The sequence below is a fragment of the Phyllobates terribilis genome, unplaced genomic scaffold (assembly GCF_046119375.1).
Source record: "Phyllobates terribilis strain yellow unplaced genomic scaffold, ASM4611937v1 Scaffold_3__8_contigs__length_932513732, whole genome shotgun sequence".
Lineage (NCBI taxonomy): Eukaryota > Metazoa > Chordata > Amphibia > Anura > Dendrobatidae > Phyllobates > Phyllobates terribilis.
The window spans coordinates 185,526,597-185,670,775 of NW_027362763.1; the positions used below are offsets into that span (position 1 = coordinate 185,526,597).

At 45.3% G+C, this 144,179-nt stretch overlaps 1 protein-coding gene across 2 annotated transcripts; it reads left to right on the forward strand.

The window, feature by feature from the left end:
• The first annotated feature begins 39,458 nt into the window (after nt 1-39,458).
• Nucleotides 39,459-117,516, forward strand: SLCO2A1 (solute carrier organic anion transporter family member 2A1). 2 transcript variants are annotated; one of them, XM_073674328.1, is made up of 14 exons: nt 39,459-39,766; nt 82,322-82,459; nt 82,790-82,952; nt 84,605-84,832; nt 84,911-85,009; nt 85,225-85,355; nt 87,950-88,031; nt 104,589-104,753; nt 106,846-107,032; nt 108,967-109,096; nt 109,786-109,958; nt 110,038-110,102; nt 111,422-111,545; nt 113,900-117,516. In XM_073674328.1, exons 1-14 carry the CDS (start codon nt 39,686-39,688, stop codon nt 114,018-114,020), a joined length of 1,887 nt encoding a protein of 628 aa, XP_073530429.1. In that variant the 5' UTR covers nt 39,459-39,685; the 3' UTR covers nt 114,021-117,516. The 2 variants fall into 2 exon arrangements, with proteins under 2 accessions (XP_073530429.1, XP_073530430.1); XM_073674329.1 differs by lacking the exon at nt 39,459-39,766 and adding an exon at nt 40,414-40,431.
• Nucleotides 117,517-144,179: the final 26,663 nt, after the last annotated feature.

Below are 144,179 nucleotides of genomic sequence, written 5' to 3' on the forward strand. Positions count from 1 at the left end.
TCAGAACACCAGTGGGAGCCCGTTAGGGAGATATATAAGGGAAGGTGGAGCCAGGCAGCAGGGAGTTGGAGTCAGAGTCTAGTCTAGTCTGGTTTAACAGGGAGTCCAGTACAGCCTGAGAAGAGTTACCTCAGAGGACAAAAGCCTGTTCCAGCTCCTGCAATTGCTATCCTGCAGTGGAGCTTATCCAGATCAAGACTCGGTGTAGCTCAGTGAGGTGAGCTTTAGGTGTGCCGGCGCCATAAGATCGGTGAAGAGCGGCACGCTGCCGTTAGTGTGAGTAGCCTATTGAGGGCCGGAGTAAGCCGAAGGCGAGTAGAGAGAGTTAGTTCATAGGGGGCAGAGGAGCTTAACTAGTTCACCCTGAAGAAGCAGTTACCGGACACCGGGTCCGAAGCTTACCGGGATCTCCATGACCCAGTAAGATAAACCGGAATCCCTGGAGAACTACAAGTCCCAGGATCGCTAAAGTGCTGATAAGTACCAGAGCCAGGAGACACATAGGCCCCGTAAGTCGGGAGCGTGTAATCCAACAGAAGGCCCTACCACAAGGTCAGCCAGCGCAGGACAGAGACAAAGTTAGGCCTAGCTCCAGGCAGGTCAGAAACTTACTACGCAGAGTCAAGAAGCAGGAGGCCCAAAACCCGCTCATTGGGGAGGATCCGGACATACACCCTTCACCCTACAGTGCTCCGGGGAGTGCCTGAATTTCCATCAGTAAAAGGTACTGAAGTGACTATCGTGTCTGTCCCTGTTCTTGCTCTGACCCGGCGGGGTCGCTTCGTCCCTCTTTCCCCGTTCATACACTGCCCTGAGGCCAAGCTCCACCTGTGGGGAGCTATACCATCCAGCTGCCTTATCACCATCCTCAGTGGACTGCGCAGCGCTGGTGATCATCACCAGAAGCCACAGGTGGCGTCACGAACTTTTATAAACTTGATATCTATCAACGCCTTTTTAAAGAGTGACCCCAGAGTACGGGCCCGGGAGCCGACCACCGCGACCTCCTTAAGGCTAAAGGCCCGGGTAACCGAGTCATCCCCATCCCCTGGGCTAGTCACATGTTCTGATGTTATAGATCATGTTTCAATTAAAACGGTTCATTCTCCCACAATGCCTTATTGCTGATGATTATTCTGAAAGCTGAAATCTGCAACAATAGCATGCCTAACCATTTAGGTAATTCAGTAAAATACAAGGCTTCTCCAAAGGAAGAAAACCCCATCTGCAGACAGCTCTTTGTTGCCCTCATCAGTGCCAGTGTCGGATACTGGTTGGCTTGGTGAGAGACTTTTGACGGAGGTCTTGGGTGTGTATCAAGTGTCCCTTGAGGATTAGATGCAGAAAAACACCTAGTTTTTTGTGAGCTTCACAACTTGGATCAAAAGGTTATAGAGGCTTCAGCTTCAGGGTGTTCCCAGCATTGTGTAAGTGTGAGTAGTGTGTTTAACCCTATAAAAGATCTGAAGTTTTCTTTCATCAATTACAGTAGCTGCTTAACATACACCACACATCAAACCAGGTGAAACCAGACAATGTTCATGGATTTCTCAAACCATCATAAATTTGACATTTTCAAAAGCTCCTGTCAGACAAGAAAGCAAATGTACACATAGGCTCCTATGAAATGATAGAATTAATGGGTTGACCTGCTTGTATGGCCGTATGTATGAACGGTTGTTTGCTGAGTGCCATCTCTCCTGATCCCCTCAAACACGATTGTATATTTTTCTGTATGGGCAGAGGGAGAGTAAGCTGCTGCTAGGCACCTGTCTAGGGAGAAGAAAAGGACCAGGCACTTAAAGGGGTTGTCTACTACTAGGACAACCCCTTCTTGATCTAAATGTTTGGCCCTGATAAAATAAAAAAAAACCTATACTCACCTCCAGCGGTGTCAGCACTTGCGGTCCCGGAACTCTCGTACGGTTGTTGTGACACGTGGTGCCCGGCGCCCGCTGGCGTTACTGTCTTCGCCTTCTGTCGAATTGAACATGAAGAGGAAGGCCGGGCTGCTGCTGATCTCTGAATCCTCTTCATGTTCATTTCGTTCAAAGGCGGGGACAGTGACGCCAGCGCTGATTGGACGCCGGTCTCATGTGTCACAACAACTGCATGGGAGCCCAGGGACCGCGAGTGCTGACACCGCCAGAACAGCGCCGGCACAGGAGGTGAGTATAAGCTTTTTTATTTAATCGGGGCCAAACATTTAGCTCAAGAAGGGGTTGTCCTAGTAGTGGACAACCCCTTTAATAGGAACCTGTCATTTTCCCCAGGCTCCCCAAACCACCACCATGTAATTACTGATTCCTTTATACCCTTCCTAATAAGCCTCTTTTAGTGGTCGCTCTTTGTAAATCTCTGTCTTCTTAGCAATCCTCAGTGAAGGCAGGTGCATATGACTCGCCCCCTGGGCCGTGGGGCATGCGGATCCGGGCGATAGGGGAACGATGGGGGTAGTAGTGGCGGCCCGGTCCCGCGGCTCAGGGTGGTCAGACCAATGGTAGTCTGCTACATGCTTTAGATAATGTCCGACTACGCCACCCGTGGATTGCGGTTATTAGGAACCGCCGCTGCAAGGCAGTCCGCTGGGGCTGATGATGTATGCAGCTGGGATGGTGTGACTCCCTACGGGAAGAGTGCAGCCCCAGGGCAGTGTAGTGGATGGTGGGAGTGATGGTGGTGAGAGTCCCAGTATCGGTAGTGCTGGAGGAGCGAAAGAGCACACAGACAGCATACTGCAGTCCAATGTCGTTTACTCACAGTTCAGGTACTCCAGGTCACTTCTGTACAGGTAGTGACCGCCCGAGCCGTGCTGCGTCCACCAGGTGTGGGGCTCGGTCAACTCCCAGGCAGTTCAGGAGCATGGCTCAGGACCCCCTTTTGTCCTTTCTCTGGCCTGCCTCACCAGTGACCCACTTTTGTCCAGCTGCCGCGGACTTGTGCGGTTAAACGTGGGCCCCGTCCTCCGCTGTCCTATATGGTGCCTTCCTAGCAGGTTTGATGAGGTGTCGCACCAATAAATGATCACGACGACCGGTCTTTGGCTGAGGGTAGTTTCTCCTCCACCAACTTGGGATCCGGTACCCTTAATCTGCCTGACCCTTCACCCTGGATTCTCGTGGGTTCTTAGGGTCCCTTCCACCTTCTTGTTCCTGAGCCCTTCTGTTTCTCTGTCTCTTCCTTTCTTGTTCCTTCTCCTCTCAGGCCCCGGCCTCTTCTCTAGGCCTGCCTCTGGAGCAGCACTCAGCCTGAGCTGCTACTTCCTGTCAGCTCTCCTCACAGACTGAACTGAACCCTGTTCTAAGATGGTGCCCACCTTTTATACCTCCCTCTAGCCATGAGCCCAGGTGACCAGCAACCAATGAGCTCCTACCTACGCTCAGGAACCAACCCCTATCTGCCCCTACAGCACTGGGTGTTCCACCCCCCTCCCCACTCCAGGCAGGGACATAGTCGGTCGTGCCTGCACTTCTGTCTAGTGGGAGCACCGTTGAGCTGTCCCTCGGAAATGGGGTGTGTGTGCTGTATGCAGCTAACTGACTGAGCCTTGGTCCATACTCCATCCTTACTCGGGAGTGGAATATCACACCTCTGGTCTGAGGTGCAATACCCCTGTAGCGGCCGAACCCTTGGGGCGCTACACATACACCCCAGCTTAATCTGTGCATTGCATATACCCAGGGAGGACAGTGATGTAGGACACAGCCAGCAGCAAGATTTGCAGGGTCAGCTGTAATGGCTGGCAAAGTCCTACATCACTGCTGCCTCCCTGGGGATGCAGAGTGCACCGATGAAGCCGCGTAGAACCGGCCTTACTGTGTATTGCCCGGGAAGCAGAGATTTGCAAAGCCCTAAAAGATTTGGACTGAAGTTTGGGGGGGGGGGCTGAAAAGTTTTCTTTAAATACCAAATGCTTGATTATTCTGTTCCCCAACATCATCTGTCAAGGGAAAGTCTGGAAGCTTCTCCCCTAGGCACATGAGATGGACATCTGGCCCCAGTGAAATCAGCAAGTTCAGCCAACTTTACTCTAATGTGTATGGGCACCTTTACCCTGGGTACTATCAACACTGATCTTCTAGATGCAAAACATATATATATGATATAGAAGTCAGCCTATATTTATTAAAACTAGCAAATACCAGTGCCATACAGGGTCTACATAATGCCACACACTGTGCAGCTACTAGATCTAGATATTGCTAAAATATTAATGCCATACAGTGTCCTAATAGAATATGATTACTTGAAGTTAGACCCTTTTGCAATTCAACCTGAGGAGGCTGGTCAGGCCCCAAGATGGTGAAGACCATCCCTGGGGCATTTACCTCTTTCGCCTCACCAGAATCTGGTCCTGCTTGGATCCATCAATGTTATCTCAGGCATATTTTTAAGACATATATGACTTAAGTGGGTTTCCGCCTCAGGTTTTTAAAGGAAATCTGTCACCGTGGTTTTACTACCCCATCTGAGAACACCACGATGTAGGGACAGAGACTCTGATTCCAGCGATCTTTCACTTGCTGGGCTGCAGTTTTGATACAATCTCTGAATGCTGAGCTCTGTATAACCCCGCCCACAGCACTGATTGGCAGCTTTCTGTGTTCACTGTGTATAGGCAGAAAGCAGACAATCATTGGTGAGGGCGGGGTTATACAGAGCTCATGAATATGGAGGACTACATGGCAGCTGTTTTACTAGTCCTCTAGTGATAATCTCCTGCTTATAAAACAGTGATTTTATTACGTTTACAGCAAGAAGCCCAGCAAGTGATACAGCGTTGGAATCAGGGTCTCTGCCCCTACATTATGCTGCTCTCACATTGAGTGGCAAAATCCTGGAGACAGATTCCATTTAAAGTAATGTGTTTGGTGCGATGTAGACTTTCTACATCCCCATCGAAAACCTGAGTCATCTGGCTGCACAAAGAATCCTTTCCTTCAAGACTTCCACAAACACCTCTCTCTCTCTTCCTCATATTTGTACTGATTAGTGTCTTGATTGAATAATCACACGCCCAAAGTGTCACCAGGCCTCATGCTAACGGGAATGACAGAATTATGTGCCAGATTATGTTTAACCCTTAAACAATGTACAGTGATGAGATGATTGCCGGAGAACACGAGGCAGTGCACACATCTCCATTTTCACACATTAATGAAAAAAATTGCGTAAAACTGAATTTGAAGTATTTTTGGCCTGTAGGGAAATATAACTAATTAACCATTAAAAACATATAAATTATAACCTATTAAGGAGCATATGTTTATCTTATCTCATAACGCATTTCACATTCTGCCATATCATATGATTATGTTGACCCAACCTGATTTTCTACAGATGCTAGATGTTTATACCTAAAAGACATAGCTGACATACCAAATTCCCAGCCTGGCAGGTATACGACCCAGAAGATCCTCTTGTTATACCAGATATTGTATTAGTAGCTACTCAAAGATATATAATGGGATCTGCGATCATTGGAAATGCGCAAACAAGTTTTATACTAAGGTTGACAAGCTGCTTTGTAATTAAATTTTATTTCCTTTGTACTAATTTTTCAGTTCATGTAGAAAAATAAACTTTGAAAAATGTCGACATGTTGCTGTTGATAGATCTATTCTGCTTTTACCTTATGCATCTGGTACATTGTGGGCACAGTTGTGTTGTACTGTGCAGAACAGTGGTCATATCAGGCGCAGAAGTCGCAGTTACACCAAGGGTCCAATGGCTTCTCTACTGCATAGCAAAAAAATCCTCCAGTAGTATAACACATTAGTAGGTAGGGGACCCCATTAAAGATTTTGGACTAGGAGCCTTGAGTTATGCCTCTGCTGCTCTAAATTCACTGTGCATCTCTATGACTTAGTTTTATATCTTATACGGTATATGTGTAGATGTGTTTTTACTCTGTTTTTTGGCTGCAGAAGTATTTTAACTTACTCCAATGGTGTAAAGTAACAGTTGGACCTTGCCAACATGCATTGTCCATTATTGGCAACCGCACCTCACTTATAATTGTTGCTGGGTCCCATTTCTGATGTTATGCCTGCTTCATGGTGATAATGGCCACTACTCAATGGGCACATGTGATATTTTAGAAAAAATCCTGTTCATACAATACTGCTGAACACCACAAAGGGAGTGCTGCTCTAAGAAAACTTCTGCCCAATCTTAGATATTTTGGCTCCAATTGATTAAAACTGGCGATGTTCATGGGGGAATGTTGGAGTCAGACGCTCCTGATTCATTCGGAGCCACATGCCACTAATGAATCAAGAGTGTTTGCCTAGTGCGGTGCTCCTCCTAGTGCGGTGCTCCTCCGCATGCCTTGCCACAAATTTTACTCCAGAGTAAGATTTTTGGCATTAGGGATGTCACAGCTCAATATGAATTAGGCAAGCGGGCATCATTATTCCGCTGTCCCACTCCAGCTCTGACCATTTTGTCAGAAATCTTTGCGCAACTCCGCATTACTCAAAAATTTTACCATTTTTCAAAGCAATTTACAGCACAATTCTAGAGTAATCATTTCAATGAATTGGGGCCTAAAAGAGAAGCTTGCAAAATCCCATGTAAAAAACAAGATTCACAATGTGGAACTGTAATGAAACTTTCTATTGATCAGTTAGAAAAAATAAATCTCATCAAATTCAAAAGTACAGAATTCAGTAGTTTTCTGGAGGTTTTTCAGTGAGCATTAGTGTTGTGGTTTCTGGCGATTGTACTCCTTATAAATTGCTTCTTAACACGTGATTATCCAGGACTGTTCATCAGACTATTTTAATTTTGATAATGATTTCCATCCATTTTTTTTGCTTTAAGGGGTATTCTGAAGTTTGTAAGTTAGCCCCTATGCATGGGATAGGGAATAAATTTCCGACCTCTGGGACCTCCACTGATCCAGAGAACTGCAGCTCTGAAGAGCCCCATGTAAATTGAGCAGATGCCGATCATGCGCATAAAGCTGCTCCATTCATTCTTCATAGGACCGCCAGAGATAGCAGAGATATGTGGTCTTATGGTCTTCGGCACGCCCTTAACAATGAATAGAGTGGCAGAACGCATACTCGATCAGCCCTCCATTCACATGAGGTTCTTGGGATCGGTGGGGGTCCTTTCAGTTGAGAAGTTATCCCCTATCCTGTGAATAGGGGATAACTTCCAAACTTGAGAATACCCCTTTAATTCAACTAAAATTAAAAATTAAGTAATTTGCAAATAGTCTTGATTTAAATATCCTACTGCCATATACAGTACAGACCAAAAGTTTGGACACACCTTCTCATTTAAAGATTTTTCTGTATTTTCATAACTGTGAAAATTGTTCATTCACACTGAAGGCATCAAAACTATGAATTAACACATGTGGAATTATATACTTAACAAAAAAGTGTGAAACAACTGAAAATATGTCTTATATTCTAGGTTCTTCAAAGTAGCCACCTTTTGCTTTGATGACTGCTTTGCACACTCTTGGCATTCTCTTGATGAGCTTCAAGAGGTAGTCACCGGAAATGGTCTTCCAACAATCTTGAAGGAGTTCCCAGAGATGTTTAGCACTTGTTGGCCCTTTTGCCTTCACTCTGCGGTCCAGCTCACCCCAAACCATCTCGATTGGGTTCCGGTCTGGTGACTGTGGAGGCCAGCTCATCTGGCGTAGCACCCCATCACTCTCCTTCTTGGTCAAATAGCCCTTACACAGCCTGGAGGTGTGTTTGGGGTCACTGTCCTGTTGAAAAATAAATGATGGTCCAACTAAACGCAAACCGGATGGAATAGCATGCCGCTGCAAGATGCTGTGGTAGCCATGCTGGTTCAGTGTGACTTCAATTTTGAATAAATCCTCAAGTGTCACCAGCAAAGCACCCCCACACCATCACACCTCCTCCTCCATGCTTCACGGTGGAAACCAGGCATTTAGAGTCCATCCGTTCACCTTTTCTGCGTCGCACAAAGACACGGTGGTTGGAACCAAAGATCTCAAATTTGGACTCATCGGACCAAAGCACAGATTTCCACTGGTCTAATGTCCATTCCTTGTGTTCTTTAGCCCAAACAAGTCTCTTCTGCTTGTTGCCTGTCCTTAGCAATGGTTTCCTAGCAGCTATTTTACCATGAAGGCCTGCTGCACAAAGTCTCCTCTTAACAGTTGTTGAAGTGATGTGTGTGCTGCTAGAACTCTGTGTGGCATTGACCTGGTCTCTAATCTGAGCAACTGTTAACCTGCGATTTCTGAGGCAGGTGACTCAGATAAACTTATCCTCAGAAGCAGAGGTGACTCTTGGTTTTCCTTTCCTGGGGCGGTCCACATGTGAGCCAGTTTCTTTGTAGCGCTTGATGGTTTTTGCAACTGCACTTGGGGACACTTTCAAAGTTTGCCCAATTTTTCGGACTGACTGACCTTCATTTCTTAAAGTAATGATGACCACTCGTTTTTCTTTACTTAGCTGCTTTTTTCTTGCCATAATACAAATTCTAACAATCTATTCAGTAGGACTATCAGCTGTGTATCCACCAGACTTCTGCACAACACAACTGATGGTCCCAACCCCATTTATAAGGCAAGAAATCCCACTTATTAAACCTGACAGGGCACACCTGTGAAGTGAAAACCATTTCCGGTGACTACCTCTTGAAGCTCATCAAGAGAATGTCAAGAGTATGCTAAGCAGTCATCAAAACAAAAGGTGGCTACTTTGAAGAACCTAGAATATAAGACATATTTTCAGTTATTTCACACTTTTTTGTTAAGTATATAATTCCACATGTGTTAATTCATAGTTTTGATGCCTTCAGTGTGAATGTACAATTTTCATAGTCATGAAAATACAGAAAAATCTTTAAATGAGAAGGTGTGTCCAAACTTTTGGTCTGTACTGTATATATATATATATATATATATATATATATATATATATATATATATATATATATAAATCCTCTTACCCAGACCTATGTTTCTCCATGGTAACAGACTACAAACAAACCCTGTATAGTCTGATCCCATAGTCACAGGCAAGTGCCCAAGAAACGAACCAACGCATTTTAACTGCAAAGTCTTATTCATGGTCCAGTTTTTATGAATTAACAATAAATGTGATGTTTTAATTGTATAGACAATGCTGGAGAATCCATTTCTTTCCTCTGTACATATTTGAAAAGTCCCGGACCAGGGCGGCTCCGTGCGGTGATCTCTTCCCAGACAAGGTGCAATGAACAACGAGCTCTCCCTTCTCCCTTTACATGCGTTTCATAAAGTTTGACTGTGGGATCAGACTACACATAGTTTGCAGTCTGTAACTATCCAGATGCATAATACATTTCTAAAAAAATCCATTTGTACAGTTGATTCTTTGTTTTTTTTGTTGTTGTTGTGTAAGGTGCCTCAGAGAGGTAGTTGTGGGCGAGCTGTAGCCCCTGCTCACTCTGGCACCCTACAGACAATACGTGTCCTCTCTCTGATCTGTGGCTGTGTATGTGGTGTTCTCCACTTACTTCAAACCATCCGATCGCGGCTGTCTCCAGGCATTTCTCTTCTGGGACCAGGGCAGCAATAAATTCAGAGGACACGAGGTTCTTAACCAGAACTTGGACTTTACTTGGGGAAGAGGAATATGTACAATATTTACAGGCAGATATAATGGATAAGGCCCGACAGGTTATTATCTCCCTCACAGGCACTGGCAACATCTTCAGCCCTGCTTCCCTCTTTAAGTGAAGCATCTCTGTGACTCTAATCTCTAGCCCAAGAGACTCTTCTGCAATACCAACAGTGTTCCGGATGCGATATCTCCCCCACATCTTAGCCTGGAGTCCTATTTATCTTCCTCTGCTACCTGCAGACTAGAAGTGCCCTGGGTCCTCAATACCTCTGTTGAGTTTCTCCGGCCGGCCAACAGGACTCTTGCGTAGGGAGACTTATACACTGATGATCCCACTGTCTGAGGGTATGGAGCTCCCGTCTACCCTAGCAGCCACCATATACTCAGGCTGCCCATATGGTTCACTGTCCTATCTCTTACTGACTCATCACTTCCTGCTTCTGGAAACTAAGCAGGGATTTTCCTAATGTGCCCACCCTCTGTGGGCTGCCATCACACACCATTAACCCCATCACTGTCTGTAACACTGCTAGCAGACTCAACCTGACATCTGCACCCAGGACAGTGGCATCTTGTGGCTGGTTACAGGTACTGCATCCAACAAGGAATTATGCCAGGAACAAGCTCTATAACACTCAAGGCTTGATCAGGACACTAAGTTCCCCCCTTTACTCTACTGACTGGACCACTGAAGCTAACCCCTCAGCTTGGCCTACCAACAGTTCAGAGAGGTTTGACTACGGGAACACTTTCTTTAACTACTTCAGTGCCAAAGGAAGGCTACGTCCTTCCCCACTATTACATTCCCCCACACTTTAATGTTGGTCGTCCCCGACCACACTAAACAATCAATCTAGATCAGCATTTATGACATCATATCACATTACTACATCACTAGAATATTTTAGTACGGGACTGGTCCTGAAGTCTTCTTCTTGGATAAGAGACCGGCCCTTCTCGGTTAAGGGCCCCGGAACTGCAGTTCAGGACAGTCCATTGTCATAACATTTGACTCTGCTCAACAATACCGGTCCTTCTTGGTAAGGACCCTGGAAACACAATGTCCATGTCCATATTTTTAAGACAGGTCACACACCAATAGCCCTCAATCTCCTTTGAAGGCTGTATTCTGAGGCACACGGTCACCGGTTCTTCCCGCTAGGCCGCAAGTCTCTTAGGTTTAGAGGACAGTCATCCTCACAGTGTGCCTCAGTGTTACAAATTCCAGCAGAAAAAGTTGCAACACGCGCAACAAAAATAAAAATAAAAATAGAAACAAAAAGAGCAGCTCACTTAGGCACACAACTTAGTGCTGCTTGAGGCCTTGTTGGCCTGGGAGGTAGGGGAAACAGTCCTCCGATTCTCTCTCCTTTCAACTCTTCTTCAACTTTAACTCAACATGGGGCACTCCACCCCTATTGGGAAACAGTCCCAGAAGAAGAACCACAGCTGGTGGATCCTAGTAGAGAAAAAAAATGAAAGGTCAACGGACCTTTTAGCCAACTAGCTCATTTCTTCTGGGCCTCCCTCCACTCCTTCATGAAGGCGGCCCATGCTGTAGACGAAGGTGGCTTCTTCCACCTCCAAGGCTGGTCAGGGTACCTGCTGGGCCCAGGGTCCTCATCCGAGGATGTGGCACTGCCGCAACCAACCTGGGTAGGGCCATAGCTAGTAACTGTAAAGTTATGGACCACATTACTGGCGCCAACCTGAGATCTTCCGGCAGTTCCCTTATCAACTGCCTCAGCCCCTCCTGGGTGTTTTGTTGCTGAGTCAGCATCATGCGCCTCACTGGGAGAGTCGGCTCCCCTGCAGCTCGTGAAGCCTTAATCCTATTCACTTTCAATCTCTCCCCACTGCTGTTTTCTTGGTTCCTCCTCTTGCAGGACACCGGCCTTAGGAGGGGGTAGGAATCCTTTAGGGGCTTCCCTAGCCCAGCACTGCAGAGCCTCTCTCTTGCCCCTTCATCGGAAGACCTCCTCGTCCTTCTCAAGAACATCCTTCCATTCGTACGGTCGGGTGAGCGCAGCCGCGTACCACCCTCTAGAACACTCGCACTTCACGAAGTGCACTATATCTCCTACACGCAGGTTATGGAGACGATCGAGCAGATAATCCCGCTTAATTACCTCGCGGGTAACAAACACTTCATGCACAGTCCACTCCTCTTCCAGGAACCCGTACCCCTCACGGATGTGGAACTCAAGGACTCATCCCCGGGTTTGGGAAGCCTCCACCGACTCCCTCCGCGCCGCGTTGGACCCTTCCAGCCAGCCTCTCAGGAACGTATAGGTCCACCGCCGCTGCTCTCGTGGCGTTATTGGGGGCTTACGTGTAGTCCACTTCAGACAACCGAGCTCGGCGTAACGCTTTGCCGAGGGGGCGTTTAGGGCCTCTAGTGCCATCTGCCAAAAATTTTCCTGTGTGGCCTTCCTCCTTCGAGGCCTCACCTCCGCATCAGCCTTTTCAGGCCTAGGGGCCTCCGCCACCGCCCCGGGAGTTATCACTATCAGCTCCGTGAGCGGGACCAGCCACCAGGGTATAGGTTGCTCACCTTCATCAGGCCATGCTGCAGCAGCTGCTTCGGCCCCACCGGGATGTTCTTCGCCCTCCGCCGAGGAGGAAGCATCTTCCGGCATCCGCATCCGGCTCCAGCACCACATACGTAGCTCGTGAACGAGCAGACCCACCTCCGGTTCAGGCCGAGTAGACCACTGGACGGCCACTGGTGATAATGGCGAAGGCTCACGGGCAGCGCCCACAGGTGAGTGGCTTCCGGCTGCGGCCCCTGGGGTGGTAATCTTCAGGATTTCCTTCTCATTGCTCATTTCCATCGCGTTGTCGGATCCTCCGGCTGACATCCTTCTGGAGCATCCACTGCGACACCTCCTTCTCCTTGTGCGACGGACAGAAAATGGCGCTGGTTGCCTACCGATGACGCACGTCCTGCACGTCCAACACCTCCTCTTTCTGGCTGGCCTTCTGACGCGACCGCTGTGTCACTCGTCACTCTTGGCAGCTCCGCCTTCAGCCGCGCCCCTTCTCTGGGCGCGCTGATACTCACTGGGACGGACCTCGCTCTGCGCCGCGCCCTCTTCCCCACTGGACGTCCCATCCTGGGACGCATCTTCACTGCTGGGCCCATCCTTCTTTGGGCCGGAACTCGTAGGGGCAGGACATCTTTTCGCGCTCTCCGACGCCATCCACTCCCACGATAGGCGGTTCTTCTCCCAGACTTTACCGCCATTATCACCATCTTGGAATCCATGCTTCGGGCCGCCATCTTGGGCCGCATGCCTTCCAACACTTTCTCTTCAGTGTTCTGCGTCGGCTCTTCCCCGTTTTCTTCATGCGAGGAGCTCGCATCCTGCCGACTACGCCAAATGTAAGGTGCCTCAGCGAGGTAGTCGTGAGCGAGCAGTAGCCCCTGCTCACTCTGGCATCCTTCAGACAATACGTGTCTTCTCTCTGATGTGTGGCTGTGTATGTGGTGTTCTCCACTTACTTCAAACCATCTGATCATGGCTGTCTCCAGGCATTTCTCTTCTGGGACCAGGACAGCAATAAATTCAGAGGACACGAGGTTCTTAACCAGAACTTGGACTTTACTTGGGGAAGAGGAATATGTACAATATTTACAGGCAGATATAATGGATAAGGCCGGACAGGTTATAATCTACCTCACAGGCGCTGGCAATATCTTCAGCCCTGGTTCCCTCTTTAAGTGAAGCATCTCGGTGACTTTAATCTCTAGCCCAAGAGACTCTTCTGCAATACCAACAGTGTTCCGGATGCGATATCTCCCCCACGTCTTAGCCTGGAATCCTATTTATCTTCCTCTCTACCTGCAGACTAGAAGTGCCCTGGGTCGTCAACACCTCCGTTGAGTTTCTCCGGCCGGCCAACAGGACTCTTGCGTAGGGAGACTTATACACTGATGATCCCACTGTCTGAGGGTATGGAGCTCCCGCCTACCCTAGCAGCCACCATATACTCAGGCTGCCCATATGGTTCACTGTCCTATCTCTTACTGACTCATCACTTCCTGCTTCTGGAAACTAAGCAGGGATTTTCCTAATGTGCCCACCCTCTGTGGGCTGCCATCACACACCATTAACCCCATCACTGTCTGTAACACTGCTAGCAGACTCAACCTGACATCTGCACCCAGGACAGTGGCATCTTGTGTCTGGTTACAGGTACTGCAGTCCACAAGGAATTATGCCAGGAACAAGCTCTATAACACTCAAGGCTTTATCAGGGCACTAAGTTCCCCCCTTTACTCTACTGACTGGACCATTGAAGCTAACCCCTCAGCTTGGCCTACCAACAGTTCAGAGAGGTTTGACTACAGGAACACTTTCTTTAACTACTTCAGTGCCAAAGGAAGACTACGTCCTTCCCAACTATTACAGTTGTCCACCTTCCCCTCTCCTAGCTCTCCTGGTCACCTGCATGTCGCCGAACTAATGTCCTTGCCAGTTGGAATAAAGGACTTTTAACCATAAAAGTATTGGTGATTGCTGTTTTCCCATTCTCTTTTACACTAATTGCACAAGTCTCAGCCTTTGCACCACCATTTTATATCCTTAAGAAGTTGCTTTTTTCACTTATCATTCCATACAGCGTGGGAATTTGGTGCCTGGTTATATCTATTATACGTGTTTCTTTTTTTTTTGTTTCAGATTCATTACCTTTTATTCTGGCGTTACACAATGAATTTGGCTATGAAACAGGTCACGCGGTAAAAGATTGCTCTTTGCTGTTAGATCAAGCAAGTTGAAAAAAATCCAACTGGTTCTGACTTTTTGCAACTTGACTGTTGTGGTACCTTCATGGGGGGCAATGTGAACCCATTAACTTGGATTATTCTGCAATGGAGCAGCGGTATACAGCAATCTTTGGCCGTAATGCCTGTGTTGAAGCCGAAGTTGCTGTGTAACCCTAGCCTTAAAGAATACAAACTGAATTAGGGAAAACAAATACATATTCCGGTCAGCAATTTCTAACCTGCTTGTGGATGGTTTCCAGGTAGCAACAGATTCTCCTGAAATATAAAAAATCAGTGATTTTTTAAGATTTGATGACTTATTATTATTTAACAGCTTTCATCTTGATCTCGAGCCATGGCAACTTGATAGATGAATGATCTATAGAAAGATCAATCTTGTTCAAGCTTAGATACAGTGGGTCCACCAGGGTCTTCACCGTCATTATTTTGATTGTATCAAGCCATCTGATGGCTGGTCTTCCTCTTTGCCTTGTTCCTTTTATTCTTCCAACCATGATGTCTTTCTCCAGATATTGCTCTCAAAGTAGGCAAGTCGTAGATTGGTGATTCTTGCTTCGATTGACATGTCTGGCTTGATTTGTTCCAAGATTGATTTTTAGTTCTTCTTGGCATCCATGGTATTGATAACATCCTTCTCCAGCACCACATTTCGAACACGTCGATTGTTCTTCTGTCTTATATCCATATGTTACTACAGAAAAGACCAAACTATGTACGAGCCGTGTCTTCATCGCCAGTGAAATGTTCCTCGATTTAAAGACCTTGTCCAGTGATTTCATCGCTTATTTGCACATAGCTATTCTATTGACTTCTGGTGTCATCATGGTTCAAAGTAGAGCGAGACATCAGGCAAGGGTGCATCCTGTCACCATTTCTCTTCAATGTATATGCGGAAGCTATTTTCAGGAAGGCCGAACTTGCCGAAAAAGAAGAAGGAATCAAAATTTCTGGACGAATCATCAACAATCTTAAATATGCAGACAATACAACATTGATAGCAACATGCGTAGATGGAATGAAGGACTTATTACAGAGTGTCAAGATAGGACTCCTACTCAATACAAGGAAGACAAAAATATTGACTACAGCCAGGTACAAGCGGGACCCATTTGAGATGGATGGTGACAAAATGGAAGTTGTAAAGGACTTCAACCTACTGGGATCAATGATCATTCAAGATCAAGCGACGACACCAGAAGTCAATAGGAGATTGATGACTATAGAGCTAATATTAGGCAAAAGTAGATATTTGCTTAAATGTTAGTTTTTCCTTTTAAGGAGACAAACCATTGTATGACTAACACTATTCCCTTTAAAAGTACACTCCCTTAATTATTATTATTCTTTTTCACTCATAAAAAAGGAAATGGGAATAATTACCAGAAGGCGACACACACATACCCTCGTCATATGTGTATCTTACTGTAGCTACCAGTCTTGCTGTCTGACTCAGGTATGTGTGGCAAATGTTATATATACATGTCAGATGATTTACACTGATTGCGCCACACAACTTTTTTTATTACTGTTCTGTTTTTACTAGTTTGTGTCACATTATTTGATGATAATACAATACATGGTTCTACCAACAAAGGTTATATATTCATTTACTAAATACGCGGCATCATTCCTACTGACCTAGTTTGTATGATGACACCTTTGGCACATTGGTGTGATATTGGCATACCTCAGTCAGTCCCAATGTGAAGGGCTGACTCTGGCTGTGACATCTGAGTTGCGCTCTACTACCACCCTGCAAAAGTGTCAGCGAGTCACAAGTGCATGTTAGGGAATTTTCATTACTTAGTGAAAAACTTCCAGCTGATGTCAGAAACCCAAAAGTCAGAAGGCCAGCATGACTAATGCTGTCGCCATGGTGTAGATTTTTTCAGATGTGATTTGAACCAAAAATGAATAGATAAATGGTGAATTGTCTCATTACACACAGTCACCATAAGTCAATAGATTATGGGAAGTTGATGGTCATGTGGCGCCCCTGAGGGTTCGACCGCCACAGGGATGCTGCACCTCTTCAATGGGGTGTGGTGTTCCTCCAAGGTAAGAACGGTGCAATGGTCAGGACCTCACCTCCACATCCAACACCACACTTCTCCCACCAGAGGGGGCTATTAGGCACCAGGTGCTGCCCCTACTGGAATATGGGAGACTGGGGAACCAAAAGATAGGGGGAACCATGTAGTGGGTGAGGGTGGAGGACGCACATTTAGGTTACACTTAATATTTCATATTTAATAGACAGCCATCTTGGGCAAAAGGTCTTTGGATTGTGATCTCCTTCCCTGAACGTGGCTTCTGGATGAACCTGCAGCGGATGGAGACACGGCCCTCATACCCTGGCCTTGAGTCGAGGGGCAGGTTGGAGTTAACGTATGTCTCAACCTGGTCAAAGACCATACCCAAGAAGGCCTGGAGCTTAGGAGTGTAGCTCCACCGCAAAAGGATCCCAGGGGGATGCAGACGGAGTGGTATACGCCACCTGTCCTCACTATTCTGGTTTAATCAGAGGGATTCCAGCTGCAAAAGGGGTACCGGCCCCCGACACCTGACTTTGCTACTCCACATCCTAGTCAGGGAAGCCCGGCAGGCCCAGAGGATCCCACCGGGTAACGGAAGGAGCGGAGCTGCCACCCGTACCCATTTTCTGAGCGTATTCCAGAGGGAGACCCGGCCTATCTACACACACAGACAGGAGAGGACTCAGTCTGAAGTCTAGAAACACTTTGGTGCGGGGTCCTGATTAAGCACTTGAATTACTTGGAGGTTGTCGGACCCCTGTCCCTGGTGACCGCAGAACTCCGTGAGGAGCAGGGAGGAGCCTTGCAGCTGCACTCTCCACCATGAGTAAAAGCCCTGGAAGTCAACCCCTATGGCCTCCGGACTCTTTATTTCTGCACCACAGAGCGCAGCACCAGACATTCTACTCTACGACTCCCTCCATCTCTGTTTCTGCCCTGAGGCCCTGCTCCGCCTGTGGGGAGTAGTGTCAACGTCGGCTGCCACAACATCCCGCCTCAGAGGACTGCAGCAGCGCTGATGGCCTTCACCAGGTACCACAGGTGGCGTAGTCGATAGCAACCACTCAACCCTGATAGCCCATTACATCCTTTTTAATGTGACGGCCCTGGGCACGGAACGGGTCCAGGCCACGGCTGCAACCCACCAAACATCTGACCCGGCTCCCAATAACCCCCATCTCCCAGGGCCGGGCTGTGAGCGTCACATACTTGGCGTAGTCGGCAGGATCGCGTGCCCGCAACAACGGAAGGAAATTGCCCATTGCTACCGGGTACTGTGCACCTTACACCTTAGACTGTCGTTTCCACTTAAAATGGCGCCCGCCCAAGAAGAACAGACGCCATAGTTCCCCAAAAAGACAGTCTCCTAGCACCTCCTATCATGGGCCAGGCTTCCCCTATGGCGCCAAAAGAGCAGACCGCCCCTTCCATCAGAGACTATCCGCAGGGTAATGCCCGTCAAAAAGGATGGGATGTACGAAGGCGTGCCTGTCAGCCGATCGCCCGGGAGCCGCCCCAAAAAGAGGTGGAAATGGAAAAACAACAAGGTGCAGCCATAGCAGTTGGAGACTTGCAATCCTCAGGAGCGGACATGGACACTGCTGGAGCGAGTCAAGCGGAGCCTTCCGAACCCAGCCCAGGTTCTTCTCCCGTCAGAGAGCGAAGTGGCATAACCCTAACAGCGGGAGATATGGAGTTTCTCCACCAGGAAACCCCAGATCTTGCTCAGAGAGTGGCTGAGGCCCAGAAAGCAGCTTTCGCTGAGTGGCAGGAAGAAATGCTGCTGCGCATCCAGACCCACCGCCAAGGAGCAGCAGCTCAGGAGGATGAAGCAACAGATGAAGCATGTAGCCCAGGAGTGGGTGAGTGTGATACCCCTGTCCCAGCTGCTGAGCCCACCGTGCCCCTCCTGGACCTCATTGTTAGGCATCAGTCTGGTGCAGGATTTGAAATGGGTCCAGGACCTTCTGTGGTCTCTTCCATTTTGGTCCAGCCAGGGCTGATGCTGCTCAGCATCACCATCAGGCTCAACGCCTACCTGGTCTGCGAGCACTGTTTGTCTCCCAGGTAGTTGTGCCTAGCAATGTTAAGCCTGGGTTGCAGTGGGAGACGGGGCTTGTGGAATCTAAGTCCAGGATTTGCCGCACTGAGCATGTCTGTGACCTGGCGGATCATGATTGGTGGGTTGGCAACCACCTGACCCGGTGACCTGGCACCGCCTGATTGGTCCACGGGTAACGTCACCAATGGCGCGTCGGTGGGCAGGGCTTAGTCTTTAAAAGGCCCGCCCACAAACATGGCGACGCGCTCAGATCATTGAGCATGATGCTTTTGTGTGGACGACTGTTCTCCACGTGTAGTTTCCGCTAGGTAGGTTAGCTCCATAGAGGCAGGTAGCTTCGTCTAGCAGTCTAGCTCAGCCAAATTGGTCGCCTAACACCCCGAGCAGCCTGCAGACGTCCTGTTCACGGCTATCGTCTGTCAGACACGTGGAGTAATACCCTGCAGTCCGGTAGCACGCCGGCTGGAGGCACGTGTAACCGTCAGCGTAGTCACACACGCATCCTAGCGCCAACTCCTACTGCGTAGCGCCTGTATTGAAGACAGGGCTACTGCTTTTCCCCCGGTCGCACGTCTCCCTGCGGTTCTTGGAGATTGTGTGAACCGCTGAAACCCGCTCCGTGTGCGTTAACACGGTGTGGTTTATCAGTTTAGTAGGTTCTATCCCGGACGCTCTTCTCCCGTGCAGTTAACGGATATAGAGCGAACCGCTATACCCGTTCCTGTGTGCAGAAACACGGAAGGGTTTAACATTTAAGTTGTCGCTTTCCTTTCCACCTGGAAAGTGTTCGGCAGCAGTCCACCAGGCTGCATCGTGGACCCCGGGGTCGGTTGCGTTCCATTAAAATAAAGTTGTCTGCAACCGCCCTCCTAACAATATCTGAGCACCAGGGTCTTGCTGAACATGGCCGACAATAAACAACTGCAGCGGTACATACAGCAACTGGAGGCCAGACTTAAATCTCTGGAACAAACTGCTCCGGTCGCTGATATCACTGCAGTAGCTACCCAGGCGGCTACTCTAGCAGCCAATATTATTAACTCAGCTGTGGTGAATTCTACAACCACTGCAAGTGCCCCATTACCCCGTTTTGCTCTCCCGGAAAAATTTTCTGGAGATAGTAAACTTTGCAGGGGTTTTATTAACGTAAGCTCCATTCATTTGGAGATGATGGAGGCACGGTTCCCCTCTGAAAGAGCCAAAGTGGGATATATCATCTCATTACTCTCTCATAGGGCTCTGGAGTGGGCTACTCCTCTATGGGAGCGGAACGACCCGATTGTAGTAAATGCGGGTCTATTCCTTAAGACTCTAAAAAGTGTTTTTCTGGGTCCCCAGGTCACGCATGATACGGCTCTAAGCTTCTTGCATTGGTCCAGGGTTCAGCCAACGCCAGCCACTATGCCGTCCAGTTCAGAACCCTAGCGGCTGAACTGGATTGGTCTGAGCGGTCGCTTATCCCGGTATTCTGGAGGGGTCTGGCTGGGCATATTAAAAATGCTTTATCTACCAGAGAAATCCCAACCTCTCTGGAGGGGTTAATATCTCTCGCTGACCGTATTGACTTGCGTCATGTGGAACACAAGTTAGAGCTGGAGGTTGCCAGACCTCAGTATCTGTTGGCACCATCCGCCTTTAGACCCATTTTCAAACCCAAGACACTCGACCCGGAGCCTAAGGCTACGGATGTACCCCGGTCTAAGTCTAGTTCCTCTCGTTCCCGTTCTGCACATATCTCGGAGCACCCCGTAAATCAGGGTTCCAAGCAGTCGGTAAAACGAGTAGGTCTTACCACCATTGGAGGAGGGGTATTAAATTCCGGGACTTCTTCCTCCAAATTATTACATAATGTGACTTTGTCCTTTGGTAAAGCTGCAGTCACTGCCAAGGCGTGGGTGGATTCTGGTGCTGATGGCAATTTTTTATCATCTACGTTTGCCCAGAGGCATGCCATCCCTATTGAGTTACTCTCAAGACCAATGAACATTAGTATTGTCAATGGTTCACTCCTGAATGTACAAATCACCCACCAATCGATTCCTCTCACCATGTCATTTCTCCAGGGCCACCGGGAGGTTATTTAATTTCTTATTATTATCGGTGGATTACACGAGGTGTTATTGGGGCTCCCCTGGTTACGTTGTCATACTCCACACATTGACTGGAATACGGGGAGAATTTCTTCCTGGAGTGAGAATTGTACATCTCAGTGTTTGGTCCAAGTCACCCGGAGGGTAGTCTCTGATCCTCCTATCATTGCGACATCCGGTACAGATTCCTTGTCTGTTTCCAGGACCCGGGTCTTGTCAGATTATGTCGCAAAGAACTCTCAGGAAGAGAGGGTGGCTGCAGTGTCCTCCAACCTGGTCCCGTCGGGGAGGACGTTTGTTTCCCCTAATCTACGGAGTATGGTGCTCTCCTGGGCTCATGCCTCTAAGACCGGAGCTCACCTGGGGGTCAAACGTACCACTAAGTCCCTTCTACGGTCCTATTGGTGGCCCCGGTGGCGCCAGGACATCAAGGACTTTGTTGTTGCGTGTCCCATCTGTGCGAGAGATAAATCTTTTCGCCAGAGACCGGCGGGTCCTTTCTCCCTGTCACCCGTGAAGGATCCCACACATAGAGAACCAGTTGTCACTTCTTGCCATCCTGCTTCCCGTCCTAAAAGAGGGTACCCTATACACCGGAGGGGTCACTGTTTCGTGAATCCTCTCTGTGACCTGTTGGACCACATCCTTGCCCCCCGGCTCATGGAGGAAAATGAGCGTCAAGTGGAGGGGGATAATGTTAGGTGTTGGTCTGGTGCAGGATTCGAAATGGGTCCAGGACCTTCTGTGGTCTCCCATTTCAGTCCAGCCAGGGCTGATGCTGCTCAGCATCACCATCAGCCTCAACTCCTAGCTGGTCCGCGAGCACTGTTTGTCTCCCAGGTAGTTGTGCCTAGCAATGTTAAGCCTGGGTTGCAGAGGGAGACTGGGCTTGTGGAATCTAAGTCCAGGATTTGCTGCACTGAGCATGTCCGTGACCTGGTGGATCATGATTGGTGGGTTGGCACCCACCTGACCCGGTGACCTGGCACTGCCTGATTGGTCCACGGGTAACGTCACCAATGGCGCGTCGGTGGGCAGGGCTTAGTCTTTAAAAGGCCCGCCCACAAACATGGCGACGCGCTCAGATCATTGAGTATGATGCTGTTGTGTGGACGACTGTTCTCCACGTGTAGTTTCCGCTAGGTAGGTTAGCTCCATGGAGGCAGGTAGCTTCGTCTAGCAGTCTAGCTCAGCCAAATTGGTCGCCTAACACCCCGAGCAGCCTGCAGACGTCCTGTTCACGGCTATCGTCTGTCAGACACGTGGAGTAATACCCTGTAGTCCGGTAGCACGCCGGCTGGAGGCACGTGTAACCATCGGCGTACACGAGAGCCCCTGATGTGCCTAAACAGTGGAGCTCCCCCACAAGTGACCCCATCTTGGAAACTAGACCCCCCCAAGGCACCTATCTAGATGCATAGTGAGCACTTGGAACCCTCAGGTGCTTCACAAATTGATTCGTAAAAATGAAAAAGTGGAAAAAAAAATACTTTTTCATTTTTACGAATCAATTTGTGAAGCACCTAGGGGTTCCAAGTTCTCACTATGCATCTAGATAGGTGCCTTGGGGGTCTAGTTTCCAAAATGTGGTCACTTGTGGGGGAGCTCCATTGTTTAGGCACATCAGGGGCTCTCCAAACGCAACATGGTGTCCGCTAACAATTTGAGCCGATTTTCCATTCAATTTGTTAGCGGACACCATGTCGCGTTTGGAGAGCCCCTGATGTGCCTAAACAGTGGAGCTCCCCCACAAGTGACCCCATTTTGGAAACTATACCCCTCAAGGATTTTATTAAGGGGTATAGCGAACATTTTGAACCCAGAGGTACGACACAGAATTTGATAACATTAGGTCATCATATTGAATAAGTTGTCATTACTCTTGAGCGCAAGTGCTCGCTACTTGAGTTTGCATCGGGTACTCAGGTATGCACCATGTATCACGGGTGCTCAAGTGAAATGCTCGAGTCCCCGCCCGCATGTTTCACAGTTATTAGACACACCCCAAAAAACATGCGGGGATCGCTCGTGCATGGCAGGCAATCCCCGCGAGGTTTTTTTGGCCGCGAAGCATATGGGGCGGAGACTCGAGCACCCGCGATACTCAGTGCATACCCGAGCACCCGATGCAAACTCAAGTAGCGAGCACTTGCGCTCAACACTAGTCGCCATATCGTCATCTTTTTTTTTTTTTTTTTTTTTACATTGGAAAAAAAAACAACAACCCCAGCCCTAGTGTTTATTTTTTACGCCGTTCCTCAAGCGGTATAAGTGATGAGATTACTTTATTCTTCGGGTCGGTGCGATTACAGCAATACCAGAATCATATCGGGTTTTTATGATTGACAGCTGTCACACACTAAAAGACACATATTTTGTAAAATCTAGTTTTTGCATCGCCATATTTTGGCCGAGAGTCATGTGACGACTTGTTTTTTGCGGGATGAGTTGACGTTTTTATTGATGCCATGTTCAGGCATGTGACATTTTTTGATCGCTTTCTATTCCTATTTTTGGGAGGCAGAATAAACAAAAACCAACAATTCAGGAATTGTGTTTTTTTAAATTTTTTTATTCTGTTCCGCGTGTGGTAAAATTGATGAGGTAGCTTTATTCTTCGGGTCAGTACGTTTACAGCGGTACCACATTTATATAGTTTTTCTATGTTTTGGCGCTTTTACACAGTAAAAGCTATTTTATAGAAAAAATTATTTTTTTGCATCGCTTTATTCTGAGAGCTCTAACTTTTTGATTTTTCAGATGATGGAGCTGTATGGCAGCTTGTTTTTTGCGGGATGAGATGACGTTTTCAGCGGTACCATTTTTATTTATATTCGTCTTTTTGATCGCGTGTTATTCCATTTTTTGTTTGGCAGTATGATGATAAAGCATTGGGTTTTTTTTTTTTTTTTTTACCGTGTTCACTGAAGGGGTTAACTAGTGGAACAGTTTTCTAGGTAAGGTCGTTATGGACGCGGCGATACCAAATATGTGTACTTTTATTGTTTGTTTGTTTTTTTTTCATAATAATATTTATTGATGGGTACATTATATTTTTATTTTTAGTGGATTATTATTATTATTTTTTTTTTATATTTTTACAATTTTTTTTTTTTTTTTTTTTCACTTTCAGACAGTTTTTTTACTTTTTTACTTTGTCCCACTATGGGACTTTCACTTTTTTTATTCTGATCGCCTGTATGGCAAAGGAATGAAGCACCATCCCTGTGCCATGCAGGCTGTCAGCGCTGGACAGGGAGAAGATAGTTTGGAGATGCACTGCGCATGTCCAAACAATCTTCCTGCTGTCTGGTGACCCGGATGTTGTCATGACGACATCGGGTCATCATGGCAACACCCGGGAAGCCACGGCAGACAGCGCTGGACCCCGGAAGAGGAGGTGAGTATCGGCGATCACCTCCCCTTGCCTCTGCAATGCTGCGATCGACTTCGATCGCAGCATTGAGGGGGTTAATGTGCTGGGAGCGGTGCAGGACCGCTCCCTGCACATACAGTCATGGCCAAAAGTTTTGAGAATGACACCAAAATTATATTTTCACATGATCTGCTGGCCTCTGGTTTTTATTAGTGTTTGTCTGATGTTTATATTACAAACAGAAATATAATTGCAATCATATTATGAGTATCAATAGGTTATATTGACAGTTAGAATGAGTTAATGCAGCAAGTCAATATTTGCAGTGTTGCCCCTTCTTCTTCAAGACCTCTGTACTTCTCCCTGGCATGCTCTCAATCAACTTTTGGACCAAATCCTGACTGATAGCAGTCCATTCTTGCATAATCAATGCTTGCATTTTGCCAGAATTTGTTGGTTTTTGTTTGTCCACCCGTCTCTTGATGATTGACCACAAGTTCTCAATGGGATTAAGATCTGGGGAGTTTCCTGGCCATGGACCCAAAATCTCTATGTTTTGTTCCATGAGCCATTTAGTTATCACCTTTGCTTTATGGCAAGGTGTTCCATCATGCTGGAAAAGGCATTGTTGGGCGCCAAACTGCTCTTGGACGGTTGGGAGAAGTTGCTCTCGGAGGACATTCTGGTACCATTCTTTATTCATGGCTGTGTTTTTAGGCAAGACTGTGAGTGAGCCGATTCCCTTGGCTGAGAAGCAACCCCACACAAGAATGGTTTCAGGATGCTTTACAGTTGGCATGAGACAAGACTGGTGGTAGCGCTCATTTCTTCTTCTCCGAATAAGCTCTTTTCCAGATGTCCCAAACAATCGAAAAGGGGATTCATCAGAGAAAATGACTTTGCCCCAGTCCTCAGCAGTCCACTCCCTGTACCTTTTGCAGAATATCAGTCGGTCCCTGATGTTTTTTCTGGAGAGAAGTGGCTTCTTTGCTGCCCTCCTTGAAACCAGCCCTTGCTCAAAGAGTCTCCGCCTCACAGTGCGTGCAGAAGCACTCACACCAGCCTGCTGCCATTCCTGAGCAAGCTCGGTGCTGCTGGTAGTCCGATCCCGCAGCTGAAACAGTTTTAAGATACGGTCCTGGCGCTTGCTGGTCTTTCTTGGGCGCCCTGGAGCCTTTTTGACAACAATGGAAGCTCTCTCCTTGAAGTTCTTGATGATGCGATAGATTGTTGACTGAGGTGAAATCTTTGTAGCTGCGATACTCTTCCCTGTTAGGCCATTTTTGTGCAGTGCAATGATGGCTGCACGTGTTTCTTTAGAGATAACCATGGTTAACTGAAGAGAAACAATGATACCAAGAACCAGCCTCCTTTTAAAGTGTCCAGTGATGTAATTCTTACTTAATCATGACTGATTGATCGCCAGCCCGGTCCTCATCAACACCCACACCTGTGTTAATGGATCAATCACTAAAACGATGTTAGCTGCTCCTTTTAAGGCAGGACTGCAATGATGTTGAAATGTGTTTTGGGGGTTAAAGTTCATTTTCTGGGCAAATATTGACTTTGCAAGTACAGTAATTGCTGTTAAGCTGATCACTCTTTGACATTCAGGAGTATATGCAAATTGCCATTACAAAAAATGAAGCAGTAAACTTTGGAAAAATTACTATTTGTCTCATTCTCAATACTTTTGGCCATGACTGTAGTATCGAGTGTCAGCTGTGACAATCAGCTGACACCCGGCGGCGATCGCGCCCGCACAGCCTGTGTGCGCGCGCGATCGCCATGACGTACTAATACGGGTCAGGCTCTTAAAGCCCAGGGCACAGACGCGTATTAGTATGTCATGGGCTTTAAAGGGGTTAAAGTTGTTATGTTTAAGTTTATTTTTGCCATGTTTCCTCCTGTTTTTCTAGAGAAATTTGTCCCTGCGGACTTGCAGTAGACAGACTCTTTAACTGTATATAGTTTGCATCTCTTTAGGTGCTCCTTATTGGTTTTATGTAAAACCGCGGCTATTTCTACCTCAGACCTCAGAAGAAAAACCTGTCTGGAGTGGCTCTCCTGGAGGTCCAATTCGGGATCTTCATGCCCTGCAGCCTCCCCAGGGCCTACGTTGGGGGTTTGGGACAGGTCCCTCGCGCTTCTGAACTGACTTTTCGTCCTTGCACTTTAACCCGTCTGTCTATGCATAATGTCTCTGGATGGTTTTATACTTTTATGCTTTTATATCATGTCCAGTTTGTAACGTTAAAGGAGAAGTGCCTCCCAGATTGGGAAGATTGTTTACTGTTATCAAAAAGATATAAAAAGACTGTACCAGGTTTTGCTCTCTTTGCAGCCTGCGGACGTGCTGTGTTTCACCAGGGGGGAATGTGGCGCCCCTGAGGGTTCGACCGCCACAGGGATGCTGCACCTCTTCAATGGGGTGTGGTGTTCCTCCTTCGAGGTAAGAACGGTGCAATGGTCAGGACCTCACCTCCACATCCAACACCACACTTCTCCCACCAGAGGGGGCTATTAGGCACCAGTGTGCTGCCCCTACTGGAATATTGGCGACTGGGGAACCAAAAGATAGGGGGAACCATATAGTGGGTGAGGGTGGAGGACACACATTTAGGTTACACTTAATATTTCATATTTAATAGACAGCCATCTTGGGCAAAAGGTCTTTGGATTGTGTTCTCCTTCCCTGAACGTGGCTTCTGGATGAACCTGCAGCGGATGGAGACACGGCCCTCATACCCTGGCCTTGAGTCGAGGGGCAGGTTGGAGTTAACGTATGTCTCAACCTGGTCAAAGACCATTCCCAAGAAGGCCCGGAGCTTAGGAGTGTAGCTCCACCGCAAAAGGATCCCAGGGGGATGCAGACGGAGTGGTATACGCCACCTGTCCTCACTATTCTGGCTTAGTCAGAGGGATTCCAGCTGCAAAAGGGGTACCGGCCCCCGACATCTGACTTTGCTACTCCACGTCCTAGTCAGGGAAGCCCGGCAGGCCCAGAGGATCCCACCGGGTAACGGAAGGAGCGGAGCTGCCACCCGTACCCATTTTCTGAGCGTATTCCAGAGGGAGACCCGGCCTATCTACACACACAGACAGGAGAGGACTCAGTCTGAAGTCTAGGAACACTTTGGTGTGGGGTCCTGATTAAACACTTGAATTACTCGGAGGTTGTCGGACCCCTGTCCCTGGTGACCGCAGAACTCCGTGAGGAGCAGGGAGGAGCCTGGCAGCTGCACTCTCCACCATGAGTAAAAGGCCTGGAAGTCAACCCCTATGGCCTCCGGACTCTTTATTTCTGCACCACACAGCAGAGCACCAGACATTCTACTCTACGACTCCCTCCATCTCTGTTTCTGCCCTGAGGCCCTGCTCCGCCTGTGGGGAGTAGTGTCAACGTCAGCTGCCACAACATCCCGCCTCAGAGGACTGCAGCAGCGCTGGTGGCCTCACCAGGTACCACAGGTGGCGTAGTCGATAGCAACCACTCAACCCTGATAGCCCATTACATCCTTTTTAATGTGACGGCCCTGGGCACGGAACGGGTCCAGGCCACGGCTGCAACCCACCAAACATCTGACCCAGCTCAGAGTAACCCCCATCTCCCAGGGCAGGGCTGTGAGCGTCACAGTCACCATACAAAAAAAATCCTCGTTTAAGCTCATAGTTACATCAGTCCACTCAAATCAGAGTTTCGCCAAAATTTGGTCACTTCTAGCGTTTTCACGCTAATTTCTCCCAGCTCCACTAAACTGGGCAGAGCTGTAGCAGAGTTTGATGCCACAGCTCATCTAATTCATGATGAGCTATAGTGTTCCTTATGCCACAAATCTGACTCCAGTCTCTGACTGGAGTGATATTTCTGGCGTCAAGCACAGGGGTGCATGACATTCGTCAGACACTCCAGATTCACGAAGGGGCAGGAAGGAGAAGCTAGAGGTGCAGAATAAGGCCTTGTTCACATGTGGTGTTTTTGCAGCATTTTTTTTCTGCAGCCAAAACCTTCACTCATGGCAGTAAAAAAGCTGTGTATAAAATGCAACACATAGCTGCGTTTTTTGCTGCATTTTTGCTGTGTTTTCCAGGCGGATTACATGGGTGATTTGTCTACAGTAAATGTTAACTCCTTACCGAATATGAAGCACAGCTGAGCCTGCATCTTTCCCTACAGTTGATCATTGTGGTATTAAAGGGGTTATCCACTACTTTATATGATCCCACAATGTTTTCCCTCAAGGCCCATAAGTGTTTCTCTAAATACCTTGTGGTGCCTTTTCTGCCTGTGAGTGGCGCTATCACTGGCCGCTCACAGGCATCACGTGACCCCCGGCTGCAGAAGGCTCTGACATCTGCTGATGTCACGTCAAGTTCCGGAGGCAGCCAGGGTGTACTCACTTCTGCAATCCACGGTGGCTGCTGGGTTGTGGGCGAGGTTACCCCGCTTGTCTCACCCGGCATCCACCGTGCGCTCTCCCTGTCCTCATTCACTGGGAAAGCGACCGGTGGATGCTGGATGTGACGCGGTGGGGTAACCTCGCCCACAGCCCAGCATCCACTGCAGGGAGCGCGTCACTGATGTCACGCCTCACTTGACGTGACATCAGTGACGGGACACGTGATGCCTCTGAGTGGCCACCGATAGCGCCGCTCAGAGGAAGAAAAGGCACTGCAAGGTATTTACAAGAACACTTCTGGGCCCCGGGGGAATACATTGGGGGTTTATATAAAGTAGTGGACAACTTCTTTAAGCATTCATTCTATGTGCCTATTGGCATCCCCGTGACGTGATTTCAGGTTGCCATGACAGTCAGGGGTCTACTGAAGACCCCCGTGCCTGTTATGACAGTACTCCTGTGAATGCCAGTTTCTGACGTGTTTATAGCGGAGACCATGCTTTTTTGCTATATACAGCAATACCATAGTATCGGATGATCGCAAGATTAAAAGGGTATTTCCATCTCCAAGATCCTATCCCAATATGTAGCAGGTGTAATAATAAAATTAGCGAATAACTCTAATTAGAAATGTAGTATAGTGCTTCTGATTCACTATGTCACTTGCCCCATGTACAGGGCATTGCAGTAGCTTAAGTATCCATTGTTACGACCACTCCTATAGTGAGAGTTAGTTAGTTGTTAGTGTCCGTAACCATGGATACCTAAGCTACTGCAATGCCCTGCACATGGGGTAAGTGATATAGCGACATAGTGCTTTGAATGAGCTGCATCACAGCAGCTTGTCTTCTCTCACTAGCTCAGAGACAACTGAGATAGAGCCTGCAGAAAAGAAGTATCGAAAACGCATACAAACGCATACAAGTCATATAAAGGCCATAAATAGTTATATTTCTCATGTACACACACATCAGATTATCTCAATAGGCACATTTTAAAAATCTTGTCCAAGAAGACAAAAAGAGTCAGATTTTGTTTTTCCACAAAAAAGCACCAATCCTTTTTTTTATCACATGAATCTGGTATTGCAGATCAGCTCAAATTAATTGAATGGTGAAAAGTTCCAATTCCAAGTTTAGTAACACTATTATTCTCCTATTTTTTTTATAATTTTTTTTATTTTTGAGGTGCAGACCGCGGACAAGAGTGACATTATTTAGAATCAAAAAACTTTCTAAACTTGGAAAACCTCTTTAAACCAAGAAGAAAACTGTCCGGTGATAATTTGCCAATGGTATAAGGCCAGTTTTTGCTGTTTTGATAAATGAGGTCTACAGAGATATTCTGAATCCAGGCCAGCGTCTTGATATTGAGTGTACGTTTGGGCACATTGTGTGCCCTGAATGAAGTGGACACATTCTGTTATCTTATCAATATTTGGTATTGGGCAACACTACAAAGGAGGAGGAACATTGTAACAGTGATTAGAGCAGTGATGATGTTCATGTCATGTTGACAAAGTGTAAAACTGGAAGTGTTATTACTGCAATGTGTAGATAGATATCACTGCTGCTGACACCAGGCCTATTTCGGAACAAGGCTATGTTCACATGCAGCGTTTTTTAATGCAAATTAAAAGCTGCTTTTTACAGTACCAACAAAAGCAATGAGATTTCAGAAATCTCATGTACAAGCTTGTTTTTTTCCTCCACTGAATTTGACAACTGCAGCATTGTTTTAAATCTGTTGCATGTCAATTCTTTTTTGCTGTGCCTTTTTTTTGACCCATAAAACACAATGAGATAGGGAAAAAAACACTTAAAAAAATGCAAAACATAACATTTTTGCGGAGCTTTCACATAATTTTTAGTTGCGTTTTTTAAACGTTTTTGGTGAATGAAACTATCTTTATCAAATGTACTGTAGAAAAAACACACAGGGAAAAAAAAGCGCCAAAACAACTGCGAAAAATGTAGCTAAAATGCAGCAAAATGGGCATTTTGAACGCTGCATTTTAACTGACAAGAGTGCATGTTTTTGCTGCAGAAAAAAATGCAAAACACTGAATGTGAACATAACCCTAGGCTACAATCACATTTGCCTTTCACAAATGTTAGTAAAGGCAGACTGCATGGTGAGTGATTATATTTTATACATATGTGGCAATGGGACTGAATAAAATTCACTTGTCTGCTCCATTTTTAGGAAAGGACAAATGGAATTCATGGCCACAATGGATCCATTACATACAGTAACTGATAGAAATGGAAGCAGAAGGACCCATTGATCATTGTGGGATCTGTCTGGGTTCGTTTAATGATCCAGTTTTAGTGCAGAAGAAAAAGGGCATCATACCCTTTTTTTTTAATCTGTTCTAAAAAACGAACACAAAACGGAACCCAGACAGATCCCATAATAATCAGTGGGGCCCTCGGCTTCTGTTTGCGTTAGTTAGTAAACTGATTCGTTTTGGACAATAATTCCATTTGTCTGTTCCTAAAAAAGGAGTAGACAAATAGAATATCCAAATGTAAGTGTGAACGCAGCCTTACACACAAGTTGTAGGCTACACTTGGCCTGATATAAAAGAGATATATGGAGTGACACGTACATCACAGGATGGGTGGTTAATATTATATATATCACAGTCACACAATATCCTGCTGGTTCTCCATAGTGCTAGGCTTATTATGTGATGCTTCTATCTGATTTATTCTATTTTTTGTCTTCCCTGTTTTTCTCATATTATCTCTCTGCTATTTTTGGCCTTTCTCCCATTATCTACTATCTCTTGCTCTTCCTAAGTCTCGATTAGTGTTTCCGAATTGTTCCTTCCTTCTCCTACAGGCCATATGTGACCAAATCAGACCATGAATGGCCTGTGGGAACAGGAAGGAACAACCAGAAACACTTGAAATTGTACCAGGAGATTTTCTGACATTTGAGGCCATGTTCACACTCTGTCAGGAGCCCCCAGCACAGATTTCTCACATTGCATGGGAAGAATGGCGCAGCATGAAGCAATATTCTTCTTGTCCAAATGACAGAACCCATTCGCTGATCCATTAAAAAATGGAAACCTCAATGGTGGTGTGAACAGAGTCTTACGCCATGTTCACACTAGGCGTTTTTTCAGCATTTTTTTATGCAAATTTTCAGCTGTGTTTTACAGTACCAGCAAAGTCTATGAGATTTCAGAAATCTCATGCGCACACATGGGTTTTTGTATGATCAGTATTTTGTGTTTTGCATGTTTTTTTGCACAATAGAGCATGTCCCTTCTTTCTGCGTTTTTTCAGCGTTTTTAACCCATTGAAAGTAATGGGTATTGAAAAAACGCTGAAAAAACGCCTAGTCAGAAAGCTATCAGGTTTTGCTGCGTTTTTAGTGAAAAAAAAGCAAGTACAGCAGTATGTGAAACTCATTTATTTTTCTGTTTTTACCATCTTGTCTTAGTCACTGAGATGGTAGTGTAGATTAGGACAGTTTAATTAAATTAGTGATGTGTAAAGTGTAAACATTGGCTGAGCTACTTGTGAGATTGAACAATACCTGTGGCCCACGGAGGTGTGAAATTGAACAATCTCTGAGCAACTCAATGGCCAACCATAGTGTGGAAATAAATAGTGTCCTACAAACTCAATGCACTGCCAATGTCTTAGAAAAACTATTCCTGAAAAATTCACCTCCCCCACTGTTACATTTGTAATTCTGGTTAATATGGTTTCACATATGTCTTGCATTGGTGATCTGTGTTCATGCTTCTGTGGTGGAAGCAAAGCTGACCTTTGGGATCCTGAAAAATGCACCAAAAACGCACCAAAAACACATCAAAACCTGCATTTTTGAGAGAGCTTCCTTCCTGCCATCAGGTTTTGCTGCAGAAAAAAACGCTGAAAAAATGCCTAGTGTGAACATAGCCTTAGATGTCAGGTGACACCTTCTTGTAAGAAATACTATTACTGTGGACAGTATCATTAATAAATGACAAGGATACTGTAAAACAACATCAATAAATATTATTATTGATAATACCAATCTCAAATTCTAATATTGAATAATATCATCCTTATGTACAGTACAGACCAAAAGTTTGGACACACCTTCTCATTTAAAGATTTTTCTGTATTTTCATGACTATGAAAATTATACATTCACACTGAAGGCATCAAAACTATGAATTAACACATGTGGAATTATATACTTAACAAAAAAGTGTGAAACAACTGAAAATATGTCTTATATTCTAGGTTCTTCAAAGTAGCCACCTTTTGCTTTGATGACTGCTTTGCACACTCTTGGCATTCTCTTGATGAGCTTCAAGAGGTATTTTCAGTTGTTTCACACTTTTTTGTTACGTATATAATTCCACATGTGTTAATTCATAGTTTTGATGCCTTCAATGTGAATGTACAATTTTCATAGTCATGAAAATACAGAAAAATCTTTAAATGAGAAGGTGTGTCCAAACTTTTGGTCTGTACTGTAGATTCTAGGTGACGCTCAGCAATGAAATCACACCAAGAAGGTGCAAAAAGAGAAATTGTTCTATTCCCAAAGTTAAATGGCCAGTATATAATTCATAAAGCAGGTAAATAACAAAATGAGCACAATATAACAAAGAGACAATGGATATGGGTGTAAACTCGAGGAACTACTGTCATCGTTACCAGAAAGGAAGCTGTGGCGCCCTGCTGCGCATTGGTGCCACAGAACCCAGAAGGGTGCATGGATGGACTTCTCCACCAGAGGCCCTCACACATTTACACACCTCCACCCTACCACCTCAGACCAGCAGAGGGAGCCCTGATACGGATATATATAGGGAGGGTGGAGCCAGGCAGTTCAGTTGTTGTTCAGCCAGAGTCAGAGTGGGACAGAGCTCAGAGTTGAGCAGAAAGCGTGCTGACGCTCAGAGAGCAGCGAAGAGGGAGCAAGCTGGCTGCTGTGCTTAGGCAAGCCAAGGCCTACAGCACGTGTGAAGGCCTAGTGAGGGCCCAGAGTGTGGCCGAAGGCGAGAGGAGAAGGAAGAAGTAGCGAGGGGGCAGAGGAGCATACCAGGCTCACCCCGAGATATATACTGGACACCGGGTCCGCGCCTACGGGGACCCTTTATACTCAGCAGGGACCACCGGAACCCCTGGAGGACTACAGGTCCCAGGTTTGCCAAACGCTGATTTCAGTACCAGGGCTAGGAGTCACGGAGGCCACAGCAGCCAGGGAGAGTGATCTCCAAGAGAAGGCCCTACCACCAGGTCAGCAGGTGCAAAAGAGAGACCGTAACCAAGCTAGGTGTAGCATCGGCGTCTTTGCCCCTGCCAGGCAGAGACGCCGTCCCTCTCACCGCCATGCTCCCCGCCCGGCGTCCTCCAGCGCTCCTCTTCCTGCTGCTGCCTAAGGAGTCCCCGGCCAATTGCCGGAGGTCCTCCCATATATAAGGCACCTCCTCCAAAATGGAGGTGCCCGAGCAATAGTTGTTGCATAGTGTATTCACCTCTGCTTCAGCCCTCAGGTCCCGCTGCTAGCCTGACTACTATCCTGCCCGCCAGCCTGACTACCAGTTCAGTCCGCCAGCCTGACTACTCTCCAGTCCGCCAGTCTGTCTGTGGGCTCTGCCCACCTCCTTACATGGAAGCACCTGCCCGCTACCTACCGTGCCTACCTGGAGGCTCCTGCTTGTTACCTGCCGTGCCTACCTGGAGGCTCCTGCTTGCTACCTGCTGTGCCTACCTGGAGGCTTCTGCTGTCACTTGCCGTGACCATCTGTCAGCCTACCTGGAGGCTCCTGCCCGTCACTTGCCATGACCACCTGTCAGCCTACCTAGAGGCTCCAGGCTGTCACTTGCCGTGACCACCTGTCAGCCTACCTGGAGGCTCCTGCCCGTCACTTGCCGTGACCACCTGACAGCCTACCTAGAGGCTCCTGCCTGTCACCTGCCGTGACCAGCTGACAGCCTGCCTAGAGGCTCCCGCCTGTCGTCTGCCGTGTCCGCCAGTCCATCTACCCGGATCCCTCGTCAGCCTGCCTGCTGTGTCCATCTGCAATATCGGTCAGTCCCTGCCATCTGTACCGTAAGAGTCACCTGCTCCCTTACAAGGTCGTCCCCAGAGTAGCACCTGGTCCCTCTGCTCGGACCCTCCCTGGTCACGGAGTCGATTGAGCCGCCGTACGACCTTGGTCGCTCTGAGTTGATACCTAGTTACGCCCCTCTGGGTCCCTCCTTGCACCGCAGCACAGAGGTTCCACCACCCGGATCCATAACACTAGGCCTAGCTCCAGGCAGGTCAAAAGCTTAGCGAGAAAAGCCACGGATCAGGAGGTCCTATACCCGCTCACTGGGGAGAGTCCAAAGGTGCGCCCGGAGTACCCTGGACCGTGCCTGCACCATCACCAGTAAAAGTACTGAAGCTTACCCCCGTGTGAGTGTCCGTCTTTCCTCGGGACCGTCCTGCCGTCTCTCCCCTGCACCACCATCCATTACACCCCACTCTGCTCTGGAGCTAGCTCTACCTGTGGAGAGCCACACCATCCCTGCTGCCGTAACACCAGCTCCAGAGGACTGCTCCGCAGTGGCGGCACCCCTTAGCCGCATTCCACAGGTGGCGTCACGAACTTTCCAAATCCCCTATAAACTATCCCCCCCTTTTACTGACCGCCCTGGGTCACGGACCGGGCCAGCTACCGTGATATCCCCCAGCGACCAGAGGCCCGGCTGCCGAGTACCCCACGGTCCAGGGGGCGCGTCAAAGCCTTCATACATCCAGATCTACAACTCCCTAGTATCATGTTTGGTGCCTCCTTGTTCTTCCACCTTGGTGTGACCTTCTTATCTCTCTGGACTGTCTTCTCCTTAGTATGGCTCCTTCCTTGGATGGGCCCTCTTCATTGTTCCTGGGACCCCATTTCTCAGGGATGACTTCATTAATGCTCCCCTTAGTGACCCATGTCTGGTTATTTTATTCCCAATTCTAACCCTCCTGCTATGTGCTCCCCTTCCAACCTGAAGATCCTATTTCTCTCCTTGTTTTGAGACCAACTGGCTGGTTGCTGTGCTCTCCAATAATAACAATAATCCTGATTATCCCTCTAATATGCAAACAATGGATCACAAAGTAATATATCTTCCCTTAATTAGCCTTTTATGGGACAATCTGATTATCCTTTGTTAGCACATGGCATTAATCCTACAGAATGTGGACCAACTGGCCAGGTGATATTAACCCTAATGTTAGCACTAGGACAAGAAAATACCTGTGCTGTCAGGAGATCATGAATATTGCTAAGTGCATCCTGAGTAACACTTCTGAAGGTCTAAGACATTTAGGCCACGTTCACACGTTCAGTATTTGGTCAGTATTTTACCTCAGTATCTGTAAGCTAAAACCAGGAGTGGAACAATCCGAGGAAAAGTATAATAGAAACAGGTCACCACTTCTGTATTTATCACCCACTCCTGGTTTTGGCTTACAGATACTGAGGCAAAATACTGACCAAATACTGAACATGTCCTAATAATCCTCCTTGGGCATACTGATGAGAAAAACTGTATTTAGTCATTTTGGTTACAGAAAACTCTGCTTTGCTATTCATTCAATCATATACAAAATTCTATACATATAGATACAGGGGTGGACATACCATTTGTGTTACCTGTGCAATCCCACGGGGCCCAGGAGGTAAGGGGGCCACTATCACCTCCAAAACAGGTGGAAATGTGCATTATTAGGAGCTATTTTTACCGTAAAGGGTCCATATATTGTTGTATAACAGGGGTCTCTCCTCTCTGTGTCCTATAAAGATATATGTCTTATATCTGTGCTCTTACACTCTGTCTCCCTCCTCCTGACTATATCATGGAGGACCTAAGTGGTGTACACTACATGTAAGTCATCCAGGATGCAGCTGACCCCGGGAGAACAAATACACTGAGTACAGTTATAAACCGCAGGTAAACCTGGATACAAACAGCAACTATACTCCAGACTAAAGCGCTGCCATCGGAATGTGGCACCCCAGGGGTCTGGTTTCCACAATAACGGCAATGTTATGTCTGAGAGCAGGTGGGAGGTCTCTTGGTCAGGGATCCTGTGCATGCCACACCTCCTGCCCAGTCCTGGGAGGGGAAGAACTTCCCCTGTATAAACCTGGGGCTGAGGCAGGGTTAGAGAGTTGAGAGGGAGAGTTCAGTCAGGAGGGCTGACAGGGAGCTGTGGCTCCGGCTGGGCCCAGCTCCTGGGCCATGCCAGAAGTAGAGAAGAGAAGCAGCATAGGAAGAAACAACAGGAGCTCTGTGGGAGCAGTGTTACAAAGAGTCAGGGGCTGGCAGCTGCAGAGCTCGCCCTGACTGAGAAGATTTCTTACCGGACCCGGAGTCCGAGGCTGTGGGGACTAACTCCTACCCAGCAGCAGAATCCGTCAGGCAGGGGATTTCAGGTCCTCTGGCCAAGAAACCCGAAGGCACGGTCACACGCATGGGACCAGCACCGCCGTCGTGGAGCGGAAGCTACTAAAAGGCCCCGAGTCACCGGCCATACGGGTGAGCACCACACGGTACACTCAGGGACGTGGGCTACTTTTACCCGCCTCTAGCAAGGTAGCCAGAAGAGTACAGTCAGTTTGGGAGGCCTACAACTCCGCCTGGCCAGGGGAGATCCCATCTGCTCAAGGACTGACCAGGCCCCAATCGCTAGCCAGTACTCCGGGAGGGTCTATCTTTGTCACCAGTAAAGACCCTGAACTACACCGTACCGTCTCCGAGTGGTTCCTGCTACCCCCATCATCCACGTCGGCTGCCCTGAGGCCATACCCCTCCCGTTGGGGGTTATACTATCACGCTGCACAATCTTACCACCGGCCTCAGCGGTCTGCCCTGCAGCAGCAGCTCCTTAGCTGTACTCAACGGGTGGCGTAGTCGTCCAACATCTACCGCTGATACAGCGCCACTTAGTCTGACTCCCTGGGCACGGACCGGATCACCGCCACGAGACTACAACCCTCAAGAGATCCGGCTCCGGGTAAGCTCCCGCATGCGCAACGCAGCGCGACACAGGCCCAGGGGCGCGTCAGGAGCACAAGACAACTTTACCTAGGAACAAGGAAATAGTAAGATTTAACCCCTTAAAAACTATGCCTGTTCAGTCCTTAGTGAAACAGTACCATTTTTTGGCATTTTGTCAGTCGTGTCTTAATTTGTCTTTTATGTTGCTGTATAGGGTCATGTTTGATGCAAGAAAAATTGTAGTTTCTTTAGTTTTTGTTCTGGGGATGCAAATTGATTATTATAATTATTATAAGATTCTATTATTATTATTAGCAATAATAATAAGAATAGAAATGTTGCCCCTATACCCCATGTTAAATCATACAGCTGATAATGTATTACATAAATAACTTATCATCAGAAAATGACCTATTATTTTAATCCGATTTTTGTGTTAAATATATATTTTTTAATTTTTGACATTTTTTTTAACATATCACAATCTGTATTAAAATTAAAAAATAGAAATCTTGCAATTTTCACACTGGCAACTGGGGCTTTTTTAGACTCTAACTTCCTGTTGTTTCAGGAAATGCACATATACATTAACCACAGTGGTCAAACACCGACCCTATATGTTCATATTGAAGTGTCTAATGTGCATGTGCAAAGGTGTGCAAAGAGAGGGGGAGCAGGCTCAGGTGTGACATCACCTGTAGTGATTGGTGGATCCTGTGTTATCAGCTGTATATAGAGGTGTTACCCATCACTGTAATCCTGACTCTGCTGATAAAGAACCTGCTGAAATATCTCCCTGAAAGGACAGGAAATAGGAGTCTAAAAATGCCCTAGTGGCCGGTGTGAAAATTGAATCATGTCCCATCTGACTGGTCCTTGCTAACCTGAAGAGCATAAGTGAGCATTAAAGGATGATCTTCAAAATGAAGGAACATTATATGGAACAAGAAGGGCTTTGTTCCATATAAGACTGATTTAAAGTTGTGAGATAAACAACACAAAAAAAATGGTGCTACAAAATATTTCACAGATATATCAACGTTATTAAATATAAAATATCATAACGGATTTTGTTAATAAACACAGTATCTCAATGGAGGGCTAACAACAAATGCCCCAAGGCTATAAACAGTATACAGTTAGTATGCCCACATATCTATTGCAGTACATTCCCTAGGGGTTAAACACTATGATATTTTATATTGAATAAATGTTATGTAGCACTATTTTTCTTTTGGTTTATCTTGTGATACTTTGGTGCATCTCCTATTCAGACAGATACTTTTTGGTTATAGGAATATTGGCTGGTCCTATTATTTAAAGTTGCGGTGGCGATTTAAGACACTACGAGAGCTGACAGCCGCCCTGTATAATACCGTCATAGACAATGTATAGGAAGTATATAGATATTGAAAATCAGCATATATCTTATAATACCAAAAGATCCTGCAAAAATATAAATTGTCCGCATTTAGGACAGATTGTAACTTTCTTGTTCAGTCCATCGCATAAGAGCGCCACCTGGAGGAAAAGAGTGGAAATATCACATTTCTAAAGAAACTTGCATCCTGTCCCATTTGCCGCCTGTTGTAAAATTATTAGATATTTGTAATATTTATTTTATATCCAGATTTTACACTTCACATACGGTAAACACATGTTCCTGCTCATTCATTTCACTTTCTCAGACTACAGGCAATGTCTTAGGAAGCCGGCTGGTCTGTGGGTATGTTATGGTAATAAGTCTTCTGTCCTGCGGTGACAGGTTTGTGCTTCTTGTATACACTGTACACTGTGTGGTATATACTTCAGCCACAGCTGGGACAGAAGCCAATGATGACATATAGGCTGTGCACGGTATATAAGGCAGTTCAGGCAGCCAATACAGGCAATGTCACCAGTCCAAGGTGCCGCATTCCCTCCGCCATTGCCGGGAATGGTGCCGGAATAATAGGACTTTGAATCCTGGTCTCCCGGTCGCCTTATTTTTTTCTTTTCGCATTCATTGTCTGTTGGGTTTCACTCTTGTCTCCTCTCCTGCATTTCTCTCTTCTGCCAATTGTTTGAAAAGTGGGAGGAGGGAGAGAGAAGGAATCTGTCATAGTGGAAAACTTATAAATCCTCCCTCTTTTACTTAAACCTCTGCAGACACCTGAGCTGAGAGGGAAGGAGAAGGCTCTGCTCAGCTGCCTGTCCTAGAGAACGCACATGAGACCCTCTGTGAAAGCCACCAGAGACCACCGCACATCAGCAGGTAGAGGTCCCAAGACCTGTCGCACTATCTCTTCTTAGACACATCTGCTGGAGTACTTCAGGCTTCTCACAATGGGAGTGAAACTTGGAGATAACAAATCTCAAGCAAGGTCCATAAGTAGCTGCTGCAAGGGGATCTTCAGCAACATCAAGGTAAGATGAACTTCCAACATCTGCTTGTTCTAGAAGTTTTGCTACAGCTGTCGTAGACTTCTTTTTGACATCAGGCACCCCTCCTGTGATATTACATGTTGTCTCATGTTTTCCAGAGGACTTCAATAAATATGGTAAAACTTTTCCAAAATATCACTTCTAAGATAAGAAGATCCCTTATCCAGACCTACCTCCCTGACACAGATTTTCAGTTCCACCATATAATATAATTACTGACCATCTTATTCGAGAAGATCATCAAGTATTGTCTATAACACAGTCACACAGTTCCATAGATAAAAAAAAAGATACAGGTCCATCAAGTTCAACATTTCTCCACCTTCTCTATATCCAAAGTATTTATAACCCACAATGCCATCTGTTGTGAGAAAAGCAATGCTGATATAGTGTCTGCCATTACTACCTCTTGTGGTAGGACATTCTGCAGTCTGACTGCTCTAACTGTAAAGAATCCTTTCCTATTTAGCTGTCGGCATCGCCTTTCTTCCACCCATAATGAATACCCCTTGGTCCTTTGTAGGGTCCTTGGAAGGAGTAATTCATGGGCCTCGGTGTTTTACGGTTTCCATATATGAAGCTTCTCGCATCGCAGAGGTGACCTGAATTCAGTGTGATTTTGCAGCTCTTGGTCTGGGGAACACATGGTGATCTGCTTTCAATCTCTTTTCATTGAGTTTTCTTCCACAGGAGGATAATATGTAGGAACAGGCTGATAATATCAACCGTGTTACTTCATAATAAGCAGAGCCCGGTATGGCTGGCGGTTTGTGTTGATGACAATGTTTTATGGGCTTCTGATTAATAGTGATGTATATTTAGTATTAGATATACGGGAACATGGTTGGGTTTTGGCCCCAATTGCAAAATATATGTAGAATTATTGCTAACATCAACCATGGATGCTCATAATACTGTTAGGCTCATATGTCTAAAGGGAATTACAGGGTTGCAGAACTATATCTCAATTAAAGTAGCTCAAAATATTTGCAAATATTCTCTTTTGCAGCTGCAGGCTGTGGGTTTTCTGTTTACTTATGTGCATGGATATGGATTAGGAATTTATGTATATATCTCTTTTCCGTGAGTATGTATGTAAACAGACAGGAGCCCGTCCCGCCAGCTGTGCTTCCTAAGAAACCGAGCTGGAATATAGAATATATCCGGAATTAGAGCATCTGTCTATGAGACCGACAGACTAATGGGTATAGGGACCTCACAACTCTCCGTCGGGGAAAGAAGGAATAGGCTTTTAATCCTTTTGTTCCCGTGGAGAAATTATCCATTGCCAGAAGTGTCTGACAGCGGCTTACCCCCTTCTTCCTATTCAAAACACATGTATGCTCAGCTGAACTGATTGAGCGTGTGTATGAGGGAAAGGAGGGGTCAGGAAAGAGATATCTGTTGAACATTTAATGTATAAGTAGGCTTAAATGATCACTGGTGTATGCAGAAATTGATTGTAAGAGCAAATATAAGACCGAATACTGACCAAATACTGATATTGGGGCTGTGGCCAAATTGCGATACCTGGAGCCAGTGGGAGCCAAGCCCTGCTGGTCAAGCACAGCATCCATGGAGGAGACAAGGACGAAGTGTAGTACAATCATCCAGTGACATGAAAACGTATTTATTCTTAATCCATTAAAACAAGGGGATCCATACAAGGTACGTGTAAAAACTGACGCATTTCTGGTGCAAAATGCTGTTAATCATAGTATGATTAAGGGCGTTTCTGGAGAAAAATGCCTTAAATCAGTATGACTAAGGGAGTTTTGTACCAGATACGCTTCAGTTTTTACATGTTCCTTGTATGGATCCACTTGTTTTAATGGATTAAGGAAATACTTCTATGCCCAAAAATGACAAAAGTATTCTCAGAGTGATTCCTTTTTTGGCTAACCAGAAAAAATATATTTGCAAGCTTTCAGAGCACAGGTGTAGTCTGGGGTTATCGTGGAGTTAGCGGTGATTGTATGGGGGTAAATACACAGATTCCATGTGTTGGAATCCAGAGGCGTACTGTATATACCATACGCTCACTATTAGTTTTCCGATAACCGGCCTCTTTGTGCAAAACGCCTGCAGCCTCCTCCGTTATTCATCGGCCAATCATGTAATTGACCAGATTATATCTGGATTATATCCAAATATCACAGCTTGGGAAGGTCATGAGAGCCACCTGCTGCGTTCTTTGGAGCAAACAGCTCTCTGCTGCTCCCTATCGTCCGGACAATTACACGATTGGCCGACGAATAATGGAGGAAGCTGCAGGCTGATTGCACTAACAGGCCAGTTATCGGAAAACTAACAGTGAACATATGGTATATACACCTCCGGATTCCAACACATGGAATCTGTGTATATACCACCGTACGATCACCGCTAACTCCATGATAACCCCAAACTACTCACTTGCAAGTATATTTTTTCTGGTTAGCCAATAAAGGTATCATTCCGAGAATACTTTTGTCATTTTTGGCCATAAAAGTATTTACATTGATTTTTCTGGATAACACGGTACCACGATATAACTTTGTATTGTACATAATGGATTAAGAATAAAGAAGTTTTTATTTCTCCGGATGGTTGTGCTACACTTCGTCCTTGTCTCCACCATACTTGCTTCCTTTGCTTTCCACAATCATTGTGACTTGATGGCTCAATTTTGTTCACATCGCTGCTTAGATGGCACTATAAGGTTTCTTAGCGTTTTACCTACATTGATAGGACAAAACCAATGCAAACATATTCTCCCAATAGCACAGCATGATATCAGTGCAAAGTTATCAGTGTTTGTGTGTGGACAGAAACCGAGCTGATAACACATTGTGCATTAGTGACAGTCATTAACGCTCTGATAATGGGCTGCCGGACCCTCCCTGATTCCCGGCCTGGGTTCACTTCCATTTGTGAGTCTGGCTGAGTATAAGTCGTGATCCTGTGACATAATATCCCACATACTAACACATTGGCACCACAAGTCTTCTAAGTTTAACTCCCTTATCTGTTATATTCAGGGTGAGGAAGTAATCGAAGGTAGATAATGAATTAAACTTGCCTTTATTACCAGGTATATGAAATGCGGCGGGTAGAGTGCATGTCAAGATTTTGCCCCTTGACTGGCATGGAGGGCATGTAATGGATATGCACAGAGTCACAGTGTAGTGGTCAGAAGTCAGAGATGTTTGAGATAGAAAATGGCAGGCCACGACCACGTTTCCAACACATCTGATACATTTGTTTTTACTGATTTTACATTTCTCTCCATTATTGAAAGGCTATATTTTGGTATTGCAGCGAAGCCATATTTACTTCAATGGGGCTGAACTGTACTACCAGATGCCATCTAAGGACCAGACCAGCACTGTTCCTGGAAAAAAGAGGAATATTTTTCTAATTTCAAACAACTCATTTAAATACTGTTTTTAGAATCATCCCCTGTAGCAATGGCATAGGTATAAATTGCAATACCCGAATATTGTATGGTTGAAATTCAAGAACTGCTTTTCATATCATAAGGAGTAATGTTAGACTCCTCGCCTTGCAGATATTAGGACCGGGATTCATCATTTGCATTTTAATGTTTAAAGAGGTTGTCCACTACTTTAATATTGATGACCTATCGTTAGGTTATACGTTCCTCCAAAATATAGCAAAATTTGGGCAAAAAATTTAGGAGTACATAAAATCAATCCGAGGGAAGGTATAAAGGCTGAAGCATATTTGCGCACAAATTTAGCAACTTTTTATAAAGTCACAAATGATGAATGAGCCAAAAACATCTGGAAACCTCAAACCCTGTCCACAATAACGAACAGAAGAAAACAGGTAAACACATATAAAATAGGCTCTAAAGAAGGTGCAGTTTATAGGAAGAAAATAAAAATTGGGCGCAAATGAAAAACAGGAGAAACCCAAAATCTAGACAAAAAAATGGTGCAAATGTAATAATTGATCGGGACTATTGTCTCTGGTGGGAATATAATCGAGGACTCTAACCAATGCTAACCACTGAGCCTCAGTGAGTCTGTGAAGGGCTTTATTATGCACATTCTCCATAAGTTAGGACACGACACCCAAAAGGGAAAACATTAGAAGGATGTTGAGGACAACCACTACATGCCAATCCTGCTCCAAAGATGGAGAAAATTTTGCAGTTGTATAACAGGTCTGAGTTTTTCTCCGGTACTCCTCCAACTGTTACTGATTAGTCCAGGGATGCATAACTCCAGACCTCAAGGGCCACCAACAGGTCATGTTTTCAGGATTTCCTTAGTATTGCCCAGGTGATTATTCCAACACTTTGCTCAATGGTAAAAAAAACCCTGAAAACAACCACTGTTGGTGGCCGTAGAGGACCAGAGTTGTGCATCTTTGGATTAGTCTTTGAGCAGTCTAACATCTCCCACATGGTGGCAGGACATATGGCTACCAAGAGAATATCAGACTGGGAAGACGTGGATTTTGTTTGATCTGTTACTAAGACGAAGGTGCAATGAGATTATATAAAGGATCATTATGTCGTGAGCTGTAACTACAACAGAGAAGAAAAGACGGGACATTGTTCAATCTCCTGGGAAGCATCATACACATTAGTAAATGTCTTCGCTTTCTGTTGATTTCTTTACATAGGATCATTTCCAATAAGTTACAAGTCAGTGATGTAATTTCTTTGTATCTTGTGTTCTTAAGAACACGTTCGGTGCAGGAGAACAGGTAACCTGTGGATCTGTATGGACCTTATATGGTTTCTGCCTTACAATATGGCTGACTTCCTATAAAGTGTCAATGTAACTTTTCGTATAACTTTTTTAATCAATATTTTTTAATCAATATTAGCTCAGGTCACCTAATCTTCACTTCATTAAGTTGGCCATACTTTTTAGATTTCTCTTGACCTTCATAAACATGCACTCAACTGAGCATGCGTGAATTCTGAATGAGGAGAGGGGAGAAAGCTGCTGCCAGACACTTTACCTCGACTTAAAGTCTCATGACATACATTTATTGCATATCCACAGGGTTTGGCATGAATGATTCTTAGATGCAGGTTCCACTCCTGAGGGACGCACCTATGTTCAAAAAAGTGGTCCTCAGTTCTCGCGTTCTGAAGGGTGCCCGGCCATAGTGACAGAACAGGTGACTACACATGCGCAGTTCTCACCATTCACTGCTATGGGCATTACAAATACAACCCAACGCCCTTGTGAGTTTGAATGGTGGATCGGGGGACCTCAGCTCTAGTGATAGGTGTGGGTCTCAGAGGTGGAACCCCATTTATTAGTCAATATTGGACTCTCTTATGGACAAAAAATGATTCTTGTTGAAATCCAAGAGCCTGATCCTTTAACCTGACATCAGTCATTGGGTGAAAGCAGTGACAGACTCGTACACATAAAAACGATTGGCTGGTCAAACCAAAATTGTCAGAATTGGGGAAAATTAATCTAAGGTATGACCATTTTTATAGATACTGTGAATGTTGGCCAAACTCGCTGATCTCAGCTAGACCGGTCGACCATCTAATGGTCTACAGTAATGTCCCTACTCTCTCCTGACCGCAAATATAGAAGGGTTGGGCACAATGAATTTACATTTTCCAAATCCATTTGTTCTCAGACTACATAGGCCACCAATCTCCCTACGCAGAATACGTGCACAGAGACCAGCATGCATGTGTATGGGGCAGTAAGGCGGAATGGCTCTCTGAGGGTTCGGCTATGAGCTATGTAGAGTGTTTGCTCGCTGTCAGTCCTCTTGTAGTTTTACATATTTTTCTACTTCAGGAATAACTTCTCAGCGCAGGATAAAATGTCTTGGATCTATTCACTAACGGGCAAGTCCTTATCCTAGGGGTCCGTGCTGAGCTGAGAGCTGGATGGTCTCCTCTACATCTGTAACTCTTTTAAGCTTATGTTACAACAAAAAAACGAAATTCTTATTAAGCATAAAAGCTGAAGGTCGCACCCTTCCTCTCATGGGCTATAAAAACCTTATTAACCATATAAGTGCTGGGTCAGTAGATATTCTGGTTCCTTATAATGCTAGTTATTAGTAATTAAAATGTCCTTTCCAAGTGTGACAGATCCTAATTTACAATTAATTAAAAAAAAATCTGAATATTCTATACAAGCTGTTATTTACAGTTTCTAGTTATCAATTATATGTGGTCATTAAAGGGAATCTTTCGTCAGGTTTTTGCTATCCCATCTGAGAACAGCATAATGTAGAGGCAGAGACACTGATTCTAGTGATGTATCACTTTCCAGGCTCCTAGCTGCAGTTTTGATAAAATTACTGTTTTCTCTGCTGCAGATTGAGCAGTTCTCTGACTACTGAGCTCTTTATAACCCCGCCCACACCACTGATTGGCTGCTTTCTGTGTACACTGTGCATAGGCATAAAACTGCCAATCAGGGGTGAGGGGTGGGGTTATACAGAATATACATTAATATGGCAACAGGTTAATTAGTGATAATCTGCTTCTGATAAGACAGTGATTTTATTAAAACTACAGTAAGCAGCCCAGTGAGACATTGCTGGAATCAGGGTCTCTGTCTCTACATCATGCTACTCACAGATTAGGTGGCAAAAACCTGTTGACAGATTCCCTTTAAAACGGCATTCACATATCATGGCTGTATTACATTTTGGGGGGGGGCTGTAATTGCTGCAAAAAAAATGCATCGACTTGCTACGATTTTCCAAATGTGAACACTGCTAAAAAATAGCTAGCAGTAGAGCTGAAGTTTCAATTACCAAACAGCTTGAGCGGAGAGAATACTATGGACTGTAAGAGCAAGTTACACCACTCCAGGAACTAATTTCACTTACTTAGTAACTTGACACTAAGAAAGTCTTAAACATCAGTGTAAAAGAACCCAAAAATATTGGCACCTCTCCCAAATGACTAGTCTTTAGGGGGATGCCCATATCCAAGGGCAAACATCAATATTGCAGCATTATGTTTTAACTTGTTATATAGTTATAACTTTGCACCCGATGTATTAGTTTCTTCTGCTGATTGACGGAAAACATCTATTTAAGGTCTCCTTCACACGTCCATGTTCCAGTACGTGTGGTATCCGTTTTTTTCACTGATACCACATGTGCCCATTATAACCTATGGTGCTATGCACATGTCTGTGTTTTTACTGGCAGCATGGATGACAGCGGCCAGTGCAAGTCTATCCGTCCGTGTAACGTTCACATGTTCAGTATTTGGTCAGTATTTTGCCTCAGTATTTGTAAACCAAAGTCAGGAGAGGGTGATAAATACAGAAGTGGTGACGTGTTTCTATTATATTTTCCTCTGATTGTTCCTCACCTGGTTTTGGCTTACAAATACTGATGTAAAATACTGATCAAATACTGAACGTGAGAAGCTTTGTCATTTATTTCTATTTTCTATACCGGACAAACACTGATGACACACTGGTTGTAAAAACTGGCACACGGACCTAACACTGATGACACCAGTACCGTCTTTTCACTTACGTGTTTAAATACAGATGTGTGAAGGAGGTCTAAGAAACATTTTTTAACAGTTCATATTTAGTATACTAAATATTTAGTAACTTTAATAACTTTCAGTTGTTGAGCTGGTATTAGCTGTTGTAATTAGTCAATTGCTCAGGTATGGAAGAACACAATGTGGCCTCATGCACTTTAGCACTTAATGAATTATGACATCTGCCCCATCAGGTCTAAGGCTATGTTCCCACATGTTGTGGGGGTTTTTTACGTCAGAAATCTGCAGCAAAACTGATCTCTGGCAGGAAATCCATTGCGTCAAAAACTCAGGTTTTGCTGCTTTTTTTATGCATTTTTGATCCGTTTTTTTCACCGTTTTTTTCACTGTCCGTCTGTCTCTATTTATACATGTACATAAAGTCCTGTGAAAAAAAACAACCTCATTCTATGTTGCCATCAAAAACGCTGAAAAAATTTACCTGCATTTTTGGTGCGTTTTTTCAGCGTTTTTTCACCACCCATTACTTCCTATGGGTGAAAAAACGCTGAAAGAAGTGACATGCTGTATTTTCCAAAAACCCAACCAAGGCAAAAAATACGCAGCAGAAAAACCAAAACAACAAGATGTGTGAACAGAGAATTCTGGTTTCTCATAGACTTTGCTTGTACTGCAAAATGCAGCTGAAAATTTGCATAAAAATCTGCAGCAAAATACGCTGAAAAACCCAACATGTGTGAACATAGCCTTAAGAGATCAATGTAAGCAGTTAACATTGTGAAATCTGCATTAATCTCATTAGCACATTTTTTTCTCTATTTGTGTCCTTATAGCATGTTCATAATGATTTAATGTTCCTTCTCTCCAAGAGTATTTAAAGAATTTGTCCTTGTAAATGTTTTTTTTTTTCATTTTTTACCATTGGGGCTAAAGTCTATTGTTAAAAGATTGGCCATTTTCAAGATTTTTTTTCCCATTAGGCTCAGTTATACGTAAAGAAATAAACTAAGCCTGACGAAGCCTCCATAGGTCCAGTGCTGGCTCTCCCCTGTGGCCCCAATCTCTGCGGCAGCGGTGACATCAAACCGATAGAGGTGAAGCATCATGTTGTCAGCGGGAGACACACCGCTAATTCATTGCTTGCAACACTATTGAAGTTACGTCACCGCTGCAGCCGATCAACACAAATCAGCCAGCGACTGACATGCAGTGGAGGACTGGGGGGGAGTTTAAGCAAATCTCAGTTTGTTTTACAATACATAACTGAGCCTATAAGCAAAAATGCATTGAAAGCGGACACCCCCTTTAAGTTTATTGAACTACAAAAAAGGTGTTTCATAGACCAATTCAGTAGCCATTTCATAATGGTAAATGTAGTGCCCTGTGGTTCTCTGAAGAATGAACCTTCCAAATCTTATCTGAGGAAGACACTGGAAGGTTCCTGAAACTTGTCATTTTATTTCTTCAACAGAGTGCATCATTGTGCTGACTTCACTGTGTATTGTGGAGGCTGATCTTTTTTCCTTTAAAGGGAATCTGTCACCATTTTTTTGCTACCTCATCTGAGAGCAGCATAATGTAGGAAAAGAGACCCTGATTCCAGCGATGTATCACTTAGTTTACTGGGTTCAGCAGTTGTAGAATATAACAGAGCTCAGAAAGCTGCCCCGCCCCCACCACAACTTTCGGAGATTTTAGACCAGATAGAAATATATTGAGTTAAGGGTGAATCGTATTTTTTGGGTGATTAAGTCAAACCTGCCAATCACTCAGAAAGACTTTAAATCTATTGTTAATTTTTTCTTATGCACATGTCTTGTTAATGGATAGAATTACTTCTTCTTTGGAAGGTGAATATGTAGTATTTCAGTACCTAGTGGTTGCAATTTTTGTGGCTTGTAGGATGTGTGTAGTGACCACCCTGGCTTTGGCGAGGATGGGGTGGATATCTAACAGTAGTGGTGCTGAAGAGGAAGAGGGAATTTTTTTTTAGATGTAGTACCGAGGATATTAATTGGAAAATACAAATCCAGGTATTGGTAATCACTGGACAATCCTATAAGTTATGGAGAAGTGAGCCTTTGAGACCACAATTGCGCCAGCAAAGGTAGGAGGAGTTTGGAAACATGCAACTGAGTCTCACGGGAGTGTAGTACCACCGTAGGACTGTTTTCATATAGGATTGAAAATAAGAGATTCATGTGACCGTGCGGGTTGTAAAAGAAAGCGTGCGAGACCAATCTGAATTCGAAAAAGTCTTTTTTAGGTCGCCTTCCCATGACAAAAATGGAGTACATTTGATAAAATTGCTATTTGCATCAAGTAGTGTGTATATGGGTTTCAGACCCCTTTTTGTGGGTGGGTTATTTTCTAGAGCTTGGAGTAGGCCTGAGTTGACTCTAGCTGAAGCGAGAGCAGTGTGTTGTAATTCGTCCCTAATCCAGAGATATTTATAGAACTCGTGATTAGGTATTTGGAAGTTGTGCTGGAGATATTCACATGGGTGGCGAGTGGGGCCTTCAGAAATATTTTGGATTAATTTGATTCCATGTCCATGCCAAGCCTGTAGGTTGAGGTCAGGCAATAATAATTCCAATGTTTCCAAATGGACTATGGACAGAATTGGAGAAGAGTTGGAACATTATTTTATGAAAAATCTTCCAGCATGAGAGTGAGGACGCTGTTAGAGGAAGGGTGTCTATAGAATTTAATGGCTCTATTAAAGAAGCACTAAACAAGGCTTGGAGTTTTTGAGATTACGAACTGTGATTCAATCTGAACCCAATGACAAGTTCTGTCTCCTCTCCACCGTCCTTTAATTTGATCTAGCTGTGAAGCTATGTAGTAGTCTGGTATGTTGGGTATGCCCAAACCTGCTAGTTTCTTTGGTCTTTTACCTTTCCACACAAAAGTATTTAATAGTTTATGGGTTTTATTGAAGGACTGTTGTGGATATATTGGACCATTCGAAATGAGTATAATACTTTGGGAAGCGAGAACATTTGAAAAGCTGCAATACGCTCTAGCCATGAGATATTGTATTGTGAAATTGGTTTCAGGTCTTTGTCTATTATGCTTAGTAGAGGGAGATAATTTGATTTATAGAGGGATAGCGTGGAGTTTTTTTTTGGCATCCGAAGGTACGCAATGTGTTCTTTTTGCCAGTCAAAGGGGATTTGCTCTTGTAAGTGTTTTAAAGATTTATCGGGAACATTATGGGGAGGATTGGGATTTACTTTCATTAACTTTATAATATGACAGGCTACCAAAAATTTTTATAGTTTTCAAGGCCTCTTCCAGGAAGGTTTCTGGCTTTTCCAAGGACAAAATCACATCTTGCTTGAGCTAACTGCTCAATGGAGAGCACAAGTATCAAGGGTTACAGAGGGCACCCTGCCTCGTATCGTTAGTTATTTCAAATTCTTCTGACATAATGCCATTTAGCAAAACCCTCACTGAGGGAGAGAAATGCAATGCTTTTATGGCAGACATAGTCAGGCCAAAGGTGAAAGACCATTTTACTCGGTCAAACACCTTTCCAGCGTCGAGGGTGACCAGAATGGCGGCAACTTTTCATCTATTATGACATCAACCAGATTTATGACTCTTCTAGTGTTGTCGGCGGTTTGTCTGCCCTGTACAAAACCAGCGTGGTCAGGTGACACTAATGATGGTAAAATAGGGGCCAAGCAGGAGGCCAGGCACTTGGCATATATCTTTAGATCTGTATTCAGAAGGGATGTAGGTTGGACATTCTCAGGTATGTCTGGTTGTTTGCCCTGTTTTGGAAGTGTGATGATAGTTGCAGCAAGCATCTCTTTAGGGAATAAGACATGAGTGATTGCGTGTTGTAGGGTAACCACTAGAAATGGGGTTAATTGATCCATAAACGTCTTGTAGTATATACTAGACAAGCCATCTGGGCGCGGAGCCTTGTGCATTGGCAGAGAGTTGATGGCCTTGCATAACACTGAATTGGTAAGTGGTGCATTTAAAGAATATAACTGAGATTGGGAGAGAGAGGAGGTGGAGTTTAGATAGAAAAGATTACATTTCCAGGGGAAAATGTGGTGGTAAATCTTGATCTGGGCTTAAATTGTATAATGAAGCATACAAACATTGAATCCTAGAATGTTAGAGTTGGAAGGGGCCTCCAGGGTCCTCGTGTCCAACCCCCTGCTCAATGCAGGATTCACTAAACCATCTCAGACAGATATCTGTCCAGCCTCTGTGTGAAGACTTCCATGGAAGGAAAACTCACCACCTCTCGTGACAGCCTGTTCCACTCATTTATCACCCTAACTGTCATAATATTCCTTGAATTTATTTGCAATTTCTTTGGGACTATATATTTTTTGTTGCTATGAGTCATTTTTGAGGTAAGGAATTTTAGCCTTAGTTGCTTGAGACTTTAGTCTGTTGGCTAGCAGTCTCCCCGCTTGTTGTCTTGTGAGTAATAGTAGGCTCTGTTTTTTTGTAATTTTTTCTTGTATTTACACAGTAAAGAGTCTTTCAGCTGAACGCGGAGACTACTAATTGTGGCTGCTCGGTCTGCGTTGAAAGTGCATTTATTCAAAGTTTTCAGGTTTTGAATTTCAGAGAGAATATCTGTAAATTTTCTCCCTCTCTCTCGTTTGGCTCTATGGCCCAGTTTAATAAAGATGCCCCATGTGTACGCTTTGTGAAAGCTCTAAATAGGAAATGGGCTGTCCACCGAGCCTGTTTTCACCTGGAAGAATTCAAGGAGGCTATTTTGAGGATAGGATACATGATGCGGAGTGGCTAAACGATAGGAGTTAATGGAATGGGATGGGATGCTTTTCCTCTGAGTAACTCTAATGGGGCGTGGTCCGACCAAGTAATTGATCCTATAGAGGAGGAGATTACATTGTCTAGAAGGGTCCTGCCTATTAGGAATATATCTATACGAGAGTATGTGTTATGAACCGAAGAAAAAAAGGTGTAATCCCTTTTGTTGTCGAGTTTCATATGCCAAACGTCATATAAATCTTCCTTGTGTATTATGGACGAGAATTGAGGGGAATGTCTATGGTTTTGTGTCGACATATCTAATGTGCAGTCATGAGCAAAGTTGAAATCCCCACAATATAATACATGACCTTGTTTCACTCTATTTTACTTTTAGGAGTTTATGAAGAAACCCAACCTGGAAGTTGTTAGGTGCATAGACTACCACAATTGTATAGATGATGCTGTTGATGGAGCCCCTTTGGATGATATACCTCCCCTATAGATCAGTCTTCAAAGAAATGGGAGAAAAAGCCACAGAGTTTCTCACCGTCACCGCCAACTTAACGCGTCTTTGTTTTTTCTTGAAATTGGCTTGGACAACATGTGGGAAAAAGGGGAGTTTCAATCTATGAGCATCTTTCTCTGTGCTTCTTGTGTGCAGAAAATATCACACAAGGAAAACTCTGCCTCTTTTCACATGGATGATCGATCATTCTTGTGGACTGTTTAGTCCATTAACATTTAAATAGCAGATTTTGATAACCATCTTATAGAGAGACGAATGCTAGAGCAGCCTGAGACCCAGGTATAGGCCAACACCAAAAGATATTTGATGGCTTCAACCGGCTTATGCCCAAAGTAAATCTTAAATACAGTGTAATCCTGAGAAACTGCATAAAAAATTAATAAAATATGAATAACACAAATAACTGACAGGGAGGTCTAGTATAGGACCCAATTATTCTGTCAGATTGAGTAATCAGTAACACAGAAGGGTAAATGTTAATCTGGGGTAGCTGAGAAGAGTTAACAGGTCCAACAAACACCCATTTGCAAACGATTTGCCAGTCCTTTTCCACAAGTTGAGGGTGCGACTTGTCCAGATGTGAGTGGACGGGCACTGTGAGGGTCCATGCAAGCAAAAGATTTCTGCCATCCTCGAACAATGTAATGGCATGCCAAGTATTCTTGAGGTTTATGAGGAGCTTCATGGGGAACCCCCACCGGTAGACGGCTGAGTTCTCTCTTAATTTTTTGGTGATAGGAGACATGCGTCTACAGAAATGGAGAGTGGCCACAGAGACATCAGAAAATATCTTTAATTGGTGAAAAGGAGGTTTCCCTTTTTTCTTGAGAAGAGTAGCAGATCCTCCTTAACATGGAAGAAATGAATATGGGCCAGAACTAGTGTTGAGCCACCCCCGTAGTGTTCGAGTTCGGTTCGGTTCGTCGAACACCCGTGTGTTCGCCGAACTGTTCGTCGAACTGTTCGTCGAACACCTTCGAACACCGTTAAAACCAATGGCAGGCAAACAAAAACACACAGAAACACATAGAAAACACCTTCAAAGGTGTCCAAAAGCTGACAAACTGCTCAGAAGACATAACTAACACATGGAAAAGTGACAAGTACATATAGTCATGCGAAAATAAAAGAGGTGGAGGAGTAAAAGGAGGGGGAGACACAGATATAGGCATGTCATGCCCTTCTAAAATCCAAAAAGTGAGAAGCCGACACGGCCAGTCCGCTCCTGCCCGTGCCACCTCCGTGTCGCCGGGTTTGTGCCAGAGCCGCGGTGAACCCTGATGGCCAGCCCCCCTCTCCCAATACTGGTGCCTGTCCGCTGGTGGGTCGAGCGAGCCCCCCTGTGGTGGAGGCAGCTCTAAGCTTTTTAATTTAAATTGTCTCTCTAATTTGAATGAATACACTTTAAATCCATTTACAAGGATCTATTGGAGGGCAAGTCTCATGCCAGCAGCCACGTAATTCCAGCTCCAGTAGCGTCCACTAAAGCTGCTGCAGTTAAAAAGCTTTTATAAGGATCGAGCTCGGCTGTCCACCGCAAGGCATCCTACTGCCAGTCCCAGCCCCTATGCCTTGGGGTGCCTCCTGATGCTCTTCACTGAGTATCCCGTGGTCCCGAAGCATTTCCTTTGAAAAAATGAAGTGTCCAAACTACAGATGGTGTAGCTTGCTTAACAGCCGGGATAATCCGCTGACTAGCAGACCCTGCTACTAGGCACAAAGTATTTCCTGGGCTAGATGCAGTTAAAAATTTGTAATTAGATACTCTCGTTGGATGCTGAGAAAGCATTCCATAGAGTCTCCTGGCACGCCATATATTATTCTCTTAAAAAGCTTGAGGTAGGGGTCTAGGGGACCCTTTTATAGCCAAAATCACGGCCCTGTATCGCAATACGTCACCTAGGCTGAAGATAAGTGGAACTGTAGCACCCTGAGGGCTCGGTTGCTACAGAGGTATTGCACCTCACCCAGAGGTGTGATATCTCACTCTCAGGTAAGGATGTAGTGTGGATCAGGACCCGACACCTGCATGCATTACACCACATTGCCGTGGGGCAGGGCGACCAATATGCCCCTGAGATGGGCACGACAGTCCCTGTCCCTGGCTGGAGTGGGGGGAGGGAACACTGAGGAAGGGGAACCCTGTAGTGCAGGAGCAGGGAGGAAGCAGTTCCTGGGTGCATTGAGAAGGGAGTATAAAAGGTGGGCACCATCTTAGTTCAGTGCAGAGAAGTCTGAGCAGAAGTGGCAGGGAGCAGGGGCTCTGCATGAGCTCTGCTCCGGAGGCGGGCCTAGTAACAGAGGCCCAGGCCTGGAAGAGGGAGAAGGAAGGAAGAGGAGAGGAGAAGGCTCCAGGAACGAGGAACGAAGGGATCTCAGGGGTGCGGACGGGCGAGTCGCCACCGCACGCCAGAATCCACCTGCGTGGAGGGGTCAGGCCAAAGGGGGAGACCGGTCCCCGAAACTAGTGGAGGCAGGAAACGACCCTCAGCTAGAAACAGGAGGCTGTGACATTTTATGTGGCGCAGCCCCTCGCTACACCCGCTAGTAAGGCACCACATAGGGTCAGGGAAACTGGCGCCAAGTTTACCAAGAGGAGGCCCGAGGCAGCCGGACAGAACGGTTGGTAAGAAAGGCCAGACAAAGGACACACAAAGGGGGTCCTGTGAAGCGCTCCAAAGTTATCTGGGAGTTGTCTGAGCCCCTCACCTGGTGAGCACAGTACGACGTGGGCAGCCGTTACCTGCAGACGTGGTCTGGATAATAAGAACTGTGAGTAAAGGCCCTGGACTGCATCACTGAGTCCGTGTCATTACTGCTGCTGCCCTGCACCATCACCCCCATCCTCCGCATACACTGCCCTGAGGCTATACTCCTCCCGTGGGGAGTTATGCTACGCTCTGCTGCACCCACAACACCAGCCTCAGCGGTCTGCCCTGGAGCGGCGGTTCACTCTGACCGCAATCCACGGGTGGCGTAGTCGGACATTTAAACATCAAAACCACATAAATAGTTCCGCCACTGGTTTGACCGCCCTGAGCCACGGAACCGGGTTGCCGCCACGGAGACTACAACCACCAGCATCCACCAAAAAGGGTCCGGCTCCGGGTGTCCAAAGGCCCAGGGGGCGCGTCAGAACATTTTCATCACCTTTCACAATCACCAATGGGACAAGGCAGGGATGTTCTCTGTCCCCTCTCTTATACATCCTAGTGACGGAGCACCTGCTCTCATCAATTCGCCATAACCCCAATATTAGGTGGATTGAGGTGGGAGGCACCGAGTACAAGTGCTCTCTATTTGCTGATGATGTCCTAGTATATATCACTCAATCACATATATCCATCCATGCTGTTATGGCTGAAATAGATCACTTTGTTACATGGTCAAATTTTAAAATCAATGCAGCGAAGTCTGAGGCCCTCGATGTCTCCCTCCCCAAATCCATATAGGATTCCATCCAGTCCAACTTTCCCTTTGCCTGGCCCTCACAGGGTATCAAATACTTAGGAATTCCTATTCATAGAGACCTCTCCCATCTATGTTATCTTAATTTTGGGCCCTTTATTGAACAACTCCATACAGACCACGGTTGGCAAGTTAGAACTGTAAGATTCACTACGTGAACCACTGGTGTTTTGTGGAAAAGCACATGTACACTGTGTTCCAAATTATTATGCAAAAAGTGTTTAGGAGTGATAAGGGATAAATTTGTTTGTTTGTCAGTTAAACTCATTGATGGTGATGTGTGTCAGGGCTCTTTATATCACTGTAAGCAATTGCAGACACCAGTGCTAATTAGTTTGTCAGGTGTGTCCAATGAAAGGCAAGACTACTTAAGAAGGCTCTCTCACATTATTCAGCAGCCTACATTTTCTGCCAAAATGGGAAAGAAAAAGGATGTGTCGGCTGCTGAGAAGCAACAAATTGTGGAGTGTTTAGGTCAAGGCATGACTACAATCAACATTGTGCGATGATCAGGATGAAGTGTCTTGGCAATCAAGAAGTATGTAGCTGATTCACAGTACACACGTGTGCGTGCTGATAAGGGCAAATTGAGGACTCTTTCCTACAGGCAATTACGTCAGGTTGAAAGAGCAGCGGCAAAAAAGCCTTGTCATAGCAGCAGACAAGTTTTTGAAGCTGCTTGTGCCTCCAACATCCCCCGAAAAACAAGATGCAGGGTCCTTCAGAGGTTTGCAGCTGTGCATACGCCATCCTGTCGACCTCCTCTATCCACTTCACACAAGCAGAAACGGCTCCAGTGGGCCAAACATTACATGAAGACTGATTTCAAAACTGTTTTGTTCACGGATGAGTGCCGTGCAGCGCTCGATGGTCCAGATGGATGGAGTGGAGGATGGCTGGTTGATGGACACCCCACGCAAACACGGCTACAGCGCCAACAAGGAGGAGGTGGAGTAATGTTTTGGGCTGGAATCATGGGGAGAGAGATTGTCGGCCCCTTTAGGATCCCTGAAGGCGCTAAAGATGAACTCCATAATGTATGTGGATTTTCTCAAACAGCACTTCCTGCCATGGTTCAAGAAGAAGAACCGTGTATTTCACAGCAAGATCATTTTTCTGCATGATAATGCACCATCTCATGCTGCACATAAAACATCTGCATCTCTGGCTGATATGGGCATAAAAGGGGACAAACTTATGGTGTGACCCCCATGCTCCCCTGACCTCTACCCCATTCAGAACCTTTGGAGCATCATTAAAAGGAGTGTCTATAATGGCGGGAGGCAGTTCACATCTAAGCAACAGCTCTGGGAGGGTATTCTGTCCTCATGCAAAACAATTGAAGCAGAAACCATCCAAAACCTGACAAATTCAATGGACGAGAGAGTTCAGAAGCTCCTTTCGAACAAGGGGTCCTATGTGAAAATGTAACATCACCTAGAATAAAGTTTTGAGTTGGAAACTGTTTGATTTCAGTTTCTAACAACCTGCTAATGCTTATAATTTCAAAAATGACAATTTTTTTGGTCTTTATTAAAATGAAAAGGTTGATCGAAAAGTTTGGGGGATCTAAGAGTGTGGCAACCCAGTAGTCATGATTACTTCGAATTCTGACAATATGAGGGTCATGCTGCAGGTAGTGCAGCAAGAAGGCACTTATGTGTCTTGCGCATCTCGGAGCCCCAAAATTATTTTCCGGGCTAGATGCAGCTAAAAATTATTTTTAATTTTAAATCTGGTGGAGCTTATTATAGATGGCCTAATAGGATCAGTGCTGCACACTGCTACAAAGCCCAAATTATTTTCCAGTCAAGATACAGATAAACATGATTAGTAATTTGAAAGCTTAAAACGGTTGGTAGGGTGATTTTAAACAATCATCAAGCTTTTACTCTCCCCAGGATGACACAGGGGTAGAAAAGTCGTTTCGGATCCATGATTTGTTCATCTTTATGAACGTGAGTCTGTCTACATTATCAGTGGAGAGCCGCGTGCGCTTATCTGTCAGCACACCACCAGCAGCGCTGAACACACGTTCAGAAAGAACGCTGGCTGCGGGGCATGACAAGATCTCCAAGGCGTAAGTGGCTAGCTCCGGCCATTTATCCAGATTGGAAGCCCAAAAAGAGCAAGGGTCCAGTGACACAGTCGTGGCTTCAATGTTTACTTGGAGATACTCCTGTACCATCGTCTCTAGGCGTTGACTATGTGTCAGACTTCTTGTCTCCTGTGGCCTTGCAAAGGATGGGCTAAAAAAGTGGTGAAATGATTCCGCAAAATTGATGTTACCACCAGATACTGTGGTTCTGTTACGGTTTGAGTGCTGAACACTTGACGGTCCCACGGTTGGCAAGTTGGAACTGTGAGATTCACTATGTGCACCACTGGTATTTTGTGGAAAAGCACATGTAAGATTCTGCAACAGTCTCTGCTGATACTCCTGCATGCGTGCATCCCTTTCTATGGCAGGAATAATTTCTGCAAATTTACTTTTGTACCGGGGATCTAACAGTGTGGCAACCCAGTAGTCAGGATTATTTCTAATTCTCACAATTCGAGGGTCATGTTGCAGGTAGTGCAGCAAGAAGGCACTCATGTGTGTTGCGCATCCAGGAGCACCAAGTCCCTGTTGTGTTGGTGGCGAGGTAACAATCATGCTTCCTTCCTCTGTCCTCTCCCCCCAACCTCGCACAACAGAAATGTGATCAAGGTCTCCCTCATCTGATGAGTCTTCCATCAGTTCGTCCTCCACTTCTTCCTGGGCTCCTGCACCTTCCTCACTAGTTTGGCTGCTACCATGCGCCCTGGTAAAACCATCTCCCCCACCCTCACATGCCTGCCGCCTTGGTGCTGCCGACCGTCTGGACCTTGCAGATGTTAGCCCTTCCGCATACAACTCCTCCTCCTCTACTTCCTCCACCTCCTCTTGTGCCACCACCTGACTCCGAATTCTGTTTAACATGTGCTCCAGCATGTAAATCACCGGAATAGTCATGCTGATAATGGCATCGTCAGCACTAAACATCTTCGTCGCCATTTCAAAACTGTGCAGAAGGGTGCATAGGTCCCTGATCTGAGACCACTCCTCCAGCGTGATTTGCCCCACCTCTGAATCTCGTTGGCCCAGGCTATACGTCAGAACGTATTGCACCAGGGCTTGTCGGTGCTGCCACAGTCGCTGCAACATGTGCAGAGTTGAATTCCACCGGGTAGGCACATCGCATTTTAGCCGGTGAAGTGGCAGGCCCAACGACTTCTGTAGAGATGTAAGTCGCTGAGCTGCGGGATGCGAACGGCGGAAGTGAGCACACAGCGACCGTGCCCTCTGCAGAAGGCCATCTAGTCTGGGATAGTGGGCTAAAAATTGCTGGACAACCAGGTTCAACACGTGAGCCATACAAGGCACGTGTGTGACATTGCCCCGGCGAAGGGCCGCACCCAGGTTTGCAGCATTGTCGCACACGGCCTTCCCTGGTTTCAGGTCCAGTGGAGACAACCATTCATGAAATTGGTTCTCCAGAGCTGACCACAACTCCTCAGCTGTGTGACTCACATTTCCCAGACATTTCAATGTAAAAACCGCCTGATGACGTTGAGCCCTACTGCCAGCATAGTAAGGAGGTGTGCAGGATCCCTTCTGCGCAGTTAGAAAGCTTGTGGCATGACCAGACAGGCTTTGGGTGCAGGTGGAAGACCGAGAGGAGGTTGAGGAGGTAGAAGCAGTGGAGGAACTTTGACATAAAGAGGATTGACGCACAACTCGTGGGGACGGCAAGACTTGGACAGCAGCCCCTTGTCCTGCTGTCACCATAGTTACCCAGTGCCCAGTCAGCGACATGTAACGCCCCTGTCCATGCCTACTCGTCCAAGTGTCTGTGGTGAAATGCACCCTGTCACACACAGAGTTTCTCAAAGAAGCGGTGATGTTGTGTGCGACATGCTGGTGGAGCGCAGGCACACCTTTCTTTGAGAAGTAGTGCCGACTGGGCATCTGGTACTGGGGCACTGCGACGGACATAAGGTCTCGAAAATCCTCTGTGTCCACCAGGCGGAAAGGCAGCATTTCTGTAGCCAAGAGCTTGCAGATGGTGAAATTCAACCTCTTAGCTTTCTCATGGCTAGGAGGAAATGGTCTTTTACTTGTCCACATCTGAGGGACCGAGGGCTGGCTATTGTGCTTAGACGGGGTTGATAAGGGTGTCCCCGGCAAACTGCCGGTCTGTGAGGAAGATGCAGGCGGACATGTTAGGTTGCCTTGATCCAAAGGTGGTGCTATCGATGTCGGACAGCGCTCAACACCAGCTGCTGTTACCACCTCCAAAGAAAATGATGACCTGCCAATCACGCTGGCTGTTGCGGGTAAAGAGGTGGCAGGTCTGCGCCCCAAAACAGGTGTGACTGCTGTCCCCCCAGTCACAGAGGATGAAGAGGCCGCGGATGCACAAGATATGGCAGACGGTGGTTGGCCCGGCCGGCTAAGCCGCATTGTAGCACACTGAGCTTCCCACTGCAACTTATGCTTCATATCCATGTGCCGGTTCATGCATGAAGTACTCAAACTATGTATTTTTTGGCCTCTACTTAGCTTTTGCTGACAAATGTTACAGATAACACGAGTTGGGTCATCTTTATCGATCTGAAAAAATGCCCAGGCTATGCAAGGCTTAGCACCCATGCGACCTGAAGAGCCACCACGACTTGTGGTGAGAGGTAGAGTTGTGTTTGAGGATGCAGTTGTTGACGTGCTTCCAGTACTACGTCTCTGTCCAGGAAGGCGCAACCTGACCTCGTCGTCACTAGCATCTTCCTCCACCTCCTCAGCTGACCTCATCTCTTGGCTGACTGTGGGTTGACAGTAAGTGGGATCTCCAACCTCATCATCATCACCCTGTGTGTTATCACACCCGTCGTCCTCAGAGCCAACCTGTTCCTGCCCTGACAAAAAACTAAAGTTGTCGCTCCAATCAGGTATTTGAGTCTTATCATCGTCTTCCTCATTGTCTCCACCAACAGGAGTTACAGTTTTGGAATGAGGGTCTACATTATGGTCAGAACCTTCTGCGTCTGGTCCTGGATCCGACTCATAAAGATTCTGGGCATCAGTGCAGATCATTTCCTCGTCTGGATTCACAGAAGCGCTGGAGTCGACCTCTGATTCCCAGGCTATAGTATGAGTAAACAGCTCTGCAGACTCAACCATCTGTTCTACCTCATACTCAGACGGGCAGCTGGAGATTTGGGAGCTGTGAGGAAGCAAGTGCGATTTGGGTGACACCTTTGAGGACTGGAGTATTTGTGATGTTGAAGTTGATGTGGAGGAGAGCCCACTTAAAGGAGCACTTGATATCCGTTGAAGCACCTGCTGTTTTTGTGCCTCATCTGGAATTTGTAGCGATTGGCGTGGCCGTAAGAAAGGGATCTTATCACATTGTACGCTAAAAGAAGTAGACATTTTAGTTTGGCTGGAAGATGGTCTTTCTTCTGCAGATGTTACTGTTGCTTTAACACCTACCCCACGGACACAACCTTTTTTCCCCTTCCCAACACGCCTATTCCCCTTTCCACCAGCAGCAGGCCTTTTTCCACTCATTTTGGTGGTTAACTAATTCACAACTCTGGAGTTGTTTGCACAAAAAAACAATGGATGGTAACCGAGCAGAGCTGAGTGGCCAAACTGTGGTATTAGGCCAAAACTATTGGCTGGGTTAGATGCAGAAAAAAATATATTCAGTTTGCAACCTGATGGAGGTCAGTATAGATGGACTAATACAACAAGTCCCACACACAGCTAGAAGCCCAAATATTTTTTCAGAGGTACTGTAGATGCAGATACAAATTATTTTTAATTTGCAACCTGATGGAGGTCAGTATAGATGGACTAATACAACAAGTCCCACACACAGCTAGAAGCCCAAATATTTTTTCAGAGGTACTGTAGATGCAGATAAAAATTATTTTTAATTTGCAACCTGATGGAGGTCAGTATAGATGGACTAATACAACAAGTCCCACACACAGCTAGAAGCCCAAATATTTTTTCAGAGGTACTGTAGATGCAGATAAAAATTATTTTTAATTTGCAACCTGATGGAGGTCAGTATAGATGGACTAATAGAGAAAGTCCGACACACTGCTAGAAGGCCAAATATTTTTTCAGAGCTAGATGCAGAAAAAAATTATATTCAGTTTGCAACCTGATGGAGGTCAGTATAGATAGATTAATAGAACAAGACCCACACACAGCTAGAAGCCCAATATTTTTTCAGAGGTAGATGCAGAAAAAAATATATTCAGTTTGCAACCTGATGGAGGTCAGTATAGATGGACTAATACAACAAGTCCCACACACAGCTAGAAGCTCAAATATTTTTTCAGAGGTACTGTAGATGCAGATAAAAATTATTTTTAATTTGCAACCTGATGGAGGTCAGTATAGATGGACTAATACAACAAGTCCCACACACAGCTAGAAGCCCAAATATTTTTTCAGAGGTACTGTAGATGCAGATACAAATTATTTTTAATTTGCAACCTGATGGAGGTCAGTATAGATGGACTAATACAACAAGTCCCACACACAGCTAGAAGCCCAAATATTTTTTCAGAGGTAGATGCAGAAAAAAATATATTCAGTTTGCAACCTGATGGAGGTCAGTATAGATGGACTAATACAACAAGTCCCACACACAGCTAGAAGCCCAAATATTTTTTCAGAGGTACTGTAGATGCATATACAAATTATTTTTAATTTGCAACCTGATGGAGGTCAGTATAGATGGACTAATACAACAAGTCCCACACACAGCTAGAAGCCCAAATATTTTTTCAGAGGTACTGTAGATGCAGATAAAAATTATTTTTAATTTGCAACCTGATGGAGGTCAGTATAGATGGACTAATAGAGAAAGTCCAACACACTGCTAGAAGGCCAAATATTTTTTCAGAGCTAGATGCAGAAAAAAATTATATTCAGTTTGCAACCTGATGGAGGTCAGTATAGATGGATTAATAGAACAAGACCCACACACAGCTAGAAGCCCAAATATTTTTTCAGAGGTAGATGCAGAAAAAAATATATTCAGTTTGCAACCTGATGGAGGTCAGTATAGATGGACTAATACAACAAGTCCCACACACAGCTAGAAGCCCAAATATTTTTTCAGAGGTACTGTAGATGCAGATACAAATTATTTTTAATTTGCAACCTGATGGAGGTCAGTATAGATGGACTAATACAACAAGTCCCACACACAGCTAGAAGCCCAAATATTTTTTCAGAGGTAGATGCAGAAAAAAATATATTCAGTTTGCAACCTGATGGAGGTCAGTATAGATGGACTAATACAAGTCCCACACACAGCTAGAAGCCCAAATATTTTTTCAGAGGTACTGTAGATGCAGATACAAATTATTTTTAATTTGCAACCTGATGGAGGTCAGTATAGATGGACTAATACAACAAGTCCCACACACAGCTAGAAGCCCAAATATTTTTTCAGAGGTACTGTAGATGCAGATAAAAATTATTTTTAATTTGCAACCTGATGGAGGTCAGTATAGATGGACTAATAGAGAAAGTCCGACACACTGCTAGAAGGCCAAATATTTTTTCAGAGCTAGATGCAGAAAAAAATTATATTCAGTTTGCAACCTGATGGAGGTCAGTATAGATCGATTAATAGAACAAGACCCACACACAGCTAGAAGCCCAAATATTTTTTCAGAGGTAGATGCAGAAAAAAATATATTCAGTTTGCAACCTGATGGAGGTCAGTATAGATGGACTAATACAACAAGTCCCACACACAGCTAGAAGCCCAAATATTTTTTCAGAGGTACTGTAGATGCAGATAAAAATTTGTTTTAATTTGCAACCTGATGGAGGTCAGTATAGATGAACTAATAGAATGATGCTATGCCCAAAAGATTTTACTTCACTAGGTGCAGTAAAAAAATTGGTATTCTATACACAGGTGGTATATCTTGCAACACAGATAGGCTACTCCACTGACTAACACACTCTGCAATAGGCCAAAAAGGATTAGCTTTGCTAGATTCAGCCAAATGCTGTGAAAAAAACTTGCACAGCACTGGCACAGACCTGCCTGGCAAAAACTGATAGGAACTGATGTAACCTAGTCCTGAAAAGGACTGCAATTACAATTAGTCTTTACTCCCACAACCGATCTATTTAAGAGCACAGACCTCCCTGATAAAAGTCGTAGGAAATGCTGTAACCTAGTCCTTAAAAGGACTGCAATCACAACTATTCCCTACTCCCAAGCTATCTGTATATTTGTGCGAAAATTGGCTTGAAATTAACAAGGTATAGCGCACACAGCAACAGCGGTGCCGTCTAACACGCAGCTGCAGCAGTGAGAAAATGGTGGCGACGGGGAAAATGGCTTGGTCTTATAGGGCAAGGACATGTGACATACACTGCCAATGACACATGCCCTTGCTTGTGTGAAAAAAAGCACTTCGCTCCGTGTGTGCGCTGCTGATAGGCTGACAGATTGCACCTCCCCACTGCAAATGCGGGAAAGAGAAAAAAAAATGGAGATCTTCATTGTTCCTGCAGAGATCCATCCCCTGCCCCTCCCCCCACCCCGCTGTACACTCAAACTGCGTATTAACATTAATTTTCATCATTACTGAGAAAAAATCCAGTTATGATTTTGGTGCACGAACAGTTATCGAACATAACCTCGAACAGCCGAATTTTTCTCAAATTGTTCGTGTTCGCCGAACGGCTCGAACACCGCCCAAAACAGCTCGAATTTGAGATTGGCGAACAGTTCGAGTAGAACAACGCTCATCTCTAGCCAGAACGTCTCTAGGGGCAGAATCAGGTAGATGTCTGGGACGAGGCACCCGTGGGCTCTGTTGATTGTGATATCATGTGAGGAGTAGGTTGGATAGGAAAAGCAGCATAATTGACAATAAAAAAACTAAGACCAGCCATGTGCTTTATTCAGCTATGGGTTCTAAAATTAAGTCCTTTTTAATACCCACCAGTGTATCTGATTGCAATTAAAACCACTGTTATCTCAAGGTCCCGTAAAAAATTACCAATATTTCCAAATATTCGGATCTTACATTTTTCAGACTTTTTGTCACTTTGTAGTTTTGTCTATTTCTATTTTTAATAAAACAATGTATTTTAAGAATTATTTAATAATTAATTATTGCTTTAAAGCAACCACTGAAAATATGTTCCCACCTTTTGGGAACCCCTGATGTTATTAATGGATCAAACAAATCTTGGTTTGAGGCAGGTAAATCATTTTATAATTCTTGTACTGAGCTATTATGTGCTCAGATGCGTTGACAACTTTGCAAAACATCTTTTTTCTAGGCTGAAAAATAAGTGTACCTTCGCTATTTATAAAAAGATCAATATATTGTATATTCATTCTAATTCTTCAATAAAGAGATTACATAAAATTACAACCACAGAGACACTAAGCCACATTCCTTTAAATATTAAGTCATAAATCTGGATAATACATAACAAGAAGAGATAAGATAGCAACATATAAAAAGAAAGTTCCATCTCAAAACTTTTACCAATAGCCCTAATTAAAATGAATGAAGCATATAGAATTGCGTGTTTCGTGGCTAATAGGGTCCTCAGGGGACGTCACGTAATTCTTATTTGTAAGATGCTTTGAGGCTATATTATCATCTCTATATGCTTCTTTAACTTAATTTGAGATTTTTGTGGTAGATTTGATATAGAACTTTCCTGTTATATGTGGTTACCTTAGCCCTCATTATTATGAATTACCCTAATTTATTTATTTATTATTATTTAAAGAGATGTGCTGGCTTAGTGTTTCTATGGTTGTAATTTTGTGGACTCTTTTTTTTGAAGACTTAATATGAATTTGATGTGGCATTTTTAGATATATTTCTAATAACTTGTTCTTTTCGTGAATAATTTAGTGATTGTTTTTTCTTCTGGGCTATATGTTAGTGTTGGAGTGTCACCACATTGCTACATTGCAATGAATATATGTGGTTCTTAGAGAGCACTGAGATATGAATTTTCAATTTTACCAAAAGGTGCAAATCTGTGTCTTGTGAGAATCTTTTTGCTCAAACATTATTTGCATTGCAAAAGCTTTCGATCTATCAGACTGAATCTTGTTGGTTGACCTTCGCTGTTGACTTGACTTTGTCATACATCATTCAAGAAGAGAATGTATGTGACTTCCAGACCTTAAATTGTAGAGCATATGTAAAATTATATGCTCCATTTCACATAAAAGTATCAACTAGGCTTGCCCTATGACCCCTCATACTGGTTGTCTTAGAAATATCAGCAAATGCAACCCAAGGGGTCAGGAAAACCACAGGTACGTGTGTCAAATAATTTCTCTGGCTCTTAGAGCCCATTGTTCAGTTGTCAAAGACATCAACTTAATTTTACGCCTTAAAATTCCAAATGACATTGAATGAATGCCTTCAACACATTTCCATTCAGACTCATTCAGTTTGGTGACCTAATGTTATAATGGAAGGCTGCAATACTATGATAAAACTATTGCATAATTCGGCTGCCCTCGGGGCCCTTCTTAATGACTCCGATAACATGATATACAGTGCCTACAAGTAGTATTCAACCCCCTGCAGATTTAGCTGGTTTGATAAGATGCAAATAAGTTAGAGCCTTCAAACTGCAAACGAGAGTAGGTTTTATGAACAGAAGCATAAATCTTACAAACCAAAAATTTATGTTGCTCAGTTGAATTTTATTAAATTTTAAACATAAAAGTGTGGGTCAATTATTATACAACCCCTATGTTTAATATTTTGTGGAATAACCCTTGTTTGCAATTACAGCTAATAATCGTCTTTTATAAGACCTGATCAGGCCGGCACAGGTCTGTGGAGTTATCTTGGCCCACTCCTCCATGCAGATCTTCTCCAAGTTATCTAGGTTCTTTGGGTGTCTCATGTGGACTTTATTGTTGAGCTCCTTCCACAAGTTTTCAATTGGGTTAAGGTCAGGAGACTGACTAGGCCACTCCAACACCTTGACTTTTTCCCTCTTGAACCAGGCCTTGGTTTTCTTGGCTATGTGCTTTGGGTTGTTGTCTTGTTGGAAGATGAAATTACGACCCATCTTAAGATCCTTGATGGAGGAGCGGAGGTTCTTGGCCAAAATCTCCAGGTAGGCCGTGCTATCCATCTTCCCATGGATGCGGACCAGATGGCCAGGCCCCTTGGCAGAGAAACAGCCCCACAGCATGATGCTGCCACCACCATGCTTGACTGTAGGGATGGTATTCTTGGGGTCGTATGCAGTGCCATCCAGTCTCCAAACGTCACGTGTGTGGTTGGCACCAAAGATCTCGATCTTGGTCTCATCAGACCATAGAACCTTGAACCAGTCTGTCTCAGAGTCCTCCAAGTGATCATGAGCAAACTGTAGACGAGCCTTGACATGACGCTTTGAAAGTAAAGGTACCTTACGGGCTCGTCTGGAATGGAGACCATTGCAGTGGAGTACGTTACTTATGGTATTGACTGAAACCAATGTCCCCACTGCCATGAGATCTTCCCGGAGCTCCTTCCTTGTTGTCCTTGGGTTAGCCTTGACTCTTCGGACAAGCCTGGCCTCGGCACGGGAGGACACTTTCAAAGGCTGTCCTGGCCGTGGAAGGCTAACAGTAGTTCCATAAGCCTTCCACTTACGGATGATGCTCCCAACAGTGGAGACAGGTAGGCCCAACCAACTCCTTGGAAAGGGATTTGTACCCCTTGCCAGCCTCCACGATCTTGTCTCTGATGGCCTTGGAATGCTCCTTTGTCTTTCCCATGTTGACCATGTCTGAGTGCTGTTCACAAGTTTGGGGAGGGTCTTAAATAGTCAGAAAAGGCTGGCAAAAGAGATCTTTAATCCACACATGTGAAGCTCATTATTCTTGGTGCCTGAACTACTTCTTAATACTTTTGGGGGACCAAACAGAATTCTTGTGGTTTGAGGGGTTGAATAATAAATGACACTCTGAATTAACTTTTAACGTTTTTTTAAAAAAAAAAAAAAATTTGCTGCAGTGCATTTCCCACTTCCAGGCTGATCTACAGCACAAATGTCACAATGCCAAGTTAATTCCGCATGTGTCAACCAGCTAAATCTGCAGGGGGTTGAATACTACTTGTAGGCACTGTAACTACTGCCCGTGAACAACGATAATTAAAAGAAATGATGATAGAAACTGTAACATAAATGAGTTGGTTGAAAGATGTGAGACTTGTGCGGTCTGTCGGAGGATGGTGCCTTTTCCATCACATTAAGCTGTTACAGTGAGTCATATGGGTGGGATTGAATTAGTGTGCATGAAGGGTCAAGTGAGTGCAAGGCATAATGCATTACAAAACAGAGATGGAGAAAATAAAAGGAGACAAATAAAAGGTTAATGAAATGCTACAATTTACTTGGTCACGGTCAGAGTTCTTTGTAGACCAAAGTGGACTGTAAGTGTTTATGTACTTAAGTGATTTTTTCATCGTAGAAGGTGGTGGCACTGGATGTAGCATCACATCCTGGTGGGTGGGGGTCCGACCACCAGAACCCCAATGATCCTTAGATGGAACCTAAATAGTGATGTGGCTTCTCTGCAGTGTACCCCTGCACAGGAACACTTGCTGGGAGCAGCAGCAAATCCTCATTCACTTAAATGGCGCTGCGCTGCTTTTCCTAGCCAGCAGATTGATCGGATCTCCAGAATTCAAAAGAAAAACCTTGGTCCCTTTGTTTTTGGGATTGGACCCAGCTGATCATAATGTTATGTTATATTTTATAAGTAAAGGAAAGAGGAGTGCGGTGGATCCCGGGTGCTGCCTCGGACAAAGTTTAATCCAGGCGGGAAGTGGTATTTTATGTTATTAAAACAACACATTTTCTATAGAAAAAAAGATTTTTGGGATCAACCTTTTAAGTTGTAGTCGATCATTATAGTAAACTATACCTACCAAACGTCATCCCTGAATACATACTTATATGTGCTCTCTACTACATAGTACTTGCTCATCTTTTCCAAGTTTATTCCATGATTTAGCTACATGACTCAATTTCAACCTGAGTTCTACCATGAGAAAGGATCTAGCAATGAAAACTCTACATCTGGGGGTTTCCATAAAGTTTAATGGAGTTTACAGTTAGGAGAAAATATGGAAAATATGGGATATTTTTAAAGGAAACATGCAGTGTTGATATAGCACCCTGAGGCACATTATTATGATGAAATAGCTGTCAAGACGCCTTAATGAAAGATTTACAATGGAGTAAATGTGAGCACACAAGCCCGCTATGCCCAACAATGGAATTTTCTATTGTCAAAAAGCCTGCAAAATGACAAACTATTTTTATGGATAATTAACTGAATTTCCACCAAGTTTCACCTGGGAGTCATAGTGGTGATGTTGGCTCATCTGTGACGTAGGTATTTGAGAACATATTGTACGTTGTCGAAAAAACATAACTACTACTTGCGAATACAATAGTCAGCTTGTAGTTTCCTTTGCCTTTCATTTGCCTCCTGAACCCATAACATTAAGGCCTCATTCAGACGTCAGGTTTTCACTTACAAGTTCTATCCGTGTTTTTCATGACTATGGAGCTGTTCGCACATCCTTGCATTTTTACAGACCGAGTGGTCAGTACAAAATCACAGGGACATGTCCAATTTTGATCCGAATCTTGAATCAATCTCACCAATGCAAGTCTATGGGTTCGTTAAAAAAATTGGACAGTATTCAGATTCCTTCCATGTGCTGCCCTTTTTTCATGGACTATTTAAATCTTCTGAAATAATTTTCATCCAAGGAAAACTGATGAAACTTGGACCAAACTCTGATGGTAAAAACTGACACTTTGACCAAACTCTGATGACACTCGAATAAAAAAATGAGACTTGGACCGTTTTCTTTGCATGCTAGAAAAATCACTTACGTCTGAATGAACTTTATCTGAAGCACAGAACAAAAAGAAAGTTTTGCAGAATATAATCACTTCCGTCATAATTGCTTCTAAAGTTGAACCTCATCAACAACTAGGGGGCACCTCATAAGTGAAGATCACATAACAATTTGGGAAGCACTGATTTGATTTTTAAGGGGATATCCTGATTCTCCCTGATTCTCCTCCAATGGCTGACTTAGGAATGTTGACCCTCTTACCCATCAGAAAAAAATCCTTTTCCACAAGAGCATTATTCCCATTCCATTGAAGAAAATCAAAGTGGAACTGAAGGTCAGATCTTTGCTTCGAGCGAGAGCATTTGTGAGTGACGTCTGCAGATTGGTTACAGATATGTCTTAATATTTATAAGACAGGTTGGGCAACTAAAAAATGGTTCCTAAGCAATATAACTTTTTGTAAATTCAGCAGATGTCCGGTGATATTATCATCCTCTCAATAGTGTTGGATTATAAATGCAAAGCAGATTTCTTTAGCTGCCTGTCATTAAGAATGTCCATCGGCATAGAATCACCAAAAGAAATGTACAAAGAATTTCTAATCATTACTTAAGCTAGGGCTGCACGGCAACTTTGGGTGCAACAGCCATCGTATGACCAAAGTTCGCTCGGTGTTGCTGCTACATCGCGGCACTAAATCAGTATATGAGGTTGCATTGCGCCACCTACACTATGCGACAAGCAATACACAAAAGACCTGCAAAAGATCCAATCTAGTCTAATTCTTTGCGATTTGCGTGTCTCTTTTGCGGTAGTGTAGGTGTTGCATTGTAACCTCGTTAACTACTGTAGAGGCGTGATGTAGCAGCAGCACCAAGTGAAATTCGGTTACATGACCGCCAAAATCGCCACATTCTCCTAACCTTATTGTTACCTATTTTCTTTTTAATATTATTAAAGACAATAGTGAATCCTACAAAATGTTGAAGATGGCGCCATTTCATAGGTTTATTCACCAAATCGTGCTGCCAACTATTGTATAATCTGCTATTAACCTTGACCTATAATCAGGTAATTAAAGAGGATTTGTCACCAGATGAAAAGTGGGCAGTTTTTCCTCTTATTTTATTCCCACTGCTCCCCTAAGTATTTAGTTTTTGTCGGTTTTTAAATCCGCCCTATGGTTCCAGAGATATGGGCCTTTTTATTTGGTGCTAATTTTTTATAGTTTTTGTCAAGGGGGCGTTAAGCTCTGCATTATTACCCTGTAAGCCACGCCCCCTTGTACAGACCATAAAAGGTAGCACTTAATAAAAAGTCCCATATCTCCCAAACCATTTAACGGATTAAAGAAAAGAACAACAAAAAAACACAGAATACTCAGGGGAGCAGCGAGAATAAAGTAAGAGCAAAAACTGGACACTTTTGACCTGATGACAGGTCCTCTTTAAAGCAAGGAGGTATTTCATAGTTTTAGATCGTGCAGGCTAATGCCCCAATAGTGCAAACTATATTAAGGCTGCATTAATAAGTGCAGGAGGAGAACCTGTCATATGTACATATTAAAGCGATAAAATCATGTCCCCCCTTGTTATAATAAAGATAGCGTGGACGAACCCTTTAACAAAAAAGATATGTTAATTGACTGATTAGTACGCTTCTAGAGAAAGCCGACTGTAAGGATCAGGGGTAGGAAACAATAGAAAACATCACGTTACAAAATATTAGAAAACAATAAAAATAATATAATACTGATTTTAGTGGAATGGGAGCAACGTGGGGCTTAATAGAGGTTTGTGCACAAGTGGCACCAGGAATGGCATGTCACTACTTGGCAAACTTGGCACCAGAATAAAAGTCATGTCACTGGAAATGAACACCAGTGTCATTGCCAGATCGATAGGACATATCCTTAGTGGATTTATTCTTGTTTGCCATCCAGTATGGTATAAGACCAGTTGTCATATTTGAAAGTGGTTCATAAGCTAAAATAAATGTAGTTGACGCGCCCCTGGGCCTGCTGTGTCGTGCGGCATCGCGCGCACGGGGGCTTACCCGGAGCCGGATCAGATGGGGGTAGTAGTCTAGTGGCGGTGACCCGGTCCGTGCCCAGGGAGTCAAACTGAGCGGCAGTATTTAGCAGTAGATGTTAGAATGTTCGACTACGCCACCCGTGGATTGCGGTCACGAAACCGCCGCTGCACGGCAGACCGCTGAGGCCGGTGTTGTTGGTGCAGCTGAGAATGAGATGACTCCCCACGGGAGGAGTACGGCCTCAGGGCAGATCTGTTAGAGATGATGATGGGGGTGATGGTGCGGGTGTCCCAGTGCTGAGGGTGCAGGTGTGACGGCAGGAACACAGAGGCGGAAAGTGCAGTTTCAAAAGCTTTACTCACAGTTCTTTATCAGATCCTTGTGCACAGTAGGACCACCCGAGCCGTGCTGCGTCCACCAGGTCAGGGACTCGGCCAACTCCCAGGCGATTCCAGAGCGTGGTCCAGAGCTCCCCTCTCTTCCTTCCTACTGGCCGTCCTCACCAGGGACCCACCTATGTCCGGCTTCCTCGGGCCTTATGGGGCAAAACCTCTCTCCGCCTTTCCTGACCCTATGTGGCGTGCCTTCCTGGTGGATGTGGCGAGGGGTCGTGCCAAAGCTTGACCACGACCTCCGGTTCCTGGCTAAGGATGATTGACCTCCACCAGTTTGGGATCCGGTACCCTTCTCTGCCAACCCTTCACCCGTTTTAGTTCACTCGTGGGATCTCAGGGTTCCTTCTGCTTGCGTCTCTGGGCCTTTCCTAGTGTTCCTCTTCTCCCTTCCCTCTCTTTGCTTCAGGCCTGGCTCTGGAACTGGGCCCAGACGGAGCCACAGCTCCCCCTCAGCCCTCTCTGGCTGAGCTCCTCTCTCCACTCCTCCAGGCTGAACAGACCCTGTCTAAAGATGGTGCCCACCTTATATACTCCCTCTGACACCCGAGCCCAGGTGACTAGCACCCAATGGGCTCCTACCTATGCCCAGAGTCCCTCCCCTGTCTGCTCCTACACTACTGGGATGTCCCCCCCCCCCCCACTCCAGCCAGGGACAGACGCTGTCGTACCTGCACATCTATCTGGTGGGAGTACCGTTGTTCTGTCCCCCGGAAATGGGGTGAGTGTAGTGCATGCAGCTATCTGAGCTCTGTCCCACACTCCATCCTTACCCGGGAGTGGAATACCACACCTCTGGTTTGAGGTGCAATACTCCTGTAGCAGCCGAGTCCTCGGGGTGCTACATTCCCCCCTGGTAAACCACAGCACGTCCTCGGGCTGGAAAAGAGCATAACATTATAAAACATACAAAATTTTTAAAGTACACACTAACATATAAAACATTATAAAAAACATTATCAGAAAATATAACGTTACAGGTAACTTCTTATATTATCATTTTAGCAGTATAAACTTTCAATATAAAACTCTTTTATATAAAACGTTCTTGTTCTTCCGGCCACGGTGCAACTTGTGACCGGGTAAAGTGCAACAGTCACTAGTAGAAAAAACAGTTCCTTATAAAACCAGTAGGGGGCGCCTGAAAAAGCGCAACTATTTACAGGGTATGGCCGCTCTCAGTCCTCGGCCAGTGGGAATAGGGAAATGGCTGCTCACAGTCCTCAGCCTGGTAAGGGATAGGGGCACACAGGAAACAGTTCCTTTAAACAGTTCCACACTAGTCCCAACGGGGACCACACTTCACTTAGCAACAGTTCTCATACCCTGACGGGTAACTATATACAGTACTTTGTTTATGCTACTTCCCTTCAGTAGCGGTGTCCTCTCCTTGTCTCCTCCTGAGGGTAGTCTTCAGACCTGTCCGGGTCCTCTTGATCTTCCTCATCCTGTATCTCCTTCTCCGTCAACCGGTGCACGTGAAGGGCGTATGGTCCTTTGGCACACTGGTGCCGGATGAAGGTGACCTCATCACCTGAGTAAAGGTCACGTCCTCGGTGTCCCTCCGGCAGGTGAGACTCGACATCCCTGCGGGTGACAAAGACGTCGCCGGGGGTTCGGTGATCCCGGATAAAGCCCCAGCCATTCTCCAGTTGAAACTTTATTACCGTCCCGGTGGCGCGGGGACCGTGGGCCGTACGGGGGTTTCGTCGGGCCCGGCGTTTCTGCTCCGCGCTTTGGACCTGCAGCCGTTCCTCGCGGATCCGCCTCTCTCGCCGTTCTCTCCCGAAGACCTCTAACTGCTGACGGCAGCACTCCTCCCGCTGGGCTGCGGCCGCCCGGGTCTCCTTGGTGAACCCCATGAGGTCCTCACCGGTGGGGTCCCATGCAAATTGGGCCTCCTCCAGCGGGAGCGGAACAATTTTGGCGGGTGCCGGAGCCGGGATCAGAGGCTCACACAGAGGCCATTCCTTCCGGAGTCGGGGGTTGACGTACTCCGGTGGCCAAACGAAAGGCAGCCCGTCCGGGCTAGTATGCTGCGCAAAGAGATCTTCGCCCAGGGGCAGCACTGTGGAAGTTGAGGGCACTGGAGGGGCAGCGGCGCCCGGAGGTACTCGGCCTTGCGTCCAGGCCGTAGGCATCCTGTCTGGGTTCAAGTATGGCACTTTTGGGAAAGAGGGCGCTGGAGGGGCAGCGGGGCCCCGATCCACTAGGCCTTGCGACCAGGCCGGTGGCGCAGTGGAGGTAGAGGGCGCTGTGGAGACTGCGGCGCCCGGGGGTACTCGGCCCTGCGACCAGGCCGGGGACACTTCCTCTTTTGCCGCGCTCAGGGTCAAGGGGCGTGGCGTAACAGAGGGCGCGACCGCGGCTCCTGCCGCTCGAGGCCTAGTCGGGAGCAGCGGCGGTGCAGCAACGGGCGCGGTGAGTGGAACTTCGGGCTCTGCGACGGGGAGCTGGGGCAGGCTTGTGGCTACTGGGCACGGGGTGATGACGTCCCCATTACCTGCTTCCATCTCTGCGGCTCCCTCTGCGGCGTCGTCTCCTGCCTCCGTTCCTCCTGCACCATCCTCAGGGGCAGACATGCTCCACGTTGCGGGTGGCGTCTTCTGCTGGCGGGTTCCAGCCTGCTGGACCATCTCTCTCCTCCACTCGGCCAGCGCTTCCTGCTGTACCCGGGCCATCTTCCGGGCCAAGGTCTCCAGCGCGGTTTGTGCACGCTCCCGATCTCTGGGGAGCTGTGCCAGGATCTCCACCAGGCCTTCTGGGGTGGCAGCCTGCAACAGGTTCCGGACCACAGGGTCAGTGCTGCTCGACTCTTCCTCCATCTCCGGGTGCGATCTGTCCAGACTCCTCCAGGCCGCACCCATCTTCTCTGTTTTGTTCTCTATCCGCCCCCCTTGAGGGTGGTCCCGGGGCAACTTGGTGACAGTCAGTTCCAGGGGCAGCCCCCTCATGCTGATGGACATTTCTATCATTGCAGTCTCTGCTGGTGGGGGCGGTTTCCGCTTTTGGCGCCATTCCTGGACCTGGCCCACGATGGGAGGTGGCCTCTTGCCACCCTCTGGCACGCCCATAATGGAGTCCGCTCTGCCAGGGCGGGAAATCGTCTCAGATGGCGGGAATCGTCTCCTTATGGCGGGAAACTCCGTGGATGGCGGGAAAAGGCTGCAGATGGCGGGCAAACGGCGGGAAACGACCCGAGATGGCGTCCGATGGCGGGAACCCTCTGGAATTGGCGGGAGACTCCTTTTTACGGTAAATGTGAACTTTTCTTCAGGCACGCAGTACCCGTCGGTTGCGGGCACGTAATCCTGCCGACTACGCCAAAGTTGACGCGCCCCTGGGCCTGCTGTGTCGTGCGGCATCGCGCGCACGGGGGCTTACCCGGAGCCGGATCAGATGGGGGTAGTAGTCTAGTGGCGGTGACCCGGTCCGTGCCCAGGGAGTCAAACTGAGCGGCAGTATTTAGCAGTAGATGTTAGAATGTTCGACTACGCCACCCGTGGATTGCGGTCACGAAACCGCCGCTGCACGGCAGACCGCTGAGGCCGGTGTTGTTGGTGCAGCTGAGAATGAGATGACTCCCCACGGGAGGAGTACGGCCTCAGGGCAGATCTGTTAGAGATGATGATGGGGGTGATGGTGCGGGTGTCCCAGTGCTGAGGGTGCAGGTGTGACGGCAGGAACACAGAGGCGGAAAGTGCAGTTTCAAAAGCTTTACTCAGAGTTCTTTATCAGATCCTTGTGCACAGTAGGACCACCCGAGCCGTGCTGCGTCCACCAGGTCAGGGACTCGGCCAACTCCCAGGCGATTCCAGAGCGTGGTCCAGAGCTCCCCTCTCTTCCTTCCTACTGGCCGTCCTCACCAGGGACCCACCTATGTCCGGCTTCCTCGGGCCTTATGGGGCAAAACCTCTCTCCGCCTTTCCTGACCCTATGTGGCGTGCCTTCCTGGTGGATGTGGCGAGGGGTCGTGCCAAAGCTTGACCACGACCTCCGGTTCCTGGCTAAGGATGATTGACCTCCACCAGTTTGGGATCCGGTACCCTTCTCTGCCAACCCTTCACCCGTTTTAGTTCACTCGTGGGATCTCAGGGTTCCTTCTGCTTGCGTCTCTGGGCCTTTCCTAGTGTTCCTCTTCTCCCTTCCCTCTCTTTGCTTCAGGCCTGGCTCTGGAGCTGGGCCCAGACGGAGCCACAGCTCCCCCTCAGCCCTCTCTGGCTGAGCTCCTCTCTCCACTCCTCCAGGCTGAACAGACCCTGTCTAAAGATGGTGCCCACCTTATATACTCCCTCTGACACCCGAGCCCAGGTGACTAGCACCCAATGGGCTCCTACCTATGCCCAGAGTCCCTCCCCTGTCTGCTCCTACACTACTGGGATGTCCCCCCCCCCCCACTCCAGCCAGGGACAGACGCTGTCGTACCTGCACATCTATCTGGTGGGAGTACCGTTGTTCTGTCCCCCGGAAATGGGGTGAGTGTAGTGCATGCAGCTATCTGAGCTCTGTCCCACACTCCATCCTTACCCGGGAGTGGAATACCACACCTCTGGTTTGAGGTGCAATACTCCTGTAGCAGCCGAGTCCTCGGGGTGCTACATTGTCACCTCTAAAATAACACATAGCATATCACTAGGACTCCCGCTGATCCTGAGATGGAAGGGCTACAATGCTCACTGGCAGTATCACACAGAGACGCCTGACCGAAGCTCCGATGTGGAGGGAAGCCTTGAAAGGTTAATCCAGCACTGCGGCATTAGCATCAATGAGGGATATAGCAATTGGACCCAACCATTTTGAATTTGATGGCCTATCCTAATAATACAATGATGCATCTATGTGGTGAGAATGACCCATTAAAGAAGCCCTCCAATGATGTTTTATTTTTACTAAATCTGTGTATATATGTACATAGTATAGTGTCAGTGTATTAATATACTCACCTACTGCCACCTTCTCTGATATCCACTGCTGTTCTGCTCCTTTTCTCAGTGACATCACCAGTCTTCTGACTCTCCTGGTCACACTGCGCTCTGCATGACCTGGAAGTGGCTTTTACAGTGTAAACCTATGAATCATCAGAACAAGGCTTCATAGACTTACATTGTAAAACAGACTTCTGGGTCACACAGATCGCAGTGTGACCCAGAGAGTCTGAAGAGCGGTGACGTCACTGAGAAGAGGAGCAGAACAGCGGTGAATCCCGGAGAAGACGGCGGTAGGTGAGGAAATGAACACACACACTACACTACATACACATATATAGAGGTTTGTAAAGAAAATAATCTTCATGGGAGGGCTTCTTTAAGATATTGCTGTGCTGGAGCAAACTGCACAGCAATTATTGTGTAGTAATTATCGGCCAATATCTTAGCATAATTTACAAAAATAAAAATAATCACGACACGTATTCTATTGGTTTGGCCCCCTTCCCTATACCTGTGTGTTTATCTATTATTTACACATACGGTATAAGGATGTTTAGGGCATAGTATAGGACAGGGGGGACATGCCATTGGAGCAACCTATGCAGTCGCACAGGGGCCCAAGAGGTAAGGGGGCCATTACCACCTCCAAAACAGGTAGAATCGTGCATGCAGCAGGACTCGATGGACAGCACACCAGCCCATATATTGTTCTTCTGCCCGTGTCGGCCTCTGGTATTGGATATACACAACATTTCTTCATGCAAACAGGAAGGTTTTCCTATTTAGAGTTAAATCATAGGGAGCCACACGAGGGGGCACTAATGTTGGCATCCAAACTGAACATTTTGTCCAGTGATATTATTTGCCTTGGATCTGTTTGTTTAATAGCCTTACACTGTGCCAAGCGGTGGTGTACCAGGCAGGTCTTGGCCTCATTTTGGGAGGACAACATTTTTGCTATTGCTGGGGAAAAAGTGAACAAATAGCAACATTTGACCTGATTCTTCTCCTGCCAGAGAGGCCCCATGTGGTGGGGACTGTGTGCAGGAACTATGTTTCCTATTGATGGATTTCTTTGTGCTGAAAATTCCCCCCCCTATAATAAGGGAAACATAATGCTGGAGTACAGCTGCATAGTACATGTATCTCACGTGTCTGTTTGTAGGCACCAAATGTAGCACAAGCTGCAATAAATCATGGAGGAAAGTCTATTCCAATTTTACTGTTAGGTTTAAGAAACAGTTAACTTGATGGACAGGGAACATTTCTGGGCTTATAAAAGTTTTCTGACTTATAAACTTTTCAAAAGGCAGGGAATGCTGTAAAATGGTAAAAGAAGCAATACTGACCGGCTCTATCCCTCACCATTCAAGTACAGGCTTCTCCAACAGTCTCCATTGGTCCAGGTAGATCCATTTTTCTGTTACATGACCACTGCCACCAGTGATTGGTCGCAGTGGGCAGGAGATCCTCATGAGATATTATCAACTATGCATCGGGTGACAGATTCTGTACCAATTAATTTCTTAATACATTTTTGCAGAGATTTTTTATATACAAAGTCTAATGTCCCATGCCTAGACGTAACTATAAATCCTTCCTACGAGAGCCATTTTTTTTCTCTTTACATTATTTATCATACGGGTTAACTAATTTGATATTTTTCTATTTTTATGAACATGATGACAATATTTTTGAAATGGTTGTATTTTTGAATTGGGAAATGCGGGAGATTTAAAGTTTGATATTTTAAAAATATTTTTCAACATTTTTTTAATTCATTTTGCTTTTATTTCTAATGCACTCTTTGGACTAAACAGTATTACTAACAGTAACAATATTAAAGTATTGCAGTACAGTATACATTAAAATTAGCCAGATGGAAGCCATCAGCTCCCGCAATTGTGTCTGGGTGGGGGATGACAATGGGTGGGCACTGGAAAGATTGTGCTATGCAATCATATCAATTAGATGATACTGTCAGAGATTGAAAGGTAACTCATTTTCCCTGTAACTGGGGCCAAGCTAGCAGGGAAAATCAGGTAAAAGCATATAAACATTGAAATGCTCCCCAAAGGACTGTTATGGCCTTATGGAGGGGAGCACAATATATGAAATAAATGAAAAGTGAATAAAGAAGGTGAAAATAAATAAAGATGACCAGAGGCTCCTCAAGGTGCATATAGTGGAGGTTTTGTATGTGTAACGTGGCACGGAGCGGTAGCCATGGGCGAGGTACTCATCTTTTACACTCCAACATGTTACATGAAAATGGGGGTTCTGGCTGGGTGTGTGGACTTGTGGTGTGGGGGTACTACGCCCTTGCAGGCCGCATGTAACCGGTGACATTGGTTTGCCAGGACCAGTTGTTGGACAGTTCAATGAGGGAGATCACCATTCAAAATTAAACTTTTTACTAAACAGGAACTTGGTAGGGATCATATACAGTAGCTACTATGCCAGTACGGCCGGTCCTTAACTTCTCTGATGCTCTGGAACTTCCGACAGGGGCACTTGCTTTGTCTTATGTTCTCTGTCCCATTTAGGCCCGTTACCTCTGTGAGTTAAAACTCCAGGCCATACTGCTAGGAGTCCTGACAAAGGACTCGTCTCCAGTCAATCACTCTGTTCCTTCAGTTACTTGTCTTCTACTTCTCTGCTCAGGATCTCGCTATCCTATGTCTCCTCTCTCATTAGAGACACCCACGTCATGCGGCACTGCTCACCCTAGACCTTAGGTCTTTTCTTTACACATACTGGGCCCTTTTTAACATTCTAACAGGAACTGTCTCTTGTCCCTTCAGTTTATCTCCTCCCTCTCTGGGCTAGTCCCAACCATTAACTCTTGCTCTCCTACTGTCAAACAACATACATCATTAACATATATCAAAATTCACATTACACATTATAACAATATACTTGCTTCTTCAAGGAGAAACATGGCCAGTATGTCCATCTCCTTACGTATGCAGTCCCTGAATTCCTCAGGGCTATTCGGGGAGTGGGCTTATTACCTGGCTGCTTAATTTGAAGGCTGTGTTCATATATTATGTTTTGTAAAATAAAATCTCAAAATAATTATGCCCCTCTTAAAAGTGATATCAAAGTAATTATGCCTCTTAAAAAATAATAAAGCCCCCCTTAGTGCCTTCCCTTATTCAAAGTAATTACGCCTCCTATAAGCATTAAAATGCCCCCATATTCGTCTCTTAAAAGTAATTATTACCCCAATAATGTTCTACTTTATTTAGGTTTTTATTCCCCTGAGAAAACACTCCAAAGTGATGGTCACTAGCTGTCCACCTGGGTAACCTGTCCCCTGCCTGCTGTCAAGTGTATTCCCTCTTTAGCAGCAGACACACAGACGTGGATTACAAGAATTGGGGGCAGGGCGAGTCTTTGTCTCTGGTCCTCCTCTCCTGTCTGTTAAAGAGGAGGGGCAGGGTGAGTCTTTGTCTCTGCTCCTTCTCTCCTGTCTGCCAGAGAGGAGGGGCAGGGCGAATCTTTGTCTCTGCTCCTCCTTTTTTGTCTGTCAGAGAGGAGAGGTAAGGGTGAGTCTTTATTTCTGCTCCTCCTCTCCTGTCAGAGAGGAGGGGCAGGGCGAGTCTTTGTCTCTGCTCCTCTTCTCCTGTCTGTCAGAGAGGAAGGGCAGGGCGAGTCTTTGTCTCAACTCCTCTTCTCCTGTCTGTCAGAGAGGAGGGGCAGGATGAGTCTTTGTCTCTGCTCCTCTTCTCCTGTCTGTCAGAGATGAGGGGCAGGGCGAGTCTTTGTCTCTGCTCCTCTTCTCTTGTCTGTCAGAGAGGAGGGGCAGGATGAGTCTTTGTCTCTGCTCCTCTTCTCCTGTCTGTCAGAGATGAGGGGCAGGGCGAGTCTTTGTCTCTGCTCCTCTTCTCTTGTCTGTCAGAGAGGAGGGGCAGGATGAGTCTTTGTCTCTGCTCCTCTTCTCCTGTCTGTCAGAGATGAGGGGCAGGGCGAGTCTTTGTCTCTGCTCCTCTTCTCTTGTCTGTCAGAGAGGAGGGGCAGGGTGAGTCTTTGTCTCTGCTCCTCTTCTCCTGTCTGTCAGAGAGGTGGGCATTTTTTAGTTCAGGGCAAGCCAGCCCTTAGACTTACTGATAAAGAGGAACCACCCACTATGGCATGTCACAAATCATAAGAAACAGAGCAGTTCTTGGACATATTATACTTCTATATGCCCTTAAAACAGTTTGACCCTGCTGTGGGAGATGAGGACAGCAAGAGCATGCTTTACTGCAGGTTTTATGTAAGGGGACAGGTACATTTATATCTCACCTACTGTTGAATTGTTCACTTTAGATTAGTCATTAGCAGTTCTTCTTGGGCAGCTAGTATGGTCCTTTCTGGATCTACGTTTCCTACAGTTTCCTCAATGCTACTCATTTGCTTCCTCTTTTGTTTTTCTGATTTCGATCATGGTCCCAGAAATAGAATATCCGTGTCTGGCGTTAGATGAGTGACATCAAACACCCCCTGGTGTGACATCTACATATCTCACATCCTCCCACAGCTACCGGACTTCTTAGAACATCCCACATACTCCTGAAAAGTTTCTATAAATCATCTCGCAGGACATCTAGAAACCCACACCGATTATATGCTGTGTTACTAATCTATAAACTATTTAATGTGATATTTGTTTTGTCTACTGAGACAAAAAATCAAGTTTGGATTGTATGATAAAAGGTAGTACATTATATCATAAGACCAGGCGGCTGTTGTGGGGACCTTGAAGAGAGAAGTCCCTGCCTGGTTGGCGCCATGCCCTTTGCTATTAGTTGGCAGTACTCCCCTCATCAGAGGAACATCATTTTTAGCAAATAAGAGAGAGATGAGTTGGCAGAAAGGCCATAAGAAGGGAGTAGAAAAAAAAATCAGGCCCTTTTATTAAACGTGTCAAAACCAGACAGCATAGTGAGGTTCTTTCTTGATATGGAGCTCCTTCCATGTACAGGAAGAGAAATCTGGAAATTCTGTTTTAGGACAAAAATATTAACTGCATCTATTTTTTCTCCTTAGGTTTTTGTGTTTTGCCATGCTCTGCTGCAGCTCTCGCAGCTCCTGTACAGCGCTTACTTTAAGAGCAGCCTGACCACAATTGAGAAACGTTTTGGCCTCTCCAGCTCTTCTTCTGGTCTTCTTTCGAGTATCCATGAGGTGGGTCGAACATAATATGTCAACATTCAGAGTATGTGTCTCAGAGACATTTTTCAGCTGTTTTTCAAATTCATGGGGCTGAGATGCAATACCAGACAGATCCCACACGCAGGGGTGGCTCTGTTCCTACATGAAAAGCAGACCTTTTTGTAATCATAGACATCTCCTTCTAGTAACTCTTCATTGACTCTCTTGATGTTACCGTATAAACCCTTCTACTTTACCATTATCATAGATTTAATCTCATAATTTGTTAGACAATGGTGATTTGTGGTTTGGTCAAATGTAATTATGTTCACAATATGCTGATCTTTACCGCCTCCTTTTCAGATCAGTAATGCTGTGCTGATTATCTTCATAAGCTATTTTGGATGTCGGATACATCGGCCTCGTGTTATTGGCCTTGGGGGTTTACTACTCGCCCTTGGGACATTCCTACTGACAGTACCCCACTTCCTCTCAGAGAGATATCAGTACACATCGCTAGAACATGGTAAGTTCATTGCCAGGAGAATGCTCAGCTTTTTGAAACCTATTTGTATTACTTTAAATTGACTTTAATGCCTATTATTATTATTATTATTATTATTAATATGACTTAAAAAATCTAGGAAAATATCATACCATTTTAATTGAACTTAATGCAGTGCTGATCCAGAATAAGAGAGAAAACAAGCCTCTTAAAGGGAATCTGTCACCAGGTTTTTGCTACCGCACCTGAGAGCAGCATAATGTAGGAAAAGAGACAGTGATTTCAGGGATGTATCACTTAGTTTACTGGGTATAGCAGTTTTGACACAATCAGGATTCTTAGATGTAGCATGTAGCAGAGCTCATAAAGCTAATCCTACCCACACCACAGCTTTCTGTGTACATTGTATATTGACAGTGAGCTGCTTATCATAGGAGGGGGCGTGGTCTGTCTAGCAGTGGTGTGAGACTTAGTCCAAAAGTGATAATATCCTGGTAATAAAACTTTCATTGTAAGTAAACAACAGCACACAGACTAATAAGTGACAGAATACTGAATTCAGTGTTTTAACCCCTACATCATGCTGTCCTCAGATTACATAGCAAAAACCTGCTGACAGATTCCCTTTACATTGTTTCCAACTCTCCTTCAAAATCTAATTTGTATGGGGGTTTCCTAACTCTTGCCTGAATGTAGAAAGTAATTATATCCCCATTGTGTCCTCTTAAAAGTAATGACACCTTTTTGTGCCCTCTCAAATTAAGTATGCCCCTTAAAAAATAATAAAGCCCCCTTTAGTACCTTCCCTTTTTTAAAGTAAATATGCCTCCTATAAATAATAATGTGCCCATATTGCTTTCTTAAAAATAATTATTATCCCAGTAATGTTCTCAAAATGATGCCCCTTAAAAGTAATAATGTCCCCTTAATGCACACTAAAAAAGTATTATTGCCCTCTTAAAAGTAATTATGTCTCCTGAGTGCCCAAGGCAGAAATATAAAAAAAATTGTATGCTCAACCAACTGGAATCCCCGGATGAGTTTCCCAGCCGAACACAGGCGGTGCAATAAAACCAAAGAAATGAGCCGGAGCTTACGTTGGTATACGTGAAAAAAACAAAGTGAGCATATACCCTGTAGTAAGTAAGTAAAGAAATAAATAGTAATAATACATGTAAATAACATAGGGTACTTAATTAACACTATTTTGAGCAAAAAAACATAAAAGCCATCCCACCACGACAAGGTGTACCCAATCGGGTTGGTCCTATCCTGTCTCTAGTCAACCTCAATATAGATAAGGGCAGAGCAGGACGGGGTGCAATGCAATGACCTGAGCATGGCCTCACAGTCTTACCGGCTGTAGGCTACCTAAAGGACGAAGAACATTAGGGGAGGGAGACAATAGTTTCCTGCTCAGCCATCACTTTCAACTGAATTGGTATCCTGTCGATGCCTATATAATTGAAAGTAGCGGTCACCCAGGGATCTGGACCACTAAGTTGGCCCAATTATGCACGTTGTCTTGCACCCCCACTAGCTTCACTGGAATAGACCCTTGTGATTAGATCACTAATCTTGATACTGACTTGGCTGACAAGGCCGATAGTTAAGACATAGGCAGCATACTCAATAAAATTTGACTTATTTTGACATATGATTTTCTTGTACAGGAAATAAGACTCATCATGAACTATGCACAGGAGAAAATAAGACTGTGTATGATACAAGGACACAAGGCCAAGGACCATCCCAAATGAAAAACGTTGACTCCGGCAAGATGTGGGCGATAATGGTTGTGGGGCAGTTACTGGCTGGAATTGGCACTGTACCTATACAACCTTTTGGTATCTCTTATATAGATGATTTTGCAGAACCAAACAATTCACCTTTGTATATTGGTAAGTGATTCAATCTAAGTAGAATTATAGATATTTTAGCATGTGCGTAATCTAACCATTCTGCTTGTCTGCCTACAGCCATTCTGTTTGCAATCTCAGTCTTCGGACCAGCATTCGGGTATCTTCTAGGGTCCATGGTCTTGAGAATGTTTGTTGACATTGGAAGAGTTGACCCTCGTGAGTAGAAGCAGAGACATGCACTATGTACTTATACTATTAGTACGATTCTTAACTAGATAAAGATAAATTTTAAGAAATTTGGAACATTTTGAACAATCACCCATGCTGTATATCACAAACTCTTCTTTTCTCATTTTCGAAATGAATTCATTTTCCGTCATGTTGCTGTTTTTCTAATTTGTTGATTGTAATTTTTCTGTCTACGGTTTCAGGGGAAGTTGACATTAACCCACGTGACCCTCGTTGGATAGGAGCTTGGTGGCTAGGTCTACTCATAGCATCTGGATGCCTTGTGATTACTTCCATACCTTATTTTTTCTTTCCAAAGAACATGACAACAAAGGTAAAAAAATATTCACATTTTCTACACTTACACATTTCGAAGGCTATCTATGAAAATTAACTTTTCAAATCAACAAATACATTTTAATTTTGCCTTTGTAAAAGTAATCATGATTTTCTCTTGATCAACACAGAGGAAAATTAGGTTGTACTTGATAGATTTTTTTTATGTTTTAAACTTAATGTATTTCTTGTTCTTCCCATTTTGTATTAGTGACCAAGTGATGTCCAATGCTTAGCTCTTGACCATTAATCATGATTAGAATGGTTGACTACAAGGACCACTCTAGCGTTTCCTTTTTTATTAACCCCCTTTGCTAGCCATCAGTAATGTGTGTGCAGTGCGTGCATTAAAATTCTATCGGTTGCCGTCTTCTGGCGTTTCCAGCGCTCCTCAAGTCCTCTCCTGCATCAAGTGACCTCAACAATGAGCATTTCTGTGTGAACCGAAAGTCACTTTCTCAATGTACGTCTATAAGACTCAGAACAAGGTGCTCATAGACCTACACTAAAAAAGGAACGGTCTGCGGTGTGAGCAAGAAAGAAAGAGCTGAGGTCATATGATGCTGGAGAGGACTGGAGCAGCGCTGGAAACGGCAGAAGATAGTATGTATGACCAACTAGTAGCCAAATGTCCAAGCAGTTTTTGAATGTTTACCCTTCTTTAGTATCATAGTGGGAAAAGTATCCAAATCATTAGTTTTTCTTTTGTACATTATGATTAATACCACCGGCTCCCAATCAGTCACAGCAACCTTAAAGAGGACCTGTCACAAGCTCAAAATCTGGCTAGCATTTGCCATAACTCTTCTCCCATGGCTCTCTCAGTATTCCGATTTTTACTTTTTTTATATCCACCATACTGACATTTTAGTTAGTGCACCCCATAGGCAAATTTACATGATCTTTCCAATGGGGCGTTGCTCACAGGGTAAGTATGCATGACAGCCTAAAGACTGTGAGTAGCGCCCTCTTGGAAAAGACTATAAAATTTGGCAAATTGGGCGCACTAAGTCAAAAAACTCATATCTATACAATTGTATGGCAGATTTTAAAAAAATAAATAAAACATTCAGGGGAGCAATAAAATTAAATAAGAGCAAATACTGGCCACATTTTTTCGGTCTGGTGACAGGTCCTCCTTAAGCCTTCAGATGCCCAAACCTTAGATAACTGTCATCCCAATACTCCCTCAGCCCACAGCTATCTCTCTCTAAGTGGCAGCTTTTCTCCAAAATTAAAAAGATTGGGCAATGAAGTTAAATATAAATTTAATATGCCTAATCCTTCATTTCCCACAACCTCACATTTCGGGGTGTTGAAATCACTGGGTTCAGTTTTTTTTCTTTAGCGTGTACATGTGCCGTTTGTAAGACTGAGGTGTTCAATAAGGTAAAATATGAGCTTTGTACAGTGCAATCAAGAATGTGCATGCCAACTACTATATATGGAATTTTACTTTATACCTAAGACATTGTCATCATACTTCAACAGGAACCTTCTCCAAACAGTTGCCCAAAACTTGAAAGGACAGAATTCACTAGCGTTTTTATTATAAATAAGGTAGATAAACTATTAAAAAACAGCTCCAAAAGATTATTTTTTTCCAGAAAACTTAAACTTTACATTTAGCACTACACTTTTATGTAGGAAATGTTCTCCTGATCTTTGCTAGAACAGATGGAGAAGCCAGTTGAATGAGCACGATACTCTTAGAAATTCATTTCTATTTTTCCAGAGTACAATAGCAATGTATTTTCTTATTACTCTAGCTCATGGTTGCAATTGATGATGACTTGTGTACTCAGCCATGAAGTCTCAAACTTACAACAGCTTTTGTGTAGTTTCGGACTACTTAATTATTTTGCACGAATGATGGAGTGGTCTGACTTGTAAATTTCTTCTTCTGCCATTATCAATTTTTATAGTTAGGCTATGTTCTCACGTTGCTTTTTTGCTGTGGTGTTTTCTGCAGCCAAAACCTGCTCTCTTGACAGTAAAAAAAGGGTCTTACAAGAAGCAGGTTTTACTGTGTTTTTGCAGCTTTTTTTGCTGTATTTTTGGTGTCATTCATCTGCAGCACTTCTTTAATAAAGTTAGTTTCATTCACCAAAAAAAGCAGCTAAAATGCAGGTTTGCGTTGTTTGCAGCTTTTTTGCGCTCATAGCTTTTCATGTTGAAAAATTGCTGCAAAAATCCTGAAAGAATTAACATGCTACAGTTTTCAAAAATGCAGCAGTTTTCCAATCCAGTCAGGAAACTAAAAAAGAAATTGTGCGCGTGAGGGTTCTGAAATCTCATTGCTTTTGCTGGTTCTGTAAAAAGCTGCTTTTAATTTGCATTAAAAAAAACACATTGAAAAAAAATGCAACATGTGAACATGGCCTAAATCAGGACAGACCTATTAAGGGAGAAATTTCATGAATCAGCCTTTTTGGAGACTTCATAACCTGTCCTACAACATCACAGACGCCTCACTTTTACTCCAGCAAATGTTTGTACATGATGTTATTTTGTAACCATTGATGTCCACATACTTTTTTGCCAAGTGCAAAAAGATAATAACTATGTTTCTTTCTTTATTTTTGGTGTCAGAAGTCAAATACAGAAGAGAACGTTCTCAGAAAGATCCCGGATTCAACCAGCGATGAAAGTTCTCTATCCGGTTTTATTAAAAGTAAGGAGACGGCACCGCGGGGACACCACGGCCAGCCATATCACAGGAAGGGCTGAGCACATTTTATCCCTCAGGTCGAGTGCTGAGCTCTGTGAGATGTTGTCCTTGACAGTTCAGTGACAAACAATAACACAGATCTCATGACTAGGAAGATAAATGCTGCCCAACGTACAAGACTGGACATAGTGTTGTAAGAGTTCAGAATTAAGAAACTGATTCCTTTCCTAAGTTATGTCTTCTTTGATACCAAATTCAGGAGGAGAAAAGTTGTGCTCTAATTGTTTTTCACCATTTATACCTTTTTGTTTTGTAATTTATCTGGAAATTTACTTATTTGGTTAAATTTGGTGGATATTTTTCTTTTTTTAAATGGGGTATGCTAGGTGATAAAACATCATACAATTACTGTCAGAGTGCTTTGTAATGATCATGTAGGGTCTATGTTTGCTCTAGATACAGATGTTCAATAATAGTGACTCCATTTTCTAGTCAATATTGTATGGGCTCTTACAAAAATATTCATGTAGGACCAGGGGCAGACAAAGACAGAAGATGGCCCCCGTGCAAGTGTGGCACCCCAGGGGTCTGGTTCCCACAGTAATAGCAATATTACGTCTGTGAGCAGGTGGGAGGTTTCCTGGTCAGACATCCTATGCATGCCACACCTCCTGCCCAGTCCTGGGAGGGGAAGAACTTCCCCTATATAAAGCTGGGGCTGAGGCAGGGTTAGTGAGTAGAGTGAGAGAACACAGACAGAGACACAGTCTGGTCTGTAGTGGAGCAGCTATAGGGAAAGAAAGATCAGGAGCTCTGTGGGAGCTGTACTAAAAGAGGTCAGGGGCTGGAAGCTGTAGAGCTCGCCCTGATTGAAGAATTCTTACCGGACCCGGAGTCCGAGGCTGTGGGGACTAATCCTTACCCCGCAGCAGAAACCGCCCGGCAGGGGATTTCAGGTCCTCTGGCCAAGAAACCCGAAGGCACGGTCACACGCAAGGGACCAGCACCGCGACGTGGAGCGGAAGCTACCAAAAGGCCCCGAGTCACCAGCCATACGGGTGAGCACCACACGGTACACTCAGGGACGTGGGCTACTTTTACCAGCCTCTAGCAAGGTAGCCAGAAGAGTACGATTAGTTGGGGAGGCCTACAACTCCGCCTGGCCAGGGGAGATCCCATCTGCTCGCGGACTGACCAGGCCCCGATCGCTAGCCAGTACTCCGGGAGGGTCTACCTTTGCCACCAGTAAAGACCCTGAACTACACCGCACCGTCTCTGAGTGGTTCCTGCTACCCCCTTCAAACACGTCGGTTGCCCTGAGGCCATACCCCTCCCGTTGGGGGTTCTACCAGCTACGCTGCACGACCTTACCACCGGCCTCAGCGGTCTGCCCTGCAGCGGCGGCTTCATAGCCGCATTCAACGGGTGGCGTAGTCGAACACCGTACCATCTTCTGCTAAAAACTGCCACTCAGCTTGACTCCCTGGGCACGGACCGGGTCACCGCCACGAGACTACTACCCCTATCAGATCCGGCTCCGGGTAGGCTCCCGCGTGCGCAACGCTGCGCGACTCAGGCCCAGGGGCGCGTCAACTTTGGCGTAGTCGGCAGGATTTCGTGCCCGCAACCACCGGGTACTGCGTGCCTGAAAAAGAGACTTTTAAACTTACCTGTGGTGAAGATTCCCGCCATCCGACGCCATCTTCTACCTTCTTCCCGCCATCCGTGGAGTTTTCCCGCCGTTGGACGCCATCTTCTGCCTTCTTCCCGCCATCCATGGAGTTTTCCCGCCATTGGGCGCCATCTTGAGGGCGCCGCGCGGGAAGAAGAGGGGCGTGGACTCCGAAAAGCCCGCGAGGACTGAAGCCCCGCCTCACGTCCGGACGTTGCGTAAGGTCCTAGAAGGAACCCAGCAGACGCCGACGTCACAGGAGCGCGACGGAAGGTCCTCGACCCTGACGATCCACTGCGGAGCCGCGGCCTACGGAAGAGGATCATCGCAAGGTAGGCCACGGTCCACTAGGGGGGAGGAAGATGTCGGATACGGAGGAGAGCTTCACTGCCGCAGCCACCGCCAGCGCCACCGCTGCTGCGGTCATGCCTTTCACTATGCCCTATATCTCGGGGGCAGCCTGGCTACCCCAGTACTCAGGGGAGTCACATACCCTGAATGACTTTAGAGAAAAGCTGGATAGCCTCTTCCAGGTGTACCCCCTCACAGAAGAGCAAAAAGTGAGCATCCTGGTGGCCCAACTAACCGGGGCAGCCCAAAGGGAGGTAAAGTCCTGGCCACCTGGGAGGAGGACTGTCGCAGGGATATTAACCCGGCTGAAGGACACCTTTGATACCCGCACCTCAGCCGAGATTAAGCTTAGATTCTACGGGTGCAAACAGCGAGCACATGAGAATATAAGAGACTATGCTTTAAACCTACAAGAGGCCCTGAGAGCCATTAAGCAGACCGACCCCGACGGCGTGGGAAACGAGGACAGGCTGTTGACCGAACAATTTATAGAGGGACTATATTGCAATGCCCACCGAACCCAGTTGCGGGCAATGGCCTTACAGGATCCTCATCTGGACTTTGCACAGTTCAAGGACAGAGCCATCCGGGTGCTCCGAGAACCGGCACCGGGTGGCGTTGTGACCCACAGGCGCCCTACTACCGCTTACCACCAGGAGGCGGCGCCCTTGTCGGCAGGGCCTGTGGGAGCTGATGCGCAGGCTTTGAACAATGACCCGGCTCCAGACCTGCACCATCAAGTCCAAGAGCTAGCTAAAAGCGTTGCCGCGCTAACCCGAACTGTGCAGTCGTTACAGGTTTCTGCTCCAGGGAAGATCCAGCTGGCATCCGGACCGGAGGACATCCCGTGGCGTCGACCAAGGAGGACCCCACCGGCCAGAGGAAGACCCAGCGACCGATACAACGAGGACGGACAACCCATCTGCCGCCGCTGCAATCAACCCGGACATATGGCAAGGTACTGTCCTTTAAACTGGCACAACCTGGGGTAGAGGGCCGACCCCTAGGAATAAGATCACCAGGCCCATCGAACTGGCGTGACAAATATGTGGGAGGACGTCCAGTCTTGCCTGTGGTACTGGATGGCATTCCTATGAGTGCCCTACTTGACACCGGGTCACAGGTCACCACCATCCCGTACGTGCTCTTCAAGCAGTACTGGAATGACTCGGATATAACCCGCTACCCTGACGACGACTTGAGTATCATCGCCAGCAATGGTCAACCCGTGCCACAGATCGGATTCAAAGAGATGACCATTAAAATCGGTAGAGTCGAACTGGCAGCACAGGGACTGATCATTGTAGACATTGACAAGCGCGAGAGTCACCCAAAGATAACGCTAGGAACTAATGTGATTGAAAATTGTCTTGCAGAGGTGATTTTCATTTTACAGCAGGTTGCCAAGAACGCCAGCTCCGGCCAGCAGCGAGTGCTCCAAAAAGAGATCCGGGCACTGATGCGGCGGCAACAGGTGGAACTCTCCGGTGGTGAGATTGGAAGCGTGAGAATGTGTGACCCTTTCCCTATTGCCATGCCCCCAAAAAGTGAAATGATGATTTGGTGCCGGGCAGCTATTGGTCTAAGAGGTAGAGACTACCAAGCAATGGTAGAACCCGTCTACTCAGACAGTAGGCCCACCATTTTGACAGCACGGGGGGTGGTTGATGTACGCCATGGGAGGGTGCCCGTTCGCATAATAAACATCGGGAAGAGAGAAGTACACCTGCCCCGGTATGCCACGCTAGCTAAATTGTCCACCATAAACCAGAATTCTGTACAGGCCGTGGAACCCTTGCCTCCATCTCAACCAGAGGAAGGTAACGGCTCTAAGAAAACAATAGAGGACTGGTATCAGCAACTACATTTGGGTACTGACTCCACTCCCTCACACCAGAAACAGGGAGTCTATCGGGTGGTTCAAGAGTACGAGAGAGTGTTTAGTAAACACCCGTTAGACTTCGGGCGAGTAAAGGGGGTAGAACACCACATCCCCACGGGAGACCATCCTCCCATAGAGGAGAGATACCGACCCGTACCCCCTGCACACTACCAACACGCCAAGGGGATGCTTAGAGACATGAAGGAGGCTGGGGTAATCAGGGATAGCTGTAGCCCCTGGGCAGCTCCACTAGTCTTGGTTAAAAAGAAAGACAACACTATGAGAATGTGTGTAGATTACCGGAAAATCAACCGTATCACACACAAAGATGCGTACCCCTTACCAAGGATAGAGGAGTCTTTGGCTGCTTTAAAATCTGCTAACTTCTTCTCTACTTTGGATCTCACTAGCGGGTACTGGCAGGTTCCTGTAGCAGAGGCGGACCGGGAGAAGACCGCATTCACCACCCCGATGGGACTTAGCGAGTTTACCTGCATGCCGTTCGGACTCTGCAACGCACCAGGAACCTTCCAACGGTTGATGGAATGCTGTCTGGGACACCGAAACTTCGAGACGGTCCTGTTATACCTGGACGATGTTATCGTCTACTCCAAGACCTACGAGGACCACCTGAAACACCTGGCAGAAGTGTTCGAAGCCCTGGCAAACTACGGCCTAAAGGTGAAACCCTCCAAGTGTCACCTCCTGAAACCAAAGGTGCAGTACCTGGGACACGTGGTGAGTGCTGACGGAGTGGCTCCCGACCCTGATAAGATCACCGCAATTAAGGAATGGCCAAGCCCCTCCAGCGTAAAGGAAGTGCGGCAGTTCCTCGGGTTGGTAGGCTACTACCGAAGATTCATTCCCGGTTTCACCAAAAAGGCAGCTCCTCTGCAGGACCTCCTGATAGGCCAGTCCAGGAAGGCCAAGAACCAGAAGCCGCCCTTCAGATGGGAGAAGCTGGAAGAAGAGTCCTTCCGCCAGCTGAAGATGGCCCTCACGGGGGATGAAATCCTGGCGTACCCGGATTACAGCCAGCCCTTTATCCTCTACACCGACGCAAGTAACATCGGGCTAGGAGCCGTACTGTCCCAGATCCAGCAGGGGAAAGAACGGGTAATTGCTTACGCCAGCCGAAAACTGCGACCCACCGAAAGAAACCCTGAGAATTACAGCTCATTCAAGCTAGAGTTCCTGGCAGTGGTGTGGGCAGTCACCGAACGCTTTAAGCACTACCTCGCCTCTTCCCGGTTCACCGTGTACACGGATAACAACCCGTTGACACACCTGGACACAGCAAGACTCGGTGCCCTGGAGCAGAGATGGATGGCCCGCCTGTCCAACTTTGAGTTCACAATCAAATACCGGGCAGGACGCTCCAATACCAACGCGGATGCCTTGTCCAGAATGCCAAACCTACCGGACGTGGGGGAAGATCCAGAGGAACTGGAGGAGGTTGAACTTCCCGCGTTCCACCGGCATGGGACTATCCAGTATTCCCACCGTGTAAGGGGTAAGCAATCCGCTACGTTCAACCCCTTACCTCATTACAACTGGGCGGAAACGCAAGACAGTGACACCGCCGTCCGACTGGTGAAGGAGATGCTGACTCAGCCAGATGCCCGCCTTGACCCAGACGCTCCGGAGGAGGCCAAGCAACTGTGGATTGAGAAGAGTCGACTGTTCCTTTACAAGGGGAAGTTGTGCCGCAGAATGGTTAACTCCCGGACGCATGAACTGATCTGGCAAGTAGTGGTGCCAAGAAGAGACGCGGCTATGGTGCTGGAGGCATACCACGACGGAGCTGGGCACTTCGGGTGGAAGAAGCTGGAGTTCCTGCTGCGCGGGCGGTTCCACTGGGTAGGCATGAGGGGAACCATCGAGAGGTGGTGCAGAGACTGTGGACCGTGCCACCTAAGAAGGAAGGACCGTGCCAGCCAGAAGACTCCCTTGCAGCCCATCATCACCCAACAGCCACTGGAACTAGTAGCCCTGGACCATGTGAAACTGGCTCCAAGCAGATCTGGGTATGTCTACGCCCTCACAATCGTAGATCATTACTCCCGGTTCCTGGTGGTGGTCCCGGTCAAGGACTTAACGGCTCAAACAGCAGCTAGAGCCTTCCAGCAGCACTTCTGCCGTCCACACGGATACCCGGAGCAGGTGCTGACGGACCAGGGACCTGCCTTTGAAGCGGAAGTCTTCCAGGAGTTCTGTACTCTGTATGGCTGCCGGAAGATAAGAACAACACCCTATCATCCGCAAACCAATGGGCTCTGCGAGAAAATGAACCAGGTGGTGATAGATCTTCTGAAAACATTGCCCCTGGAGGAACGCAGTCTGTGGCCTGAGAAACTGCCTGATCTGGTGGACCTATACAACCACATCCCGGTAGGTTCTACCAACTGTACCCCGGCTTACCTAATGAGAGCAAGACCTGGTAAGCTCCCTGTTGATCTGGAGATGGGAGTCCTGACACCCGAGGACACTTCACCAGAAGCAGACTGGGACACAGAAAGGCAGCAGCAGTACCGGAAAGTACAGGAGAGCGTGGAGCGAAGTCTCTGTCAAGCTAGAGAAAGACAGGAGAAGACTTACAACCAGTATGCTCCCGCTGTTCCCCTGGTACCTGGAGAGCAGGTCTTGAAGAGGAAGAGATGCCTCCACAAGTTGGAAAACCAGTGGGAGAAGGACCCGTACACCGTACTGCCCTCAAGCCACAAGAACCCGAAAGTCTGCATAATCAGTAAGGACGGAGGAGAAACCACAGCCATTGTATCCCGAGATCACCTGAAGAAGTGTCCCGAACAGCTACGAGGCCCTGAAGAAGAACAAGAAGACCCTCGACCCGCAGAGGAAAGGGAAGATATGGTTAGTACTGTGCTCGGAGACTTCCCTCGGTCTTGGACACAAGTGAATGGCGCTGTTGTGGTACCCGTCCTCACCTTCCTCCAACCAGCATCTCAAGTACCTACGGAGAAACAGGTAGAGCTGGAAGAGCAGCCGGTCCAGGAGGCAGAAGACCCCACACAAGCAGACCAGGAGGATCAACCCTCTGCTTATAGTGAGCCTGCCGTACCCCTAGTGAGCCAAAGAGCCCGTAGACAGCTGCCCAGTTTATCTTTGACAGCTCCTACACCCCGTAGCTCAGGACCAGTCAGTCAGCTCCGTAGGTCCACTAGAGCCACTAGAGGCCAGTTACCCGTACGTTGGAGGATCTAAGTGTTTAGACTGTTTATTTGTATTTACCTGTTTTCTGTTACCTGTAAATAATTGTGTATTTTTAGTTATTCTATAGGTGTCGTTTAGGGATTATCCGGAATCCTTTGTACATATGTTGGAGCGTAACCAGGAATGGACTAAAGACTGTTAAGGACTCGGGGTAGGACAGACCCCTACCTGGTTACGGCTCCCTGTCTCTTGGTGAAATGGACACCTTGGTTTTCTTCAAAGACTGCACCCGGTTGCGGACACGCCGTGACCATCCTAATGTGTTTTTCTTTATTGTACTGTTTCTGTTTTTACTTGTTATGTTTTACAAAAATATGTTTAGTCCCGGAGTACTAAATTTCACTAGGGGGGAATGTGGCACCCCAGGGGTCTGGTTCCCACAGTAATAGCAATATTACGTCTGTGAGCAGGTGGGAGGTTTCCTGGTCAGACATCCTATGCATGCCACACCTCCTGCCCAGTCCTGGGAGGGGAAGAACTTCCCCTATATAAAGCTGGGGCTGAGGCAGGGTTAGTGAGTAGAGTGAGAGAACACAGACAGAGACACAGTCTGGTCTGTAGTGGAGCAGCTATAGGGAAAGAAAGATCAGGAGCTCTGTGGGAGCTGTACTAAAAGAGGTCAGGGGCTGGAAGCTGTAGAGCTCGCCCTGATTGAAGAATTCTTACCGGACCCGGAGTCCGAGGCTGTGGGGACTAATCCTTACCCCGCAGCAGAAACCGCCCGGCAGGGGATTTCAGGTCCTCTGGCCAAGAAACCCGAAGGCACGGTCACACGCAAGGGACCAGCACCGCGACGTGGAGCGGAAGCTACCAAAAGGCCCCGAGTCACCAGCCATACGGGTGAGCACCACACGGTACACTCAGGGACGTGGGCTACTTTTACCAGCCTCTAGCAAGGTAGCCAGAAGAGTACGATTAGTTGGGGAGGCCTACAACTCCACCTGGCCAGGGGAGATCCCATCTGCTCGCGGACTGACCAGGCCCCGATCGCTAGCCAGTACTCCGGGAGAGTCTACCTTTGCCACCAGTAAAGACCCTGAACTACACCGCACCGTCTCTGAGTGGTTCCTGCTACCCCCTTCAAACACGTCGGTTGCCCTGAGGCCATACCCCTCCCGTTGGGGGTTCTACCAGCTACGCTGCACGACCTTACCACCGGCCTCAGCGGTCTGCCCTCCAGCGGCGGCTTCATAGCCGCATTCAACGGGTGGCGTAGTCGAACACCGTACCATCTTCTGCTAAAAACTGCCACTCAGCTTGACTCCCTGGGCACGGACCGGGTCACCGCCACGAGACTACTACCCCTATCAGATCCGGCTCCGGGTAGGCTCCCGCGTGCTCAACGCTGCGCGACTCAGGCCCAGGGGCGCGTCACAAGAACAATATATGGGGTCCAATAGCTCTTCATAATGGCCAATTTTACCTGCTTTGGAGGTGGATGTAACCCCCTTACCTCTTGGACTACGGCGCGGCTTATCATTTTGCACCAATGGCATGGTTCTTTCTAGCAAGCGTTTGTAATTTATGGTGGTTTTAAAGGTTTCCCTACAAGGACTGATTTTTCAAAACACTTCTAAATGATCATTTTCATCACATGGTCATTTCCATCAAGCATCATTATTATTTCACAATATATGTAGAAAAAAAAGACAATGAGCAAACATCCAAATAATATACAGTGGGGAAAAAATTTTTTAGTCAGCCACCAATTGTGCAAGTTCTCCCACTTAAAAAGATGAGAGAGGCCTGTAATTGACATGATAGGTAGACCTCAACTATGAGAGACAAAATGAGAAAACAAATCCTGAAAATCACATTGTCTGATTTGCAAAGAAATTTTTTTCAAATTTTGGTGGAAAATAAGTATTTGGTCAATTACAAAAGTTCATCTCAATACTTTGTTATATATCCTTTGTTGGCAATGACAGAGGTCAAACGTTCTCTGTAAGTCTTCACAAGGTTGGCACACACTGTTGCTGGTATGTTGGCCCATTCCTCCATGCAGATATCCTCTAGAGCAGTGATGTTTTGGGGCTGTCGCTGAGCAACATGGACTTTCAACTCCCTCCAAAGGTTTTCTATAGAGTTTAGATCTGGAGACTGGCTAGGCCACTCCAGGACCTTGAAATGCTTCTTACGAAGCCACTCCTTCATTGCCCTGGCGGTGTGCTTGGGATCATTGTCATGCTGAAAAACCCAGCCACGTTTCATCTTCAATGCCCTTGCTAAGGGAAGGAGGTTTGCACTCAAAATCTCACGATACATGGCCCCATTCATTCTTTCATGTACACGGATCAGTCATCCTGGTCCTTTGACAGAGAAACAGCCCCAAAGCATTATGTTGCCACTCCCATGCTTCACAGTAGGTATGGTGTTCTTTCGATGCAATTCAGCATTCTTTCTTCTCCAAACACGACGAGTTGTGTTTCTACCAAACCGTTCTACTTTGGTTTCATCTGACCATATGACATTCTCCCAATACTCTTCTGGATCATGCAAATGCTCTTTAGCAATCTTCAGATGGGCCCGGACATGTAATGGCTTAAGCAGGGGGACACGTCTGGCACTGCAGGATCTGAGTCCCTGGCGGCGTAGTGTGTTACTGATGGTAAGCTGTGTAACGTTGGTCCCAACTCTCTGCAGATCATTCACTAGGTCCCCCTGTGTGGTTCTGGTATTTTTGCTCACCATTCTTGAGATAATTTTGACCCCACGGGGTGAGATCTTGTGTGGAGCCCCAGATCGAGGGAGATTATCAGTTGTCTTGTATGTCTTCCATTTTCTAATTATTGCTGCCACAGTTGATTTCTTCACACCAAGCTGCTTGCCTATTGCAGATTCAGTCTTCCCAGCCTGGTGCAGGGCTACAATTTTGTTTCTGGTGTCCTTCGACAGCTCTTTGGTCTTCACCATAGTGGAGTTTGGAGTGTGACTGTATGAGGTTGCGGACAGGTGTCTTTTATACTGATAACAAGTTCAAACAGGTGCCAGTACTACAGGTAATGAGTGAAGAAGTTACAGGTCTGTGAGAGCCAGAAATCTTGTTTCTTTGTAATTGACCAAATACTTATTTTCCACCAAAATTTGAAAAAAATTTCTTTCCAAATCAGACAATGTGATTTTCAGGATTTGTTTTCTCATTTTGTCTCTCATAGTTGAGGTCTACCTATGATGTCAATTACAGGCCTCTCTCATCTTTTTAAGTGGGAGAACTTGCACAATTGGTGGCTGACTAAATACTTTTTTCCCCACTGTACATAGATCTATTTTGGCTAAACAAAACTTTTCAAAACTGCACATGAGGTTCATGGTTAACATTTTGATCAAAGTGTGAAAGCCCACTACCACATCACAGTGATCTGTGTAATGGATGTCTGCTCTATTAAAGGGAATCTGTCACCCCCTGGAACCTATCAGACCTCTACTATGGGCATACAGGTGATAGAAATGTGAATCCATACTTACCTCTATGTCCTATATTAGAGGTCTACTTGCTTTGTAATAGCTTTTTATTAAATTAAAGTAAAGTACCCTGTAACGTGCAGTTCCTGGCCGGATCCTGCGCCTTCACAATTTACCCTGTACGGAAGGCGCTCTTCTTACTGACGTCTGTGTAGCCTTGTAGAGCAGGAAACTTGTGCGCAGGCGCTGGGAAGGCAGAGTGACTCACCGGCGACTGCGCACAAGTTTCCTGTTCCACAAGGCTACACAGACGTCAGTAAGAAGAGCGCCTTCCGTACAGGGTAAATTGTACAGGCGCGGGATCCGGCCGGGAACTGCCCGTCACAGGACAGGTTTCTTTGCTTCCCCCGGACGCGAAGCTTGCCAAAGCTAATTTAATAAAAAGCTATTACAAAGCAAGTAGATATCTAATATGGGACATACAGGTAAGTGTAGATTCACATTCCTATCACCTGTATGCCCATATTAGAGGTCTGATAGATCCTGGGGGTGACAGATTCTCTTTAAAGGGGTATTCCCATCACAAAGATCTTATCCCAATATGTAGTATGTGTAATAATAATAATATTGGCAAATACCTCCAATAAGAAATGTAGTATAGTTCTTCTGATTAGCTATGCCACTTACCTCATGATTTTAGCCCATAGAATTACATAGATCTGCATTAGTGCTGCATATAGAAAACCATTAGTACTCTGATATTTGAACCATTTTGATAAATACTCATATATTTTATGGTCTAAGGGGTAAGGTTTCTCCTTATGGAGAGTGGCATACTGAGGATCATTGCACAGCGAATAAGCCTCCTTACCTTGGCATGCTAGAGCCGGTATATCACTTTCCACAAGGAGAAACGTTACCCCTTAGACCTCAGTCCAGAGCCTCTCATCTAACCAAATCAGTTCTCATACTTTGCACTGATGAGGGGCAATAGCCCGAAACACCGTGTCTGCAAATTGAGATTCTGATTTGGCTTTTATCCTAAGTTATATTGCAAGACTCGTTAAAGGATTGATTGTGACTTGTAGGATTTCTGCTTCCAACAGGTGGCGCTATAGAATTCAAGTTCTCTTCATCTCTGAAGAGGCAATTTGCATATTATTATTATTATCTATTGTTATAGCGCCATTTATTCCATGGCGCTTTACATGTGAAAAAGGGGTATACAAAGCACGAGCAATTACAATAATCTTGAGCAAAATGTGATGGCGACTGGTACTGGAGGAGCGAGGATCCTGCCCATCATATACTTTCTGTAATATATGCACTGAGCTTGTATAGTAGAAAGTATAACTTTATAGAGTAAACTCTGAAGTCATCTCATTGCCAGGATCAAGGAGTTAGTACGCTTTTTGACTTGGCTATACAGGTAAGGTTTACAGCTTGGCAGCGGCTACGAGAAGATTTACTCCGAGCATTGAAGCGATTAGCACAGGATAGGAAAGTGTAAGAGTTTACCACCAACTACGAGCGCACCGTTTCTCGCACAAAGCTTCTCTTGTTTGCTGCAATGACCGTAAGTTTTCCAAGAATTTTTTGGCACGCTTCATAGTCAATCACGCAGCCGCTCAGGAACATTAATAAAAAGAATTTTGGCAAGAACGTTCTTAAATATGCATCCAACTTGGCAGCGTTGGTCAGTAAGTGCTGACATGTCCGGGAGTATACGTGCAATTATACATATATATTTTTTTCAAGATAAAATAGAAGTAAATAAATAAGCTGAAAAGTAATGAAATTACATCTCTCATCATTCGACTGGCTGCTCCAAATACACGCAGTTATTGTACTCACATGTCAGACTTTATAGATGACTTTATAAACCTTGCAATGTTACTTGACAGCTCGGTTTCCACTTGGCTGGAGTTACTATAAACTGATTTGTTAAACATTTAATAGGGTTTTTTCAGGACAAGCTCTGATCCTAGGGACTCTACAGAACCCAGTCCTGACATGCGTTGAGTACATTGTACTTTTCTTTGGGCAGGAAGCCACTCGCACTTCAGAACCTCGCGGGCAAGTAGCTGCCAGAGGTCGGCCATTCAGTTCTCAGTATCTAACCAAGCACCTTGACTAGTGACGGGAAGTTGGGTGGAAGTCAAGTGCCGATCACCGATAAGACTGATCTGGGGCAGTTCATTCCCTGCAGTTCTTTATAGTAGAAAATCATAATTTAATAGGCAGGGCTGCTCCTTGTGAAGGTTATTGGTGCCCACTAATCCAACTAGAGATTGCACAGATGAACTGTATGGCTGCCAAAATGTTGTCCCTTGTGGTCAGAGAATTACAGCGATGGGGTGTTGGGTTTTTTCTTTACTTGATGTCAGAGAATTAAAAAAATGAATTAACACACATTTAGTAATGTTGCCCCCGTACACACGCACACCCATTATAATCTATGGGGCTGCGCACATGTCCGTGTGACCCACAAGTAGACATGTCCATTTTTTTCCGGCAGCACGGATGGCAATACCGCACACAAATGGCACACGGACATGCAACGCGGATGACACCCGTACTGTTTTTTCCAGTACCGGAAACATCAGGATGTGTGAAGGAGGCCTAATATTTAGAGAGCTTAAATTGGACGTGGCGATTGTAGGATGACAGTGGTGCACAGAGTTGGAAGGAATTAATCATCCCTTCGATGCCAAAAAAAACAGTGCCAAAAACTAGCAAAAATTGTCCCAAATGGTGATATATGCAAATTGTTGTGACTTTGTTTTGCCTTTTGTTCTGTACAGAAAGTTGGGGGGTGCAGGTTTAGCAAAAAGGGGCATGTCTCGCTTTACTTTACAAATTTACTATAATGTATGGCATAAAACTGGCGTACAATGTAGCTGAAATCTGGCATTGTTTTTTTTTTTTTCTGGCACTCGGAAAGCCTAAAGATGTGTCAAATACATTAAAAGGGTGTGTATGTCTTAATGAATTTACCAAACCTTATTTCAACAGGCTACAGGTTCAAGGTTAAATGGTTGTTCCCTTCTTCATAGATGAGTATGGCCGGATAGGGCTTGTTAAATCAAGCATTTTTGTATTTTACTGAGATATTAACACCTTTCTTTGCTTGTTGCCTACGAACAGGGTGCTTCAGCAATCCTGACCAGCTTCAAAACAGTGCTTAAAAGCTCAAACGCAAAGTGCTTGTAAGCACAGCGCATGTTCTGCTTCTAGCAACAGTGGTCAGTTTTCAAGTCAACAAGCTGAAAACAAAATAAAAGAAAAGTGTTAATATCTCAAGAAAGGCTGAACATTTAAATAAGCAGTAAATTGCTTGTATTTACGAGCACAATCTGACAAAATCCATTTATGACAATGAAAATAACTGCTAACCCCTTCACAACATTTCATGTACCTATACATCATGGTTGGATAGGGGTTCCTGACTGATTGTATAGGTAAGTCATGGTGATCGTGCATGGCACAGAAGCTGTGCCTGTGCGATTGCTGCCGGGAGCTTGGCTTAAGTGATAGCCGAGCCCTGGCTGGAGAAGTGCTTCCCAAAGATTGCAGTAAGGCTCAGTTCACATTTATCCTGCGCTCTGCGTTGAGCTCTTCCACCTCAGTTTTCGTGTAAATGTCTGAAATACGTGATTCAGACGGAACCCCGGAGGAAGATTCCTGTAATGAGGCAGATGGAAGCACCATGGACGCCATCAGGCCTATGATCCGGCGGTGTCTGTCTTTTTAAGCATGCATAAAAGTACGATCCGCCACAGTTTTGTGCACCTCTGAAAAGAAGGACAACACTGAACAGAGACCAGATGAAGTCCAGAGTAACCCTGATGCCTCATTATAGTGAATGGGTTTCATCTGAATCACATCATTCGGAGATTTAAGTAGATAAGTTCCTTGAGGGGTGTAGTTTCCAAAATGGGGTCACTTGTGGGGGATTTCCACAGGTTAGGCACAGCAGTTGCTCTCCAAACATGACATGGCCTCTCCTATCTACATCAGCTAACTTTGCACTCCAAAAGTCAATTGGCACTCCTTCCTTTCCAAGCCCTGCTGTGCACCTAAACAGTAGTTTTCCTCCACATATGGGGTATTAGTGTACTTAGAAAAAAATTGCACAATAAATTGTATGGTCAATTTCTCCTGTTAGCCTTGTGAAAATGAAAACTTTGGGGCAAAAATCAACATTTTTGTGGGAAAAAGGAAAGTTTTCATTTTTCCTTCCACATTGCTTTAATTCCTGTGAAGCACCTGCATGGTTAATAAACTTATTGAATGCAGTTTTGAGCACTTTGATTTGTGCAGTTTTTAAAATCGTGTCACATTTGGGTATTTTCTGTCATACTCGTATAGGCCCCTCAAAGTCACTTCAAATATCATGTGGTCCCTACAAAAATGGTTTTGTACATTTTTTTGCAAAAATGAGAAACGTTTTAATCCTTCTTACTTCCTAACAATGATGCTGATGTAAATTAGACTTGTGGGAAATGTTATTGATATCTATTTTGTGTGACATAACTCTCTGGTTTAAGAGCATAAAAATTCAAAGTTTGAAAATTGCGAAATGTTAATTTTAAATTACGATATTTTCACAAATAAAAACAAAAAATATCGACCTAAATTTTTCACTACTATAAAGTACAATGTGTTACAAAAAATAATCTCAGAATCTCTGGGATACGTTGAAGTATTCCAGAGTTATTACCTCATAAAGTGATACTGGTCAGAATTGTAAAATTTGACCTGGTCAGGAAGGTGAAAACAGGCTCGGAGGTGAAGGGGTTAAGCCAGTAAATTTCCCCTAAAAGCTACTGCAGGCTAATAATAAAAAATCTGTAAATTGCCTCTTCAGATGGGGAGAGGACTTGTACTCTAGTGCCACCTGGTGGAAGTAGCAATCTTAAAAGTCAATACCAAGCCTTGCAAGATCTGTATGCCTCCTTATCCTGGCATGTCAGGCATGTCACTCTCCATAATGAAAAATGTTACCCCCTTAGAATAATAAATTTGGCACATATTTAAGATTCTCCAAAGCCTCTTTTTAGATACTTTGGCTAAGTCTCGTGAAGCTCACATATCTTTTCTTTATGCTGCAAATCAGTAATACTGTACATTTGTCTAAATTAATTTGTGCCAAGAAGAAAATAGTGTAACTTACACCAGATTTTTGGGAAACAGAAATTTGAAAATGGCAATAATTTAATAAAATATATGCGAAAATTGAATAACCTACATAGAAAATACTACCGAACTGTACCATCATGCAGCCATAATTTACTGCTGGGGGGGGGGAGGTGTTATGATACTGGCATAGTACTGTTGGAAACCAGTGGCTGTAGGAGCACGAGCAGGATCAGCAAGCGGTAACAGAAGTTCTTGCAGTTAACAAATTAGTTATAGGAAACAATCTGTAGATAGGTGAGAATAATCTAGGTAAGAATGTTCAGGAGCTTGGAGACTGGAAACTAGGCTAACACAGCTAGACACAATACTCAAGCAATGAGTGAGAGATCTATGTGGCTTTAAGTAGACCCAAACAGGAAGCAAGATGGATCCCACAGGTTCAGAATCTGCCATCTTAGTAAAGGGCAATTGCAGAACACAACAGCAGCCTCCAGTGGTAAGTAGTGAGAGTGCAGCACAATTATTAAGGTGACTATAGCAGCCACTAGTGGTCAAACTGTAGAAGGACAATGCTTCTCTCATTAATACTGCGGACTCTTGACTAACAGTCCGCTGCAATCTTAGGATGACAGATGAGTATTTTTTTGTGCTGCTTTAGCTAATAATGTACAGGACCTGTCCCCACACCATGATGACAGAACCACTTTAATTCCCATTGTATTAAGGTGGAGATACTGTAATATTGACAGTAGACTAATTGTCTCCTACATATGTACATACATATATATTGAATATGTCTCGTATTTGTCTATGGATAAACCTTAACATCCACGTATTCTTATATGTTTGATACATAATCGTTTGCTTTCCGTATTCGCAGAGTTCCCACGACACTTTGTACGTCTGCTGATGAATCCACTATTCTTGATCCTGGTCCTGTCTCAGTGCAGTTTCTCATCGGTCATTGCTGCTCTATCTACCTTCCTCAATAAATATCTAGAGAAGGCATATGGATCCAGCACTTCATATGCCAACTTTCTCATTGGTAAGTGATACATCTGATGATATTCAAATCTTTTCCTTAACATTTCTATGGAGAACATGGATACACATCTCTGAATATTAAAATCCTGCAAATAAGACTATAAGAACAACTTACATAATAATAAAAAATATATAAAACTCAAGAAATTCGAGACTTAAAGTGAACTTGAAAGATGATGACTGCTGTCTGAACCATGAATCAGACACTGGCTCTGGCATTTCGGAATAAGCATACATTTGCCGGCCGGGGACCTCACCACTCTGCTGACTAGTCCAGAGGTCGGACACCCACCCTTATCCCAATGAGTGACAGGTCTCTCTTTATATAAACATGGAGGGAAAGACCTATCACTCAAAAGGAGCCGGATGGGGAGAAACTGGCCTCTTGGGCTAGTCACCTGAGCCGCATGGTCTCCAACCAGCTTTTAAACTTATGTTTCTCTGAAACAAGATCTTCATTCTTTCTTGACCTGTGACCAGCCGGCAGTATGGTCTTCTTAACAGAATCTTGGGAAAGTTGACATTTTACTGTGCACATATCTTATAAGTGTAAAATAAGCAGTGTGATCGTGCAGAATAGATCCTGTTCAAAAAGAGGTTAAACGAGTAAAACACCCATCATTGTTCTCTGAATTAGTATTAGAAGTCATTTATGTCAGAACAGAAGAAGAAGAATTTCCACATTTTCCAGAGGCAGATATCAAATGTTGTTGGGGTCAGATGAGCTGTGGTGGTCTGCCAGGGAACACAGTGAAGCTAAATGCATTTTTCTGTAAAGTAAATCTCCACTCCTGAACCCTTATTAAAAACTGCCTAATTTGAGAGAGTAAATACAGCCCAGTAAGTGACACATCCCTGTAATCAGGGTATCTCCCTCTACAACATGGTGCTTTCAGATTACATAGCAAAACCTGCTGAAACATATTCCTCAAGGGGAAGAAACATGGCTCTCTATTGCCACTTATTGGTGGTATACCCTTTAAGTCAATATCGACCCATTTAAGGGAATCTGTAAACATGTTTTGAAATGTTATCAGAGAACAACATGATGTAGGTACAGAGCCTCTGATGTATCACTTACTGGGCTGCTTGGTGCAGTATTGATAAAATCCCTGTTTTCTCTGCTGCAAATCTAGCAGTTCTCTGAATGCTGAGCTCTGTATAACCCCGCCCACACCACTGATTGGCAGCTCTGTGTACAGTGTGCATAGGCACAAACCTGCCAATCAGTGGTGGGGGCGGGGTTACATAGAGCAGGAGGACTATTCATGCCATTGTCCTACCCCTGATGACACCAAATGCGGTGAAACATGTTGGGGGGACGTGTGCCATAATATTGCTTGTCCTATTCTGCACCTCGGGGTGCCATCGATTGAATTAATATAGGTGGTTACCGCAAAATCAATAAATTGTAGGCAGATTATGGACAATATTTTAATAATACCCTGTATGTATTTTAGATTTAGAATAACATTAAAAGTTAAGTTTTATGGCTTGCTTGAGAGGAATATACTGTAAATATAGGATTCTCCCGTTGTTGCTAATTCACAATATATCCCTCCCTCCCAAGCTATTTCTTTCCGCTCGTTCTGTTCTGGTACACTGTGCATAGGCACAAATCTGCGAATCAGTGGTGGGGCTAGGGTTACATACATCAGGAGGACTACATGACACGAGACAACTAGTCCTCTTGTGATAATCTCCTGCTGATAAAACACTGATTTTGTTGAACCTACAACAAGCAGCCCAGTAAGTGACACATCACTGGAATCAGGGTCTCTACCTTACATCATGCTGCTCTCAGCTTACATAACAAAAACCTGATGACTGATTCTTCCTTACGCCACCTTGGTGGACTCCACAAGAAGAAACAGAACCAATACCTATAACTGTTTTCTCTGTGGAAGCAACTCTGTCGCTCGTCCACTAATGGTGACTGCTGCATCAGCACATAGGGGGTGGTGATGGGGATGTGACTGCAGCATGGATACCCCTCACCCTATCTGTAGGGTTATGATGGATAGACCTATATTTAATGTATTCCTTTTTAAGTGATCCAGTATAATATCAGCCTATATGTCTTGTGTACACAGGTGCTGTAAATTTGCCAGCTGCTGCTCTAGGAATGCTAATAGGAGGAATCATAATGAAGAAATGCTGTTTTTCTGCCAAGACAATTCCTCGCTTTGCGTTGACGGCTCTGATCACCTCAGTCCTGCTCTGCGTACCTCTGTTCTTCATGGGCTGCTCAACTCAGAAGCTGGGATCCTATAGTGGCAGGTACTGAAGTCGGCTACAATCACATGTGCCATTTATTAGCCATGTCACTTAAAGGGGTTTCCCAAGAATCAACTGAAGCTACATTCAAATAGGGAACAAAGGTCCATGTTCTTGTGATTCGAGGGGGTATAAGTATATTCTTAGATAAATATATACTGGGTAGGACAGCCCCTTTAAGTATATTCTTAGATAATTTTATTATAATTAATACTAAGTATGTTAGATTGTATCTGTGCCAAATATTCTGAGGCGTGTTTGGTATTTGAACAAATATTGAGATGTTGAAGAAGAATTCAACTCATAAATATCATTTATAGTGTTTAGACAGGAGACAAGTAGCTAAAGATATCGACTTATATCGTCAACTACTAGTTTACACAGCATAACCTCGGTTTGTTCTCTAAAAGAATATTTACACAAAGTTTTTTCACAAGTTTTTCAAACGGAAACTGGTTCAGGAAGTGTTCCGTTTTCTTGGTGTTTTTTGTTGACATCTTGTATAATGTTTCCTGAAGTGTTTGTTATTGTATTTCTTACTCCTTTTCTGAAGATATTTTTAGCACCTTTCGGGCATTTTTCTGGCATTTTTTTTTTATCTAAGAATATACTTAAAGGATTTGTCCTACTCAGTGTATATTTTTGGCACATACCACAGCATGCCGAATCCTAGCAGTGTGTAATATTGTTCTATTGAGAGAAATGGATGAGAATCTAGACGGCACATGACAAGTCACATACAGTATATACTGTGTGCACAGTTATTAGGCAATATGTTTTTTTTGAATGAATAATTTTATTACTGAACAACTACTGTGCTGTCAGGCAATCCAAAAGACTAATGAACCTGAATATTTAAGAAAGTGTAAATCTCCCATATAAAAAGGGTCCACAAGTTCTCAGACTTTGTTCTGTACCACTGCAGGAAAAAAAAAGTCTTCTAAAAACTGGCAGTAAGTTTGGGAGTTGATTTTGAGTCCACCTTCAACCCCAAAAGGTCCAACTAACTCATCTTTAACAATGTCAACCCATAGCAGTACCCCACCTCCACCTTGCTGGTGTCCCGAGTCGAAGGGGAGGTTTGTACCAGTTACTGATCCAGCCATAGGCCCATCCATCTGGCCCATCCATCTGGTCCGTCCAGAGTCACTCTCATCTCATCATTACATAAAACCTTTGAAAAATCTGTCTTCAGTTGTTTCTTGGCCCAGTCTTGACATTTCACTTTCTGGGTCCTGTACAGTGGTGGTCGGGTTTCAGTGTTCCCTACCTTGGCCATGTCTCTGAGCACTGATCACCTTGTAATGGTTTCCTGGTCACTTCACATTTGATTCTTCTCACGTCTTTGGCAAATAATGTGAATTTTTTTTATCATGATACATTTTTGCGACCCAGTTGACTATTTGCAACAAAATTTTTGATGGTTCTGTGATCATGCCCCAATTTCTACATCCCCCCATCCCCCTGTAAGACTTGTAACAATTTTACTATTCAGGGTCAGTTAAATCTCTTTTTTTTTTGGCCCATTTTGCCAAAGAGGAAAACAAGCTGCCTAATAATTCTGCACACCTTGATAAAGGGTGTTGTATCCTTAGGCCTCACCCTCCTCATTACACAAATACACGTCACCTGATCTGCTTCATTCAATAAGCATTCACATTTAGAGGTGGAAAATCTGCATAAAAATAATGATATGGTCAAAAAATAATTCTACACAGTGTATGCGGTCAAGTGACGACTGCTGCAATCAGAGCCGAATAAAAGTGTGTACATTGCACACTGTTACGATCTGGCAAGCTGGACTACTGTCAAAAATTTAGGCTGGGCTGAATAACCCCTTTATTGAGTGCACATAAGTCAGTCACCCATTGTTATAAATTAGTCATGACTGTTACTTTTGAAAGTTTCTTCAACCAAAAAATTGTGATATTTTTCAGTACGAATATGACCTGCATTCAGCAGTGCGCTTGCCCAGGACACGCTTTCCACCCAGTGTGCGGGTCAGATGGAGTGGAATACCTGTCCCCCTGCAATGCTGGATGTAGTACTTTTAATACCCATTCATCGGTGAGTAACCCATACAACACTGATTACATTCTTGTACGTTTTTAAGTATTATATTTACTACAGTGCCAAGATTATTGGTTTACCGTGTAGGGCCAAATTATAGGAAGGGTAAAATGGCCAAATACTCTGGGGTCTCAACCACCCAGCACCCACCAGTTAACTCAACTTCTCTTTTATGGGTTTGGAGCTCAAATGCCCCATCTGTCTGCGCATCAAACCCAGTGATCGAACATGTTAAAAGTACGCACAATAAACCTCATATACAAAGTACAACATGCCCAATCCATTTTTCCCCTAAGTGTTCATGTGTTTTCAATGAGTATAGGGGAGCGGCATGTCTCCCCTGAGAACAAAAGGATTGGGCATTTTAATTAAATATGTCCAATCCTTCTTACCCTTTTATGGAAAGTCAGGTGGCTGATAAAGGGTCCCTTTATGAATACTGCACCAAAAAACCCAGTAAATGATTCCCTGTCAGTACTCTATCCTGCCGTCAGGCTTCATTAACCGGTTGACAGATTCTCTTTAATAATGCTTGGTCTTGTAGCAAATGCATGGGGTGGCCATCTACATGGGAGTTTATTATGCCTTACTCTGTGCCAAGTTTTGGCCTCTAAAGAATGGTTATCTGTTACTGGTCGTCACAAGGCTGCCTTCTTTAATAAACGGTGTTTTCTTCCATATTCCAGGTATATACAAACTGCTCATGCATAAGTGATGGCAGTGATACTGGGGGAACAGCACAGTCAGGCTCCTGCCCCGTGAGCTGTGCCAACCTCCTGCTTCCCGTAATATTCCTCCTCTCATTTGCTGGACTTATTGCCTGTCTGTCCCATAATCCTCTTTATATGATGGTCTTAAGGTATGTAGGAAAGATAGAGGACAAAATGGATATTCATGAAAGAGTGTAACCCTCTTAATTTCATCCTACTTTTATTTAGGGTCGTACCGCAGGAGGAGAAATCATTTGCAATCGGAATTCAGTTTTTACTGATGAGACTTTTAGGTGAGTTATGGTGAAAAAGGAACAAAGCAAAGCTCTGTCTTCCTTCACTGAACTTTTTTAAAAACGTTGTTTGATTATCGGATCTTCAGGAAGACACTGCTCCTCTGCCTCCCGACTTGCTGTTTGACAGGGTAATGGGGGGAGGATTTGTGCTCCTTTTGGGCTGGCAGCAGGGGAACTGCGATTTGCCCTCAAAACTCCAAAAATGATGTTCTCCAGCACCAAAGGAAAGTACTTAAAATGTAGCCTTTAATCATATAACATAAAAAATTGGGAGAATGTGCACATATTAAATAAAAGATTAAGGGTTATTCTACTCGAAGCGCGTGTTATTGGTTTCCCTTTTTTTTATGTGCACATTCTCCCAATTTTTTTTCATCCTATATAAATAAAGGCTAAGTTTTAACTACTTTTCTTTGGTGCTGGAGAACATCCCCTTTGGACCATTGAGAGCTAATTGACCTGGAAGCCAGACCCGCGCATACTCCGTGCCAGACCACAGACTGTCCACCCTGGAGGTCTCCTGGGAGACTTATCTCTAAGCGATAATTACATCGCTTATTACACATAAGTGATGAGCTAAACTTACACTTTTTCTATCTAGCATGGCGATTTGGCCAGCTTCAGAAACCTGTGCTTGCAAGCTCTATAGCAAAGAACTTGCAAGCGCGTGCTCCTTGCCTAGGAAGCCATAGATTGCAGAGGTGTCGGTAACTTAGGCAATGAGCACTAATCCATAAAATTGAAAGGCCCTCTATTCCTGAGGGCAGAGGGGATTTTTAATAAGAGGTGAACTGAAAACATGCTTGGTTTTGCAAGCACTATGGTGATAAAAAAAAAAGCTTGATCACATGTCAGATATAGATCGAGCACCAAGAGGCTAATCAGTCATATGATTCGACCATCAGCTTTGCCAAACTGAACTGTCAGATCATTATCTATCTATTAATGTAATCAACTTATCAATGGCCAAAAAACAACATCTAAAATCAAATAGATGATAAAATAGATTGTCAGAACCCGAGCCCTGACAATTTCCTCCTACTTGCCGGTATCACTCCTGGCCTACAAATCTGAAGAGGCGCCAGCGATTCCTGCAGATAGGAGAACATTTTCAGTACTCTGATCGGTGGCCATGGACTACTGACATGGCTGCTGGACCTGAGCCGTGCAAATCTTTTGATCATTTCTAAATCCAACTGATCAAAATTTTGAAAGCAATCGGGCAGAGGTCATCCATCCATGACTAAAGTCGAAACTGGCTTCAAATAATCTAATATCACGTCTGATTTCACCTCTTTGTATGTGTTATTTCTCAGCATGGCTCCCAGCCCCAGCAATTTTTGGACTCGTCATTGATTCTACCTGCATGCAGTGGTCTACATCTTCCAGCCTGAAAAGAGGAGCATGTCGATATTATGACAATGACCTTCTAAGGAACAGGTACTACAATGACTTAGTATACAATGCTCATTAGCTTGGCCTTTGCCTAATGGTTCAGCGGTTAGGACTATGAGCACAACCAGGGGACCTCCACAGGGACTTTACTCAAAAAAATCTTGCTACATTATCAGATTGTGATGTTTGTCACAAATTGTGGGCATATTTGAGGCTCAGTATGATGATATATAAAAATTATACAATTACTTTAAGTGTACGCTGAATTTCCAGTACTGTGATAACAATGACCTACCATTGGGATAGGTCATCAATATCAGATTGGTGGGGGACCGACAACCTTCCCCCCGAACCGATCAGCTGTTTCCAGCTCTAGTAGAGGCTGGATGTAAACACTGTACAGAATCAGCTCCATATACGGTGTAGTGGACACTCATGTGTACTGCAGATCTGCTTCTACGTACATAATAAGAGCTGATCTGCAGTACCCAGGAGCGGCCACTACACAGTGTACGGAGCTGTGGTGTTCCGCACGATACATTGAATGAACCAAATGGGAAAACCCATATAATTATCCCTCTCTAAAGAGGTTATAAAATGTAACTTTTAGTCTTTATATTAAAATGTGAATGTAGAGGGTATTAAAATATTATCCCTAATCAGCCAAAATGATAAATAGACTAAAATCTATGACATTCTGATGGTACCGTGGGGTGTCATCACTAGAGCTGAATGGGATAAATAAAGCTCAGCACATGAATTGGCCATTCATGTTAGTGTCCCATCCCGTGATGACGCCACTAGTGCGGTGAAACAGGTTGGGGGGACATGTGCTGACATTTATTTATCCCATTCAGCTCTAGTGATGACACCCCATGGTACCATCAGAACGTCATAGATTTCCCTGATTAGGGATAATATTTTAATACCCTCTACATTCACAATTTAATATAAAGATTAAAAGTTAAATTTTATAGCCTGTTTAGAGAGGGATAGTTATATGGGTTTTCCCATTTGGTTCATTATTTGCATATACATTCCTCCAGGGCTATCCTTTTCCTCTTTGGTTGTGGCACGATACACTGTTACATCTAACTGCTGCCAGAGCTGGAAATAGCTGATTGATTTGGGGTGCAGGGTGTCGGACCCTTACCGATCTGATATTGATGACTTATCCTGTGGATATGTCATTAATATCATTTTACTGGAAAAACACTTTAAAGAGGACCAGTCACCACTTGTGCCATATCTGTGTTCCCCATGAAACAATAATAGAACATCTTTTCTCATAATTGTGTTGCTTATGAATAAATAGTCAAAGAGGGGTTTCCATACACAGTATTACACTGTACGAACTGATTGGACAATGTAAAGACCCCCCAACTCGTAACACCCAGCTATCAATATTTTTATACATTCTTGTAGAAATAGGAGAATTAGCTTAAGAATTGTTATTTCATTGGGACTACAAGTATTTACTAAAATGAACATGCCAGGAGTGGTGGCCATCATGCCACATAGAAATAGCACATTCATAGGCAATGTGTTACATCTCATCCAAATACAAACATTTTTAGGGATTGTCCCATGAAGACTACGGTGCCCTCTGCCGATCAGCTGGACAAAGCTGTGCCAGGCCAGACATTTACCATGCATTCACCTCCATTATTACATACTTACTATTGAAATAATGCTCTTCATATATAACCCCCATTCTATGTCAAATAACTCCTAGGGGGTGGGTCCGATATATAAGCCCCGCTCTGTGAAGTTCACATTTTCTAATAGAGCAAATGGACAAAAGTTAGTTCTATCAAGTTCAAAGGGGTAACGTTTCTCCTTGCAGAGAGTGACATTTTAAGCATGTCAAGGTGAGGAAACTTTTAAGCTGCAATGCTCCTCTGGGAAGTATGCAAATTGTCTCTTCGCAGAGGATGAGGACAAGGGGCAGTACCTCGAAACACAATGTCTGCAAATTGATATTCTGGTTCTGGCTTTTATCCTAAGTCATGTGACAAGGCTCGTTAGAGAGTCGATATTGACTTTTAGGATTGCTACAAGAGTTCTAGTCCTCTTCCTCTCTGCAGAAACATTTTTCTATTAAGTTGCAATATGTCTGAGACACAACGATATACTATGTAAGAGTCAATGCCCCATGGAGTTTGTGGCAAGGTAAGCAAAACTTCCAGAGCTTTTTGTCATCTCAGCAATGTATAGTGTCAGTGATGAGGCAGCGATTCTACCACTTCGGCTGCAGGCGACAGACGTCACCAATAATTCAATCACTTCTATTAGCCTCCTAGTGCTTCATAACTAATAGTCCTGTAACAACGAAGCTCATCATGCATTATGTACCTAAAGATATGGGTTAGGATGAACTAATAGTCTTCTCTCCGTAGGTATCTTGGTCTTCAGATGGGATACAAGGGCTTGGGATTACTGCTGCTTAGCTGCATTGTCTGGAAGATAAAGAAGAGCAGAGAATACGATTTACAAGAGAAGGATTCTGGGGTGGCATAGCTTCTCTCCTCCATGGCTCAGGCTGTTGGACTAAAGCCTTTCCTTAAAACTGTAACCCTCAGGGGCCGGTCTCTGCCAGAGCCCCTCCTAGCAATACAAAGTACAAAGCTGGAGTTATGATCAGCCGAGCAGGACATGTTCCCAATTACAGAAAATCCAAGTTTACCTGGAAAACAAGACAAAAGTACCCCTTCTACTGCTCCATGTACATGATGTGATGAGAAGAACGCACAGACGTACAAGTTAAATTGCACTTATATTCACAAATATGTATATATAAGCCATCCATCCTAATGGGAGGAATTGTGGTGCCGGAGTCTGGAGGTGGAATCATTTTATTAATTCTACAGTTCATGAGCATTCAAAGTGGAAACATGGAAGGATCAGTCGGGTCTAAGGCTCTTATATATCTCAGCAAAACTGCATCCAGGTTTCAGTGGTCAAATCAGAATATGAGCCGAGCTGCCGGGCTGTAACCAAAGCGGAGCGTGTAAGACACAGAGCCGGAGTCGGGGAACTATGAAAGACAGATGTGAGACTTGTACTCACGATTCCATCTGCCAGAAGAGAGAAAGCTTTCTCCGGAATCAGGATCTTGGAGACTGCAGGAAGGAGTCTTGTGCTGCTGGGGATAATGTTCATTGTGTTATGGGAAATGCAGCAAAATCTGCCAGCAGAACGTTACGGAGGAGAGAGAGCTGAGCAGATAGGAAGGATCCAGTATAACCTGCAATTTCCTGATTACAAGCCCTGCAGGGACCATGCTGAAGAGTCCAGTGGGCGGGTCTAATCACTGATTGCTATTATTTCTGCACACATACTCATACAGGTCAGCTTTCAGTAATTCACCGACACCGCCCATTGGACTCCTAAAATCAAAATGAGCAGGGACTTTAATGAATAGAATGCAAGTCACATCGAATCCTCTCCAACAAAACTATAGATAATTCGGCTAAGACCACGGCCCCACTATCAGTATTTGGTCAGTATTCGATCAGTATTTTTTCTCAGGAGTGGGAGCCAAAACCAGGTGAGGAACAATCAGAGAAAAGGTATAATAGAAGCAAGTCACCAATTCTGTTTTTATCACCCACTCCTGGTTTTGTCACCCACTCCTGAGAAAAAATACTGACCGAATACTGACCAAATACTGATAGTGAGGCCGTGGCCTTAGCTTCTCCCTGTCTGTGATATTCTGCTGGCAGTGACAGTGTTCAATGACTGCTCCAAACCCGACAATGTAAAGTGTATGGGGGCAGCCAAAATCAACATAGCTAAGCCTTTCTGTTCCTGGAAGGTCTGATGAGTTTGCCAGTATCTTATTCTCTATCCATCATTGCAAAAAAACAAACACGCTCAGGCTCATTGAGTGTGCATGTGAATGAGGAATGTGTGAAAGCTGTTTGCTTGCTAGGGCTTGTGCACATCCCATGTAAGTACAATCCAACAAAACATCAGATCGCACTGTTATTCTATGGAGCCATGCACATGTCCAATTTTTTTCCGCTGTACGAGGGAAAAAAATTGCAGAATGTACGAGTTGCATCTGATTATAGGATCACACTTAGCCATGCAAGTCAATGAGTAAGTAAAAAATATCGGACTGCACTCGGATGACATCTGAGTGCAGTCCGATTTTCACAGACTGATAGAATGGAGAAGATGGAGATATTTTTTTTCCATCTTCTCCTCATCCGAGAAAATTTGATGACACTATTATTGTGTTAAAGAAGAACATAAAATAGCAAAAAAGCAGCTTTAAGTCAATTTTCCATCTGAATTCTTAAAAGGTAAATTATAGTATCAAAGAAAACTACAAATCAAAAGCAAAACACATGGGGCCTGTTTCATCATTGTATTTGTCTGACTTTTGGTATTTTTCACCTGTTTTTCATTTGTGCCTTTTTTAAGTCTATTTTACATGTGATTGCTTATATTTTTTGTGCCATCGTGGGCCAAGTTTATGGTTTGCAAATGTTTTCACATAATTCATCATTTGCGACTTTTAGAAAAGTTGCAAAATTTATCACAAATGTTCAAAACTGACCATCCAATCCCTGCAAAGAGGTTTACAGTAAATGTGCAAATAAAGCCAGAAAGGTTTTATTATATAGTATGCAAGCTAGATATCACTTTTAAAGGGAGTGTGTCACCCCTAAACTGCAAATTCAGTTAACTAAGCATCTAGACAGGGGACTTAGCCCCTATAAGGCCGGAGTCACACAACCGATGATTTTCTCATGCGACAGAATCAGGCCGATTATGCTAATAACACTCGGATCAAACTCTGTCAGAGTTTGATCCGAGGGTCGGTTTACTGTGATCCGATTCTCTGGCATGAAAAAATCGTATCACAGTTGCTGAGAAGACGAGAACTTACTTTATCTTCTCCATTGTCTCTGTGTGAGTAAATCGGACTGCACTCGGATAACATCTGAGTGCAGTCCGATGTATTACATGCACCCATAGACTTGTATGGGTGCACTGATCCAATTATCGGATGAACGTGCGGCATGGTGCGATTTTTTTTTCTCATGCCGAATAGGTATGGCCAAAAAAAACCCTCAGATCTGCACTGCCCCATAGTATAACATTGGGCCAAGTGATATGTGATAAAACATGGGACAGCACTCATCCGATGTACTGTATATGCTCGTGTGAGCGAGCCCTAAAATCATACCTGTAAAATACATTTTAGTGGTGTAGTTGCAGAAAAAAAAAATCACTTTTAATAGCCAGGTGTGGCTCTGATCTTTGGCTGCTGCTCAGTACACTTGGAAGTGCAGAGAGAAGCATCAGAGAGAAGCCAGAGATGAGAGCATGCCCATATCCACACTGAGTGTGTGCTGCTTGGCTCGCCAAGTGTTATTGCGCAAGCGCAGGAACAGAGTTTGGGGAGCACATGCTGTGAGATAGCGAGCATTGTCAATCAACCTGAGAGACAGTGGCCATGCCAAGGGTGCATCTAGCTATTGGCTATTCCAAGAATGCACCGAGCTATTGGCCATATCAAGGGTGCACCAAGCTGTTGGCCACACCAAGGGTGCACAAAGCTATTGGCCACACCAATGGTGCACTGAGCTATCGGCGATGCCAATGGTGCACCGAGCTATCGATGGTGCCAATGGTGCATTGAGCTATTGGCCACACCAATGGTGCACCGAGCTATCGACGATGCCAATGGTGCACCGAGCTATCGGCGATGCCAATGGTGCACCGAGCTATCGACGATGCCAATGGTGCATTGAGCTATTGGCCACACCAATGGTGCACCGAGCTATCGACGATGCCAATGGTGCACCGAGCTATTGGCCACACCAAGGGTGCACCGAGCTATTGGCCACACCAAGGGTGCACCGAGCTATTGGCCATGCAAATGGTGCACTGGAGTGCTCTTATTTGGATATACAGTACAGACCAAAAGTTTGGACACACCTTCTCATTTAACGATTTTTTTGTATTTTCATGATTATGAAAATTGTACATTCACACTGAAGGCATCAAAACTATGAATTAACACATGTGGAATTATATACTTAACAAAAAAGTGTGAAACAACTGAAAATATGTCTTATATTCTAGGTTCTTCAAAGTAGCCACATTTTGCTTTGATGACTGCTTTGCACACTCTTGGCATTCTCTTGATGAGCTTCAAGAGGTAGTCACCGGAAATGGTCTTCCAACAATCTTGAAGGAGTTCCCAGAGATGCTTAGCACTTGTTGGCCCTTTTGCCTTCACTCTGCGGTCCAGCTCACCCCAAACCATCTCGATTGGGTTCAGGTCTGGTGACTGTGGAGGCCAGGTCATCTGGCGTAGCACCCCATCACTCTCCTTCTTGGTCAAATAGCCCTTACACAGCCTGGAGGTGTGTTTGGGGTCATTGTCCTGTTGAAAAATAAATGATGGTCCAACTAAACGCAAACCGGATGGAAGAGCATGCCGCTGCAAGATGCTGTGGTAGCCATGCTGGTTCAGTATGCCTTCAATTTTGAATAAATCCCCAACAGTGTCACCAGCAAAGCACCCCCACACCATCACACCTCCTCCTCCATGCTTCACGGTGGGAACCAGGCATGTAGAGTTCATCCGTTCACCTTTTCTGCATCGCACAAAGACACGGTGGTTGGAACCAAAGATCTCAAATTTGGACTCATCAGACCAAAGCACAGATTTCCACTGGTCTAATATCCATTCCTTGTGTTCTTTAGCCCAAACAAGTATCTTCTGCTTGTTGCCTGTCCTTAGCAGTGGTTTCCTAGCAGCTATTTTACCATGAAGGCCTGCTGCACAAAGTCTCCTCTTAACAGTTGTTGTAGAGATGTGTCTGCTTCTAGAACTCTGTGTGGCATTGACCTGGTCTTTAATCTGAGCTACAGTTAACCTGCGATTTCTGAGGCTGGTGACTCGGATAAACTTATCCTCAGAAGCAGAGGTGACTCTTGGTCTTCCTTTCCTGGGGCGGTCCTCATGTGAGCCAGTTTCTTTGTAGCGCTTGATGGTTTTTGCAACTGTACTTGGGGACTCTTTCAAAGTTTGCCCAATTTTTCAGACTGACTGACTTTCATTTCTTAAAGTAATGATGGCCACTCTTTTTTCTTTACTTAGCTGCTTTTATCTTGCCATAATACAAATTCTAACAGTCTATTCAGTAGGACTATCAGCTGTGTATCCACCTGACTTCTGCACAACACAACTGATGGTCCCAACCCCATTTATAAGGCAAGAAATCCCACTTGTTAAATCTGACAGGGCACACCTGTGAAGTGAAAACCATTTCCGGTGACTACCTCTTGAAGCTCATCAAGAGAATGCCAAGAGTGTGCAAAGGAGTCATCAAAGGAAAAGGTGGCTACTTTGAAGAACCTAGAATATAAGACATATTTTCAGTTGTTTCACACTTGTTTGTTAAGTATATAATTCCACATGTGTTAATTCATAGTTTTGATGCCTTCAGTGTGAATGTACAATTTTCATAGTTATGAAAATACAGAAAAATCTTTAAATGAGAAGTTGTGTCCAAACTTTTGGTCTGTACTGTAAGTAAAAGTGAATTTTTCTTCAACTAAACTGTATGTTCCTGGTGTGGCTTATAGGGGCATGGTCATCTATATAAATATATAATTAGCTGAATTTGGAGTTTGGAGGTGACAGACACCCTTTTAAAATCTATTCTGAAAGTTTGTGAAGCATCACCGCTCCACACATCGACAATAAATCCCCATCATACAAACACCCAGCAGGGCCACCTGTATTTTTACTTTTTAAATTATCAGCAATAGGTTATGTAAAATACAGTAAAAAGTCATCCAAAGGATTAACAGAGAATATTTGCAGGCTGCGTCCTTGTGTCTCTCCAAGTTCAAGAGCCAGGTCAGGACAAAATTCCCCTCCATCATCCAGCATACCAAACCAGCTCTGCTACATTGTTTGTTCCCTCTGGGCTGCAGTTGTGCTTGTACCTAATGAATCACATACAAGGAATTAAATGGGTGAAATCCTCAAACAGGAGATTTCCCCCTTCGTTGTATATACCGACATGGTTTTTGCAGACATCAGGACAACATTTTACAGAAAAGTTCATTTCAGCTGCGTCAGAAACCAAGTTACAAGTTGCCTACCTCTGGATTATTGCTACAGTGTGTATATAGAAGAAATAAAAGAAAGAAGGGTGAAGGCGTTCCCTGTCGTGCAGAAATGTCATTGTAAATACTGTGTACCAGGGTGCGTGCATAATATGGACCCAAGTGGGCGATTCAAAGCCCCATGTTTTTAGCTCCGGTAATTATTACATTCTGTTCTACTCAGCAATAGTTTTCACTGATACCTAACACTGGTAAACTGTTAATATATTTGTATGTAAATTATATATAAACCTTTATAAGTATTTACAAAGTCTCCTGAATGTTTCTTTATAGATTGGGGGGGAACAATAACACAAAACATAATGGACCCCCACATGGCAGTATACTGTGCCGAGCTCTCCTGGCATTTACCCACAAAGGAACTGACTAAGGGCACTCTCTTTTTCCTGAAAACCATGTATGACATTATTCTTTCTTCCTCACACATTAATATTCTTCACAATTTGTGCTGTCACACACTGTCTGTAGGCAGCACTCACACATTGCCCTTTTTTATACGTTCATGGTAAAATTGTAATGTTTTCCCAGAATTGATGCAAAAATTTCTTTAGTGTCTTTCTCTCCAAGGTTAAACTGTAATCTACTCTCAGTATCAAGATTGCTCACAAAATGGCTGCTGCATTCCCTGCTTTGGCTTTTATACAGGCGATGATAGTCTCTTGTGATTGGCTGTGATATACCATACGATGTCTTAGTTGCAAGGCATTATAGGAGAAGCCTTCCTGAGATCATGTGAGCCTTATCTGGCTGATGCAATCTGTTACATTGTGTTATATGTCACTTTAGGCAATTTGTATATTGCGCATCACAAATTTTTCAAACTTGCCCTGATCAGCGGCAAAAATAGTGGACAAATTCAATTCGCATCTAGTGATGAGCGAGCACTAAAATGCTTGGGTACTCGTTGCTCGGGTCGAGCAAATTGGAATAATCGGGTGCTCGACCCGAGCAACGAGCCCAATGTAAGTCTATGGGAAACTCGAGCATTTTTCAGGCGGCTCCCCCTGGCGGTCTGCAGAGGACTAAAAATTGCCCAAGTCGATGGGAACAGTGCTCAAATGACATGGGAACAGCATGGGGAAGACCCCTGGAAGCATTTCTAACTCCCAGGTCACTGCTGTCAGCAACGTTGTCAGAGTATTACGACACTTTTACGGACTCACAATAAAACATACAAAAACAAAACCAAAATGGATTTTCCTGGGAAATATGTTAACCACTTCGCTCCAGAGCCTGTTTTTGCCTTCGTGACCGGGCCAATTTTTTCAATTCTGACCACTGTCACTTTATGAAGTAACTACCCTGGAACGCTTCAACATATTCCCCTGATTCTGAGACTGTTTTTTCGTGACATATTGTACTTCATCATAGTGGTAAAATTTCTTCGATATCACTTGCGTTTATTTGTGAAAAAATCGGAAATTTGGCAAAAATTTTGAAAATTTTGCAATTTTCAAACTTTGAATTTTCATGCCCTTAAATCAGAGAGATATGTCACACAAAATAGTTAATAAATAACATTTCCCACATGTCTACTTTACAACAGCACAATTTTGGAACCAAAATTTTTTTTTGTTAGGAAGCTATAAGGGTTAAAAGTTGACCAGCGATTTCTCATTTTTTCCAACAAAATTTACAAAAACATTTTTTTAGGGACCACATCTTATTTGAAGTGACTTTGAGGGGCCTTTATGACAGAAAATACCCCAAAGTGATGCCATTCTAAAAACTGCACCCCTCAAGGAGCTCAAAACCACATTCAAGAAGTTTATTAACCCTTCAGGTGTTTCACGGGAATTTTTGGAACGTGGAAGAAAACAATGAACATTTAACTTTTTTTCACAAAAATGTTACTTTAGACCCAATTTTTTTATTTTCACAAGGGTAACAGGAAAAAATGGACTACACAATTTGTAGTGCAATTTCTCATGAGCACGCTGATACCCCATATGTGAGGGAAAACCACTGTTTGGGCGCACTGCAGGGTTCGGAAGGGAAGGAGCGCCATTAGACTTTTTGAATGTAAAATTTGTTTGAATAATTAGCAGACGCCATGTTGCGTTTGGAGAGCCCCTGATGTGCCTAAACAGTGGAAACCCCCCACAAGTGACACCATTTTGGAAACTAGACCCCTTAGGGAACTTATCTAGATGTGTGGTGAGCACCTTGAACCCCAAGGTGCTTCACAGAAGTTTATAATATTGAGCTGTAAAAATAAAATATTCACATTTTTCCCACAAAAACGTTTTTCATCCCTTAATTTTGCATTATCACAATGGGTAATAGGATAAATTGCACCATGAAATTTGTTGTGCAATTTCTCCTGAACACGCCGATACCCCATATGTGGAGGCAAACCACTGTTTGGGCGCACGGCAGGGTTTGAAAGGGAAGGAGCGCCATTTGACTTTTTGAATGTAAAATTTGTTTGAATAATTAGCAGACGCCATGTTGCATTTGGGGAGCCCCTGATGTGCCTAAACAGTGGAAACCCCCCACAAGTGACACCATTTTGGAAACTAGACCCCTTAGGGAACTTATCTAGATGTGTGGTGAGCACCTTGAACCCCAAGGTGCTTCAGAAGTTTATAATATTGAGCTGTAAAAATAAAATTTTCACATTTTTCCCACAAAAATGTTTTTCATCCCTTAATTTTGCATTATCATAAAGGTAATAGGATAAATTGCACCATGAAATTTGTTGTGCAATTTCTCCTGAACACGCCGATACCCCATATGTGGAGGCAAACCACTGTTTGGGCGCACGGCAGGGTTTGAAAGGGAAGGAGCGCCAATTGACTTTTTGAATGTAAAATTTGTTTGAATAATTAGTGGACGCCATGTTGCATTTGGGGAGCCTCTGATGTGCCTAAACAGTGGAAACCCCCCACAAGTGACACCATTTTGGGAACTAGACCCCTTTGGGAACTTATCTAGATGTGTGGTGAGCACCTTGAACCCCAAGGTGCTTCACAGAAGTTTATAATATTGAGCTGTAAAAATAAAATTTTCACATTTTTCCCACAAAAACGTTTTTCATCCCTTAATTTTGCATTATCATAAGGGTAATAGGATAAATTGCACCACGAAATTTGTAGTGCAATTTCTCCTGAACACGCCGATACCCCATATGTGAGGGAAAACCACTGTTTGGGCGCACGGCAGGGTTCGGAAGGGAAGGAGCGCCATTTGACTTTTTGAATGTAAAATTTGTTTGAATAATTAGCAGACGCCATGTCGCATTTGGGGAGCCCCTAATGTGCCTAAACAGTGGAAACCCCCCACAAGTGCCACCATTTTGGAAACTAGACCCCTTAGGGAACTTATATAGATATGTGGTGAGCACCTTGCACCCCCAGGTGCTTCACAGAAGTTTATAATATTGAGCCGTAAAAATAAAATTTTCACATTTTTCCCACAAAAAATGTTTTTCATTCCCTAATTTTGCATTATCATAAGGGTAATAGGATAAATTGCACCATGAAATTTGTTGTGCAATTTCTCCTGAGTACGCCGATACCCCATATGTGGAGGAAAACCACTGCTTTGGTGTACGGCAGGGTTCGGAAGAGAAAGGAGCGCTATGTTGGCTGGGATAGGTTGCAGACACCATGTCACATTTGAAGAGTCACTGACATGCCGAAACAGCAGAAACCCCCACAAGTGACCCCATTTTGTAAACTACACCTCTCAAGGAATTCATTTAGGGAAGTAGTGAGTATTTTTTAATTTTTTAATTTATACCATTGGACAGTCAAAAAAGCATAATTATATTTTTACCACAAAAAAATGTTTTACCCTCAGATTTTACATTTTCACACAGGGCAATGGGTAAAAATGGTGCCGAAATGTGTCACACAATTTCTTCTAAAAGTGTCAATACCCCATATGTGGCTGTATCGTACCGCTTAGCCATACGGCGAGATCTGGGGAGGACGGAGTGCTATTTGACAATTGGAGAACAAATTATTGTAGAATAGGCATTTGGATTTGGGAGCACAAAATTTTCTGAATTTCTTTTTGGGGGCAAGGGCCATTTCGCTTTTCCAGAGCCTTTCTGCTACCAGTAACTTGGAAGCCCCTTATATTTTTAACAGATGACGGACCTGAGTGGGGACTAGCTTTTTTTGAGGACCGAGTTGAAGCTTTTATTGGGTACATTTTACGCAACATTTATCCGGCGCTCTAGGCTGAGCACTTACATCGGGGTTTCCATCTAAATTTCCAAGTGATGTAATTCAGATGAAACCCCTGCGGGATCCATTCACTGTAATGAAGCAGCAGAGTTACTCTGGACTCCGTCTGGCCTCTGTTTAGCGGTGTCCTTTTTTTCAGAAGTGCACAAAACTGTGGCCAACCGCACTTTTATGCACGCCTAAAAAAACTGACACCGTGGGATCACAGGCCAGATGGCATCCACAGTGGCCTATATCTGCCTCATTACAGGGAATCTTCCGTCATGGGTTCCGTCTGAATCACGTATTTCAGAGATTTACACGGAAACTCTGGTGTAAGTGCTCAGCGCAGAGCGCAGGATAAATGTGAGCAGAGCCTTACTGCGATCTTTGGGAGACATAATAAACAAATCAGTAGCAGGTGAAGAATTGGTTTTATTTATTTTTTACGCCGTTCCTCGTGTGATATAACTGATTAGATTACTTTATTCTTCGGGTCGGTGCGATTACAGAGATACCAGATTTATATCGGGTTTTTATGACTGACAGCTGTCACACACTAAGAGATGCTTTTTTTGCAAAATCTAGTTTTTGCATCGCCATATTTTGAGAGCTATAATTTTTCCATATTTCGGCCGACAGAGTCATGTGACGGCTTGTTTTTTGCGGGACGAGTTGACATTTTTATTGGTACCATTTTTGGGTACGTGACATTTTTTGATCGCTTTCTATTCCATTTTTTGGGAGGTAAAATTAACAAAAACCAACAATTCAGGAACTGTTTTTTGAGGTTTTTTTTTATGCCGTTCTGCGTGTGGTAAAAGTGATCAGGCAGCGTTATTCTTCGGGTCAGTACGTTTACAGCGATACTACACTTACATTTTTTTTTTTATGCTTTAGCGCTTTTACACAATAAAACAATTTTATAGAAAAAATATTTTTTTTGCATCGCTTTATTCTGAGCGCTATAACTTTTTTATTTTTCGGCTGATGGAGCTGTATGGCGGCTTTTTCTTGTGGAACAAGATGACGTTTTCAGCGGTACCATTTTTATTTCCATTTTGCTTTTTGATCGCATTTTTTCCCCTTTTTGTTTGGCAATATGATGAAAAAGCATAGATTTTTGCTCCGTTTTTTATTTATTTTTATTACGGTGTGCACAGAAGGAGTTAATTAGTGTGACAGTTTTATAGATCGGGTTGTTTCGGACGCGGCGATACCAAATATGTGTACTTTTTTGTTTTTGCACAAATATACGGATTTATTGGTTTAATATTTTATTTAGTTATTTTTATTTATTTTGTGATTTTTTTTAACAGTTTGAAAACATTTTTTTTACTTTTTTTTTTAATTTTTACTTAGTCTCTGTATGGGACATTAATTTTTATTTTTCTAATCACTGATCTCATCCAATGTAATAGACATGTACTGTACTACATTGGATGAGATCTTTGCTGACTGTTTCACAGTCAGTGTGTCCTGCCAGGCTTCAGCTGCAGGCTGAGCCTAGCAGGACACCATATATGGCAGATCTGGAGGCAGTCATGTGACCTCCAGCTGCCATAACAACGGAAGGTCCAGGAAGCTATCAGGGGGCCGTCGGAGAGGTAAGTTGACGACCCCCTCTCCTCTCACTATCATCTATATGCCGCAATCACTATAGACTGCGGCATATAGAAGATAGCAAAGGGTTAACATCATTGGGACCTGATCCAATCAGGTCCCGATGATGTCCCCTGTCAGAGCTATCGCTCTGCACCGGAACCGCAGCGCTTGCAGGACCCTGGGGGTCCTGGGCGCTGCGGGACCACCCACCGTTTTTAAACGTCGGCGCTGCACAGAGCCCAGGCAGCGCTGACATTTATGTACAGTGGGCGGTCGGGAACCGGTTAAGGAACATCCTTTCCAGGGTAATGACTTGTATATAAGGCAAAATAAATAACTAAAAAAAAAAATACTCCTCCACACCTTGGGCTATGTTCACACGTAGCTTTTTTGATGCGTTTTTGCTTTTACTTTCAACCAAGACAAATGCATTCACCAGGAAATGTCATTTTAACATTTTACAACCTTATCTGGCCATGTGGTGTGTGACACATCATCAGACACATGCATACAGTGCTGAAAAGACATGGGAACAGCATGGGGAAGACCTCTGGAAGCATTTCTGGCTCCCAGGTCACTGCCTAAAAGTGTGTCCATCATAAGTGATCCTTGACATATGCAAAGATGCCTCCCACCATGCACCTGTCGTTGCAGACTTGCAACAATCATCGTCCACGTCCTTGTCCCACTGCAGCGTTCAGTTGTCCCTACCCCATTCCTTAGAATGCATGTTGACGCGCCCCCTGGGCTGTGGGGTACTTGGTAGCCGGGCCGGTCGATGCTGGGGGATGTCACAGTGGCGGTGAACCGGTCTGTGACCCAGGGCGGTCAATAAAAGGGGTTTTAAAGAAAAGGGAATAGAGTTTCTATATATAATGTTCGTGACGCCACCTGTGGTATGCGGCTATATGGAGCCGCCGCTGCGGTGCAGGTCCTCTGGTGCTGATGATGACGCAGCAGAGTTGGTTCAGCTCTCCACATGCAGAGCTTAGCTCCAGGGCAGGAAATGGTGACGTTATAGATGTTGCTGTGCAGTGTAGTGCAGGGGATGGTGCAGATAATGACCAGTCCACAACTTAACGGCGGTTTCCTATTATCTTTACTTGCGGTGGTTAAGCAGACCGGGGCACGGGTACTAGCTGGTAGTAGAGGTCCGGGTGGCCTGGAAGCAAGTTGGGAATCCACCTCGCCAGGTGAAGTTGGAGGCCTTCCCTTTGCGCTAATCTCTTTGGCCCTGCTGCTTATAGCTGTGCTGTGGCCCTCGTCCCTGAGTAAAACGTTTTTGTGCTCACCCATATGGCAGCCAGCTCGGGCCTTCCTGGAGCGTCGCTCCCACGTGGCGGTGCTGGGCCCTATGTGCTGCTGAGCCTCCGGGCGTCTGATGGGGCCATGAGACCTGCAGCTCCACTCCCCAGGTCTTTCCTCGTCGCTGTCCTGTATTCAACTCCTCACTAACCCCGCCTCCAGATCCTAGTTGCTAAGGGGAGGAGCTCCCCTTGCTGGTCTGGAGCCAGGAAAGTGTTGCATGCTAGTATACCTGATTAGGGGACCCCTGCTTGCTTCCAGGCATGGCATCACCCCTTGTGTGGGAGGCAATGCCACTATGGCAACCGGACTCCTGGGGTGCCACATTCCCCCCTACTTCAGTACTCCCGGACTGAGGATACCTTTTCAAATTAACAATTAACAATTCACATTACAAATAGTTTACAAAGTCAAAAATTACAAAAACCCAACCAAAAACGTATAGCAGTCTCTGTGGCGCTTAGTCTTTATGCCACAATCCGGATAATTGAAATTTGGCTGGTGGGAACCGCATCAACCCACTTTGTGTATCGTCCCTGGGCGTGGCTTCAGGGCACGCTGTCATTGGGCTTCGGCCACGCCTGCGGTTTATTTTCAAGGCCACTTACTAACTATTTTCAATATTGTCCTGACCACACCTAGTCCTGTGGTCCAATTGTCCATAAATTTAACAAATATATATATCTAGGATTATTTAACGGTTACAACTATATATAACATACACGTTAGTTCCTCCAGCGGGCAGGGAGCTGACCTTTAGTACTCCAGATAGATCTACGTAGTACATTTGTTGTCACTGACCTACCCTGGTCCCTAGTGTCTACCCTTGGTGTGGTGGGTTCAGTGTGAACTACACTACAGGTAGTCTGAGGTAGGCTGGGTAATCTCCTACAAATTCTTTGGCTCACCCTGGGTACGAGAGGTTCACTGCTAGCAGAGGGTAGATTCTCCTGATCTGCTGCTGATGAAGCATCCGTCTCTGGGGCCGACTGGTCTTCCAGATGTTCTTGAGCCTCTGCAGCTTTCGCTGAGGCCGCTTGGAGAAAGGTCAGGACCGGTACCACATTTGCTCTGTTCACCTGCGTCCAAGACCGGGGAAATGCTCCAAGGACTGTCTGGACCGTTTCCTCCACTTTTTCTGTGGGCTGAGGGTTGTCTTGGTCTCCTTCTTTGTGATTCAACTGTTCAGGGCATATCTTCAGGTGGTCTCTTGAGACTGCCGCTGAAGTTTCCCCTCCATCTTTACTGATGAGGCACACTTTGGTGTTATCGTAATTTGAAGGTAAGATGGTGTATGGCTCAACCTCCCACTGGTCATCTAATTTATGGACTCGTCTCTTCCTCTTAAGTACCTGTTCTCCAGGTGATAAGGGAACGACAGGTGCGTGCTGATTGTAAGTTTTCTCCTGCTTCTGTCTCGCCTGGGACAAACTTCTCTCAACACATTCTTGCACCTTGCGGTATTGTTGCTGCCGCTCGGTATCCCAGTCTGCATCTGGTGATGTTGTCTCAGGTGTTAAGACTCCCATGTCTTAATCAATGGGTAGCTTACCAGGTCTTGCTCTCATCAAGTAAGCGGGTGTACAGTTGGTGGAGTTCACCGGGATGTGGTTATATAGGTCCACCAAATCTGGTAACTTCTCTGGCCACAGGCTACGTTGTTCAAAGGGCAACATCTTCAACAGGTCTATTACCACCTGGTTTATCTTCTCGCACAACCCGTTGGTCTGTGGATGATACGGCGTCGTCCTTATTTTCTTGCAGCCGTACAAGTTACAGAATTCTTGGAACACTTCCGTTTCAAAGGCTGGACCTTGGTCGGTCAGCACTCGTTCAGGGTAACCGTGCGGGTGACAAAAGTGTTGTTGAAACGTTTTGGCTGCTGTCTGAACCATCTGATCTTTCACTGGCACTACTGCCAGGAATTGGGAGTAGTGGTCTACTATGGTGAGAGCGTAGACATAGCCTGACCGGCTTGGGGCTAGCTTCACGTGGTCCAAGGCTACCAGTTCAAGTGGTTGTTTGGTGATTATGGGCTGCAGGGGAGCCCTCTGGCTGTCACGGCCCTTCCGTCTCAGGTTGCATGGACCACATTCTCGACACCATCTCTCGATTGCTTTCTTCATGCCAACCCAGTAGAATCGCTCACGTAGCAGGACTTCCAACTTCTTCCACCCGAAGTGTCCTGCTCCATCGTGGTACGCTTCTAAGACCATTGGCGCATCCCGCCTCAGGACTACCACCTGCCAGACCAGTTTGTATGTCGTTTGTATGTCCGGGAGTTGATGCTTCTTCGACACAGCTTTCCCTCGTAGATGAACAGCTTGCCCTTCTCCTTCCACAACTGTTGGGTCTCCTGTGGAGCATCTGGATCAGGGTGCGAGTCAGCTTGTGTCAGCAACTCCTTTACCAGGCGGACAGCCGGGTCGCTATCCTGTGTCTCTGCCCATCCATGGTGGGGAGCGCTTGTCCCTCACATAGTTGGAGCACTGGGTCACCCCGTGACGATGGAAAGCGGGTAGCTCTATCTCCTCCAGCTCTTCCGTGTCTTCTCCCCCATCTGGCAAGTTGGGCATCCTGGACAGCACATCAGCATTAATGTTTTTATGCCCCGCCCGATACTTGATGGTAAACTCATAGTTAGACAGTCGGGCCATCCATCGTTGCTCTAGGGCACCAAGCTGTCTCCAGGTGCGTCAGCGGTTTGTTGTCCGTGAAGACTGTAAATCTGGAGGAGGCGAGGTAATGTTTGAAGCGCTCTCTTACAGCCCAGACTATAGCTAAAAACTCCAACTTGAAGGAACTATAGTTGTCGGGGTTCCTTTCCGTGGGCCGGAGCATCCTGCTGGCGTAGGCAATCACTCTCTCTCTGCCTTGCTGTACCTGGCACAGCACTGCTCCCAATCTCACATTGCTGGCATCCGTATGAAGTATAAAGGGTTGGCCATAGTCGGGGTAGGCCATGACTTCGTCTCCATTAAGAGCCATTTTCAGTCGAGTGAAAGATTTGTCTTCTGGTTTACCCCATTTGAACGGAGGTTTCGGGTTCTTGGCCTTCTTGGACTGTCCCACTAAGAGGTCCTGCATGGGTGCCGCTATCTTGGTGAAACCCTTGATGAATCTCCTGTAGTAGCCTACCAGACCGATGAACTGCCGCCTTTCCTTGTTAGTGGAGGGTCTTGGCCGGTCCTTGACCACAGTGACTTTTTCAGGGTCGGGTGCTACACCTTCGGCGCTTACCACATGACCCAGGTACTGCACCTTGGGCTTCAACAGGTGGCACTTGGACGGCTTTACCTTCAGGCCAAAACCAGATAGGGCTTCGAACACCTCGGCCAGGTGCTCCAGGTGATCTTCATATGTCTTTGAGTAGACAATTACATCATCTAGGTACAGCAGGACGGTTTCGAAGTCTTTGTGTCCTAGGCAACACTCCATTAACCGCTGGAAGGTTCCTGGGGTGCTGCAGAGCCCGAATGGCATGCAGTTGAACTCGCTGCGGCCCATTGGTGTTGTAAACGCTGTGTTTTCTCTGTCTGCCTCTGCCACAGGAACCTGCCAGTACCCACTGGTGAGATCCAAAGTGGAGAAATAGTTAGCTGATCTCAATGCTGCTAATGATTCCTCAATTCTGGGTAATGGGTAGGCATCCTTATGTGTTACGCGGTTAATCTGCCTGTAATCAACACACATCCTCATTGTACCATCCTTCTTTCTAACGAGAACTAATGGAGCTACCCAGGGGCTACAACTATCTCTGATCACCCCAGCCTCCTTCATCTCCCGTAACATTCCTTTGGCACATTGATAGTGAGCTGGGGGTACAGGCCGGTACCTCTCTTTAATGGGCGGATGATCTCCCGTGGGGATATGATGTTGGACCCCTTTTACCTGCCCAAAGTCTAGTGGGTGTTTGCTAAAGACTCGCTCATATTCTTGGACCACCCGGTATACTCCACGCTTTTGGTGCAAAGGGGTGGGGTCAGTGCCCACTTGTAGCTTCTGACACCAATCCTCCATCTGCCCCTTGGAGCCATTATCCTCCGCCGATTGGGATGGAGGCAAGGGTTCCACTGTCTTTATTGCGTTGTTACTGATAGTGAATAGCTTAGCAAGGGTAGCATACCGGGGTAAATGGACCTCTTTCTCCCCACAATTCAGGATGCATATCGGTACTCTCCCCTTGCGGACATCGACTACCCCCCTGGCTGTCAAGATGGTGGGCCTACTATCAGAGTACACAGGTTCTACCAGGGCCTGATAATCTTGACCCCTGAGACCGATTGCTGCCCGACAACATATTAACATTTCACTCCTAGGGGGCATTGTAATGGGGAATGGATCACTCATTCTGACACCGCCAACTTCTCCTCCAGCTTCTCTACCTGTTGTCTTTTCATCAGGGTTCTGATCTCCTTTTGCAGAACTCGCTGCTGACTGGAACTGGCAGTCTCTGCGACCTGTTGCAACAAAATAAAAATTTCCTCAAGACAATTCTCTATCACATTGGTGCCTATAGTTATCATAGGATGACTTTCTCGGCGATCAATATCAACAATAATCATTCCTTGTGATGGCAATTCTACTCGGCCAACTTTTATGGTCACCTCTTTATACCCCACCTGAGGCAAGGGCTGACCATTGCTGGCATAGATGTTAAGATGTTCTTCTGGACTGCGGGTAATGGCTGAATCAGTCCAGTATCGTTTATAAAGGATATATGGCATCGTTGTCACCTGGGATCCAGTGTCCAGCAGTGCGTTCATCGAGATGCCATCAAGCACGACAGGTAGGACCGGTCGTCCTCCCACGTACTTGTCTCGTCAGCTTTGTGGGCCTGGTCGTCTTTCTCCTGGGGCTTGGCCCTCTGCCCCAGGGGTTGCTCGTTTTAAATCACAGAATCTTGCGAAGTGCCCCGCCTTTTGACAGCGGCGGCAGATGGGTTGTCCGTTCTGGTCGTAGCGATCACTGTTCCTCCCTCTGGTCGATGGAATCCTTCTCTGCCTTCGCCACGGGACGTCATCTGGACTGGAAGCCAGCTGGATCTTTTCCTTTGGAGACACTTGCATGGCCTGCTAAGTTTTGGTTAGTGTAGCCACACTTTTGGTCATTATCTAGGGTCTGCGCATCAGCCTCCACAGGTGCTGGGGAAAAGGACGCCATCTCCTGGTGGTACGTGATAGCTGGGTGCCGGAGGGGTGCAGGGCCACTTGGGGTTGATTCTCGCAGCACCCGGATGGCCCGGTCTTTAAATTGCATAAAGTCCAGATCAGGGTTTTGCAGAGCCATAATACGCTGCTGTGTCCGGTGATCGTTAGACAGGAGCCCCTCAATAAACTGCTCAGTTAGCAATCTGTCCTCGTCTCGCACACTGTCGAGGTCTACCTGTTTAATGGCCCGCAGCGCCTCCTGCAGGTGTAGAGCATAGTCCCGTACACTGTCCTGCACCCTTTGTTTGCACCCGTAGAACTTCATTTTAATTTCTGCTGCTGTGCGGGTGTCAAAGGTATCCTTCAACCGGGCCAGTATTTCCTTAACAGTGCCTTTGTCCCTGCCCGGCCAGGACTTCACCTCTCTCTGGGCTGCACCGATTAGCTGGCCTATGAGGATGCTGACTTTTTGCTCCTTAGACAGGGGGTACACTTTAAACGAACTGCACAGTCTCTCCTCAAAGTCGGTCAGCGTGTGCGACTCCCCTGAGTACTGGGGCAACCACGCCGCCCCTGGTATATATGGCATTGATAAGGGCATCACAGTGGCGGCGGCCGTGCCCGCAGCTAGGTCCTCTTCCAGGTTGGGCATCTTCCTCCCCCCTAGTGAACTTCAGCCAGGTCCTGGGTTTCTGCTGACGTGCCAGTCTGCTGCTCTGCAGGTCACTGTACAGCTGCACTCTTGCTGCACAGCTTCTCACACTTGTATTGTATTCACAGAGCTGCAGTTGCTGGGTGGATGGGATCATACAGCACAGAGCAGCAGCAGCTGGGATGGATGGGATTACACAGCCCTCTGCAGGGGGAGTTGACAATCTCCCCCCTCAGTCTGATGCAAAGGGAAGGCTGGCACCTTTCAGCCTGAGTGACAGACAACTCTGGTACAGTCCATGCAAGTGGGAGGGGCCTATTTTGGTGCCGATTCTGAGGCTCCGCCCACGATAGGACACCCCACATATCATTAACTCCGCATGTGCTACAGTAATGGCTGCAGTTTATACAGTTATACACAGTCTTTGTGGCACACAGGACCCGGTTACACCGGGCTTCGAATCCTGTTTGTGACGCCAAGTTGACGCGCCCCCTGGGCCGTGGGGTACTCGGTAGCGGGCCGGTCGATGCTGGGTGATGTCACAGTGGCGGTGAACCGGTCCGTGACCCAGGGGGTTTTAAAGAAAAGGGAATAGAGTTTCTATATATAATGTTCGTGACGCCACCTGTGGTATGCGGCTATATGGAGCCACCGCTACGATGCAGATCCTCTGGAGCTGATGATGACGCAGCAGAGTTGGTTCAGCTCTCCACAGGCAGAGCTTAGCTCCAGGGCAGGAAATGGTGATGTTATAGATGTTGCTGTGCAGTGCAGTGCAGGGGATGACACAGTTAATAATCAGTCCACAACTTAATGGCGGTTTCCTCTTATCTTTACTTGCGGTGGTTAGGCAGACCGGGGCACGGGTACTAGCTGCTAGTAGAGGTCCGGGTGGCCTGGAAGCAAGTTGGGAATCCACCTCGCCAGGTGAAGTTGGAGGCCTTCCCTTTGCGCTAATCTCTTTGACCCTGCTGCTTATAGCTGTGCTGTGGCCCTCGTCCCTGAGTAAAACGTCTTTGTGCTGACCCATATGGTAGGCTGCTCGGGCCTTCCTGGAGTGTCGCTCCCACGTGGCGGTGCTGGGCCCTATGTGCTGCTGAGCCTCCCAGCGTCTGATGGGGCCATGAGACCTGCAGTCTCCTGCCCTCCTGTTTCTGCTGCTGGGCCTTCAGTGCCCCACAATCTCAGACTCCGGTGTCCGGTTCTTCTACGCTCTTCTCTGGGGTGAGCTTCCGTGCAGCTCCACTCCCCAGGTCTTTCCTCGTCGCTGTCCTGCATTCAACTCCTCACTAACTTTCACTAACCCCGCCTCCAGATTCCAGTTGCTAAGGGGAGGAGCTCCCCTTGCTGGTCTGGAACCAGGAAAGTGTTGCATGCTAGTATACCTGATTAGGGGACCCCTGCTTGCTTCCAGGCATGGCATCACCCCTTGCGTAGGAGGCAATGCCACTGTGGCAACCGGACTCCTGGGGTGCCACACAAGTGCAAGTATGCAGCCAGCCACCCACAAACCCACAGGCTGCAATACTATGCTGCCAAATTTTTGACAGCTGCTTGCACTTGAAATGTGGCCTTTTAGGCTTGTGGAGGTAGAAGCTTTTCATAACCTCATGCAGGCAGCTGCCGGGTGTCCATACTCGGTCCCCAGCTGCCACTATATTTCCCGGTATCGCCTCTGCCTTCCACAAGCATGGGTCCCACAACATTACCCGTGCCCTCCCCAGTGCACTTGATGCGCCCCCTGGGCCGTGCGTGTGGGGGAATACCCGGAGCCGGAACTCTGTGTAATACTAGGGGTTGTAGTCACCGTGGTGGCGACCCGGTCCCGTGGCTCAGGGCGGTCAAACCAGTGGCGGATCTGTTTACTTGGTTTCTAATGTTTAAATGTCCAACTACGCCACCCGTGGATGGCGGTCACTGAGAACTGTCGCTGCGGGGCAGACCGCTGAGGCTGATGTTGTGTGCGCAGCAGTGGGTAGTATAACTCCCCACGGGAGGAGTATAGCCTCAGGGCAGTGAGTGCAGATGGTGGGGGTGATGGTGCGCGGGAGCAACAGTAATGACTCAGAGTCCAGTGATGCAGTCCAGGGTCTTTACTCACAGTTTTACACTCCAAGCCACTTCTGCAGGTAATGGCTGCCCACGTCGTGCTGTGCTCACCAGGTGAGGGGCTCGGCCAACTCCCAGGTACCTTCGGAATGCTTTCCAGGACCCCCTTCGTGTGTCCTTTCTCTGGCCTGTCGTACTCCACAATTGACCACGTTTCTGTCCAGCTGCCTCGGGCCTTGGCGGGCAAACGTATGTTCCGTTTCCCTGGGTCCTATATGGTGCCTTCCTAACGGGTGTAGTGAGGGGCCATGCACGTACAATGCCACGGCCTCCGGTTACTAGATGAGGGTAGTTGCTCTCCTCCACAAGATGAGGGATCCGGTTCCCTTTCTTGGCCTGACCCCCCTACTCTGGTAGCGGCAGGCATGCGGTGGCGGCTGGCCGATCCGCGCCCCTGAGGTCCCTTCACTCCACTCTTGGAGCCTCCTCCGTTCCCCTCCTCTCCTTTCTTCTCCTCCAGGCTCAGGCCTTGAGACTTGGCCTGCCTGTGAAGCAGAGCCCGTAGAGAGCCCCTGCTCCCAGTCTCCTTCTCTCTCTGCTCTCTCTCTTCTTCCTGCTCCTTCTGCCCTGACTCCAAGATAGTGCCCACCATATATACTCCCCTATACAGTGCACCCTGGATCTACTCTCCCCACCCACACACTACCGGGTTCCCCCTTTCTAGGTGTTCCCTCCCCCCACTCCAGCCAGGGACAGGGGCAGTTGTGCTTACACCCGGGAGCATTGTCGCCCTGTCCCCCGGAAATGTGGTGTAGTGCATGTGGGTGTTAGGGTCCTGAGCCACACTCCATCCTTACCTGGAAGTGAGATATCACACCTCTGGGTGAGATGCAATACCTCTGTAGCGACCGAACCCTCGGGGCGCTACACACTTACTGGGAAGGACCACATAACCACAAACACGTGGACAGGTGAATGTGGCCAGGGACGGTACGGAGCCAGTCCACAACTTTTTTTTGCTAAAAGTTGTATTTAGCTCGGTGAAAGGACTGGCATAGAGGGAATCTACCCTGCGTGTCATTTCTCCCAGGAAGTCCTGTAATTGAGCTTGTTGCAGAAGCAATGGCAGCCCGTCCAACATCGCACTTGTCGGTGGTGCTTTGACACACACACATCTTTCTTTGCGCATTTAATTTCTTGAATACAGAGTTGGACAATGGCCTGATCTGTAATGCGTTTTGAGAAATAGCATGCATAAGCATGGCCGATCCACATTAAAAAAGCCGCCATAGCGTGTCCGGGAACCTTCCCCCACACTTTTCTTAGCCAGGGCTGCTTTTCGGTAGGGTTGGACGGGCCCACCAAAGAACCGGAGACTCCTCCAGTGGGCCCTGGCTTCTCCTTCAGGAGAGTTCATAGTGCCGAGGTGAGGCCATGATGATGATAGAGGCCACCATCTGCTTAGTTTTCTGTTACTTGGAATGCAAGTGCAAGTATGCAGCCAGCCACCCACCCACCCACAGGCCGCAACACTAAACTGCCAGATTTCTGGGCAGCTCTTTGCACTTGAAATATGGCCTTTTAAGCTCATGAAGGCGGAAGCTTTTCACAACCTCATGGTGGCGGCGGCCGGGTGTCTACACTCGGTCCCCAGCTGCCACTATATTTCCTGGTATCGCCTCCGCCTTCCATAAGCACAGGTCCCACAACATTACCCGTGCCCGCCTAACCACAAACACGTGGACAGGTGAATGTGGCCAGGGACGGTACGGAGCCAGTCCACAACTTTTTTTTGCTGAGAGTTGTATTTAACTCGGTGAAAGGACTGGCATAGAGGGAAACCGTATCTACCCTGCGTGTCATTTCTCCCAGGAAGTCCTCTAAAGCTGCTTGCACTTGAAATGTGGCCTGAACATTACTGCTGGTACTTTTCTGTGGGAATTTGCTTGCCTCCTACCAGCCTGGAATATTTCATGCAAACTATGGTACTTAAGCATTAAGCATGTTATCTTCAGCACAGCCTGTTGCCGCTTGGCCAAGGCAGTGCTGCAGTGCTGTCAGCTTGTGACTGATGTGGTCATTTCGGAGATGGAGGAGGAGGTGCATGAGCTGAACATTGTGATTACATTGAGCTTAAATTGGTGATGCTGTTTTTTATACTAAAGAAAGATCCTATTATTTTGCTATTTTTATGTTATTTTTTAAGACAAATGCATTCACCGGGAAATGTCATTTTAACATTTTCGAACCTTTTCTGGCAATGTGGTGTGTGACATATCATCAGACACATCCTTTTTTTATTTATGATGGAGGGACTCTGAAAGTCATGAAGCCTATTTTTATAGGGACATCAGACGGCCCTTACTATTCTTAAAAGGCCAGCAGTCGGCCCTAGCTATTGTTAGAGAGCCATCAGCAGGCTATGCTTTGTTGTTCCCATTATTAAAAAGTGGGTCTACTATACAATTATTGCGTATCCAGTGACTGCAAGGGCTGCCAAAAATTTGGACGCAACCCAATACCCCATTGGAGAGACATAGAGGATGGTCTCAGTAAAAAAAATGTTCCCATTACAAAGGAGCGGGTCTCCTATAGTGGTAATGCCCATGCTGTGACTGCAAGGGCTGCCAAAATTTGGGAAAAACCCCACTAAGAATTTAAAGACACATAGAGCAGGGCCACAGTAACAAGGTATGACATGTTCCCATTAGAAAGGAGAGGGTCTGCTATACAGTTATAGGGTATGCAGTGAGTCCAACGGCTGTCCAATTTTAGGAAAAACACTGCTAAAAATTTTAAGTCACCTAGAGCAGGGCCACAGTAACAAGGTACGACATGGTCCCATTAGAAAGGAGAGGGCCTGCTATACAGTTATAGGGTATGCAGTGAGTCCAACGGCTGACCAATTTTAGGAAAAACCCCACTAAGAATTTAAAGACACACGGAGCAGGGCCACAGTAACAAGTACGACATGTTCCCATTAGAAACGAGAGGGTCTGCTATACAGTTATAGGGTATGCAGTGAGTCCAACGGCTGACCAATTTTATGAAAAACCCTACTAAGAATTTAAAGACACATAGAGCAGGGCCACAGTAACGACAAATTCCCATTAGAAAGGAGAGAGTCTCCCATAGTGTTGGCCTATGCAGTGAATGCAAGGGCTGCCAAAAATTTGGAGGCACTTCAATGCCCCTTGGAAGAGATGTGGAGGAGGGCCTCAAAAATAAATGTTCCCATTAGAAAAGAGCAGGCCTCGTATACTTGGCATGCCCATGCACTAAGTGTATGGGCTGACAAACATTTACCCCTGGGGGTATGCATGAGCATACTGTGTAAAAAAATTTTTTTTACGGGCATCATAAACACCCTTTAAAAAAATTATGTGGGTGTTGCATCACGGACCACGGTCACCCTGGTGATATGGTGGTGGAGGATGAGGAGAAGGAGGAGGACAAGAGCAAATAGACAAAATCAGGAAGCGTATACCCATGTATGGGTGTAAAACGTGCATGGGAATACACCTCCCAAGAAAAGACACTGGATTTGAGTTTATGTTACGCTGCTATCATTCGGTGGTGTTGAGAAGTCTGGCCCAATCCAGCCCTTGTTCATTTTTATAAGAGTCAGCCTGTCCGCATTTTCAGTTGACAGGCGGATGCACTTATCAGTTATAATTCCACCAGCGGCACTAAAAACCCTCTCTGATAAAACGCTGGCAGCAGGGCAGGCCAGGACCTCCAAGGCATAGAGAGCCAGTTCATTCCACGTATCCAGCTTGGATACCCAATAATTATAAGGCACAGAGTAATCATGGAGGACATTGGTACGGTCGGCAAGGTACTCCCTCAGCATCTTCCCAAACTTTGCACTCCTTGTGAGAGTACCCCGGACCTCAGGGCCTGTGCGATGGGAGGGTCTGAGAAAATTCTCCCAGAACTTTGACAGTGTTCCCCTGCCTCTGCTGGATTGAAGTTATGTCTCTCTCGCCTGTACTCCTTGGTTGTCCAACGAAGTGTGCCCTCTGTCGCCAGCGTTTTCAGATGGGAATTTTTTTAATAGTTCCTCAACAAGGGCCTTCTGGTACTGCCCCATTTTTGTACACCTGTCCGTCTCAGGAATAAGAGATATAAAGTTCTCCTTGTAGCGTGGGTCTAGAAGTGTCACCAACCAGTAATGACTGTCACCCAAAAATTTGAGAACGCGAGGGTCATGGGAAAGGCAACGTAACATAAACTCAGCCATGCGTGCCATACTACTAACAGTCAACACTTCCGTGTCCTCACCAAGAGGATGACTGACCATGCTCTCCTCCTCCTCCTCTCTGTCCTCTGGCCATCCATGCTGAACAGACGGTATGACGTCTGTGCAGGTAGTACCGTCTATAGTGCATGAAACTAGTGTTAGAACCTTGTTCTTAGTTTTTTTCCTTTGCTGGTCACATGACCTTGTTGGCCTATTTAATCCTGCTCCGCCCTTCTGGCTTTGCTGGACTTCATTGTTTAACTACTTTCTAGCTAGCCTGTGCTCTGTATCTAACTCTGTTAGTTCGCTTGGTCTACGGACCTCTATGTTCTATATATTTTGTTTGTTCGTCTGTCTGCTACTATTTCTGTTAGGAGGTGTCCCATTTTCCTCCCAGTCCTTAGTACTTGTAGGGATTCCTTCCCCACATCTATAGGTCTCCGTACAGACTAGCTTAGGACTTTAGCAGGTCTGATCGCAGGATCAGGTCCCCTGTTACATCGTAGGGATTAAGCTGAGTTCTATCGTAGGGACAGATCTCCTCTCTTTCCTTAGCTCTGGTAGCAGAACATAACAGTAAGTCCAGCCCAGCAAATGCTCTAAGGAAAGATTTTTTTTTCTGTTCCATCATGGTGTCGGTTCTGGATTTGGCTAAACACCTGCAGGGACTCTCTTTGGAGGTGACTGAGCTCCGTCAGCACGTGAGTAACTGTCCTGGAGCACATTTCTTGGAGCCTAAGGTACGTTTGCCGGATTTATTTTTTGGTGAACACCGAGAATTTTTTTCATTTAAAAATGCTTGCTTATTGTATTTTCGTCCTCTGGGGATGATTCCCAGCGCATAGGGTTTATAATGTCACTTTTGCGCAAAGAGCCTCAGGAGTGGGCCTTTTCTTTGCAACCTAGTGATACATGCTTCAGATCAGTGGATAGTTTTTTTTCTGCTTTGGGACTATTATATGATGATCCTGACCGTGTCGCATCAGCTGAGACTGAGTTAAGACGTTTGAGACAGGGATCAGGTAATGTGGAAAAATATTGTACTCATTTCCGTCGATGGTCTACTCAAACAGGGTGGAACGATTCTGCTCTGAAAAGTCTATTTCTTGCTGGGCTCAGTGAAAGGGTTAAAGACCTGCTAATTGCTTATCCTACACCTGAAGATTTGCAACAGGCTATGCAATTAGCTATACGGGTGGATAGGAGACTGCGTGCAAGGGTTAATGAGAGCAAATCCTCTGCTATGTCAGTTTCTGGTTATGAGAATGTGTGTACTAACAGTGGTGAATCGATGGAGATTGGAGCGATGGCACCTCGCTCTCAAGAAAAAGATCGCAGATTTTCTGAAGGCTTGTGTTTCTATTGCGGAAAATCTGGTCATTTGATTAAAGACTGTGAGCTTCGTATCAAGAAAAAAAAAAAATGGTCAGTCATGCCCGTATTGCCTGTTTAAATTCCAAGGGTGTATTTTTAGCTGCTTCCACGATTGCTCAGGAAAATTAATGGAATTTCGGGTGTTTGTTGATTGTGGGTCTACTCTGAATGTAATTGATGGGGGATTCTTGGAAAGACTCAATTTAAAACCCGAACCTTTATCATCCCCCATTGCTGTGGTCTCTGTGGATGGTTCCCCTTTGAAGAATATTACTCTCAAGGTCTGTGAATTTCCTCTCACTATTAATGGTGTTCACCATGAGAAATTGGATTTGGTAGTGTTGAATAACTTGCCTTCTCCAGTAATATTGGGATTGCCCTGGTTAAAATTTCACAATCCTGTACTGGATTGGTCTACCAGTGAAATTAAATCCTGGAGCCATAAATGTTATGACAAGTGTTGTAACGGGCGTATTGCAGCTTTGGATAGGGGAGAATTGCCTGTTCCTATTCAGGATTTTTGGAGAGTTTTTTCTGAGAAGGAATCGCAGGTTTTGCCTCCCCATAGAGACTATGATTGTTTTATTGAATTTGTCCCTGGAGCGACTCTTCCTAAAAGTCCTTTATTTAACCTTACTATTCCTGAGAGAAAGGCTTTGGAGGAATACATACAGACAAGTTTGGCCGCCGGTCACATTAGGCCCTCTAAGTCTCCTGTGGCGGTTGGATTTTTTTTTGTAAAAAAAAAGGACGGCGGTTTACATCCTTGTCTGGATTTTCGTGAGATTAACAAAATTACTGTACGCAATCCTTACCCACTGCCATTGATTCCTGATCTGTTTAACCAGTTAATGGGGGTCAAGTGGTTCTCTAAAATTGACCTTAAGGGGGCATACAATCTGTTGCGCATGAAGGAGGGTGACGAATGGAAGACTGCTTTTAACACTCCTGTGGGTCATTTTGAGAATCTGGTTATGCCTTTTGGTCTTACTAATGCTCCTGCATTTTTTCAGAATCTTATTAATGACATCCTTAGACCTTTGATCGGCAAAAATGTGGTTGTGTATTTGGATGACATTTTGATTTATTCGCCGGATCTGGAGTCTCATTGGCGGAGCGTACGTGAGGTATTACAGTTGTTAATGGACAATTCGCTTTTTGCTAAGCTGGAGAAATGTGAGTTCGCTGTACAGAGAATTAGTTTTTTGGGTTACATTATCTCCAGCGAAGGTTTTGAGATGGACCCGGTTAAAGTTCAAGCTGTACAGGAATGGCCTAGGCCTATTGGTTTGAAATCGATACAGAGGTTTTTAGGTTTCGCCAATTATTACAGAAAATTCATAAAAAATTTTTCTAGTATTGTCAAACCTCTGACCGATCTCACCAGGAAAGGTGCTGATGCGGTTCAGTGGTCTTCTGAGGCTATTGAAGCTTTTGTGTATCTCAAGGAGAGGTTCACCTCTGCTCCCATCCTTATGCAGCCTGATGTGACTAAGCCGTTTTTGGTTGAGGTTGATGCTTCCTCTGTGGGGGTTGGCGCAGTATTGTCTCAGGATAACGGGGATGGATTACATCCCTGTGCCTTTTTTTCAAAAAATTTTTCGGAGACTGAACTGAATTACGATATTGGTAATCGGGAATTATTGGCTATTAAACTCGCATTTGAACACTGGCGCCACTTCTTGGAAGGTGCGGAATTTCCCGTTCAGGTTCTTACGGATCATAAAAATCTGATATATCTTGATGCTGCCAAGCGCCTGAATGCCCGTCAGGCTAGGTGGGCACTGTTTTTCTCGCGGTTTAATTTCTCCGTTACTTACATCCCTGGTACTAAGAATGTTAAGGCGGATGCCTTGTCTCGCAGTTTTTCTCCCATAGTCGGTGCTGAGAAAGAGGAGAACATTTTACAAGAAGGTGTTGTGATAGCTGCTTTGGACTCCGTTTTGGAAGATGAGATTCTTAAAGCACAGGAGAATGCCCCATCTAACACTCCTCATGGGAGGTTGTTTGTGCCTGGGACCTTTAGGAGAGATTTGTTTGTTGAGTGTCACGAATCTCGGTTAGCAGGTCATCCCGGAATCTCTGAGACCAAGAGACTGGTGGGTCGCAGTTTTTGGTGGCCTGGATGGCAGAAGGAAGTCATTAAGTGGGTGCGCCAATGTACTATTTGTGCTAGATCTAAGTCCTCACATACTCCTGCTGCGGGGTTGCTTTGTCCTTTGGAGGTTCCCAGTGCTCCTTGGACACATTTGGCTATGGACTTTATAACTGACCTTCCCCCCTCTGAGGGTTTTACTGTCATCTGGGTGGTCGTGGACCGTTTTAGCAAGATGTGTCACTTGGTTCCCTTCGTCAAACTGCCCTGCGCTAAAACTCTCGCTAAGGCCTTTGTCAAGGAAATTGTCAGACTTCATGGCGTTCCTACTGACATTGTTTCTGATAGAGGTCCTCAGTTCGTGGCTCGTTTTTGGCGTGCCTTTTGTGACAGGTTGGGAGTTCATTTGTCGTTCTCGTCCGGATATCATCCTGAATCTAATGGCCAGACAGAAAGGAAAAACCAGGATGTTGAGCAGTTCTTGCGTTGTTTTGTGGCAGACAATCAAGAGGGGTGGTCTGAGTTTCTGCCACTTGCTGAATTTGCTCTGAACAATCATACATCTTCTTCTGCTGGTTGTTCGCCTTTTTTTTGTTGTTCTGGGAGACATCCGTCGTTTGGGTCGTTCTCCAAGTTGGGATCTGCCGTGCCTGAGGAGGAGAATTTTTCCGGTGATTTGGAGAGAGTTTGGACGGATGTGCGTGGTAATCTTCAGGAGGCCAACAGAAAATCTAAAGACTACTTTGATAGGAAACGACAAGAGGTTTTGTTCGCTGTTGCTGACATGGTTTGGTTGTCCTCTAGGAATCTGCGGTTGAGGATTCCTTCTAAGAAATTGGGTCTCAAGTTTGTAGGGCCCTTTAAGGTGCTTCAGGTTGTCAACCAATCTGCTGTTAGGTTGGAGGTTCCTACCTCCTGGAGAATTAATCCGGTATTTCATGTCTCTCTGTTGAAAAAAGCTGTTGTATCGGATTGTGACGCCTCTGCCTCTGTTCCTCCGGTGGTGGAGGACGGGGAATATGAAATTTCTCGCATCCTTAACTCTAGACAGTATAGAGGTAGTTTGCAGTATCTTGTGGCCTGGAAAGGTTTCGGACCCGAGGATAACTCTTGGGTGAGGTCGGATGATGTTTCCGCGTCCAGACTTATCAGAGCATTTCACAGGAGATTTCCTGATAAGCCTGGTCCTAGGGGATCCGGAGGATCCTCTTAGAAGGGGGGGTACTGTTAGAACCTTGTTCTTAGTTTTTTTCCTTTGCTGGTCACATGACCTTGTTGGCCTATTTAATCCTGCTCCGCCCTTCTGGCTTTGCTGGACTTCATTGTTTAACTACTTTCTAGCTAGCCTGTGCTCTGTATCTAACTCTGTTAGTTTGCTTGGTCTACGGACCTCTATGTTCTATATATTTTGTTTGTTCGTCTGTCTGCTACTATTTCTGTTAGGAGGTGTCCCATTTTCCTCCCAGTCCTTAGTACTTAGACTATTGAGCCGAACTGGCAAAATTATATAATTTGTATCAAGAAAATATAATATATTGGGAACTCCAATTACAGACAATTAACCTACAGAGAACCTGGAGTACATTCCCACTCAAACAACAGAGTATTAATAATTAAAAACACATATTTATTCCATCATTTAAAATATACATACAAAAGCGACAAAAATACATATACAAATAGTAAGTCATTCGGGGTGGAAGTCACACAACAGAGCCACAAAAATACTCAATCTTTATGCCCATCATATAATAATGTATATAGAATAGATAGGGTGATATCCAGCAATAAATGGAAGAGTAGTAAGGTGTCTAAGATTTAGTAAGGAATATCACACAAACACCCATAGAGTAATACCTATAGGTAAT

Excerpts from the sequence above, each read along its gene's own strand:
- SLCO2A1 (XM_073674328.1), top strand. The coding sequence starts at position 39,686 with ATGGGAGTGAAACTTGGAGATAACAAATCTCAAGCAAGGTCCATAAGT. Across the intron at positions 39,767-82,321 it reads GGATCTTCAGCAACATCAAG|GTTTTTGTGTTTTGCCATGC; the intron begins GTAAGATGAACT and ends TTTTCTCCTTAG. Across the intron at positions 104,754-106,845 it reads ATATGCCAACTTTCTCATTG|GTGCTGTAAATTTGCCAGCT; the intron begins GTAAGTGATACA and ends TTGTGTACACAG.